General features: G+C 39.5%; 2 protein-coding genes across 2 annotated transcripts; both read left to right on the top strand.

Moving 5' to 3' along the window:
- The first annotated feature begins 315 nt into the window (after positions 1-315).
- syt9a (synaptotagmin IXa) lies at positions 316-25,119 on the top strand. Its single transcript, XM_034678773.1, is given in 10 exon segments — positions 316-586; positions 704-1,007; positions 9,826-9,981; positions 9,984-10,127; positions 10,130-10,316; positions 11,136-11,691; positions 21,208-21,328; positions 21,432-21,603; positions 21,849-21,978; positions 24,356-25,119. Coding segments are annotated over 9 exon segments (1,683 nt in total). The 5' UTR covers positions 316-586; positions 704-859; the 3' UTR covers positions 24,425-25,119.
- Positions 25,120-29,485: 4,366 nt separating this feature from the next.
- ppfibp2a (PPFIA binding protein 2a) lies at positions 29,486-66,800 on the top strand. The gene is given in 24 exon segments (XM_034678763.1): positions 29,486-29,527; positions 43,731-43,868; positions 45,084-45,331; positions 50,704-50,790; positions 51,768-51,881; positions 53,625-53,756; positions 57,542-57,634; positions 58,773-58,884; positions 59,697-59,758; positions 60,458-60,536; positions 60,695-60,819; positions 61,097-61,164; positions 61,250-61,310; positions 61,695-61,833; positions 63,197-63,338; positions 63,958-64,086; positions 64,294-64,444; positions 64,579-64,690; positions 64,812-64,900; positions 65,026-65,148; positions 65,492-65,617; positions 65,757-65,945; positions 66,026-66,145; positions 66,147-66,800. Coding segments are annotated over 23 exon segments (2,670 nt in total). The 5' UTR covers positions 29,486-29,527; positions 43,731-43,804; the 3' UTR covers positions 66,252-66,800.
- The last annotated feature ends 55,096 nt before the right edge of the window (positions 66,801-121,896 follow it).

Raw genomic sequence — 121,896 nt, 5'->3', positions numbered from 1 at the left:
TGGCAAGACAAATCATGGATGTCACTGCAGATGAATACATGGCAGCGGTTGCTCCTGCAGGAACACGACGTAAAATGCTCACTGAAAAAAAAGGTCTCAGCTGGGGACGTGATATAAGAACTAAATGATGCATCTTTTAGTGGTTCATTTAAATTAATTATTACACCTGCAAAAGTGTATGAGTGGCCTCTAAATTATATCTTGCGTGTTTCTGAAAAAATAATAATTTCACAGAATGAAAAAAAAAGAAAAACCATGCCATGCTCTGATTGGCCACATGCAGCCACGTGAAACCACACTAGGTTCGTGGGAGCGGAGAAGTGATCGGCGTTTGCTACAGGTAGTACTACTCTCGAACCCATTTATCTCTCTCGAAAGTGCTTTACCCCTCAACTTTTCCTTCATTTGATACATTCAACGCGTGAATACATTTGGAATTGAACGACGGCGGACCAGCTTGACAACGTGCTTAATGTAGAGAGAGACCGGCTGTGGGGCGCGCACACATTTCAGCACCTCGGACAGCGCACGTCGCCGCAGTGGCAATGCGTGGATTCAACCGGTGGCTTCCAACCAGAGCAGCATTGTGAGAGGACCGCTTAACTAACTGGTTCTTAAAAACTCTTGTTCTCCCACTCGTGGGAAACACTACTCGCCTTCCGGATCACTTGGACTCCTGTCTTTTTCAATCTTTCTCACACAGGGCGCTTTTGCCGATTCCTTCGTGTGGGTAGGCGTGTCGCTGGATGCGTGGTCGACTCCACAAGCCGTGCCGAGCAGCGTGGAGTAGGTGACTGTCAGGCGGGCGGAGGGGTGTGCTGCCTAAGAGACCCTTCATTTCTAAGGATGCTGGTGGGAAATGCCTGGAGACAGAGATGACGAGATTTGTCAAAAGGCACTTGAACTCCTGTCAGATCTTTGTTCGAAAGGGGAAGTGCAGAACGAGCACTGCCTGGATTTTATCTACTATTTCCGAGACCTCGCCAGGCCACGCTATACGGATTCAGGTGAGGAATAATGTGCACGCTCGATTTAATGGGTGCATTTCATTCCACTGAAGTGCACGCGCATTTGACTTATTAAACTGATCCAAAAACCCAGCAGGGGGTCCGAGTGATTGGTTTAAGTGCATTTACAATCAAAGTGCTTTGTCTGAATTTCAACCTGAACAATTTTAATGAGCTCACTAATTTTCCAGTTCAATAATGTATCATGCAAAAAAAGTACGCTTACATGGCTGCAGCCTCTTCTTTCCTCAAAGAGCCAAATAATGTCTAAGTTTGTTAATTATTTTACAATTAAAGTTTGCTTGAGGATAAAACATGCTTAGTTTTAGCGTAAGTCCAGTTCACTCTTCATACATATGCACTGATGCCAGTAGTGATGTCGTGAAGTCAGTGTGACACATCGTGTTAAAGTGGGTGTAGAGGCTGCTCTCCCTGAATGAGTTGCGCTTATACCTGCGCTCGCCGGTATCATTCGTGGCTCACATGCAGTACTAGATCCCACAACTTCTAAAGTTTACCTGGGAGTCATTAATTCCTCTTAAACCAATTTAAAGACATTAAACCATTGGGTCTCCTGAACTTAACCGATACACAATCAAACATTATTGATTGATCGATTGATTGGTGAAACCATCATTTAATTAGGCTACACGTGAAGCATCAATGTGACTAAATAGTCACGTTTCATTATTACCTGCACCTTGCTTCACTATCAATGGCGCGTGTGCATGTGTGTGTAGGGGGACAAATCGAGATAGATAATGTAATAAAAAAAAGCTCAGTAAGTACAGTACTTCCCATATCTACCCCGTTCACTGTTTCCATTAGTTTGCATGGTAATAAAAATTCTGCATCAAATAAAAGCCATTTAACATATCCCAGCACCTTTCTTTTGCTCCCACACTCTGTACTCCCTCCTCTTTAACCTCACTCTCCAATTTCCTCCTTATGTCTTCAATTCCCTAATCTCCAAGCTCTCTCCTCCTCCCCTCATTCATCATAAGCCCATCCTGTCCTGTCTGACAGTCTGAAAAGTGAAATTGCAATAGGGCTGTGGTGGAGTTAGCTATCAGGATGACTAGCACTACAAGGTTTAATTTCAGTTGCAGTTGACATGTGTCACCCAACATGATGGCAGTAGCCATAATAAGGTGACAAAAAAAGAACATAGAAGATGATTAAAGATGAGAGGTAAGGCACTGTTTGACTGATGGTTCATGGTGGACTGGAGCGCCTAATGTATATTCACAAGGTTTTTTTTATTAATGGAGATGTAATTTGGACCATCTGGAAGTCATGTCTGGTGGTAGAGGGACAATTCATTGATGCACATAGTCAGATTACTCAATAAATATCTGCATTTTTCATCTTTGACATTTTGGTCGTAATGTGAGAAGGATAAGTTATATGGGAATATCATTAGTACTGTCATCTCTATCAATGGCTGCTTCTCAGTTCATTAATTTGTCCCCATGCGTTCCCCACTTGCGTCTTTTCCTTGCGTATTGGCTCCTCCCGGTGAGGAATTCAAAGGGAGATGAGAGGGAGACACTCAAGGATGGAGGAGGCAGATTGAAAGAGAAATGAGAAATCCTTCATTCCACAACACCAATTTGACATGCTAATACAAAACCTTTAAATGTATTTCACATTCAAATGGATGGATATCTTTGATATCTTTGTTCATTTGAACTCTTTTATCTTTCAATTAAATCTTTACATGTATGAACAGACCAGAGTTACAATATTGGGTATGAATCCTTTGGCTCTTTATTTTAGCTGCATAACTGTTTTTTGCACAGTAATACACCACAGAGCTGTGTGACTTCATATCACTTAGGTATCCTTGCTCTGAGCTCTTCCAGAAGCCTCCTCTTTCCTTGCCTCGATGTGCATTTCAGAAATTGGACAGTCCTTCATCGTGGTGGAGTTTGAACGATTTCCAGATCAGTTGAGGAGCGAGGACGCCAGGATGCGCAAATGAATGTAATGAGAAGCAGCCCCCCAACCCTGAAACAAAATATCATGATAAAGAGTCAAATTTGGCAAAACTTCCACATCAACACTGGGCAGTGTTTTAAACCTTTATGCATCAACATTTTCTTCTTTTTTCTTTATCCAACCTTTATTTCACTAAGAGAAAAAGCTAATTGAAGAACTTATCCTTGCAGTCATACAATTATGTTGAGGTGAAATTGTAAATCTGTCCTGCCAAGGTGAAGACATTAACCCATCTCCTAACTTCTGTGAAGCCCCAATCTAACATTTTTACGCTCAATTTTTAACAAATGAGATTTAATGTACTAATTAATTAGTTTAAGAAGTGCTGGAAAGCAGATTGTGTTTCCTCAGGACAAAAACAAGCCAGCTTTGTCCCCCTATTTCTCTTGTTGCCATCCAATTAGTGAACTAACATTCTGTGCTGATAGTAACCAGCATTCGTTAGGGGCCTGAGGACAGCTAATCAGAGGCACTCATATGTGTGTCACATAGTTTATTGTAACTGTACTACAGTTGTAAAATAAGCACTTTCAAATAACCCTATTTCCAATAAATCAGTATTTTCTCTCAGACATGAGAATATTAAGACAAATAACATCCTAGAGGTAGAAGTTTCAGATATTACTTTTTCAGCACTTGGTTGCTTCCTACATTATCCACCTTTAAGGGTCTTGTGCTCTGAAATTGCTTCACTCTCTTTGTTGTGATGCAGTCTCTGAATCTTCCAGATGTCTATAGATTCTCTCTGACAGGCACTCGGGCGACCTGCCAAGCCAACTGTGGGCTCAGTGTCCTCAGATGGCAAGTCCCTCGCTTTCTCCACATTATTCTCCCAAATCACACGTCCTCTGGTATTCACAGAATTTCAGAGCACAGAAATGACAGTTTGTCTGAGTTCCTGTGTGAGGTCTTCTGTCAGCGCCCACACACAGAGCTAGTCCTGCAGTGCTGTTGAATTTGGGATATACATAATGCAAGATGCCAAACCATTATTGTTTATTTTCAATCACCTTTTGTTTTTTTTAAGCTTTTTAAACACATGCACCAATTGGGGTGATATAAGAGCCGAACTACATCATCCACCCTGTAATAATATATGTTAATTAACCACACAAACCAAGCTCAGCCTGCAAACAACAAGTCTAATGCTGACAACAGCTTGGGGGCTGTCTGAGGTACGTTGTAATTCCTCTGTCAATCTCCAGCAGTAACAGAGGATCAGCTAAAGAGTATAGTGTTTCAAATGGTATGGCTGAAAGCTACTTACAAACAGGCACCCCTTATCATCAAACCCTTGTCGGTGCAATAAATTAGAGCTCCAGCCACACCATCTACCACAAAACTTTCAGATCTCTCCAGCTACACATTTGTTAGCTAGAATCACACATCATTAGTTACACATAATGGAAGGTACTTTTAGCACGGTACCTGGTTATGTAAAGGAATGGCTTGTCTGTTGTACATACACTACCTACCAAGATGGCCTTTGATTAATACAAGATAACAGATTCCAACCTTGTTCGTAGACAAAAACAGTAGATAAAAGTAAGGACAAACTATCCTTTTTTTTGTCTATGGCAACTCCATAGACATGCTTATGTCCACACAATCATTGATCTAGACAGGAGGGGACAACCTAAATTAATCGAGTGCCTTAATTTCTTCATCATCATCATCAATATTATTTCCAATAATGGTATCACCATCAAAATGTCAATATCATCTTCATTAGTATCATTGTTATCAACATTCATTAATAGCATAATTATCATAAAGTGTGGAGCTGATCGTGAAATCACTGACTGTTTCATTCTTAAACCCTTTATAAGGTCAGCTAGCCACTTAAACAATACATGGCAAACTTGTCAATTAAGTCTATTACATACATTTTGGGTAGTATTTACATACATTACTGCTTATAAACATCATTCTTCTGGTTTCTTGAGGAGAATGTCTAACACGCTTATTAGATGTATTGTTATTTTCCTTCTTTCATTATATTAAACCATCTCTGCAACATATCTTGAGACATACTGATGCTTTTGGGTAAAATAAAAAAGACTGGTTTCTCAGGAAGCAGTCATTAATGTCTCATAACTCAAATGGCATAATTTGACTCATTATTATGATAAATGTAATCACGCTGATTATACACTAATTAGCTTTCTCTAAATGAATATTTTCTATACCAAATCCATAACAATCTCCATTAGCAATGACAGATGGGTGTATAATCCCTCTGAATTATTACTGAAGGCGACTAATAGCCTGTTGCACAGTCAGCACATATGTCTGTATCACTGCTCCTGCACAGAACGAGGCTCATCCAAGAATAGACATGGTCTGGATATTACAGCAGAGTTATGCAAAACAGACTGTGAAGGAACTGCCTGGACTTTCAAAATCAAGTTAGAAATATGAAATATTTAAGATATTCTAATTGTTTCAAGGGTTAACATTGCAGTTTTCATTAGGTAAAGCAAATCAGTGATATATTAGATAGAGAAAGGTATAAGTTGAGATAGTAATACCCAGACAGTTGAATATGTTAACATGTGCCTTAATAAAATATGTAGCTCATCAGATTAATAATAAATACATCAGTGACTGGGCTGGTTTATTTTCAAATTAGAATTAGCGTGCACTTACAACTGCAAATCTGTCCTGTCAGCCTCAAACCACCACCTTCTCCTTGAAGAAAAGTTGTTGCTGGGCAACAGTTCACTCCTGCACATGAATGTTTACATTATAGTCAAGCAAAGTCCAATTATTGAACAAATGCATTGACAGAAGAACAATTACAGTGTAAAACATTTCCCATAGGTGCTGGCAATGGTTTTAGAGAATATTTAATATGAACCACTTGGATGAAATGTGAGGCAAACTGAACATTGTACACCTTGAACATAGATCATAAATGAACATCATTGTGAACATTAACAACAAGCTGCATAGGTATGGTAACAAGCTGTAAAGTTAGAGGCTGATGTGAGGCATATAATACAGCATCATAAATTAATAAAGGTAAAAGATATTTAGGGGTAAGGATATGTATATTTAAACACGTTTTAACATGGTTCACATGCCCCTTATACAGACTGAAGGGAAATACAGACTGCTGAGTTTATTGTCCCTGCGTGCTAGCTGTGATGTGATTATTACTGTGCTATCCTTCTGCCTGAAAAAAGGCATCTCATAGTTCAGACAAAGCTGATAGGATGCTGAGTTAGCTAAATCAAGTGGCTGTTGTCTTTCCTTTTTTTTTTAGAACAAAATGCCTTCTTTGTGTTAGTATCCCTCGGCTACAGCTCAGTGAGGAAACATTGTCCATGAATTTGGAAGGGGCCCATTTAATTTGTCTGACTCAGACTGTTTGAAGCCTCATTTTAGCTTTGGCTCAACTTGAAAATGTTTTTCTTTTGGCCAGTTTTAAGGGGAGGAATAATAAGTCTTCTACAGACATGTGAGTTAAAGCAGACTTGAAACAAATCTGGATTTTTCCATTTAGACAAAAAAGAGGGGAAAATAAGGTGAGAAACTAAAAACTGAAAAAAGAGAACACTGTGGACCTGACAATAATGACAACAATTTTTTTTAAATTTTATTTGTATAGAGCTTTTTAAAACACACTGTTACTGCTTTAAATACAGGAGAGAGTGCCCAAGTAGAAACACCTAGGAGAGACAGGCACGCATAGACGTACTTAATATGTACACACATACAAATAAACATACATACAATGATCATATTAGCAGCTGTTTAAAACAAACTACTGTTTTGGCAAGGCTAATGTTCTGGGGTAGACTTTCCAGAGTTTAGTAGCGACCACTGCAAAAGCACCATCACCTCTGGAACGAACAGTGAACAAGATAGGCCTTGATCTAAGGATCAGAGAGGACTAATTCCATTACATTGGCTGGTGCTTGGCCTTGGAGAACTAATACAAATTTTGGAACTCATTCTGTAGTTCACTGAAAGCCAACGAGGGGAGGCTAGATTTTGGGTGATATGGGACTGACATCCAGTATTATGAAACAATCTAGCTGCTGTAATGGAAGATGTGCTATGGAGGACTGATACACGTGAAGAAGGATTACAGCTCTCTGAATGGGAAAAAGATGTTGACTAGATGTTAAGACTCCTAAGCATGAGTTTGATTTTAGCAATATTTCTAAACTGAAAGAAACAAGATTGAACGAGTATAGTTATGAGGGCCTGGAAATTCAACTGCTGCTGAAACAGAATCCCAGATACCTAGAAATGGTCTTGATGTTATGGTACAAAGACTGACCTCCTCACTAAAACAGACAGGGTAGATTACTAGGATCTTAGTTTGATCTGGATTTAAATGAACGGAGATGTGAGGCATTCAGTTGGAGATGGGGTTATGATGACAGTTGTGATGGGTGGCGAGATTGTTCTGATTATTTGGGTCAATCGAAAAGTACTGCTGTGTGTCATCTGCATAGCAATGGAAAGAGGTAAAAATTTACCATTGTCTCCTAATGGCCTAATAGGCCGAACCCTTTAAGTTCAGAACAATAATTGTTATGCTTTAAGTCATTTTATGCCATCATTACCTTTTAGCAGCAAAGCAACAGTCTGTTGTGCTTAACCCTGAGGTGCATGTTAAGATGCAGTGCATGTTGAGATGAATTAAGATGCAGTGGGCACTTTATAGCCTGTGTGCAGACTTTGTTACAGCTTTTCGTGCCGTGGACTGCTTTCCATTCTGTTGTCATCTGGTTGTTAATTATACTACAGTAATTTTCACCTTCCTCTGAAAAGCTGAGCATAAAGAGGAGCAGTGTATAGAATGTGTATGCCTTTGTTAATTATACACTGTAAGGTCAAACCATGTATACTCCGCTCATAAGCTGATATGTGTTAACAAAAACCATATCTAGACTGCATCTTACTCTAAAATCATATGAAACCACAGGTTAAACAACATTTAACGTTCATTACAAAAAAGAACAATGACCAATCAAACATAATGCAATATTATGCAGCAAAAGACTGTCACAGAGGACCTGCCAATGCTTACTCAGAACCAGTCAGAGACTAAAATATCACATGTAAGCGGTGAAATACAAGTGATACATGTTGATTGTATTTCTTTCGACGGCACAGTCATCAGGCTCTAGCTTAAAAATAATTTCACGAAAACTCGTTGGATATTAATTGATATGGTTAAATGTACTCTGAAGAAGTGTCTAAAGGAAAGAGGTGTTCTGATCTGTCACACACATACAGACAGTTAAATGTTCATCAGGATGCTTTTCCTTTAACTTGTAAAAAAGTTCCAGAATTAATGTCATTGTGTAGTGTGATAAACTGGAAACCACCACAGTTGTGTTGCAGCAGCTTCTGTGATTATCTTACAAATAAAGAATGTATTCACCCACTTCATTTGAGCAGAGATGATTCACAGAGCCCTTGATGAATCTGTTGCTTCACACATCACCTCCCTTTTCCATGGCGACTCGCACACCCTGTGCTCGTGGTAAACAAATGTACTGCAGGAATATTCACTGTCGCGTTTTCAAACCATAAACTCTTACTCTACACTCCAACACCTCCGGCTTCTGCTGGGGCTTTCATTTACATCAGCATAAATGTCTGTTTTGGGTGATTGAAACCTCAGCATTTTGCTTTCTAGTTAAAATACTTTCACAGAAGGCTCACTGAGGCTGCTTTGGTTTTATAACATGGCTATAAAAGTGCAGACCTAATTTAACCAAAGTGTGGTCTTTGCAAAAAAAAAATTCAGTTGGTTTGAATGGACTTTATATAGCTTTGGCAGAAGGGATGGAGCAAGTCAACATAGCTAAAATAAGGTCTTTGGGAAGACCAGTGCAGGGATTGTATGTTCTGTTAATGTTTTTTTTTAGTATCACACAGCATCAAATTCTCTTTAAATTATAAACTGGAAAGGTTACGTCAACATGAATTTCTCTGTTTTATGTAAACCTCGTACTAAATCAGCTGTGGAGAACTTTACTCTGTGTTTATGTTGGGGCTTTTTGAGGAGGAAAGCAATATGCCTTATGACAAGTTCATCATCTGGCAAAATGCTGGTGATTGAAAGACAGATGCACCGTCTCTTCGATAGCATTTTTCAAACATTGCTGTTTGCATAATGTGTAGCAATGGGATGGTGTATCTAATGGTGACTATGTAAGAATAACAGCTGTTACATAATAAGTGTAGGGTTTCAACATCAAGATCATCATACTGATACACCGTTTTAAAGAGGTAACCTGCTTACTCCAAAACCCTTCCCCCAACACTAGTTTGACAAAGATTTCTTTGTCACAAAAATCAACTCAACCCCTTGACAGTATTAAGTTCATTAAGACTGTATAAACAGGCATTAATTCCTGCATTTGTTTCCACACATTTTTCCTCCCCAGTAAACTCCTAAAGATTACAGCTTGGCGTTCACTCCACTTGGGAGACAGATCTGAAGCTTCAGAACATAATTCAAGACACATAGTTAATCCTAATTAATCTTGTGAGGATTCTTTGTAATAAAAAAAAAGCAAGAAGAGGACAAAATAGTACAGCAAATGTACTCCAGTGTTAAAATGTAGCATATTTGGGATGTATTGAGAAACATTAGTTTCCTGAAGACATTTATCTCATGTATAAAACAACAACACCTAAAATAATCAGTACCCAAATGTGTTGTTAACATCACAATGTTTTTAGAAGGGTTTTCACACTTCCTACTAACATTAAAGTTGCAAATAATGATAATGGTGAAATAGCAGAAAGCCAATTGAACCCCTTGTCTCTCTTGTTCCCTTCACAGATATATCGGTGAGTCTGCTGTCACTGGTAGTCACTGCCTGTGGCTTGGCCCTGTTTGGGGTCTCCCTTTTTGTCTCTTGGAAGCTCTGCTGGATACCATGGAGGGAACGTGGGCTCTCACCCACCACCAAGGAGCCCCATGGGCACCTCAACCCAGCAGGAGCCCTCTGCCCTCGCAGCTTGCACCCAGGCAGCCGGTTTACACAGCCGTGGACCCCCCGATACACAACCGCCGTGAGTCTTCACAAGGCTCCGTCACCAGAGAACCAACTCTTGTTGCGTCTGAGGTATCCGTGGAGGGACCATGACTCCTTTATCACCACCTCCTGTAATTGCCACACCAGAGGCAGCTATGAAGATTAGTCATACATCTCCAGACATCCCATTGGATGCCCAGAACAAAACTCGGGAAAATGGGGTTCATACCAACCCTCGTATGCAGAGACAGACTACTGAACCTCCACCCTCTGGTCACTCCATGTCTGAAATTGGGTCAGTACAAGATTTTTGTTGGTTTCTTTAACTTGTATAAAAAATATACTTGTTACAGACAGATCTAATTTTGTATTACAGTAGCTTTGGAAAGTAACCTATGGTATGTTTAAGTTAGAGAAAAACTGTGGTTTCAGCCCTTTTTGCACAATTACGATGTCTGAATCAGTCAACCTTCAACCATAGACTGTATAAAACATGGAAGTAGTCTTAGTGACATCACCCCCCTGGTTTCCGAAGAGATGTTTTGAAGCCCAATGATGGCAGCCGTCATATTGGAAATGCTAACTGAACTTAACTTATGGTCAAACAGCAGGTAACTGTCCAGGCCATTTACAGCTAGGTAGCTGACAGTTTGATGACACAATACATGTCTCACAAACTTTTACATGTTGTTAAGATATCAGTTCAAGTTCAGCCCCCCGCATGCTGTCCTATGCCATGCTTCATCTGTGAAAAGACAAGTATGGACCTAGATATTTTCTGCAGTCCATATGTAAAAACAGCTAAGGATCAGTGGCTGATCTATGATTCAGTTGTGGACAGGGTTAGACAATTAAGGTTTATAAAACATTAATGTAAATTGCAAGTTTGTGGTAAGACATGAATCCTGGTTGCATGCACTAAAACTTGTTACACTAACTCAGCAATCATCTAGCACACCCTACTTTTTCACCTAGCCATATGTAGGAGGAAGTACTTCTTCCGTTGGCACTCAGTCTTATATATTGTGACGTGCAAAATCATCTAATGTGTGAGTACATACCATGATGGCTGTTCATACCTTATACTGATTTTTGTTGTTGCTCATGCTCACAGACATGGAACCATCCGCAGACATATGAACCTGTCTAACCCTGACTTCAACGTGGCCCAGTTCCAAAGGCAGGACTCCCTCACTGGAATGGGTTTGGGCCTTGGTCGCCTCAAACCTGAGCTCTACAAACAGCGCTCACTGGAAGGAGAGGATGGAAGTCGCAGAGGTGGGGGCTGTGGTCGCCTTAACTTTATCCTCAAATTTGATTGTGACCTCGAACAGTTAATAGTTAAGATCCACAAAGCAGAGGACCTCCCAGCCAAGGACTTTTCTGGTACCTCTGACCCTTATGTCAAGATCTACCTGCTCCCTGATCGTATGACCAAGCACCAGACCAAGGTGCACCGCAAGACACTGAACCCTGTGTTTGATGAGGTCTTCCTGTTTCCTGTGGCGTACTCTGAGCTTCCCACACGCAAGCTGCACTTCAGTGTCTATGACTTCGACAGATTTTCACGCCACGACATAATTGGACAAGTGGTTGTGGATAACTTTCTGGACCTGGCAGATTTCCCCAGGGAGACAAAGCTCTGCCGGGAAATCCAGTACATGGCCACGGTGAGTCAGCACTTCCAATAAAAATGCATGTGTCATGTTCACAGAGATAAGAATATTTCTGATTAACTATGAACTTTTAACCACAAAAGATTTATGTTTTATAAAAGACAATATACAAAAGTTATATTAAGCCTGACAGATTTGCTGCAACTTTATTAAGAGCTCTATATTTGTTCTACACTTGGGTCCCTCATTTTATCACAGAGTCTCTCAGTGACGATATAAATAAGGAAATAAAGTTGAATCCTTTTTTAGCATTCTGAGCTGTCAGCCCAAAAGAAAAGAGGGAATAAACTTGCAAGGTTATTAGGTCTCAGTTTGAAAAAATAGATTTTATTTCCCTACCAGCAATGCACCTGAGGTATCTGTATTATTACTAACTTTTATACATTTGCTTTATTGCCTTTTTTATTCTCAGTGGACTGAATTTGAATTTCTGTTTTAAAATGAGTCCTTTATCTAACGATCAATGTGGAAACATCCAGATTTACAGAAACGAAACACTGCAGACATAGGCCAAGGGTTGGGGTTAATTCATTTGTATGAAATAGGTGTTAAACAAAATCTCTTCTATTAGTCACAATGATTAATGCTGTGCCCCGGCTGATAGAGGTGAAGAACATTTTTCATTAAGAAACACATTTACTGCATTTACCACTACTTATCTACATTCAGTGCTCTCTACTGGGACCACCCATTTTTAAACATATGTTAATTAAATTCAAAGTAGGACTGACTAAAGGTCAACAGGATTTAAAGCCCATTGCCGCGTTACTGTATCAGCTGTGTGCGTGCGTGTGTTTGCCAAGTCTTTACATCCATCTTTGAGATAACTGCTAGAATTTTACATCATGGGAGTGATGACATCTTACAAAGTGAGGACATATTTAGGGTTAGATCATCTATTATGGTTTCATTATGAGTTTCTCGGATGTATTGACACCTTTACTGTCACTAAATCTCTTCTTAATTTTTTTTTGCTTGTACTATGCAATGCTATCTTGCATCTTATATTGAACATTTCTATATCATCAAATAACAGCATGCATAAACATTTATGTTCTTGAAGTTATCGCTCTATTGAGCAATCTCAGTGTGTCAGCTTTAATAGCTTTAATGATCCTTTTCACCATGAATTGCTAAAGTATCATTAATTAGACTCCTTGCCATTGATTGCAGCTGACAACTCCTTTCATCCCAGGGAGGTCAGTGAAAATGATCAATAAAGCAAAATTAAGTAAAGAAAAACTATAGTTTTTAAACATGGGTTAAATTCCCTTAATTCTGACTCTCAGTTATGTCTTTTGTGACAACATCTGACAGGCAAATGCACAGATCTTGGCTGAAACATGACAACCCGGCTAAAACAGGCTCCATTGTAAAGCAAACAATAAATCTACTAAGTGGGGTACGGATTAGTCAGGGTTGTCAGTATTAATGTGTTAATGACGCTTAATTATGGTCCGAAAGTAATAGGAAATTTAACGTGACATTTAGTCTCTTTCGGCACACAAAAGTTGTACTGCCACCGCGTCTTCCTACTTCTTGCCACCAAAAAGGGAAATAATGACACCTGCAATTTTGAATGGCACATTTCACTTAAAAAAATTCCCAGACGGCTAAGTTGACAAGTCAAAAGTAATATGCACTTTAAGCCATAACTGAAAATCACTTAAGTACTTTGAGTTTGAGCTAGCATCCATGAGCTAAGCTGCTCAGCGGGCAACAGCATCACAAAAGCTGGCAGAGCTCTGTTTTTGATTGTGTGAATCGCCACAGAACTGTGGATGAAACTGTATCAAAGAAGTTAGGTGCTTTCTTAATGGGTGGCAACTGACTGCATTCATTTCAATCCCAGGTTAATTGCTTTATATGGTTAATATGGAATTCAAACTGTTCTGAAATGCAAAATAATGAGATTGGAACCATGTAACATCCTTGGTTTTAATGTACATAACATTTTACAAATAATTGGTGATGTGTACACTTCGTCTCACTGTCTGTTGCTGTACTGAATCTATTGTCACTGTCTTATCGTTCAAATGATCTGAAAAATCTTTTGTGAGTACAGGGTTAAGATCACCGATAGAACCGATGTTCTGATCCCTGTAAAAAAGTCCAAGTTAAAATATTTTCAGTAAGACAACTCTAACACAGTCTTCTGGCTGTTTTGGCAACTACCTGGAAGCATTCGGCAAAACGCTAAGCTGTGTATGTCAGTCCCTTGTGTGTCTTACAAGCAAGACATCTTCTTCCTTAGCAGGTTTCCAGGTTAGTCTCCTGCTGCTCTGTTTCTCACTGCTTATGCAAATGACTACTCTGCAATGCAGCCATTTCAGTGTAATGAGCTTTGTCCCTTAATAACATGAATTTGTGTGCATCACTGATCCACCTGTCAATCTCAGCTAAATATAGCCTCTGTAGTAATGTGGTGCAAATAATTTAGCCTGAGAATCAAACCTGTTAAAAGACTTGAAACTTGTGAACATATTTTCTTGGTTTGGTCCGTGTAAGAGAGCTGCAGCATTTGATTCTCTTATTCACTTTCACGGTAATTCACGCTTTCATTCAGAATAACCGCTATTGTGTTACTGTGGACAGATGGTGTTCTTGGTTCACCAGAGCAGAAATAGATCGAAATGGCGGCTGATGAACATATTTTGATAATGATGAAATTCTGTTACAGCCATATGCACACAGAACTGCCTGAACAATCTTATATCAAACATGATACATGGAAACCTAAGGGATTGTTTGAAAGAAACCAGTCCAAGGAAATGTTATTCTATTATTTAGTTTTTTAATGATGTTTCTCTTCTTAAAGATAACAAACACATCTCTTCCAGCAATAAGCCATGCAATTTATTTTAAATCTACACGCTAACTGATTAGCTAGCTAACACAGTGTCTTTCTTTACTGATATGACAGTAGGATGCATCCATAGGGTAATGCGTGACTGAAAACCCTGCATTTTTCTGTTATGCAAGACGGGAAAAATGCTTGTGATCTACAGAAAATGCAGACTGGGATCCAGTCCAGCATTCTTTTGTTAGGCAACCCAGAGACAGGGCTTTATGGCATAATAAGCTGTACATTACTGTGATGTAGGTAGACACTCTGCTTTAGTTTGAACTCTAGTTACTCTGACTGATTGTAAAGAGAGCATTTTGCACCAAAAAATGAAAATGATTTAAAAGGCCAAGTGAAAGTAGGAGCGAAAAGGCAGCTGCAGATATTTTCAGACCCATCACAAGAAACAAACCAATCCATGGACAATCTGTCTGGCATCAAGTTATGATGACCCAGACAACAAAAAAAGATAGTTTTCAGGCTGCTTAGCAGTGCCAAAAGAGCTATCAGAGATGATAGTGATGTGCACCCATTTACATTTAGCTTTGAAGATCATTTGTTAATTTAACTGTTGTGCTTTGATTGTAATGACTCCCTCAATCATTCAAATGTGTAGCTTCTCTTTTGAGGCCTTTTATGTAAAAAAAAAAAAAAAAAAGGGAAAGCTTCCTCAGCTGAAATAATGCAAATCTGTCTTGATAATTTCTAATCAGAGATGAGTGCTTTTGCATAATGGTTCATGCTGGTAGAGGTTCAATAAGCTGACATGCAATTGAGTTATGCATTTGCCTGATTAGGCTTCCTGTATTTGCCACTGCCTAGGGGGAATAGTAACTCAATTCTATTTTATTTGAATGTATTCAACTGAAATTTAGACTTCTTATTATTTATCTATTTATTTTTGTCTTATTTACTTAGCTTAGTTAGTTACTTCGTTGGATAGATCGTTAGTTAGATAGTTAGTTAGTTAGTTAGTTAGTTGGTTTGTATGTACGTTTTGTTTTCTGAGGTTTGACTTCAGTGTGGAACCCTATATACCCATATCTGTATTTTCTGTAGGCTGCTAATGCTACAAATAGCAGCTTGTCAATTTTTCTAATGCAGGCATCCTTGCACAATGTGCTGAGGACCATTAACAGCTTCCTACTCCTTGACTCTAAAATCAGTGATGGCAAGAACCCCCTCCCCCTCTCTCTCTCCGTTACTCTCTCTCCCTTCCTTTCTATGTGTCTCTCTTTGTCTGTCTGTGTCCACTAATATGTACTTGCTCTGTCTACATGTTTATCATTCTGAACATGTTACATACAATACATGCAGCCACAGTAACCCCTTTTGGCATCCACACAGTCTGCAGCTGTGTCCCACTTTCAGTGAGCTGACAAATTCTAACTGGGTTTTGGGTACATGGAAATAAATAAACAAGTGAAAATATAGAAAGAATACATTTAATATTAACGTATACACTTGGGGTCTTCAGTGTAGTGATGATGTGTGCTGTAAAACAGATAAGAAATAGAAGCGTTAACAGATAGCTGTATGATTTAGCTTGAAAAGAACAGCAAAAGTTAGACCTTGGGAAAAGGTTTTAAAAAATGAGTTCACGCTCTTCGGAGAATGGGCTTGTATGATTTACTAATTAACAGTGAGTATGAGCAGGTTCCTTGTCAAGTCAGTTCAAGTCAAATCAGTTCAAGTCCAGTCAAATGTATTGTCATTGATCTGTCTAGAAGCCATACAACTGAAAGAAAACAACTCCCACAGACCAGGTGCTAAGAGAGCAGTGCAAATAAACAACAAATAAAGAAAAGAGGAAGTAAGAACTGAGACTTTCAACAGCAAATATTCACACTGAGTGATACGTCTGACGGTTACATGACAGCAGGACATCTATGACATGTACAGGACAAGGGATTAAGACAAACCCCTCTGTCTTTTGGGGTACATAAATTCACATGGAGTGGAAGTTCCTCACCGGAGTGTTAAGTGCTTATGTGGTACACAGGTCAGGGTTGTAGTCAAGTCACCAACCTTGAGTCTGAGTAGAGTCTCAAATGTTGAAGTCCAAGTAAAGTCACAAGAGAAGCATCTGAGGCGAGTCAAAATTGAGTCTGTATTACCTGAGGATTTATAAAGAGGACAGCTATTTCCAAACTATTCTCTGTATGCGCTCTGTCTGACTGTGTTGGACTGTTCTGACTTATTTGATGTTTGGAAAACACATTTCATTGACCATTTAAGCATTAGATTCTGACTGATCCTTTCGACATGTCTGTAGATTTAAATGATCAGTAAGTTACTGCGCTGTGGGTTGTGCACACTGCAGAGGAAAGGACAGTAGGAAAGGAAACTGGGGCAGAGGGTGAGGAGTGACATGTAGTAAAGAGCCAACAGGGAGGAATCAAACCAAGGCCACCCACTTCAAGGACTTTATCCTCTGCATGCTGGGCGCACAACTTAACCAATAGGCCAAACTAGTGCCACTGCACTGCATCTCTAATGGCGAGATGCACTCATAGTTTCTGCCTCACTGGGATCACTGCAGAGGTCTATTAACCTCAAAATAACAACAACCCACCAACAGAATTGTAACTAACCAAACATCTTAGGCATTTAGCTGGTATCTTGCTAAGAGTTAAAGTCAAAGTAACTTTAGTATCTCACTTACTTGTCTGGACAAATGTCTGAACAGGTTTTAGCTTGTACCTATTTACTTCCCAGTTGGTCTTTTCCATATCAAACACGTTGCACTATTGCCTGTTTTACATGCCAAGGATAGGTTTGCAGTAATATCTTCAATGCAAAGATTTCTGGCACATCTTTAGTTATTCTGGCAGGAACTGTTGCTGAACAAGACGGCACATGAACGTGCATGCAGACCCTTCCTCAACTGCATGCATAATAAGAGCTAGCTAAAGCTAACACAAATGATAAAAGTATTTTAAAATAAATAAGCTAGAGTCCTCCTCTGTATCTTCTACAACACAGACATGTAGCTTAGTTTCTGAATAGGGACTCCTGCCGGCTTCTCCAAAAGGGAGCCTTGCTGACTTTTATAAACTGTAAGTCTTACATCAACTGTTTAAAAATACCTCATACAACCACACCTTAAAAACTCAAACAACCCCTCTATATTTACACCTTTAAAAGGACAGCCATTATGCTTTACTTCCTCGGCTCAACTTTGATTTATGAAGGACTTTAAATGCTACATATCTGACACTGGAAAAGAAGCGTTAAAAAAAGAAATTGTGAAGCTCATGAAAAAAATAGATTAGTATTGGCAGATAGATAATTTTACATGCAGCAGCAGTGAACTGTGCTCTGTAAAATGTACTGTAAATGTGGTATGTAATTGGGACGAAAGCAACATGAGGAGCAGGGTGACAAGTGGATGCTACCTAGTATTTCCAGGGTCACAAAACACAGCAGCCTTTTCATTTCTTACAGGCTTCAGCCTCTAATGATCCCTTGGAGTTTACTTACCAGGAGCAGAGTACACTACCATGAGTTATAAATACAACACATACACAAACACTGCTTGGCCATTTCAACACCCTCAGCAGCACTATAGTCAGAACCGTAGATCTATTTCTAAATTGGGTCTTTTCAATCTGTGATAGGCAAAGTTGAGCACCAACATTCTCAATACACAGATGGTGGGCATCACCCTACATGTAGGTGATGCCCACGCTCTTCTATGGTAATGTCTTACTGTGAGTAAGGTCATGACCTTGCATCGTGTGTAGTCAATGCCATGGGGGATGACCGGATGAGCACATGCATATTTCAGTGTGCTTCTCTGCAGTTAAGAGGCCACGCTGATGGAGTTTGTTATAGGGCAGAGACTGTAAACATGGAAGCTAGTGCCTGTATCTGCTGCAAAATGTTTGATAAAACTAATATAAGGACAAGAGTGTTTAGAAAAGTCTAACCATCAAGACAGTATTAGTTATGCTAATCAGAAGTTGTGTTTCAAACTATTGGTACTAAGTAGGTCTCATTTATCTACTAAAAAGTGACTTATATCTGTTAAAAAATAGAACTTAAAAAAGAGATACTGACAGCTGACAAGGTAAGGAGGCAGTTGGCTGAGAAAATTGACATGAAAATCTTTCTTTTATCTGGTGTGGGAAATAGAGACCTGAGGTTAATATTGATACTGACAAAAGTATTGATGTTTTTGTGAGTGAATGTGTTTGTGTGTCTTTGTGTGTGTGTCTTTGTGTGTGTGTGTAAACTTTGAAATTCATGCTGTTTTGGGGGGAAGTGCTAACATGTCTGCCCTTTGTTATTGATTTGATCAATACCTCACCCAGTTAGAACTGAGAGGAATGTGACAGGTGGTGATGGAAACCAGAGATTACAGTATTCTGGAGAGCTCCACTTCTTCCAACTGTTCAGTTTTTCACACTGCTCAGCTCTCTCTCTCTCTCTCTCTCTCTCTCTCTCTCTCTCTCTCTCTTCTCTCTCTCTCTCTCTCTCTCTCTCTCTCGTATTATACCTACATAAATGCGTGTTCTAATACATTTGCACAAATGCCCTGCACATACCTCAGATACAAGCTAACCATCTTTGGACACCACTGCAGAGGTAGGATAATTTTGCAGGATTCATCATAATCAGTGGACAGATGAAGTCTTAGAGGAATGAGGGGGCTTATCGTTAAGTCATAATTAGCAAGGGGACTGACCATATGGTTTGTTTTAGAGACACATTTGGCTTGTTAAGCTTTGCAATTAATTCAGAATCCTAAGAGGATGTATCTTCTGTTCTCAAAATCAAAGAACTATTCAATTTATTAATATTCATGTGTTTTCTTGTGTTAATCAACATTTTAATCGATGCTTTTGGGTTTTAATGTGATAGGACACAAAGAAGAACACTTACCAAATCATTTTGAAATCCAGCCTGAAGATCAGATACTTGAAGTGTGGCATTTTGACCAGCCTTAAATACTGATCATTACCGCTTAAAGATCCTAAAGCTCATGAAACTCAACACCAATCCATCTCCTCCCACAAAGAGAAGCATGCAAGGCCCACAGGATCCTTATGGGATCCATTTTCTGGAGGGCCTGTCAGTTAATCCATCATGGGAATTAATATGCCTTATACCATAGTCTGGTTGAGTATTTGATCCTAATGGTAACAAAACCCCCCGACAAGAAACAAGAGGGATTTAGGTCTTAGGATCTGAAATCTTCAGCTCTTTTTTCTTTCTTTTCTCTCTCTCCTCCTTAGCTATATCTGTCTTGCAAATTCATGCACATACACATAGATTACAGATGATAAAAGAGCTGCATCCCAGAGGAGGACTTTAATGCTTAGCAATGCAGACAAATTGTTGAAACTGGTAATAAAACTGATTTCTTTTGAAAGTATGGAAGACAAAAAGTTTTGAGAGTAAAGTGCAGTGAATATTTAAGTTTGTAATGAAATTACAATTCAGCTCCTTCAGATTCCACTAAGCCAAAACAACATTCATAAGTTATAAGCATATCATCCATAGCTTTACTATGCAAATGGATGTTTTAGATAAATAAGTCTCTACTTCAGTAGAGCTGATACATAATTGATCCTGTATTCAGAAAAGCTACTTTAATTATGATTTCCAAATTGATCAAGATAAATGATCCTCAAGAGTCCAAGAGTCCAGGCCTGATGCAAGTCTCGATGTCTAGGTTTTCTGTAAAAACACTCCACAGTGTCAAAATGTGTGAGACACTTATCTGAAGCCTGCTGTGAATTAAATGTCATAGGCCATTGATCTCTCCTGCTGACAGATACTGTTATAAGCTGAAAGTTACATACCTGTCTCCTTCCTCTCTGCAGGTATACATATAAAGAAATCAGTTGCAGCAAGCAAAAAGAACACAGTTAACTTTTTCTTGCAAACACCTGCCTACACTGTACAATTCAAGCAGACTAAGTTGCAAACGTTGTACTTGAACTGAACGTTCAATAGCACTCAAAAGCCAGAATCATGAAAATGTAAAAGTTGCTTGAAATGTTCTTTTCATTTCCCTTCTTATTCCGTACCGAAATATAAAATGTCACTATCTTAATGTTCCAGTCACAGTTTGGGGAGCAAGCTCTTGCAAATCTAATCAGTCGTATTTTTTTCACACACTGATTGGACTCACCAGGCTTCCCTTTACAAATGATTACACTGAAAGTTAATAGCAGATGGCACCTGACTCAAAACACCAACACAATCTTCCCGACACACCAGCAGATCCGCAAGAGACTCTGCTGTAGGAGTTGTTGACTTCAGCAGACACGTTTGTGTGCTTTCCTGGTTCTCACATGTTTCACTGAGTTATTTTAAGAGCAAGTGATAAGAGAGCTTCTGCCTCTCTGCAGCTGAACAGAAGTCGCCATGTTGGCTGAAATGTGGGAGGCTTTTATCTGTGCAATGTGACAGAACAGACTTTTCCTCAACAGAAACACTGCTTGAACCCTGTAACAAAATGTCAGCGGGCCATGCCATTATTGTTTACCTTCAGCTGCACTAGTGACAAGTGGTACTAAGAATAATCTCATTATTTTGTTAGACTCTCCAGGTGCTTCTAATAATATAAAGAAACAGAAACCTGCATGAAGAAAGGATTTTGAAATCAAGACAAGGCTCATGGCAGACTGACAATGTTTTGTGCTGTGTTGCAGGATAATGTGGACCTCGGGGATCTGATGTTTTCGCTCTGTTACCTGCCCACTGCAGGCAGATTGACCATCACCATGATAAAGGCTCGCAATCTAAAAGCCATGGATATCACCGGTGCATCTGGTAATTAAAAACTGATGGTGCTTACTGTATATCTACAGGGCCTCACTGGGATTCTGAATGCAAATTAATGTTTGATTGCCGTTCTGTTTCACTCACTTTATAGATCCCTATGTGAAGGTTTCACTCATGTGTGATGGTCGCAGACTGAAGAAGAGGAAGACGTCGACTAAGCGGAACACTTTAAACCCTGTGTATAATGAGGCCATTGTCTTTGATGTCCCTCCAGAAAATATAGAGCAGATCAGCCTGCTGATTGCAGTGATGGACTATGACCGGTTAGAAGCTATAACAAGGCTTTACAGAAGTCTCACACTATTCTACAGCTCTTTTGCATTTGTCATTTTTAACTCACAATGAAAAAAAGAGTGAAATATATAAAAATAACACATTTTCATTAACTTTCTGTCACATTAATAATTCGACAGGTTATTATTTTTCACCCTTGAGATGTTGTGTAACAATACTTTTGGAAAGCAGGCTCGGTCGTGATCTCTCCCTCTCTCTCTCCTTGTGCCCACAGTGTAGGGCATAATGAGGTCATTGGTGTGTGTCGAGTTGGCAACGATGCAGACAACCTCGGTAGAGACCACTGGAGTGAAATGCTCACATATCCTCGAAAACCTGTCGCCCACTGGCATCCACTTGTTGAGGTGAGATGACTTTTCTGCGACATGTGTTTCCATGCATGCATGAGGACTGAATGCACAAAAGTACATATTTTTGCTAGTGCTAAACAGAGTTAGCTACTAAAGCTGTCAGATCTGCTGTGTAGCTCTGACCCAGGTAGGTTTGAGCCCTCTTCTACCAGTCATAAATGATGTATAAAGAGGATTAAACATGCTTGATGGCTCAATCTCCTTTTAACAGATGAATTTAGTCAACTGAAAAATAAAAAAAATCTACATTTGTATCTGAAAGACTATGCTGCAAAGAACCATCATCAGAAGTCCATATGTCTGTGGTTAAACTCAATGAAGTTGTTGTGGATCAGACTGTGAATGAATGTATAAATCACATCATACATGCAAAATACAAGGAAGGGAGACCCCTGCTAAATTGCAGCAACTTGGGATACTGTTCCAAAAATGCTGTTAGCTGGCAAAATCATCTTTTACCTTAGAGAAATGTGGATCGTCAAGCTGCTGCAAAGTCAATGATTTAGTCATTAAATGTTTTTGTTTCAGATTGTCTCACGTAAACTCAGCAATGGTCAGCAATCTGTAAAGCCTTTTAAATCTGCACTTGCCTTTTTTATGCTAAGCTAGCTGTGGCTACTGCTGCTTCAAATTCCTTTAATTTATCTTAGTTTTGATGACTTTTAAGGTGACTTAAAATATTTGCTGTGTTGAACCCCAAGGACATTCCTCCCCTCCTATCAGAATACTTGGCATGAGTGTGCAAATTGCAGTCATGTTCTTCCCTGGAACTGTGGAAAACATCCACACTGGTGACGCCATTTTGATCACCTTGTTCTTCTTCGAGAAAAAGGCTTTTCACAAAGTGTGTCATTAAGCACTCTATCTATTGAAGTGGTTGCAGGCATTAAGAAAGAAATAGCCGAGCTTTATATTGATGGTTTGTTTGGTTTTTTTGCTCTCAAAGAGGTAAAAAATATTAAGCTAAAAACCCTTTCATGGGTGCTTCAAGATAAATCTGTAAATTACTGACATTAGTGAAAAAAAAAACCAGACAAATAAAATGATTCGAAATGAGCTGCATAATAGAATTTATAGCACATAATAAAATCTTGGTACGCCCAGGCCTGCAGAAGAAAAGGGTAAATGGATTAGTGATCAAGCTTTTCACTGCCCAGTCATTAAGTCAGAGAGGACTCATTAGTATTCACTGATAACAGTGTGTTGTTACAATGAGACTGTGAAATGATTTTTGGTCACCGATAATAGAGTAATGGCCATAGGCCGTCTTTTGACAGTAGACATTTAAGCTGGACAGCTTTGGGACATGATGGATACTTTCCTGACAGGATACTGTCTTTTTTACTGAGTTAATAATTGCCAGTGAAAATAAATGGTTCCCTGCGAAAAGTCAACAGAAGGTGATGCTGTTTTTTTCTGAAAGTACATTTTTGGATCTGATGATTGGAATTAAACCTGCCAAGCTTAAATATGATTCAGCTCGAAGCATGTGTGGGTACATGTGGTTCCAGACGGAAGCCACTTTCTGTGGGCAGTTCACCTTTAAATTTTGGCTAGTCTGATTAGTGCAATAACAAAAAATGTCTACTCAAGGAAAAAAACTCAAGATTGACTGTGATTTGCAGGAGAGTGGATGAGGCAGAGCACTGAGAGAGACTGTACAACTGAAACTCTGTCAACAGAGAAGTGGAAGTCCCACTGAGAAGCTGAGGGATGGTCGCCCTGACCTGTTCACCCAGCCTTGAAAAATTGCTGCATTTTGTGTCTTTGTGAGCACATCAAAGGGATGTGCCTGCAAAATACAAAGAGACACTGAGAGTCAGAGGAAATTGAGCTTGTTATGTTTCTTCTGGAGCTATTAGAGTATACAGCACTTTGAAATCTTCATAGAGCCTCAAGAAACCACATTCAGTGTGTACTGCCTCCCAATTACTATTAAGTCAAAGTAGTTCTGTCTTAACAAGCTCTTCATCCCCAAGCTTCTCCTAAAACTGTGGCCTCAACATGCTGATAGGTCGACATGTTTGTTTGTCAAGTAAGCCAGTTACTCTGTGAATGCTGTTTGCTTACAGATGACAATTCAGGCATTCACAGCAGTGTAGTGTATTCCAATAATTGAGTGAACAGACAAATAAATCCAAATTAAAAATGAAAGACAGGTAACACTGTTTGCATTACTGCCAAATTCACAACTCTGTAGGTGGTTTGTACATTTTTTAAAGGTTCCAACATGAAAAGCTGGCTTTGAAAAAAGAATTGGCTCTGGTTTTATTTTAATGACGGTATATCTGTTTGTGTGTCTGTGAGACAGAAGACTCATGCACATGCAGGAATCTAACTGTTGTTTCCATCTGCCTTTTCTTCTCTTCAGTACCAGGGGACCACAGGTAGTAGCCAGGGAGGATCCTGTAATTCTCTGAAGACTCCTCCTTCTCCGTAGCCTTGAGCAAGAATTCACACCAGGGCACCAATCACCTGAAGCCTCGGCTGAACCTTTGGACAGTAGTGCGGCTGAGCGCTGCACAACATTACCACACCACTAAAGCACGGTGGAAAAGAGAGACACAGACTGGATCAGTTGCATGTTGAATGACCGCAAAGATGGATGTTTTTCTTTTTTATGATGTTCCATAAGAAAAACGACAGGCATAGACAGACATTTTACGTCTGTGCTATTCCTGGGTTTATACAGTAGTTACTGTTTTTTACATAGTCTTGTTACTTGTTTTAATGAGGTGAGTCTGTATTTGCACAATGTACTTACAACCAGTTGAACTGCCATACAGTTTTTTAATTTGGTGGTGAATTGGTGCATGAGGTCATGGTTTCAGTGGGATTTCTTCTCCCCGTTTGTTTGTTTCTGACTCTACTTTTGGGAAAACGATGTGCTGTTCTGTCAGTTGATGTAAAGTGACGGTTAATTCTAGGCAAAATATCTGTAAGTAAGATATGTTGAATGTTATCAATAAATATTATTCCATGAAGAAACAAACCGTCATTGATCTGTGCCAGTTACATTTTACTTTGAAAGAAACAAACTCAGCCTGACTTTCCTGGTTTGACATTGTATGCAACTAGAAAGTCTGCGAAACACGGAAATAGAAAACTTCTAGTCTATAAAGAGTTTGAAAACAATTATACTGTGAGAAAGTTTTTATTGAATTTGTTGCATGGCAATTCTGTTACTGTTAAAGATTAGAGCACAAGGCAGCCAAGTGGGCTCCGGAAACAGGCAAAAAAGGCAGTTTGTGTAAGAAGATTAAGAAAGCCTGCAGACACAGCTCAGTCCTGAATCTTTGCCAAATTTGTAGCTACTGTAAAGCAGTTTAGTAAAATGTATCACTGCAAATTTGCAAAGGTTCCCTTGAAGTGAGAAATCTATTTAATTTGAGGCTATGCGCCGGATGGAAGGCACATTAAATGTGTTGCTCATAATTTGGCAAGTTGTTGGTGAGCAGTACAATTATAAGAGCTTGTTAAATTTTGGTGGATCCTACGTTTTTCCAATGAAGAACAGTCTGTGCCCCTCATACATGTTTTTCATTTAATTTGCTTTCACGGCTTACAACCATCTCTTCCCTTTGGGCCTGTAGCTAAGTTACACTGGATCTTCTCCTCTTCCAGTTGCTTTTTGTTCTGGTTAGAGAATGGCCCTGGCAGCATACAATTTTGTAACTGCAATGAAATAAAATAATGAAAAAAATGACTTTCATGTATTATATCTTGCACAGATGCTTCAGGCTGCATACAGTAAAGCATATGCTTTTTTAAAAGGCAACTGAACACTCCAGTGAGTTCATACTGTATCTTAAAAACAACCACAAGCACACCCTAAAATGTCATACTCTACTTTTAATTTACATTGCCTATCATCAAAACATTACAGCAGTGCAAACCAATTTATTATTATATCCCATTAAAAGCGAGGGAGGCATTTTGGTGTTATGTGTTGAATGTAGGTTAAACAAATTCATGTCAGAATTGGGACAATATTTTCTCTGTCATATTTGTGTTGTTGTTGTATCAACATTGAAAAGTTAAAACTCACTAAAAATGCAAAAAAAGCTGGTATAATAATAACAGAATGATAAAGTATTCATAAGATCAAGATAAAAACCAAGAAAGAAACATGTTACAATGCAAATGTAAAAATTGAGATCTCAAGGTCTCTTTCATTACAGATGCATAAAAAACACACTTTATATAAAAAAAACAAGATTATGAATGTAGAGCTCCACATTTTAAGAAATATACCGTATCCTGTATGTTTGATTTTTCTAAGTTAAGATGAAAGACGCATGGGGACCTAATTAAAAAAAACCCCTATGCACTTAAATGGTATTTGGAATTTAACATGTGCAATTAACATGTTTACATAAACATGTTTGCAGCCTGGTTCAAAAGACAGGTGTAGTCTGGATAGCTCATTTCTTGATCGGCACACACTGTACTGGGGTGAATTTGTTTCTAAAGGGGCAATTTTGAAGATATTGAGATTACGAGTCTTCCAGTGAGAGGCAAAGCTGACTTGATTGGCAGGCGGGAACACTGTAGCTGTTGGCTAGGAGGCTCAAAGCCCGCCTCTTTACGTCACAATCGCTCCATAGCAGCAATATAGCTGCCACCGCCAATTGGCCTCAAAACAGCGCTTCAAAAAAAAGATGCTTGACATCACGGATACTAAGTCAATATTTTATACAGTCTATGGTAATGAGTCATATCTGTTTGTTTGTAACTAACACAGTAACATAACCTGTTAGTATTTAACAGTAATATTCTTGTGTCTTAATAAGTTACCTTTGTGTGTAATGTTACCCAACATAGCCTGTAACATTACTAGAGTAGATGGGACAACCTTCTCCTTTTATTCCTCATAAATTTGACTGAATCAGGATCTTTCAAGGTTAATTTTCAGACCATGATATAAAGTGTATCAAGCAAAATGCCTGTTCATTATCAGCATATTGTTAAAAACATTGTATTTACTTTAGCTGGATAGCTACTGATAATTTAGAGTAGTATTGCCACTAAGAAATGAAACCATCACACTTTTGCGAGATTCATAGTGGCCGTTATAAAACAGGAATCAACGCTGAGTACACTCTTTGTGTCAACAATAGCTGCTACTCTCCCAGGACTGTGCTTTCCACAAGATTAGTGTCCATTCAGCCAAAAGTGTAAGGTCAGCCACTGATGTTAGAGGGCCTGGCACACGTTCAGAGGTTCTAAGTTCTCCTGAAGGCGTTTAGTGCTGGGCTTAGGGATCTTTGTAGGTCAATGAAGTTCCTCCACATCAAACATTGTCCTTATAGACCTTGCCATTTGCACAGGAGCACAGTCGAATTCAATGATTAGATTGTTGTTGAATGATCTTTGGACAAAGTTTTCTTTACTGCATCAGCAGCATTTTTATATATTTTTCTCTCCAATGATATACAGTTGGTTTTGTCTGCAATTGTTAATGTAATGAGAGATTTATCAAACTTCATCCAAAGACATCCATTATTGCTCCCATCCTGGTATAAAACCTGCAACACCACTATTTCTCCACAGATGCCACATGGAAAATGTGATTAGCGCACTCACAACAAGCTCTTTCCTGAGACCTCATAGTTATTTTCAAGAAGAATGTCATATAAATAAGGCAAACAAAATGCCCCATCACTGCCATTTAGAAAAATCAAATTGGCCACTGCACTATTCTAAGTTTTACATGTTTTATCTCACAAAGGTTTTCATGAAAACTGCTAACCATTAATGGTTTGATACTGCAGGGCTCTGGATGAATAATGCAGGTCTCCTTAGTATGGGAGTCAAGGGTCTCCCATAGTGCCTTCATGACAGCAGGCCTTCATCTGCTGAAATCTGGTTAATCACCATGACCTTGTCCACTTGCTCTTTCCCTGATTATCCCTCACTCTTTCTGTGCATCATGAGGGAATATGATCTAAGACACAGAGAGAGAGTGCTTTAAGGAGAGAGTGGGAGTGGGTTGTCATTGCAGAGACAGAGGTGTGTGGGTAGCTTGTTAAGGTCTTGTTAGTGGGCACTGTGTATGACACATTTCTGGTAGGCTGTACAACTGTGATGCGGCCAGGCTGACGGAAACATGGATGGGAAGAAGTGCTTTTTAGCACACTGTCTTTTTTGTGATATAATTATCTGTCTGGCTTTTACTTTACATAGATAAAGGGTATGATAATGGAGAAATGAGTAAGGGTTATTATGCGACAACTATTAATAATGGTTCATTCTGAATGGATCTCTATAAACACATGCTACATATTAATGTAGGTTGTGTGAGAAATGTTCTGGTCTATGCTTTTGGTCTGAGTATTGTCCACTAGTGTTCTGTGAGATATGACAGTATGCAGGTGTGGAGTCAGAAAAAAATCTGACTCAATGCAATCTCTGCTGCCATCAATGGTCATCTAACTATGATTGAACTATTTCTGTACCAGCAGGCAGGTGTATCTGAAAATTAAATCCATCGTCTCACACACAGAATTAGAAACGCTTGTTCATGAGTTTATTTCCTCATGGCTTGACTACTGCAATTATCTCTTCACCAGCCTCAATAAATCCTCTCTTCACCAACTACAATTAATTAAAAATGCTGCCGCAAGACTGTTAACCAGGTCTGGTAAAGTATCCCACATTACTCACATCCTATTCTCCTTACACTGGCTACCAATCAAATACAGAATACGGTTTAAGATCCTCATATTAACATACAAAGCAATCGATCATCAAGCACCCTCTTATATATCCGACCTGCTCCACCCTTACATCCCCAGTAGACCCCTCAGATCCTCAGACCAGGGTCTGCTTTCTGTGCCTCGTGTCAGGCTTAAAACTAAGGGTGACTATGCCTTTGAGCATGTGGCTCCATCTCTCTGGAAAAATCTTCCGCCCCAAGGTCCTGATCTACTAAGATCCCAAATAACGAGCGCTAATTTGCGTCTGCAAATAATAATTTTGCACGTGCTATTTCTGGGCGTGTTGCGGGTGATCTACTATGACTGCGTGCGCAAATGATAACAAGTGCAAAAGTGATGCGGACCGCCCTTTACTGAGCATTTTGCGTGTGCTATCGGCTGTCACCATGGAGAGTTTGAGAGAGCAGAGTGGTCTTAAGCGGTAAAAGAAGTTTGAAGTTATGGAGTTGGAGGTCTTTGTGGAGGAGGGAAATAAACACATCGGTGAACTCCAGCAGAGACATCTCAGCGTTAGAAACGCGATTTGGGAGGCCATCTGTGAAAAGGTCAATGAAGTGAGAAAAAACAGAAGATCTGCAAATGAAATAAACGCATCTACTCTACCCCAAAACGCAATCAGTGTTTTGATGGAGTTTAGAGAGCGATTTGATGAGACTTAGTCTGCCACTCTTGCTCTAGAAAAGTTAGGCGTCACTCGGATGAAGACCGTCGCCTCACTGTCCCAGGGAGCAACTTTCGGGTGAACGTTTTTAATGCCTGATATCATCATCCAGCAACTGTCCCAAAGATTCACCAGCTTAAATGGAACTGTGAACATGTTTGAGGTAATTCACCCCAACACACTGCTGCAAGCACGAGTTGAGGAGTTATGCAGAGCTGCCTGGCGCAGCTCAGTGAGCGCTCATTATCCAAGTTAAAACTAACTAAAAACAACTTGATGAGCACGATGGGACAGAATAGACTGAGTAGACATGTCATGTTATCTATAGAGAGTGACAGATCAAAGAAAATGGACATACAGTGCATCTTGGACAAGTCTGTGGAGCTTAAGGCTCGTCCAGACAGTGGTGAATAGGCCGAGTACTTCATATAGATTTTTTTTGTTTGTATGTGAACATGTGAGCCGCTGTGCCAATTATACTAAACTGTATATCTATTGATACAGTGGACTACTGTGCTCTCATTATATGAAAAAGTTAAAGTGGGTGTCAGAATGATGCGGTCGCTATCCGTGGTGCTGAACTGCTTTGAATTTGTGTTGTTTTATTATTATTATTTTGTTCTCTTGGTTTGATTGACTAAAACATTAGTAATGTTTGTAAGCCCAGCTTTTGCGGGCATGTTGTAAAGTTATGATGAGCTTTACGGTGCCAGCAGCCATGTGTGCGTAACTCTGTGCCAGTTTGCACCTGCCTTTCAAACGTGCTAAATATAGACGCAAATACAGCGTGCGCTATCTGTTTCAGGTTTGATAAATCACATTGCGTGTGCTAAATGATTACATTTGCATCTTCTCCTTCCAGTATTTTGCGCGTCCTGATGATCTACATGTGTTCTGCATATTCATGAAGGCAAACACGCTAAATGATTTGCGAGTGCTATTTTGCTCATTTGAAAGACGCAATCCTCTGTGCTCCCGGTTAGTACGTCAGCTTTGCGCGCGCTATCAAGTTAGCACTTGTTTTTATACACGCAAACCTTTAGTAGATCGGGCCCTAAGTGACTATGTCTGTGAAAGGTGCTATGCTAAATAAAGTTTACTTACTTACTTACACTTACTCTCACTTCTCAAGAAGCTAGCTGGACTGCAAAGAATGGCAACACATGGCAAAGTGGGGTTGGATGGTCTCCATTGGCTTGCTACATTGGAAGCCTTGAAATTGTATTACCCTGTTTATATTGCCAGATCAAGATACAATATCTACACTGTAACATCTTGTCTTCTCAATACAAGTCAGGGGGATGCAATTGTGGGATCAAGTTGTTCCCCACTGTGCCAGCATCTGAGGTACTAACAGACATGTTTCAGGTACATGATGGGATCATTGGGACCCAGCGGAGCAGTGTGGGCAGATCAGTGGTCAGTTGTTATTCATAACTGTTTGGGCCTAAGGCAAAAATGTGCATGGGGCCCCTCGCAGTACAAGCTCAACCCGGACACACTATGCGCTGATAGCTATGATAACTAAACACGTCAAAAACAAATGCCATTATGTAATGCAAACAAAAAGTTATTTCAGTGCCCCTTATTTTAGACTAGCAAGATTAAGTAATTTAGTCTTATATTTAATCATTGTTACCTGCTCCACTCTTTGTGTCTTCTTTAGTCTTTCTGTTCTCACCCCCTGAGTAATAATTCTTCATTTTCATTGAGTGATATTCATTAGGAAACTTTTGCACTGGATAGATATGCATTCAACACATAGCCGCAGAACAAGAGTGAGATGGGATCCAAAGTGAGGTTTCCTACAGTCATTGCAAACTGCCATAGCATAAAGTTTGTTGGGGGCTCTCTACTGGCCTGGGGCTCCAAGCTGTTGCCTGCCTTAACTGTTGACAAGCATATGTGTATGCATGTCTGAATGTGTGTATCTAAAGCTTTAGCTGTGTTTACATGTCGTGCCTCCTGTGCTTCTGCAAGGCAGTGTGAAATCACACTCTGGGACTCTGATCAATATAAAAGTACAAAGGCGTGATGACGGCTGAGTTTGTTACAGTGCTGTTGCAGTCTGGCAATATAAAAAGGACTGACTATGTTGTAGAAAGACATGGACATGAGGTTACAAGATTGATTCTGAACTATACTTGGTTGCTGTTTCTTCCACTCTGCTTCTCTTTTAGTAAGACCCTGAGTAGCCTGTATTGTGACATTACTCTTTTTGACCTCTAGCTCTATAAAGCTGTCAAAGAGGTTCAACTGTCAAACAACTGGAACTCTTCATGTTTGTGCACCAAATAACAACCAGCATATTAGAAAAAAAACAAAGTCACCCACTGAAAAAGCCACTCATCCACTAAATCTAACTCTAATGAACTGGAAGAGTAACTTGTTTTCAAATAGATGTTTTCTATATAGCTTTTCAATACAGCCTCAATGAACTATATTCTTAAGGTTGGAAGAGCAAAGCAAAATGACCAGTAGCATTTTAAGATAAGATAAGATATTATTTCATTGATCCCCAGGGGTAAATTCTATTATTGTAGCAACCCAGACATAAGTACAATCGAGAATATGTTTCAATAAGTAAAATATAATAAGTAAAAATGAAAATAGATAAACAAAGATATAGAAATTAAGATATATACAAATGTTACAAATGGTTTAAGTAGTGGTAATTACAGGCAGTACTAAAAATGTTTAAGTAGTAACTGGTTGACATGGTGTGATTATGGTTTGGTTATGACAGATTAAGCAATATAATAAATAAATATGGGTACATAATATGACTGTATGAAGATAAAGAGAAAAGTTTTTTAAAAAAGTACTATATAACTGTACCATGATTATCTGTAGTAAACAATAATAATTGTAATATAAAAATAATACTTATATAATATAATGTAATATGCATTATAATATCATCACTTCCATTTTAACTTTTTATATCTGATTTATTCTTTAAAGTTTAAAGGTGTCATTAAGTGCTATAATTTTTCATTTCTGACTATAGGTGATATGAGCATTTTTGCTTTTCTCAACAGACATTACCTTTTTGAGATTTGACCACCATATAAAAGGTCTGACCAAACAGATCATTTGAACTCATCATGAACATAATCAATCTCTTGAGAACCATTTTTCCCAAAAATGTTTTGAGCTCTTAATTGTTTCAATGAAACCAATTAATACAATGGTTTATAACCACACACAATGGTCCCTTTTAACATTAATTTCATTTTGTGAATAAAACAGATTATGAACTATCTACTTTGGCATCCTTGCTCACCCACCTCTGGAACCATACAAGTTATACTATAGCTCAATGCTGACAGAGGAAAAGACCCAAATGTAAATGATTACAGCAGAAAAATTCAACAGAGTGATTTACTTTCCAATTGAAAACCTACAGATGGGTTTTGCACGTAATTTGGCAGAAAGTCAGGTCCAGAACAAATGAACTCCAGATGGATGAACGCAAACTAACCGTGAATAAAACTGACTAAACAACAAAGTTGATGAGGTATACATAAATTGAGGCTAATGAATGAAGTGGAGACAGATGAGCAGACGGGTCTTATGTCAGATGTTTGTGTAGAAAAAAGGAGGAGATAGTTTAGATGATTAGGGTTGACCATGAAGTGTGTTCAGAGTGTAAACTGGGTCTGTTAAACTTAGAATCACGAAGATGGCCCTTTTTTAATCTGACGGGTGCACCATAACATATATGTGTAGTATTGTTTTGAAACCTTAAAGTCTGATTTTTAAAAACATAGAATGAAGACATGCAGCTATAATAGCACATTCATGGCATCACAGGAACCTATATGCATTTCGTCCGGTTTGATTTAATTCTGTTAATGTGTATCATTGTAAGAGTTTAAAAGTTGTACTGTGCAGAGTTGTCACATAAAAACCAACGGGGGCACTACACATATGGACTTGTACATATACATGTAGTAAAATCAATTTGCAGTATTGTTTTCGAAATACAATCACTTCTGTTTATTTATTATCTATTCTCAAGCAGACAGCTAAATATCCCTTTTATGTGAGAGTGTTCAGAGCCTGAAGCAGTTAGACTGATTTGACAAAGTTCATCAGCAGCTTTGTGGTACCCATCCTCCCAAACTGGAGCTTCTGGCTTGGTCAAGCCAGCTTACTTAAAGAAAGTCTGGGTGTGTTGATTTCCATGTACAGTATATCGGCTTGTTGGAAAGGTCAAGAATGGCCCAAGGACTCAGAACGAAAGTACCTGGGAGAAGTGATTAGGAGCTGTGGACATGATGGGAATGTGAACTGAAAAACAGGCAATCATCATTTCTGGAGCAAAATAAAGAATTTGCAGTATAAAGGTTTCAACTGTTCACATCTACTTTAGCACTAGCATTGAGGTATCACACAAATATTGTTCACCTATGTGTTTCCTCCCCCCCAGAAATGCCCCTGCATGTAATTATATGCACCTTAACCAGACAGAGAATATTTTATAGTTGTTCAGTGTAAATGCATGCAACCCCTAACTGCATTGAACAACTGCACTGTATTAACAGATTAGACCTCCACTGTTGTACCTGTAGCTACCTCTGTCAAATATCTGTGTTGTACACTGGAACAATAGGGGTGCGACATGAATAAAACAGATTATTATAACAGAAGCAAAGTTGCTGCAGAATTTAATTGCCTTCCTGATTAAATTCTGCAGAACATCAAAGGAAAGCAAACGCTCAACTATCAGCCCTTTTGAAATAACTGAAACAGATAAGAGGTTTTGCACATACACATGGAACCCAATTAAGCTTGGAGAACAAAAGTTTAAGGTCACCCCTTTTAATTATGTGATTATCTGTTAACTGCAAAAAGATCTGTAAAAGGGGTAATGTTGTTGGAAGTTATTTAGACTGCATGCTTTTGTGGCCTCTTCTGATCAACCTCTTACATTCTGATGAGGTCTTATTATCCATATTTAAAGCTTTTAGCACTTCAGCGCTGTGATGAGATATCCTGGTTTAATTACCTGGTTTCTAATTACTTGGTGAATTGGACACTGATTACTGGCTGATTTGCCATTCATCAGACGTACAGTAGCAATTCTGTAATCCATATTTCATTTCACATATTCTTTCTTTATGCAGCTCACTAGAGTCTACACAATGGTCCAAAAGACCATTATCCAGAATGGGAAAACAAACGCAGAAATAAACAGTTTTTGGGTGTAATTTTGCAGAAGGGGGAGGCTCTAGTGTATGACCCATTGGCGACATACTCTTGTGTTTATGCAAATACAATGAACCTAGAAAGTAACACATGAGAGGATTCTTAGATTGTTTTGCCTCACTTTAAACATATGCAAGTGCCATTTCATTGCAGCCTTAAGAAAACAACATGTGCCTATATTTGGCATTTAGGACTGTACGTGTCAGGTTTGCTTTCCCTCTAAACATGTGGTCTCCAGGGCCATCTGTGGTTTCCTGTTTACATATAGAAATAGGCTTCCATTTCCTCTAGTCAAATCTCACATCCTCATTTTTATACTGGCTATAACTCAATCAAGACACCCTTGATTTTAAAAAAAGGTTTTCAAGCTACATGTACAGTAGTCACTAAAGTGGATTGATAATGCTGGTTCCTACTTGATGCATGGATTGAGATTGAATGGTTTCACATCAGCCACTTCAATGGACCTTAGTAAGTCATCCAATTCACTGACATCCACCGGCCATTTGTTGTAAGTGTATCATACATTTCTCAATATCAAGATGCTGGACGTTGGCTGATGGAGGTCAGATATCCATGCAGCTCGGCAGAATATTGCAACTCTTTCTAGTGTGAATTTTGTGTAGGGACCTTGCAGGTTCCAAAACTCTTGCAACTTCAAATAACAACTTAGGAACAATACAATTTTTTGAATGAACAACAATTGATTTAGGGTTTGGAGAAAAGTATGGTACCAAGTATCAAGTAAGTATGGTACCAAGTATCAAGTAAGTACTTGATCAGGAGTGGTCTCAATTTTCAGTCTTGTGACTTATGTGATTAAACTTTAATCCTGGCTTCCTTATTAGTCACCCAGCTGATTGGTTAAAACTGCATGGTAATGGTTATTAATTATGAATAGCAAGAGGGATGTCAGAGACAACCAGATTACTCACATCAAATCAAATCAATCAGCAGAAAGGAGCCTGGCACATTTTTGCAGTTTATTATTTCACTTCTTCCTGTTGACAATGTGGCAAAACTGTTAGATTGGGACAGCATCAGGGGACGATTTAGAGGAAAAATGAATTAATACTCTTAATGTATGTAGAGAGAACAAAATTCAAGATTAATGGATAAAAGCTGACCTGTGACCAGCAAAAGAAAAGAAGGAGAGAAGAGAATGGATAATATGTATTAACAAGTGAGGGATGTTAAACCATACAAGGAGCAATAAGACATACAAAAACATGAATACAAAAATATTGCTGTATTGTTTCATAACTCATGAATTCAAGGGTTTAAAAGATATACAGTAGAGAGGTACAATGTAAGGGACTAGAAATATCACACATTTTATTATAAAGTGGACTGAATCCTTCATTAAAAATCCATCACTTTTCTGTATTCAGGTCAAAAGCAAAGCCTCATTTCTGTCAGAGAGTCTGTCCCTTATCATAGTGCTTGATCACTGCACTGCTGCTCAGTAATTAAATTAAAGGAACAAGAAGAAGAAAGACATTAACATAAGAAAGATAGAAGAGGGAGACTGGGAGGACTGAGAAAATAGTTTGGATCCCAACTTTAGGAAGAACTGTCTCACCAATTTGTGTCATCTCACAGTGATGTTGGTGTTGTGTGATTGTTATGGATATAAACATCGAACTGGTGTAACCTCTCATTTCCCCCTCACCCTGGGTTCCAAATTGCTGCCATCAGCAAGGACAGGATTGGCTTACTGCAATCTCTACACTGACCATGGCTTGGTAGCTCATCTTCAGCACGATCGATTCTCCACTCTGCTGAGACTACATTAGCCTGACCACACTGGTGAGGCCGAGGTCGGTGTCTCCCAGTGGGCGAGAGTCAAGTCAACAGCACATAGTAACCATGCATGACAGCAAGAATGCTGTAATATACTGTTGTTACACCTAGTGTAGGGGCCGTAATGTTGATTTTCTTGTCTTGTTTGTTTATCATGATTATTTCCTTTTATTGTTGACTTAATTTGCAGTTTGGGGTTCTTGGGTGTGGTTTACCTTTTATCTACCTGTTCAGTTGTGTGGCGGGAGGCATTCAAAGAGGGTGATTGAGTTTGAATATTATCATCGTATATTTAGTTCTTTTTTGGTATTGAACTATTTTGAGTCTTTTGTTAATAAAAAAGAAAAACCTTTCATGGACTTTGATTTTGATTTTTGTCAAGGCGCGTCACAAACAATACCCCACTTTATCTAAGCTGCAATTTTCAATCTTAGCTGCTTCACCTAGCATGTAACAGTTTTAAATATGAGAGCTCATGTGGTCCTGCAAATTCACACCACTTATTTAAAACACAGCTTCTTGTGTCACAACGGTTAAAACTGTTAAATACTTAGACGTACCCACAGAGCTTTAAAATCACACTGTCTGAGAACTGGTTCAAACATTCAAAACTCTACCCACAGTGTTCTGGTTTCCAAACAGCAGAATAAACACACCAGATCGCAAGAACCACATCGCCTCTCACAGTATCTCTCTCTCTGGCCTTCACTGGCAGACGTTTGTTTTTGCTTTTTTGGCAGGACATAAATACACCTGACTTGCGGAAATACATAGAAGAGCTGACACATTTAAGGAAAGAAAAGAAAGTTTTACCAACAATAAACATGCAACTTTAGAAAATTGACTATTGACCCTGGAAATTCTTAGTTTGAATTATGAATCTATCTCATGCTCACACTGTAGCCTCAGCAAAAGTTTTACAACTGATGTCTGAAGGCTTTAGTGTAACTGAAGGGCAACTTTCAATACACTGAAGCTGCCCTGTTTCTGTAGTTGTGACTCTTTCCACTGAATTAAGTCCACATCCCCTTGAAATCAGAAGCCCAGTGTCGTGGAATTTTCATAGTCTTATATATGTGTATGTAAGAATGTTTAACTATTGTATTCTTTCAGTCTAAATGTCATGTTTAGAGTAACTTGTTTCCTATGTCATCTGTGACGGGCGAGATAGTGTCAGGGTAGTAGTCAAGGTCTCTCCCCCTGCTCCCGTCTTTATCTATGTGTTATGGCCGACTTACTGTCTCCAGAACTAGAGCACAGGTCTTCTTCCCACTTGTTGTGTTCCTATTGTCCAAACTTGGTTATCTAACTTTAGTGTCGTCTTCAGAGGGATTAAATACCATGCCAAGGGTTTTGTCTGGCAGAACTGACTTGGCATTGCACTGCACTCTCCTGCCTGTGTACTGTTACGTTATTTCTCCTCGATCGAGTTCTACATAAACTATTTCAACGTAAGCCGTCCGAGTCTCCTGAGTCTTCTGTGTCCAGTGTCCAGTTTGTTGCTGAATTCCATCCCACCCAGGAGGCAGAAGAAAACAAGTTGAATGAGAGTTTATTTAAACGTATATGACATCAATAGGTGATTATTTTACAAGGTTACACCCCAGCCTGGTCCATTAACAACTTGATGTTCTATTCTTATGTGTGAAACATGCTGTTACACATCACTCCATATTCCTGCCATATATTACAAACATATACCTATAATTTTACACCAGCAGTGTAATAACAAAATAAACATATCACTAAATGTAACAACTGATAATACAAAATAATGTTTGATGGTTGTTATATCTTTGAAATTTGGTGAAAATCACAAGACATATCATCAGCAAAAAAAAAAGAGTAAAGTTTCTTGAAATGAGAGAAATGTCCTAATTCAAGAAACATAATGGGTATATTTTTCCTATTCCACTTGCAGATGTTTTTTTCTCATTACAGGCAACACAGACCTTATTTCTGCCTTGTAATATATTTAAATAAGATGTTTATTATGGACTTGAACAGGTCAGTGAGGCTTATATTAAGTTTAATAAGACATGTTTTACTGGAAATAAGACAAAAACACTTGCTTAATTTTAGAGTTTTTGCAGCATCAGAAGAATTGGTTTTCTATTACCACGAAAAAACCTTCTAATTATCTTTTGTACCTTCATCTATCCTTGAATCTCTTACTGCAACAATGTTTGGACTACCACCTGGAGAAGTAATAAACATGTTGTGGTTTTTCCCTGCAGAAACATTTTATTAAAATGTTCACATTCTGCAACAGGATGAGTTGTGCTACTTTCTTATTCCAGTCAGTACAAATCATCCCCATTTACAAGCTATTCTTTTCTCGTCTTTAAGTATATTCATAACTAACTCCCAGTATGTTTCCAAAATATATTTCAGAGTAATTCCCAAATCCATCTACACCAAACAAGGTCAGGCAACAAACTTCATCCAGCTGTTCTCAGTTTCCCATCACATTCAGACGACCTCACTTCTGGAAGAGTTGAAAAAGTCAAATTAGAAACTGCATTAGCTTCAACTTATTCAAGAAACAAACCGTACAGTTTCTGCTCAGTCAATAGAGCAATGCAGCATTGTATTCGTTCTAATCCTGACTGTAATCCACGTTATCACGAAAGCAGTTATATTATCATCGTAATCCTCATGTTTTCATCCCACTTTCTTTGTTTGTTTTCCTTCCTATTGTTTTACCATTTTGATACTAATATCTTTACACCCTCATGTTTTTTCTTAAGCTTTATTTTACTCGTCAGTCATACGTTAACACTTGGTCATGTGGACTGTTTCTCAGTAGGATCGCTACTCAACAAGCCCTCAGGGTAATTTTTTTTTCTCTTAGTATTTGCTCCTCTTTCACATTTCATGTCAAAAAGTTAGTAGTTAGTCACCTTGAATTTACCTCTCTAGTCTGATAAATCCTGGCTCTCGTTATTGAGCAATTTTTTTATTTTGTCTTGTGCATTAAAATAAACAGAAAAATACAGATATACTGTTTAGAATATGAGATGAAAACATACAATTTAACAAATACACATATGTGCTGTAGTTGAGCTGACAAATGCAGAAAGATGGACATAAAAAAAAAAATATTGACTGCTTTGTCTCTTATTGTCTTTTATTGTGGCAGGATTGGATTTGCTTCAAAGCTGTCCAGGAGATGGTTTTATCATTCGAAAGCAAACAAAGCTTTTCATTACTCGGCAAGGTCATGATGCTTTTTTAAAGAAGATTTATTTTGAAGTCTTTGTATTCAGAACAGGTTCAGGAGCAATATCTGTCTCATCAAGCCCAAAGCTGTGTACAAAGATGGTTCCTGGTGTGTATTATTTTAAATAGTTTGAGTTATTCTGTTCTGTCTTTTTCTCTCTGTCTCAGGTCTCTCCCGTGGATTTGGAGGTATTGCATTCGACCAGGAGATTTAACAGGCTTTTTTTAAAACTTTAAAATCATGAGGCAAGACTCTGACCTCCTCACATCCAGCCTTTGTATGTGCTCTGGAATTTCAAAGTAAAACCAGTCTGGATAATAGCAAAGCAACAAATAAGTGCTCTGTACAGATTGGTATACTCTGTGTGGAGATGAACATGCAGAATATTACATGTCTATAAAAAACCTTCATGAAAAAAAAAACCTTCAGTATACTTTTCATAGCAGGCAGATATTCTATATCACGAAGAAGAAGATAATGAACGGCACTGGCTTTTTTGCATTTTTTCCTCATTAGCAATGTGTACCCTAATAGAAGCAACAGATATGAACCCACCTGCATTCAGACTCATTCTGGAAACTTACTGCATATTTATCAAGTCATGTTTCCATATGAATTAACTCTTACTCATTTCAGCAGCACAGTTACATTTTTATGACAGAACTGAGCACTCTGAATGAAAGCTGGTTAGGTTTTTTGACCAGTGATGCACCCTGTTGGTCCCACTGTGTATGACATGGCACAGTTTATTGTCTGGAGCAATGTGTAAAAGGTTAATCTTAGTGGCAGCTATGCAGCTACCCTCCAAAAGAAAATGAATGAGTAAATGCTAGGAGTTAAGTGGCCTCTTCATAATTTCAGACAAATATGAGGAAGTAGGTTGATGAGGAAAGTTTTGATGTTCTTTTGAAGTCTTGACTTCAGATGAGAAGTTATCCATGGGTCTAAGCAGATACCTCAAAGTATTGCAAACTTTGAGCTAATATATGCTTAAGGGTTGCTGATACACTACAAACACTCAAAACTAAGCCAGTGTTTTTTTTGTATTTCTAGCAAAACGTGTCTTAATAGACTTAATATAAACCACATTCACCTGACAAGTGGAGATAAGCCTCTTATTTTGAGACATTACAAGCCAATAATAAGACCTGAATTGCTTGTAATGAGTAAAAAAATTCTACCAGTGTTGAAGAAAAATGTACTTGTCAAGTTTCTGAATTTTTTTATGTCTTTATCTTCTTCCCCATGGGTTATTATGCTTTTTATATTGTGATTGTTTTATTATACTTTTGATTTCCTTTCCTTCCCTTTTTATTGCGTTTTCAGGAAACTGCGAGATCCTGCTCAGTATCTTACCATACTGTTTTCTTTAAAACAAACATCCTTACAGCGTCCGGACGGACGTTACAATATTGCCCCCCTAACGACATTCAATAAAGAATATCCGCCCCTTCTCTGCAGTCCGAGGTCTTTTAAGTGTGATTTCCAATTGATATGTGTATTTCAATGATACATGGAGAGCATTTCAAGAATCACACTATATGTATGTCCCAATACTTCCCTTGAAATATTGGGCTATCAACTCAAGCTCCTATTCCATCATGGTAAACACTTGAAATTTCGTGCTGGCTCTGCTGTGTATCCACTGTAAACAGGAAATGATAAATGACTGATGCCGGACAGACTTGGGTTTAGCCAATCACAAACAAGTACCATGGTCCTACCCTTTCCAGTTTCTTGAAATGTATTTTGTGATCTCTGAAATTTATTTTTGTTCTGTGAAATGTATTTTGTTAAGTAAAATGTATTTTGTTAAGTGAAATTTATTTTGTTAAGTGAAATTTATTTTGTTAAGTGAAATGTATTTTGCGCTTTTGAAATATTTATCACCATTGGCCATCAGGGCCACTGTAGTTATCTCATACCTCTGTACAGGTTTGTTATCTAAATATTTCTTTACAAAGAACACCTAAACATGTCAATGAGGAACTGTAGATAATGCAAACCAAAAATGTATTTTCAAATGACCCATATTTACTTTACAAGTATAACTGAAAAAAATGTGATGGTGGTTAATCAAATGATAAGAGAAGCTGAAGTTTTGGTGCACAAAATCCTTATGGCTCCCACGGCCCAGCAGTGACAGCTGTCAGCAGCTTAGCAGGAGAGAGGCTCCTGTTGCATCACTTAGAAATGAATCGTGAACTGTGGACAGGACGCACACTTTTACTTCCTCTGACTGTATGGATGTGTTATTTCTTAATATCTCTGATGACAATGCAAGGCATTTAAACGTGAGTCTGTGACTTTAGGTAAAACTCACTTCTGTAGGCTCATGCAGGACTCCAGTGTGGCACTAAAACTGATGTGAGGAATAGAGTCCCAATCAGACTATGGACAAAATCCAGATTCGAGTACGGCCCTGTTACATCTTCATGACAAACTTATCTTCTTATTCATTACAGAATTTGACAGTAAAACGACGTACGTACGTGTGTGTGTGTGTGTGTGTGTGTGTGTGTGTGTGTGTGTGTGTGTGTATGTTTGTGTGTGTGTTTCTTTTACTGTACTTTGCTTTTATCAAATGTTACTGATCAGTTGTGCAAAACTTGTCTCTACTTTGTTTTGTTGATAGCTTTTAGAATTTGAACTGGTGTCTACTGTTTTTACTTAAACTCGATAATCCTAACATATGTCTACAAATGCTTGGTGACTAATGCCTACTAATAATCTACGGATAGTTTATAGAGTTTGTTCTATTCTCAACTATTTTCACTTTAACTGAATAGTTCTAACACATGTCCACAAATATTTATACTGATAGTCTGTTGATAGCCATCTATAGATATGTTGTCAGTCAATAGATCTTCAACTACACATAAGTTGCTTGTCTGTTGATTGTCAATGACTATTTGACAATCAACAGATTTTCGACAGAGTAGACGGCCATTCATTTGATGAATTTGAGATATATGAGGAGGTAAAACTATCTTGCCCTTGATCATATGTTTATATCACACTTTCTATTGACAGATTGATTTTTATTAGTTCAACTTGGAAGGGGTTGACAGTCTACAGACAGTTAGTTGAATATTGGTTAATAACCTGTCGCAAAAAAAACGTAATGAGTCAGCAGACACTTTTTGTAAAATATTGTAAAAACTTAAAATGCACTGGCAGTTAGTTGAATGCATGTTGCATGTCAGTTGAAAGAGTCTTGTTAAATATCAAATGACACTCTGTCGACATGCAACTACATATCTACTGATAATTCAACTTATAGTTTACAGGCTGTTAGTTGAATGCATGTTACTTGTCTGTTGATAAATTTAATTGAATGTCAACTGACACTCGGTTGACATTAAACTGAATATCTAATATCTACTGATAGCTTATAGAGTGTCAACAGACCGACTATCCAATTAAAGTGTTACTCATTCTAAATTTCTATTGTTTTTGGGAAGTCATCTCTCTACCTCCCCATCAACAACATCTCGCGAACCCCCAGTGGGTCCCAACCCCCACTGTGGGAACCACGGTTCTAAGTGACCCCTATGTATCGGAGTTTATCATCTAAGTCCCAACACTTACTCTGATTTGAACTCAGAGGATGAATTATTACCAAAGCCCACACTACTATGGGTGCGACTTCTGCTTTTTCCAGCCTCATATTGCATTGCTTACCATAACAAAGTGTGTCCTTTGTCATCATCATCAATCAAAATCTAGCTACCATGGTCCAGTGTACTGAAATGACCCCTGTGCTTCTGTCACAACGTTTGGTGTTGAGCTTTAAAAAGACTTCTCACTTCTTCCACTCAAATTAATTAAAACTGTTTTGTAAGTGGAGTGAAAGTATGGACAAACAAACAACGCAAACTTACAGACGCAAACTATTTTAAGTATGAGCTCTGACCTCTTATGGATAGCAGCACTGACAATGGGTAAGTCCCAGACCACAAAATGAGAGGAGAGTTTAAAGCCCAAAGCCACATTGAGGAGGTTTGTGACTTGCTTCAGATGTCAGGACAGCTGCTGTAACTGCTGTGAAAGGATCTGAGAGTGACACAGGAGGGGAGTAGTCTGTGAAGATTTCTTTCTCACTCTCTTTCTCTCATGCCACCAGCTAACACTTTTTTCCACTTGTGACCGGTGAACGAGGAGCTACTATAGCACTGCTCTGTAAGTCAGTGTGTTGCCATGGCGTCAAATGCCAGCCACATGTTGGAGGCTGCCTTGGAGCAAATGGACGACATTATAGCTGGTAAGACTTTCTGTTCCATTATCAATAGGTTAGCCAGCATGTAATTAAAGGCCTCCTTTAACCAACGCTAACCACATAATTTTCATATACATTTATAGTATGTGGAGAAAAAAAACATGGATGTTTTTAAGCTGTGTTGGCTGTGCACGGTTAAAATCGAGAAAAGAGGGCAACTTGCAAACTTTCTTTGAGGATGATGAACCACTTTGTTTCGTTTTGCGAGCATTAAATGGACCCATATTGAGAAAGTCTTTACTCGGATCAGAAGAATCAGGGTTTATTTCCCAGATTAACTTATACTAGGACATTTTCTTGGTGCAAAGATGCATTAAAGTTCACACAGGAATATAACAAACAGCTGTTAAGAAAAATGTAATTGAATAGACTGAACATTTAAAAAACATTGCAAGCAATATATGTATTTTACATATGGAAGAGGTGTATCCTTTGTACAGGAATGTGCATTTAGGTTCCCACAAGATGCACATGTTGGACTTTTTATCTCACCACTCATTCAGAACATTACATTATTAAAGGCTTCGCACTTTTTTTTCTTTGCCTTCAGGTTACATCTCTTCAAGCACACTTATTATGAAAACTCAGAGTAACTTTTCAATGTCTTGTTGTATTTTCTAGCGGAGGTGATACATTTTAGTCATTACTATATGTCCTAACCTCTACAATCCGATCGTGTTTTTGCACAGGGTCAGAAGACAAAGTTCTATGAATAGACAACAGGGACAGCCAAACCATTAGCACACTGTCATGACAAATAACAACACAGGAAAAAAAACAAAAAACATTCACCCACTGTCATTTCAAATTTATCTACATGTATGTTTATCCAGAAACCTGTGGCTGCTTCATACTGTGCCATTGATTCAACTTCACACAGCTTATATAAAACACAGCCCTCCACTACTTTCTGTAGCTCAGACATGATGATTACAGAAACCAATGAAGCTGAACCTCTAATCTGTGGATTTCAGGACCCACAGTGTACACAGTATCTTGCCATTTGATGCTATTTACAGCAGTGCCATCAAGAGGCTGTGCAGGGAATAACTCTGATGTACTGCAGGCAGCAAGTGACCTCTTAGTAGGTTTAAACTCATTACAGGGGCCCAATGAATAAGAATGCTGAAGTAATAACATTTCTCAATAACTTCACTGTTGACTTACCTCTTGATTTCCTGTTGTTCTGAATTCCCTAAGGCAAAATGGGTGAAGGGTTGTTCAGCGCTCTCATGCGACTAGAAGGCCAGGATTACCAATCATCAGAGTGTACATCTCAGCTGACCCTCTACCCTCCTGTTAACCCTGCCCTGAAAGCTCTTCAGCTGACCGAGGCCCTCAGAAAAGTGCTGGAGGATCAGAAGAGTGAAGAAGAACAGAACTCTCTTAGGAGACAAGTCTCCACTGATACAGCACATGTCATACTGAAATGGCTGGACAAAAAAGAGGTGAGTGCTGTGTCACTCACACCTAAGGATCGTCAATCCTAGCCAAGTGATGGATAATGGATCATAAAAGCATTGTGTAACACAAAAATGCAAGTTAAAAAAATAAGTATCCAAAATCCAATGCATGAGAATATGTTCTATTCAGTTTTTCAAATAGTGTTTACAATATGACTGTTCTCTGAGTCACCCACTGGTTTCTGGAGAAGCTTGATGAAGCCCAATGATTGTGGTCACCATATTGGTAATGTTGTAATCAACTACCTTGTTACTACTCTAAAAACAGCAAAGAGGTGGAGTTTAGGCAGGCCCTCAGCTTCCTAGCAAACAGCTACTACACCTCCACCAGTCAGTCAAAAGAGCCAAGCCCCTTACTATGCCTAATCATGCATAGTCCTTAGCCAATAGTCTAAATATATAGTTATTCTTAAAAAATCCCCTCCCTCCTCAGCCCATGCAAATAAGTAATTATGCTTTTAAGACCAAAACCCTTTAGTTAGTTTAAAAATTTTTCATTTCAGCAGTAAAACAAATAACAATTTAACATAAGCTTTATTATGGCTTTTTGGGCTTTGGGGCCTGATATAGCCCTAAGAGGACACTCAAGGACCTGCTGTGTTTTGCACTTCCACATTAATTTCACTTTTCAACAACAGAGGTTGCTGCATACTGGTTTTAAAAGTGAAGCCAGTGCCTAAATGATTTAAACTTGGATTGTTTTTCCCATCTGTACAAAAACAGATGGGAAAATGGACCTACTTCTCAGAAAATATTCCCTAACAAGTTTGTAGTCAGAGTGTCTGATTTCAGGTCTTATAAATACATTCATTTTCTAAGTTATTGCAATTTTTTGGGTAAAATAGATGATAATCAGAGTATTCTTTGGGACATACCTACCTTAGCTTACTACTGATCGCTACTGCACTGACTTATCAAGCACAACCTATCCACAATGTTGGCTCAATCCCATTCTTCACACCAAACCACTGTAAGGCTCAGTCCCAGCAACTGTCTGTGTACTCAGTGCTGTCCCATGGTAAAATCAACAAGTGTGCCAAGGTTTAAATGTGTACTTTACAACACCAAATTATGTACTTTCTGTAGTCCGCATATCTGCAGACTTTCCCATGGGACTTACCCAGAGTTAATTGCAAACTGAGTCTTGCAGGGCTTGATTATCCAGCCCCCAACTAAATTAAAACAAGTATCTATATATTACAATAGTGTTGAATACAGTTTGCAAATAAATATAGATATAATTGGAACAAAACAAGCATGGGCAATGAAGGGGAAATATGCAAATAAGCTTATTTGTGAGTGACAGTTTAAATTGTTTAATTACTTAACTACAGTACTCCCCTTCTTTACTTGTTTGTGTGATCATGTACATAATAAGTATTACTTTCTACATTTCTTAAGTTTATAAAAATACCAGAAGACAATGCTGATTCTCATAACATACATTTATTGAAAAAACTACTTCAGCGTGTCACACAGACAAACAGCCTCTGCAGCACCATGCTCCCTTCCAATTTCCCATTGTAGCTTTGGTTACTTTTGGTCACGCTTAAAACAAACAAGAAACAATCAAACATAAAACAGACAAGCGAGTATAAGGCCTGTGAAGGGACACTTGCCTCAAATAGTGCACCATGGGTAATGTAATGTTGGTGCTATCATGAATCATCAAGAGAAACTGTAACATGGATACGACAGGAAAGGGGAGAGCTGTTAGGAAGTTCTGGTAGACTGTAAAAGTCCTGAAACGCCAAGGGGTTAAATTTGGTGGTGGCAGTACTGTGTACTGGAGCATACTGGCCCATGTAAAGCCCCAGTGCAGCGGTTATATAATCCAGGTTTGAAGTGTTGTTTTGGCTTTGGGTTAAATATTTGAAAAGTATTAAGAGTGATAGATTTTCTGACCTTTAATGGTTTCCTTGAACATATAAACACTGATATGTCAGACTCACAGTTTTCTTATTATTCAGTGGTGCATCTTTTTTCCAGGCATCCTGTGATGACATTATAAACAGTGTGTTGTGCTCCTCGTTGTTATATAATCTCAAGAGTTTACAGATTTGTGGGCTCATGCACTACATGCCTGATTCCATTGAAGTCCATGAGTGCTCAGGTTTTTGGAGGAGATTGGCATCATGGTCTCATTGCAGTCTCTTCTGGTTCCATATACAAGATGGCAATAGCCAGAATGGAAAACTTTAGGCTTTAAAAACTGCATTTACAAACAAATGGTGAATGGATGACGTTAAAATGACTAGCTCCTCTGCTTTATCCAGTATATGGTTGGGATACAGAACCCTGCCAGGGCATAAACTACCACATTCTACTGCATTCTACCACCACAGATCCTATGGGTTTTATTAGATACGTGATATAGCAGTCTTTGATCCAGGTCATCAACATCTGGAGGGCTATTTCCTGTCTGCAAAGAAGTAGTGAGCTGGAAGCTGGATACATTGCAATCTGCACTGGTAATGAGATCCAGAGCTCCTGTTCAAAGTGAAAACAGTTGCAGCCCCTTTGCACTGTTCAACTCCCCTTTGTTTCCTTTTTCGTTTACCCCCTGAATACCTCTGTCCTTCCTATTCTGCTACAAATATTTGTTAGTCTGTTCTAGGTAATCCACCTAACCTCTTCTTCTCTACTCTAATTTCATATTGTCACTTTTGCACCCTTGTTCCTTTCAGTCTCCCCCACTGCCTCCTCCTCCTCCTCCCCTTCTGCATCCTTTTTACTGACATTTTGCGCTGCACCACATCTGACAAGCATGTGCTGCAGAAAGTTTCCTCTCCCCTGTGCCCCTTTAGGAAGCCCCGCAAAATTAGCTCGACCGACTCCAGAGGAACTTCAGACAGCGAGAGAACGGGCTGCAGAGAGAGGTACAGGAGAAAGAAAGGGAGGACAGAAAAAGGATGAGAGATCAGGAGGTGCTGCATAAATGTAAGAGACACTGAAGCAATGTAAGTGTTTTAGATACAGAGCAGGAGAAAGAAAAAGGGGGAGTTAGAGAGAGGTGGAAAAAAAGTGAAGAGAAGAAAGAAAGGGAGTACAGCCAGCTGGCATAGTTTGAGTTATTCGGTTGAGCTCTGAAAGTTTCAGGCTGCCCAGACTCCAAACCACACGGACCAAAGTCCTCTCTCCAACTGCACTATGGAGAGTCAGTAAAAGGAGGAGAGTTTGATTCAGGGAGATCCAGAGTGCAGCACAGTTAAGAGCTTTGAGCAAGAGTTTAGTTTTTTGCTGTGGATTTGGTATTTTCTCATCCCCCTTGATGCTTCTTAGCACTAGCTAAATTCTGTTGGTTACAATAAGAACCAGACATACAGTACAATGGGCCTGCACAATGGAGTATGATATTGATTTCTACAAACATTTTGCCTGGCTTAAAAAGGTAAGACTTTTTCAACTGCATGCTCCCTCTTTATACTTCTCTACTGCTGCAAGGACCTTGGTTGTTTGTCTTGCTCCTGCAGTGTTGTTGCTTTTCCAACATAATTATGGTTGCCATGGTAGATAATTTGGGAGGAAGAAGTGTTTTGCTTTTGAGTTGAAGAGTTGCACTGCAGAATGTGCAACATGTGCACCCTGATATGCAAGCTATGGACCCAAAAAGTAAAGAGAAAGATAAAAAAAAAAGCTGCTAGCGTTCAAGCATAACCAAAACCAGCTGTTATTTCATCGCAGAAGTGCTTGTTTCGGAGCACTGCAGGGATTTTACTGAACTCTGGAAACTTAAGTTTGTTACTTTAATAAGGCTGAAATGCCATAGTTTGACGTGCACTTGTAGCAAAAAATGTATCTACAGTAAACAGTTCAACATTTTTGGTACACATGGGGAGTAATTGAAAGCATGAGAAATTCCTCAAACCGGTCTTAAAGAGATTAAAGAGTAGGATAAATACATGTGCATGTCAGCTGAGATCATTTCCTCCACTTCAACCTGCAAGGAGTCTTAGGACACCATGTAGCATCTTGCTACCATTAAGAAGTCATTAGTCCTCACTACCTCTGTTAGGATGGAGTTCTTCCTGAAGGTCATTGAGGAACCCTTTTTTTGTACATAAATGTCAATCATTAAAATATACAGTTTCAAGCTGAAGTTTCATACTGTATGGTGGACTTTGTGGCTATTATGTGATAATAGAATATATACATATATAGATGTTTCATTAAATATTTTTAATCAACTAGTAATTGTCCCTCATAAGTTGTGAAGTATCTATTAAATAATCTTGAATTATATGCGATACTGGAAGAAAAATATCTAGATCGAAAAATACTTTAAAAATCGAATTCCTAGTTCAAGCAATGCAGGTATGATAATCAATACAACAGCTTTGAAGAATATCCTTATTCCCTTCAGTTCAATACTAATACCCACAGCCTCACAAAAGTTGTTCACACAGTTCAACAAGTTTCTGATAGTGCAAACAACAAACACAACCACAGAGTTTAAAGCAGCAGGTCATGACGTGTTTCATTAAATTACAAACTGCATAGGCTTTTAGGAAACGATTAATAGAATAACTTTAATATTGTTGGTCAGTGTAACTTACCAAGATTCTTCTCAGTGCTGCCTTTAAGGTATTTATCTCACAAGAAAATACTCTAGTAATTTATGTCTAATTTGTGAAGCATGTGTGCAAACTAGTGGAGGAGTGGAACACACTGTTCTTGTTGGTTTATTTGTTTATTTGTATTTTTTATTAAGATCTTATTGATGCAAGAACTGATCCAACATTTTGACACAAGCTATCAAAAGCTAGGTTAAAAACAAGACTTGGAAACACTTAATAACATTTCAAGTATGGATACTGTAAATTTATATGTATAAAAACTAAATACACGTGCTGTTTGAGTGTGTTAAAGGCTTATGGGTGTTTTAAAATCATTGTAAACCATTTGAGCGGGCTGGCTCAGGGTGATTGACATGCTGAGCTGCATAATGTTTCACATGATGTGGTTGACAGCCAGAACTGCTAAGAATCTGAGCCAGTTTGGTTACACTTGAGTCCCATTGCCGATGAATGTTCTGCTTGCTTATTACACTGTCAACCCTGAGCTCTGCCAACCTTTTTTTCCTCTAATCAGCCTGTGTTAAGTACAAAACTTTTAAAGTTGGATTAGGATTTGTAAACTACTCACATATTTCCACACAGGAACATCTGACACAATGTGTGTGTTTGTGTGTGTGTGTGTGTGTGTGTGTGTGTGTGTGTGTGTGTGTGTGTGTGTGTGTGTGTGTGTGTGTGTGTGTGTGTTTGGGAGCCTGCAAACTCAATGACGAAAACCAAAATTGACTCACTGGGCAAATGTTCTGCTTTTACTGAACTTAATAGCTGACCTTTATTCTGAAGGTAAACCACCAGTCACCTGGCAGTAGAGAGTCCTACCAGGAGCGGTTATTACGTCTGGAGGGAGACAAAGAGTCTCTAATTCTGCAGGTGAGATTAGTCGCTCCCTTGCATTAAAAACAACAGTAATGTCTTGTTACTTTTTTTTCTGTTTTTTTGTAAGAGTACAACATTTTATATGGTTGGTGCAGTGGCAGCATATTCAACCCAGAGCATGCCTGGACATCCATTCATAAAGGTTGATATTGGATATGAGCCTGCTCAAATAAAAGAGGACATATGACACCACACTGTTAGTGGGAACTAGCTCTTAACAGTGCCCATATCACATGACAGTGTTAAAGAAGAGAGGTGAGAAAGGGCAAAGGTAGAGCAGAGTTCTGTGTAGTAAATGTTGCGTAAAGAGTGAAGCAACAATGACAAAGCTGGGTGAGGCGCTGTTACAACACTAGAATGTCTGGTTGTGTGTGATTTGTCTGCACAGTGCATATAAGTGTGTAGGTGTGCCTTTTATCAGCCCTTCTGAATAAGTGCTTATCTCAGGCACGTTGAGGCTAGCACCGCCCTGCTGTACTGCAGAGTGTGTATGTGTGTAAGAGCAGGTGCCCTGTTTGTTTCAGGCCTCACATAAAACATTCCTTGGGAAAATCTTCTCCAGTTGGCTGCTTGGAGCTGCCTCTTAGCATGTGATTAGTTATTATGTGGGCTTAATAGTTTCTCTGCAGAATTACATTTAACCTGAGTTCTTCTGACCTTGCTGGAGCCACTGGAGCATTGCAAGCTGGAAAGGTATAAAGGATCGTTCATTTCTCCTGAACAGAAATGTTTGAACTGGCACTTACGAGAAAATTCCGACAAAATTCAGCAGAGCAATTATATGGAAATAGCTGGTTAATTTAAAAGAAACTTGGTACTAAATCTGAGAAATAAATGAGGCCTAAAGACTGTTAGCCGATGTGATAAAACGTTACTCTGGATGATGGCAAACTGTTTCATGATGAAGTTTTAGTTTAGTAAAATGGGTCCTCAAATAAACTTTCTTTCCACCCACAAAAATGCACACACAGGTGAGTGTGCTGACAGACCAGGTGGAGGCTCAGGGAGCCAAGATCAGCGATCTGGAGAACTCTCTGGTGGAGCATCAGCTCAAACTCGACTCCACTGAGGAGATGTTACAACAAGTAAGCAGCCTTACACTTCAAATCAACACATCCTACATTAGTCTTTCTGAATACCACATTCTTGATGTATTACTGGACCAAAATCAGGAAACTCTGACTCTCCCCTGGAGACATTCAGGGCTTTTACATCAATATTGTTTTTCCTTTTATTGCAATGTGTCAGTGCCCCAGACTGTCCATCCATCTTCTAAATAAAATCCTTCTGCAGATCCAATCTTTTCTCATAAACTGCAGAATTTAACCAAGGATGACTTCTGCTTCCTCGGGAGAAATTCCAGCATATCTGGCAGCAGATTACCTTGACAACAAAAAATATTTAGGAAGCCCAGACTCATCCCAGGGCAGCGTCTTGGAACGTACATATTTCTGGTTTATGCAGGGCCAGACTGTTCCGTCTGGGCAGGTGATTACAACGTCATAAGCCACGCCCCCAAATTGTAACTGCCATGAATAAGTCCATGCATGTGCAGAAAACACACACACACACACACACACACACACACACACACACACACACACACACACACACACACACCCATGTAGAGAGAGGCAGGACAAACTAAGGAAAGGAGATGGGGACAAATGAGTAAAAGAGTCCAATCTGAGAAAGGTGGAGAGATGGGAGGGAGAAAGAATAGGGGTGGTGCTCCTTTAAGAGTCAGAAGTGTATGTCTGCTACTTTTAGTTGTTTTCTTTTGACTCTAATTCCATGAGAGAGACTCTGCTAAATGCTGTAAATAATTCTGTTGGAGTGGATCTATGAAACTTTAATACAAGAGACTTAAAGCTTCCGCACATATGAGGGGGATTCACTCACTCTTCCATTGCTGCTGGCAGACACTGGAGTAAAATGAACCAGGTATTACAACAAAATACATATTTCTCATTCTTTTAATGCTTCTTGTGTAATGTTGTCCATTTAAACTTGACTCCTTTCATGCGTTCTGACTAGTTTCCTGAGCTGTGAACTTTATGCTCTGTGTCTAACTTCTATATGCAGTGCTGTATGTGTGCAGTGTATCAAAGGGCAGTCAGGGCTGGTTTCTTGGAGACGTGGTCATTATGAGGCTTTGGACTTGAGCCGTAAATCTCTTCCTGGTGACAAAGCTCTAATATTTTCCATGTGCACTGTAGAAGGATCCCAGATATTTTCCAAAGCCAGAGTTTTAAATGGATGTGTCTATATGTACTGTTTGCCTGCCTCCGATGCTCATTTCTAGACTTTAAGTGATTTAGCACCTGCTTGACATCAGCCAAATTAGTAATACATGTGCCTGCCTGGCGTGGTTCAGCTCTCCAGGCCGACAGACACTCAGGACAAATAGTCCCAGACTGTACAGTAGATCAATAGTGCGAGGTTTGATTGACAGTCGTTCACACTGACAGGAAAATGCACCTGTTGAAGTTATATTAATGTCCTTTCTATGGATGTTTTGCATGCTTTTGCTAAATCCCCCCTCCTCTCTCTCACTCCTCCCTCTGCTGTGTACTTTGAGTGAGCTGTGAAATAGGCATTATAAATAGTGGTCATGGGTTGTGTATATTTAGCCACTCAAACAGCATCTGAAACCAGAGGGTTTGTCTAAGGGGACTGTCATTACAGAGCGGGAAGCTCACTGTGCCTCACACTTAATGTCGCCTTTGTCCAGTGAGTATGGAGTACCACTGAAGGGGATAATGTGTTAACCTGGGTGTCTGTTTGTGTTGCTTCTTCATGCTCCTGCTGTGTGCTGTTTATGACAGGAGCTCCTGCATAGGACGTCCCTGGAGAACCAGAAGCTGAGTCTTATGGGGGAGGTGTCCTACCTGAAAATAAAGCTGGCAGACATGGAGGGAAAACAGAACCACGGGGCTGAACGGCAGCACAAGGCAGAGGTAGGATAGACAAATATGCCCATACTTTTACATTTAGACGTTTTCAGTTATTATAGTACAGTTTTTCTGGTTGTCAGAACTTATTTTAAGCAGATTTGTATACATCACAGTAAGGCTGTTTTGTTGAGTAGTACCAGATGAACTAGATTTAGTTGCTTTCCATTAACTTGCAGCACAGTTTCCCAGGACTGAGCCATCAGTTACTTCAGCTGGACTAAAATTTTAAAGTTAAACTCTGCAGTCTTGACTGCTTTGGTTAGTAAATGTGAATGCCTAATACCCAATGACCAAAGATTTTCTTTCGCTAAGGACTCTTGCGAGTGAAGATTCAGCTTAGCAATAAAGCCCTTTGGATTCTATTTTACTTCATTCTCTGGAAATTTGCACCTACCTCTGCCAGGAATGACAAGGAAACACACAAAAATCTGCCTTGTGCTCTGATGGAGTTAACCTTGAAGTCAGCTGCTGATTTTATGGAAGACCATAAACACTTACTGGACTGATGGAGGGAAACATTCACCCGAACCCTGGCTCTGTTGTTCCTGGGCAAAATCCACAGGAAAAAACGTCTCCAAGGGTTTACATTTTTTTGTCAGTTTAAAGTGAATCATGTATTTACTTTAGCCTGATGTGTCTGGTTACCAGCTGACATCCTGGGCATTTAGTGACCGTATGAATAGGAGAGAGAGGAAGCAGGGAAAGTAGACAGGATACTGTAATGTATGTAGTTACTGTCAAAACACTACTGGTCAAAGAGCCTTTGTGTCCTAGGGTTAAAAGAGTTCAGGCGTAGCAAAGCTGGCATGATGGATGGCGGGCCAAATATGAGTGTGTGTAGGACTCAGCCCAGATAAATTTGTACTTGGTGATGGGTGAAGGTTGAGAAAAGGACCCTTCCTTAACTGGAAAAGCATGTCCTTAAAAACATGTATATATACTGTACATATTTATATAAATATACAATGGCAAAATATACGTATTTAAATATGTGTTGTGTGTGGTTTATAGGATTCTGGTTTGTAGTTTAAAAAGATAGAAGTAGCACAAATAAGTGACTTTGTGTAAACAATGTTTCAGCACTTCTTAATCCTTCATTCATCTTGTGCACAGAACCAACTTTCTCTACAACAGCTGCTTGGACTTAAGGAGAATCGGAAAAAATCTGCTTTGAACACTTTACAGGCCTCCCACGTGCTGCCTCTACAACACAAACATGTCCACACATACACACACAGCGTGTTAAAGCCTCCTTGCTGGGGAGCCAGTAAACTCATAGTTAAATATAGCCATGGAGGCACTCCATATCATCTGTCATATCCGCTGCACCGGACCCCAAGTGAGACTTCCTCTGTCCACAGTCCGAGCATAACTGGGCTGCTGTTTACACTCTTTCTGAGGAGACATTGGGCATGGATCATTTTAAAAGATTGCAAACCCGCTCACCCCTCAAACAACATATCATTGCAAACTGCTCATGAGATAAAGTGTACAGGAATTAGGGAGATGGCACAGCCTAATGTTTAAACAGTGATGGCCAAAAAGCAAGAGGGAAGTAAGGGCTCATATGGACTTTCTGTTTACTTAGAACGGATGAGAAAAACTGGCCACGTGTGCTTGTAGAAAAGCCAAGGAGTTGCATTTCTGATACAGGTTCAGTATCATATTGATGTCTTTAGGCTAAAACCCAATATTATACTTCCTCAAGCTAAAAATATCAAGTGGACACGAGGTAGAGGAAAAAAGGATTTTTTAAAAACCCATCTACTTTGATGTCTTTAGACACAAACAAGAACATCCATCTGCTCCCTCTTGTCTAAATATTCCTCTCTATCCTTCCCTTCTGTTTCTGCCAGACTGTTGTGAATTTCATTAGCGAGCTGCAGGAGCAGATGTGTAGGTTTCAGGAAGAGATCAATAGCAAGATCCAGGAGAAAAAGGCCTTGGAGATCCCGGCTGATAGAAACTCCCCAGTAACGGGCCTCGATGAGTCCATTGAGGATCAGGGCTCAAAACCAGGGCTGTCCTGCGACACAACCTCAGGGGTGATTCACAAACTAAAAGAGGCTCCAGAAGGGCCTGATGGGAGTACATCCAGCCTGGAAGAGGCTGCTGGCTCAGATGCAGAGCAGGAGTACCATTCTGGAGGAGAAAGTGTAGGCACAGCCTGCCTGCATGACTGTTAGTGTTGGCAGCATGGGTTGTGTCACTGCGGTGTGTTTAATCCTAGGGTTAAGATACTAATACAAAAGAGAATTAACAAATGTCCTCACACCTCTGTGTCTCTTAGCAGCTTGGTTTGTCGACAGAGCTAATCTCATTGGTCTGTTATGCATCATTGTGTGGCACAATTAACTTGAGCTTTTCATAATTTTCTGGTTCTCAGGTTGCAGCCGATGGCTGCTCACCAATGAGTCTGGTTCTGCTTGAGGTTTCTGCCTGTTAAAAGGAAGCTTTTCTTTGCCACTGTTACAAAGTGTTTGCTCAGATTGGATGAATGCTGAGTCTCTCAAAATAATATAACAAAAAGTTTGGTCCTGCACTGGGTACCAGCTATGCATAAGTTTAAACATAATTTCTAATTTAAGACAAAGGTTATGCACTACTTACATTTGAGGTGAGATAGCTCTACCTCAAGCATGACACCTTAATGTGACATCTTAAATGTGACCCTCTCTGCTCCCCATAAAACACAGGTTGTCATGATGCATTGTTTTGAAAGATGGGTTTAATTGGAGGATGAGGAGAAGATGATTTCACATCAAGCAACACTGTCTGTAGTGCGTTCTCTGATCTCTCTCCCTTTGACATTAGTTTTGTTGTAGTCGTTCTTTTGTTTTCCATGGGCGGAGATAATATTATCAGAACCATTATTAGTGTATGCTGTGGTTGATGATTTAACCACTCAGTGTCACTGTTGTTGTTTTACACTAGATGTAGATTAAGTTCCTAATCAAAATTCTTTGTGATATTTTGTATAACTTTGTATTACTGTTAGCTGCTTAACAGAAGTTAACAGAAATTGTTTTCAACTATAGGCTGTTTGGAGGTAATCTGGCATGAGAGACAACACTGTAACAAATACTCTGATTTTCAGTGGTTGACTTTGCACCCAGACTTAAGCTTGTGCAATAAGCTACTGTTCTTTGTAATTATACATAAAGTGTCATGAGATGAATTTAGTCAAGATTTAGAGCTATATGGCTGGGCGGCTGTGGCTCAGTGGGTAGAGTTGGTTGTCTATCAATCGGAAGGTTAGCGGTTCGATACCAGCTCCAGCAGTCACATGCCGAAGTGTCCTTGAGTAAGACACTGAACCCCGAATTGCTCCCTCTGTTGTGTGTGAATGTGAACGAAATAGATTAGCTAAGACTGATGGTCCCTCACTACATAGCAGCCTCTACCATCAGTGAGTGAATGGGTATGAATGGGTGAATGTGACAAGTAATGTAAAAGCGAGTGGTCAGACAGACTAGAAAAGTGCTATATAAGTCCTTTTACCATTTACCATTTACTAACATTAGCATCAGTAACTAGCATCTTCAAAGTGTTCGAACTGGAAAAAACAATGCAAGTAATTAGCATTAGCAACAGTAACAAGCATCATCTTGAAGTTTGAAATACCTTAATATTGCTCGACATTTGTTGTGGTTTGGCGAAACACAAATTCAAACTGACTGATCTGTCGAACAAACATAAGGGTTACAAACATTAGCATTAGCACTAGCATTGGGTACTAGCATCATCTGAATATTTAAACTAGCAAAATGATTCATTTTCTGTTTCAGGGCCTGCTGAAGGAGCTCAGGATTCTCAAGGACAAAGTGGAGGACCTGGAGGATCAGAAACTACAGTACGAGAAGAAACTCAAAGTGACAAAGGTAAAAAGAAAGTTCTGAATTTCACATAGACTAGACTCTGCAATCGGTGCCCAAATTCCGCTGCTAACTGTCCACTCAACTTTCCTAAAAGCTGTCCAATCCAATGTTCCAGCCAGTGAAGTGAGTCAGTCTGCTTTTGCACTCTCTCTCTCAGATTCTCAGACACCTTTGTTTTCTTAGGAAGTCTGAGAATCATTTCACCCTGTGTTTTAGAGAGATGCTGAATTAGATTTGATTATGGATAAATCCTTTTTAATGTTTTACGTGTATTCTTTGGCATGATCAAGTGGGATTAACTTCTTAAAGATTAGATTGTCTCTCCCATTATTTTGTTATCTGTCTCTGTTCCAGTGTCTCTGTCTACTTGTTTCAGTTTGCTGTTATTGTTTTACCTGCCCACTCAATAATATTTTCAGTTGAAAAGAGACTTTAAACTTTACTTATAATCCCTGTGTTTACAATAATCTAAGTTGTAATGGTGTTGCCTGGTCAGTGTAAAAAATGACTGTCATTGGGGTCACATCATGGTAATACATTTTGGAAATGATCAAAATGTTCAAATGATTCTAGAAACGGTGAGCACCTATTTTTTAGTCTGCATATGTAAAACGTTTCTGATTCAAAATTCTACTGCTATCTGTAAATCATTATTTTAGTTTATATAAGTTAAAAGTGGAGCTACAACTAGCTAAAGATGGCAAAAAGTGTAATTTCTACCTTTCTCCTTTTCTACACATCAGACAAACAGAATTTACAAGTAGATCATCCTGAACTTCACTTTATTGCCATCTGTTTTGTGCCTTATGCCAACTTCAAAACAAACTAAAAAGGCAGCCAAAGCCTGATTTTTTTCTCTCTAAAATTCAATGTTGAACCGTTCCATGCTTTGTTGTGGCTGCTTTATATAAAGATGTATATAATTGAGGGGGGGTGACATTTATACCTCACAAAATCTGGATTACAAGTGAGGACATGTGCTGGCACTTTAATTAAGAAACATGTACATGTGTTGTTTTGGTGAATGTTGAGAAGCTTCTAGCTGTGCATGTCTAAACAGGCATCTTTTGGCACATGTAGTGCGTTTGTGCAGAGCTGCGTGTCCTCTCAGCTATGATTTCTCTCCGTGTGGCACCCACAGGCGGAGATCAGCAGCCTTCAGCAGCTTCTGCTCTGCAAGAATGCTGAGATCGAGAGCTTGCACACTCAGCTCCTGGCCAGACCCTCTCTATCCACTGAGAGCTCAGAGAGAGGTAAGTAAAGCACCCAGCATCAAACTCTCCAGCAACTTGCCACAGAAACATCCTCTCATTGACAGTTACCCAGCCTGACGGGTGACATAATTAATGACTCCTTCATGCATTCATTAACTTCCAAAAAACGCTTTGGGGAAGCGCCCCAGCCCTTAATTCACAGTCTCTGTCTCCCTCTCTTTGAGGAGATATACAGGAAGATGCTCAACACCAAATGTAAGCCTGAGTAGCTCTTAAAAAATCAGTACAAACCCAGGGGCTAAGTCTACTCTTGATCATTAAATTATTCTCCTTTCTCCAGACATATCTCCTTATTTCATTATCTTGTGTTTCCTTTTCCTTTTAGGGGCAGCTTTACAAATCACCAACTTGTTTTCAAAATTACTCAATGCCCTCTCTCTGTTCTCCCCTCGGCTTTTTTATTCCTGAAAGCATGAAGTCTTGTTTGTTCTTAATTTCATCTGTCAAAGATTAAGCCCTCCCAAGAGCACTTGCTAAATATATTATTACTGTCACTCAACAGCAATGCAGCCTGTGTCCCTGCAGTTGTTACAAAGAAAGTGTCTATGTACTGAGAGCCCAAATATATAAAGCTGACATGGCTAAAGCTATGATTGGTTGATTAAAAAAAGGGCTTCAGTTGATCTAAAAATAATGGGTTTAGATTACAAAGTGCATGGGTGTATTTTTGCCTGTCCTTCCCTTCTGAATAACCACATCCCAGACGTTTCTGTCAGTATAGAATACTACTTTTTATTACATAAGCAGCTGTGTATAGAGGTTAATATAAAGTTTGGTGTTTCCCTTTATAGATCAGGAACTGCAGAGGCTCAGGAGTGGAATGAAATCACTCTTAGCAGACAATGACGAGAAGGTAAGACAGCACCAATAGTGAAAAGAATCCTTTCTTTTTCTGGTCAGCACAGCTGTACATGATTAAGCAGCACAGAGCAGTGTGTGTGCTGTCAACTGTTTACTACAATGTCATACTGGCCTGTATGTAGAGCTGCTATCACCACTGCCGTTTAAAAGGTTAAAAGCTAACTCATTTTAGATGTTGTCATTTCTCAGAGACTCCACCCTCTGAACATTTATAGTACAGAGGAGCTTTTGTATTCTCAGAGTAGTTTGGACTTTAAAGACTTACAGACACAGCTCTACATGTGGCACACCAGAGAGGCTACACACATGCATACACACACACACACCCAAGTCAAGCCATTTCAGGCAAAGCCACACTTAAGTAGGCCTCGACCTGCCAGGCCTAATTTTGGAGTGTGCTGCATTAAGAGAACCATGGCAAAACCAGGCCTGGGCACCACTTCAAAACACACACACACTCCACACAGCTGGTGACCACAACTAAGGTTTCCAGCCAGGCTTGTGTCAATCCCCTCCCTATCCACTACTTTGATGTAAAGGCCATATGGTGAAAGAGAGACGTTTGTGTGGTATATTGGTCAGTAACTGAGTGAAGAAGAAAGTCCATATGTGTGTTTCTCAACCTTAGATAAACATCTTAACTTGGTTTTGTTGTCCTTGAAACCCTCTCAGTCCTCTCTGTTTTCCTCAGGACCGACGTATAGAGGAGCTCACACTGCTCCTGAATCAGTGCAAGCAATTCAGAGAGGTCACTCACAGCACAAGGCAAGGTAATCAGCTTATTCCACTCTTTCTCCCCCCCTTTAGCAGTTGGTTTCATGTTAGCAACAGTTTCTGAGCAAATTCTCGGCCACCACACTTCCTTTTGTTTAACACATAAAGCGCTGGAGTTGAAAGTAAAAAACATTTCTTGTCTTTGTTACTATAGCTCCACCTGCTGTTCGTTTATTGTCCAATGGTAGGACTCCATCAAGCAGCAGCGAGGAGGAAGAGCATGGACTGATGAAGAATGCTGACTCAGCCAGTGCAAAATCTGAGGATGTCAAATCTGAAGTGGGTACAAACAGTTGTTTGTTGTTAGATCATTTCAGGTTTTGTCTGCATAAATTTCACCATTTTAGATTTTGATGGCATCAACCTGACCAGTTTAGTTTTTATTTATAAGCATGAACATGATGATCTTGTTGTTCATAATCAAAAATGTTGTTTTCTTTTTGTCCATGTGACCATTTATGTTGTTCAGCTGCATGGACATGATCAGCTGAGGCTTTTATCTACATAAACATAATCTCTCTTTGATTTATTTTAACGTATGTTTCACTTGTTACAGGCTTCCACAAATAGTTCTTCCTCCCATCAAACATCTGTTTCATCAGCCCAGAAGGACAGTGATTCCAGGTAGAGACAGATCTTTTTGTGAGCTGATATCTCCACTATCTTTGATTTACATTTTTCTGACTTGTTTGATTTTTTTTTTCCTCAGAACAGAGTCACAGACTTTATCAAGCAGCATGAATGACCTGACAAATGGAACTCCACAAAAGGTACTTTTTAAGTGTAATTTTGTGCTTGTATGTCTTTAATGGGAGATAGAACGGAGGATAGAGTAGGAACTGGCAGGGGAGGGTGCGGACTGACGTCACTACTCAGCAAAGGGTCAAGGGTTGGAATGGTACCCAGACCATGTGCTTGTAGCCTCTGAATCAAGCATGCATAGCAATGTTTTGTTGAGCAAAACCAGCACCCCACAAATATAACTTTTAATAATCAGACAGATCTTATGAGCTAACCTGCAAAAGATAACTCAGAAAACACAAATTTTATGAACCTTCCTATATTTTTTCACTTGTTGTATATGTTGCAGTACTTGCTTGATTTAGCTAATTTTCTGTATTTTTCTAATTCTGTCATTTCTGTTATTTACCTAGAGTACTCTGGGTGACATCAGGAGTCAGACTCTGCCTGTGAACTCCTCTCTGTCGGAGCAGAATGGAACCGTAGACAGCAACAGTGAAATCCAGAGTCAACGGTCTCCTGATGGGAGTGAAGATGACGACTCTGGCCAAAGTAAGTCAAGCTGCACAGTATGTTATTAATGATATGATAAATCATGTGTGGCAATAATCCCTGAGTGAGAGCTGAACTTCGTTTTTCTCTGGAGTAGCCTTGAGGCCTTACAAGGCAGCAATCATATTTGGAGCTAACCACTCCTCTTTGACCAGACCACCAGTGTGCCTTTGATCACATCTAATTTCAGAGTCTCCTGACAGAGCAGATGGATCATTGCAGACTTTCTTGCCAAACACACCCTCTCTGCTGCTCTGATTGACCACACTCATCCCAGATACACCCTCCCTCAGCTTCAGCATCCACTTTTAGCTCAAGCCCCACCCTGATTTCTCTCTGCAGCATTCTGGTTCAATGGTGACTGACTGTAGCTCATATCATAAAAATCACACCTTGTAAAATTTAGCCTAGACCCGTCATTTTCATGGGGCATTGACCAATGAATTATTTGCTGAACTCAATGGTCTGTGACCTCTGCTTTCCCTCTCCTGAATGGAGCTCTGTGTAAATTCAGACCACCTCATGTGCATTGCACTGAAAATAGGGTTTTTGACTGCCTTTTTCTCTGTCTGTATCATCATCAAGATTTGGCTGTTACAGTACTTTACCTTCAGGAAACTACAAATTAAGCAGAACTGGCAAAAACTGTCACATTCCTTACTAAAGTAGTAGTAAAGACACTGTGATACTTAGTAAAAGAAGAACGGCTTTTTCAACATCTGAACTGAAACAAAGGGAGGAAAGGACAAGCACTGGTTTGTACTTATGGAAAAAATTAAACCTTGCCCCCTGAAGGATATTTCTATGATGACTTCCATCTAAAGCTTTGAAGCTAGAGTTACAGATTGTTCAGATTGTGCAAATTTGGAAAGTCCAGATATTATTATCAAATACAGAGGGAGAAAGTAATAGTTAATGGAAAAAATAAAGGATAAAATTCTCCCTCTTGATCTTGGCTGATCATAGCCATCCTCTATTAACAGAGTTCATGTTGTCTCCTTACGGCAGCAGATACAGCTTGCCCACATGCAGGACTAAGAGATTAAGCAAAACATTGTCTGAATGTATGAGTGAATGTTTTAATTTATTTATTGTTCTTGTTTTCTTGCTGCTGGCTGCAAAACAAATAGCCCCTCACAGGACTAATACAGTTTACCTTGACCTTCATACATGTATAAGGAACAGTATTTGTAACTTCCCAACTCCTTAGTTCAGGCCTATGTCTGCTTTACTCATCACAAATTCTATGAACTTGCATTTGAAAAATACTGCATCTTTGTCACCCTCTGCTGTCCACTCATTGAAGTAGAACTACATCTGTATCTGTTTGTATTACACTAACTGTTTTTATGACCTCTTAAAGGAAAGCTGGAGAAGGTTGATGACAGCACTTCCAGTGATAATTCCCCCGTTCACTCTGGAGCAAATACACAGTCCGGCCAGCGCACTGTGGGCTCACCGGAATACATGAAGAACAACAGAAGCTTCAAAAGACTGTGGGGAAAGTAAGTGCTGTAAATTACATTCACCATCAAAAATACACGATTTCAAATAATCTCTTAAGGTCAACCAAAAATGAATAGGGCAAACTTTGAATGAGTTTGAATGAATTGGTATAAATATGCAGTGTGAGTCTGAATAATACCGTTTCTACACAGCTGTGTTAAATACTCAATTATGATTGGTCAATACTCCACAGCGATGTGTGGATGTTATTTCTTTATAAAAAAAACTTTTGCTGTGAGGAGCAAACATTGCAGGGACAACCTCACCTTAAACGTCATATCAAACCAATACGTGTGAAGGAGCCTGACACATTTCACCTCTGCCTGTTGACACTGTGTCAAAAACATTAGTCTCCATTGGTTCTCCAAATTGGCAAACAACACAGATAATATTTTTAATATTACTTTTAATGTATTTGGGAAAGTTGAAACTGTGGATGCCTGGTTAATAGTTGACTGGCTTTGCTCATTTTAAGAAGTCTACAGAATTAACCCCCTGTTGAGGTTCAAATCCACTATAAAAATCCACTCATTTTATATTATCCCTTACCTACTGTACTTTGAGAATTAAATTATTTTACATTGTGCTTATAAGTTTAACCTTATCTACCTTATCTAGACTTCGAAGAACCCAGTCTGGTGGGCTTCAGGCAGCAGATCCAGACGGTGGTCAGTTCAGAAGAGGGGGACTTCGTGCTACAGCTGGACCCAGGCTGACCAGGACCCCTGAATCATATAACTCTGCACGGTAAGGTTTAGTGTGCTCCTATACCTGAGTTTGCATTACAGTTCTCCTAATTGAAGTGTTTCAGGGTTTTCTATCATGCTCTGTTTTTTTTTAAATAAACTACATCCTCTATTTCCTTGGGGCATTCAGGGCATGCACGCTGTGAAGTATTAAGAGGATCATTAAATACTTCCAGCTTCATTATTTTTTGTATATCTTTTATTTCAGCGATATGAATATTCCATTCAGCCAGTGGACCAAGGAGCAGGTGTGCAGCTGGTTAGAGGACTATGGACTAGGCCAGTATGTCAGTCTCAGCAGACAGTGGGTTGAAAATGGACAAACACTCCTGTCTGGTTCGGCCCAGGACTTTGAGAAGGTCAGAAATCTGACAGGACATTTCATGATATTTAAAACTCAACACTGTGAAAGCACTGTGACTAATTAGTAATGTTTTTCATGCTTATGATAATACCATGGTCATGGCAAGTCACTGTGTCTTTTCTGACTTAGGAGATGGGTATGAGGCATCCTCTGCACAGGAAGAAGCTGCAGCTGGCTCTGAGTGCTTTCACTACTAAAGTTGTAGAGAAATCATCTGAGCTGGACCACATCTGGGTCACACGTAAGTTTAGTCCTGCATACAATATGGTAAAGAAGTCAGGATGCATGTCTCTGATTTACATCATATGATTGAAAAAAAGAGTGCGACAGCAAAGCGAATCAGTGTCTTGTCACCTATTCAGGTTGGCTGGATGATATCGGTTTGCCTCAGTATAAAGACAACTTCCATGAAGCTCGAGTGGATGGTCGAATGATTCAATACCTCACAGTGGTATGATTTAACTCTGCATATACTGGATGTTGTCTGTTTCAGTGAATGCCTGCAAATATTATTAAATCTTAATTTCAGACTAAAACTCTACTGATGTTCACTGATGGTTTCTGCTCTTCACTTAGAATGACCTCTTGACGCTCAAGGTTACCAGCCAGCTTCATCATCTCAGTATTAAATGTGCCATCCATGTGCTTCATGCCAACAAGTTCAACCCAAACTGTCTACGACGCAGACCAGGGGAAGAGGTAAGCCAATGGAGAGAAGTGAGTGAAAGTTGATTTGCACCAGGGTGTACTTTATGTAGATGCTTTCTCATGTTTTATGTTATGCTCCATTTTTTATGTGTAATTACAAATATAACACTATATGAAAAAAAAGTTATTTCGCTGATATTTATGTTTTATTGAGATGTCATGACATCAGGTTCCCACTAGATGGCAGCATATGCACAGCTGTCCAAAGATTTTTAACAGCATTTTGTTCTCAACTGCCTTCTAAGTCATGTTTAAACATGCATTTGCATGGTGGTAATTTCCTTGGTGAGATTAAAGAGAGGGATGATTATTGTTATCCTTTTTTTTGCTTCAGAGACAGCCCTCTCCCTCAGAGGTGGTGCAGTGGTCTAACCATCGTGTGATGGAGTGGCTCAGAGCAGTGGATCTGGCTGAGTTTGCTCCTAATCTGCGGGGCAGCGGTGTTCATGGTGGGCTGATTGTAAGTACCGTACTGTGCTGTTTAGGTTTAAGCCTTCTATGCAAGTCTTCAAGTTGTACCAGCATTACATGCTTACATGACATGCCTGCAGACTGTAATTTGTTGCTGCCATCTGCTGTCAATATGCTCTTCCATACAGATCCTGGAGCCTCGTTTCAGTGCAGAGACTTTGGCCCTGCTGTTAAATATTCCTCCACAGAAGACTTTGCTTCGCCGCCACCTCGCCACTGCCGTCTCGACACTGGTTGGGCCTCAGGCCACGCAGGAGAAGAGAGAGTACGGCAACGCCACAGGCCATGTGCCCCTCACCACCACTGCTAAAGTTAAGGTGAGAGCCAAATCCAGGAATCAAAATGCTTCTGATTGCTGTATCTTAATAATCTAAATAATTTTTCCATATATTTCCAGCCAAAGAAACTCGGCTTTACTCAATTCAGTCACCTGAGAAAGAGGAAACCTGATGAGTCTGCAGACTATATCTGCCCAATAGACAGTGGAACACTGACAGTGAATGGGGTTTCCCGCATGCATGCCCTCTGCAGCTATCAGGGGCCTCAGCCCCAGCTTGGACCGACAGGCTGAGAGGAGGGAGCCAGTTGGAATAAAGGCTCAGGCTAATGGCCCAAAACTGTAATTTTAAATTACAGTAAGAAACCCAATCATCCCCATAGCGCTCCCATCTCGCTGCCTTTGAGAATTATAGGAAGTTCAAATGCAGAAGACTTCTTGAATCCTGGTGGTGATTTGCAGGATGGGCAGTTAGAATGCTGTGTTAAGCAGCCACTGTTAACTGTTGATAATGTATTTTTCTTTGGATGTTGCTTGAATTCTATTAGTGTAAACTATGATGAATATTGAGATTGTGTGAATTGTTAAATGAAGCTGCTCTCTGCATTCCTTAAACAGTTGGATTCCATCGCTCAACTTTAGCTTTAAAACTATGCATTTTACTGACTATTTTGTATCTAAACTTCTTAGTTTTGTAGTTTTCTTGTTATCTTTTTGAATGGCTGTACAGTTACATTGTCAACCCAAGATTGTTGAAGAATGCTTCTCAATTATTTTCTGTATAACAGACAAAAAAATCAGAAATTAAACATTTTGATTCTTCATGGTACTCTTCTTTTTCTGCTCATTTAAATATTCATTGGTAGGGTTCTCCAACCCACATTGAACACCCAAACTGTTGGAATTATTGAAAATAAACTTTTCCAATTTTTAATCAGCATAAATGAAAATACTTGGTTATTCTGTTTTCACATTCTTCCTACTTGCTTACATCTTACCTTTCTCTCAAATATAATAGACAAAGTCTACATGACTGTGAAAAAGTTAAAGTTTGGATTCTTCTCAATTGCAAATGACTGCTAGAGTTGTTGTTGGGGATAATGTATCTTTATGGATTGTCACATCCTGGCAACTGATCTTTTGAGCTTAGGATCTTAGACAGGCTGTCGAGCCAAGTCTGCCCTCTACTGGTCAAAAAGAAAACTGCAGAAACTCTTAGCACCTATAGCATAGTAAATTTTGGTCCAGCTCCAGGTCCTTTACCCTCAAACTATGAAAACCATTAACGTGCAAGGGTCCAAGGATTAAAACAACTGCAATAATTAAAATTAGCAATTAATGTACAGTGAAAAAGAGATTAGAATTAAAAGAAAATGACAGTTAAATACCACACCCCATAAATGTAAGTAATGTTAATAGAATGTGGAAATCAGTCACTGCTGCATCTTTTTTCATCTCCCCCTTAATAACTGACAGACTCCCCCTACCTAGTCAGTGACATTTTAAAGCAGGATCCATGGCAAACCTGAACTCAAAAAATTGTCCATATCGTATTATTTTGAAGATTTGGGGGGCTTGAATGTCTCTAAGCATAGGACAATAGATTGAGAAGTAGGCAGAGAGAGCTAGGGATGACATGCAGCAATTGCCCAGGGGCTGGATTTTAATCTGGGCCACCCACTTCAAGGACTAGCCTTTGTACACAGGGCATTCAATTTTAAGACTAAGTTAAAGTAGCACCCCAAAATTGTTCAGATTTTGAACCACAGAGGTGGAACTGAATGCTTTGAAACACTTGTATCTTAAAGCATAGATCGAAAAAAAAATTAAACCATCAGGCTTTGCAGCCATTGATAAATTAGCTGATAAAGTTCAACAAATTGAAAAAATAAAGCAACTCTGAGATACAACCAAGACTATTTAAATGGTGAACCTTACCCCCAGTTAGTGGGATTAAGGTTAAAGTTGAGGAACCTACACACAGCTGCATGAATGTAGCTGACAAGGTAAGGTAAGTTAATTTATAAAATATCAATCATACATTGAGCTATTCAAGCCTGGAAAAGATACTGGTTTGATTTGGTGGATATGTTATTAAAATATATGAACCAAATAGCCCATGTTAAGAAACAGGGCTTGTTTGTATGGAAACAGTAAAGATATTTCATATAGACGTTCAATAGACCAACAATGTTCAGTGCATGTTGATGAAACAGAAGACATTGTTTGTGATTAATTTTTCAAATGAAAAGCAAACAAAATAAATAGAATCAGAATTGAACCCTGTTGGTTTATATTTGACTTGATCCTGAAAAACAAAGATGTGTATTGTCCATAAGGTCCATAGGAGCAACCAAGTCAACAGTGTTTTTCGTGAGTTGGTCAAATCAGATATACAGTAGTATCCAGAGACTGTGTGGCTCCCTGTAATCCTGGCTTGTTAATTTGGCTGAAGCCCTGAAAGGTCATTTCAGGGTACAGTGGTGTTTTGTTATTGCATTTCCAAACATGATGCTGCTTAAAGGCCAATCGAAATGTAGACATGGTTACCTTGACTGGAAATAAATTAACCAATAGTCTGCTTTTCCAAATAAATCGACATATTGCTGGATCTTTGTCTTCTATCTTGTAGTTGTCATTTAGTGACTGTATGAGAGACAGACCCATCATCGACAGGACGTATTCAGTTTCAGTGTAGTTAGTGTATCTGCTAGGATTCTGCAGTCGTGTCTGGCAGAGTGGCACACAGGGCAGCACTCGGCTCCCCTCTGAACCCTCATGTAGGAGCAAACAGGCTCAATTAGACCAAACACAATAATTGGGGAATCTTTTACCTCTGCATATCATTAGTTCTCCTAGGGACAACATCCTAATCAATGATTACAAATGACAGGTTCATAAATAAATTACTCCTGCTGATAAGTGTGTAATGTTGCTCAATTGATCCCTCATTTTAAAAGGAAATTAAAGGGCTCCAGGAATGAGGGATAGGTTAGTTGGATCTGCAAATTTAGCAGACTGAACTGAAATACAAAACATTTTATTGTGCTCTAGAGGTATGTAACATAAAGTAAAAAGTGGCATAGATGTTTTGAAGATGTGAAAGACAAACTAAAAATGTATCCTTCCTTTAGACCAGCAGATGTCAGTGTTGCCTGATAGTGTGTTGTGCCATAAAGACTACGAGCGCTAAACCTATGTTGCATCAATAGTCATATAGAGGATGTGTTCATCTCATTTTTCTTTTTTGTATGCTACATATATCTTAGCGAGGGGTAAGACTGCTTTTCTATCCATTCTTGACCATTAGCTCACCTGAAAAGCTTGTGGCCTGACTGTGGTTCAACATTTGTAATTTCAGTTTCAGCTGGAGAGATTCAATCATGGGTATTATGTTTGCAAAAAGGACATGAGAGAATGTCAAATCATTGATCAAAAACTGATCCCAGTCTCTTCTTTAGATGAGAGTTCTGGACCTTGTGTAATTGCTTGGTAGGTAATGGACTTTCCAGGATTAGAGACAGAATACACCAATATTTAATGTCCCTTATAAGCCCACAAATAGTTAAAGTACAAATGATCAATCAAGTGAATACAAACTTACATGCATGACACTTTAGTAAGTTCCTAAATTCAGATTTAGTATGGCCGAAAATGTATATCTCTGCCCACTGTTTTCTTGATCCTGTTGTGTGTGTGTGTGAGTTTGTGCGCATATGGGTCCTACTGCGTGTATGCATGCATGTGCTTAGCAGTGGCTGGCATTGTTTATAATAGTGCATCTTAGCTAATTTCAGTAATGTGATCCAGCCTCCACTTGCTGACAGTTTAATAGCCATTATTTGTGTCACCCTCTCTCATAACGCTTTTGCAGTAAATTGCTGTACGCAGGAGCCTGCGGTATGACTGACATCTTACCTTGTAATATGATATCTATTGTTTTAATTAAGTGAAAGCGATTGTGACATTTATTGGATTCCAACTTACTTCTTAATGGCGGCATAAGAGAAAAAATATGGAAGTAAATTATCGTGGTTTACATTGCATAAATAATTTGAAAACCCTTTGCTAATGATTACACATTATTCTCCCAATGTGTCTGTCAATTCATTTGAATACATCACGAGTAAAAACATTGCATTGGTGATGCAATGAGACCCCACTCTTGGCAATTTCTGAGATTTCCTTCTCCTCTTTGTCTCATCATCTTTGCTTGTGTGTGTGGGAGAGTAATGTTTATCTATTCTCTAGCACATTTGTGGTGAAATTTTTCATTCAAATTATAGGAGCAGACTTTCTGTTACCAATACTCCTGTTTAAAGTAATGCCAGTAGCCAGTGTGTTAGCGCTTTAAGTCATCACCCTGTCTGTTTGATCTATGGACTCACTCAGATGTCTTTAGCGAAGCGTAATCATGTTTTTGTATGATGTCACTGGTCGTTCCTGTCATTAACTTGCCACCAGCTTGCCAGTTTGGGGAACATATTCCATGTTAGGGTGGTGCATGTGTTGCATACTCCCCATTCAGCCACTAACGCTGTATCTGTCTCCGGCACACCAGTTTGTTCTGACAGGCCTGCCACAATGATGACTGCATCACCCAGATGCGGCGGAGCAGCTTGCAAGCCAACCCTGACACGCCGTCAAAAGGAGCAGCCAGCCGTCTGCATGAGCCTCCTTTTGCTCCATCAAACCTCAGAACCCATCTCGTCCTGTAGAGCCAGCCACCGTCAACACGGCTGCTTCTCTCTGTTTGCTCTCCATGCAGACTGCATCCCATGTAACTGCCTTTTTCTGGCTCATGTGTTGTTGTGTAGTGTTTACCCCTGAATTCAGTGGCTATAAATCTACTCAAATCCTCTACAGATGATCTGAAGTCACCACAGAGAAACTGCGACAGTGGCTGGCAACACATGCCTGATGGAACAGGATTAGGGGAAGTGAAGGAGAAGAGCTTGGTTATGATTAGCCTGTTTGGCGCCATGGAGCTTTTTTACTGGTAGCCAAGATAAGTCGCTCTCTCCAGTCATGCTAGGTTTCTGGACTGATTTCTTTTTTTATTAGCCTGAAAAATTTAACCAATTCATCATAAGACTGGAAGAGATCAGTCATGATGAAATAAAACAATTACATTAACAAATAGGAGTCCTCTGCCCACTGAAGACAGAACAAATGAGTCACTAATCTATTAATTTTGAATACACTAACACAAGTCTAATTCTAGTCTTTTGAACTTAAGCAGTTCAGAAAATACATTTTAATTTCAAATACATTATAAACAAAGACAACCAGGAGATCATCCCTCTCTTCCCAGAATTCTATACTCGTTTAAACTGTAAGAGATTTGAATGGGTTGTTTTTTGCTATTCAAATAGCAGAAGAAGGACTGAGGATGGATGAATCAAATGGAGTGGTAAGCAAGGTTCTATGGTTAAAAACTTACAAAATATCAAAAATGAAATTGCCAAAAACATTTTCTTTTCTCAAAAATGAGGCTTTAAAAAGAACAAAGCACAACTACCTAAAAGTGTTGCACTAAAACAGGGAATGTGTCATACTGTGAAGTTATACTCAATAGCTGAGGACCATTGTCTTTATTTAGAAGAACAACATCTTTAATTTCGGCCCACTGTTAGCTTTGAAGCCAAAAAGCCGGCTCGTGAGTGCTCACATATTGCACTGATTCAACCAAGACACATGCACAAAAACCTGGCTGATAGCATCGCAGGACTGACTTCTCACGCGTGAAACTGACCAAAACACACAGTCCACAGCAAGACAGACTTTTGACTTGATCTGAAACAGGCACTTACAGCTTTGGAGAGATCAGTGACTCTCCTGTTAGCGTATGTTATGTTATTTCTCGCCGTTCCTCCTCTACTCTGCTAATCTGGAATAATGCAGGAGCTTCCATTTGTCAGAATAAAATGCACTTAGAGATAAATCAGCATAATAATAACTAACTATGATGTCAGAAGCCATGTTTGAGAAAGAACCATGCACCTGTATTTTAATTTGATTGTTTGGCCTCTTTTTCCCCTGTTAACAGTATGGAGGCAGGGCTTTTTGACGTATAATGCAGCCAGTCAGAAGAGGGAGCTCTAAAAATGTAGGCTTCAATGCAAAACAGCTCATATGGTGTCTTTTTTTAGAGTCTATAATAAGGAGAAACAGCAGTTGCATAAGCGTGTACAGGCTGCCTGTCAGACTACCCTCCCTCGGAATGGGTTCAGTTTTTTTGTATAGTTTTTTTCAGGGTCCTGTCCTATGACAATGTATCATTGATGAGCTAACAGACTGAGTTCAGTTATTAATGAAGGCCATGCTAAAGCATAATTTCAAAAGATGCACAATGTCCCTGATTTTATTGCAGGTTTAAGATTCAAATTATGACTCCATGATTAAAAATGTCTTCTCTTACAAGTCAGAAGTTGAGGAAAATTGTTCTATCGGCAAATATGGTATAGTGGGTTGCAAGGTGCAACATTATTAGTTAGCAATAAGCTGTGGGTACCTGATTTTAACAAACCGACTAAAGTGAATATACACTGAACATCCAACGATAGCAAGAAACCCTCCTGAGAACGCAAAACCCTTTAAGAGTTCTCTTGTGTTAAAAATTGGGCTTGGAATCTGAGGACCTTATTGGCACAAAACACAGGAAACATGGCTATTCTCACCAAAGCGGACCATTTGGAGAAACATGTGACTAGCATAAATATCAACCTTTAGGGTCAAGTGATCACTTGCGGCATAAATACAGAGAATGGCAAATTCTGCAAGTAGTCTCAGACACAAAGAGGAAAACAGAGAGCAAAATGACAAATATAATCATTGTCAGGGAAACATTTCTGGAAAACTGAAGAATAAATTGCCAATGAAAGGAAACTGCAACTGTCGACCTTAACCTCGAAATGGTGGTTCTGGTTGCCAAAACTATCATAAAACTGCTGAAAATCCAAAGGGTTCCCATGTCAAAGGAATGGACGCAGTTTTCCTTCCTCAGGCCATCATCATGGGTGATCAAGACTGACACGCATCACCAGAGGCTTTCATGTCTGATAAGAACACCTGTCCGACTCTTCGGGTGAAACCGGACAGAGGAGTGCCATTGCAAATAACATTGCATATATGCAACACTGCAGTTGGAGGACATGGTGGTATCATGCACCAAAGCAGGGGCAGAGATACAGAAAATCATATGGGAGAATAGAGTTTTTTTGTTGAGTCTGAAGAAAATACAGGGATAAAGTAATTTGTTTTTGTCTCCAAAACTTACAAGTATTGGAGATCAACTTGGATCTTGTTGATGGATACATAGTCTTAGACTGCTTTGAGTAAATGGATGCACAGGGCCAGGTTGGTTTATTCTTATTCTTCAGGGCCCATTACAGGGACACAAAGAGAAAGTCAATCAGTAGAGGTTAATGTAGACTATCTGTAAAGAGGACAGACAATGAATGCAAAACACTTCTCAAGTGCTGCTAAGTAAAAGTGTCAAGCCAGTGACACGGTATGTGTGTATGCGTGCTTGTGTGTGTGTATTTATAGCGTATAATGTATGTTGTGCATTTTCAGCCATCAGTTGCCTGTTCCACTGCAGGTTTATCACATTTTTTAGAGATAATTGCCTCCTATTGTCATCAAGATTTGACGTTGACAGAGGAAACATTTTGGCCTTGTTTATTAAACAGTTAAGCACTGTTTTTCATTGCATTATGATATCATAGTTAAAATAACATTATCAAGTGTATTTAATGTTTCCAATGCTGGCCTTAAGCCAACAATGGCAGAACCACTTGAGAGGATGACTGACCTCTAGTCTCATTCAAGGTAAGCAGTAATGAAATTAGACTCCTACCAAGGCCCAAAGAGGCAGTCGAGAGACTGTGCATTTAATGAAACATCTACATAGCATAGCTTTTTATTGTCAAGTCTACATTTTTACCAGTTAGGCTCTCTAAGACCATACTATCTTAAGCACAGTGTTGACCTGATCCTAATTTTGATCATTTGATGTCTGAGGGGAAAGGTTATTGGACCTCATATTGCTTGTGCAGAATATTTGAGGTACAATGGCAACACTTGTAGAGCTGTAAAGCTACTTGAAATTGTTTGGGGTGAAGAATTTGCAAATTATTTAGTTCCTCAGTTGGTTTTACTTGATGGAGTTCTGTTTTCAGGGTCATCTATTCTGCATGGCCTATACAAGTTCTTGCACACTTAAAGCTTAAAGCCTCTTTATGACCAGCAAAAGTAAACAAGACCTTAAAAAAGATAATTCCTATACCCTAATTTAAATCTCTGTTTCTGCTCCAACCAAGTTGGTGTCTGGTGAGGAGACACAATGCCAAAACAGCCTTTGTTTAAATTTCCCATGGCAAAGATTGTATTTGACTATTACACAGTTACAGCTTTCTACATGTTTATATATAAGACAAGAATGAAAAGGAGATGAAATGGACTTAAAACTGGTCATCACATTCCCAACACAAAATGAAAGTTCCTCAAAGTAGCTTTAGATCATGTAAAGTAACTGTTGCAGACAGGGTCAACTCAACCACATAATTTAGCAAATTTCAACTAACTGCATACAAAGCACTATGCTCTGTTTAAGTGTACGATCTATTTGGTTATAATTGTGCACTTCGTCTTCAGCGCACTGATCAGCTATTTGGGTCTGCCGGCTTGGACCAAAATACCACCAGACAAAAAAATTAGTGATTCTCACAACAACAATGGAATGCTGTTTACTATGGATGAAAAGAGGAAATCTTTATGGACTCTAAACCTTTATGAAATTCCTTTTTACAATTATACCAATTTAGCAACAACTGAGCATATCCACTTGCTTTGTAATGCAATCCAAATTGATTCAAACTTCGGAAGCAAACGGACAAGTAGAGCTCAACATGTTAGTGTGGCAGTGTTTGAGGTAGGTAGATACTGATTCAGCACTACTCTAGCTGTTTTGGCTGTTTTAATCTGTCCTAAGCTAAGTTTACCAGTTGTTGGCTTTAGCATCATATTTTGTTTGTAGATCCTTGTAGACAGGAATGTATTAACACTCAATAAGTAAGAATTTAAGCTTATTTCCTAAACTTCAAGCCTAGAGACAAACGGTCATTTGAGCTGTTTTTTTAAGGAGCTGAAAAAATGGCTACTTTTCTTTCATGCTCATGTAAACTTGGGATGAGTTCAGAATCCATCATATTTATTCATGCAGCTACCCTGTGCTGTATTTTCATGAGTCCTTTGTATCAATGCAGTGTATGTGTTACATATGGTAAACATTACATGCTGTCTTTGACACATCCTGTTTACAGAAACATACAGCAAAGGGGTTGTTAGATGCAACGAGAGAGTCTCATTTGGGTGATATTGTAGAAAGAAATATGCATGAAAAAACAAACCCCAACAGCCATGCTTGATGAAATTACAGACAAAAATGGTCTCTGATGAATTGGCACTTAATTACTGCTTGATTAGCATAATTATGCATGTTAATAGCATCTCAAATGAATTGCAGTTGTCAGGAGGGAGGAAGCATCTGTAGTAGTGGCAGCCTAATACATATTTCTCTCTATCCAACAGCGTTGTCTAACTCTTCCCCTTAAGTGTTCACCATTAATCACTACACACTCCTTTTCCTTTGGAGTGAAATTTGGCATTTTGGGATAATTGGGCTATTATGGTGTGCTTGTCACATTAGTAATGGAAGGCTAACGAGCCTCCTCGTGTGCAAGTTTTCAGAGATGACGGCAGAGTGTCATGGCAGGTAGAGATATGACCACGTCACACTGAGACATATGATCATATTATTTTAACTAATACAGTATTATCCCTTCCTTATTATCCTTACCTTATCAATGTATTATCTTAGCCACAATTCACAGCAAAGACAGAGACTGATACAGACCATTGTGAGTCAATATGACATGTCTGTTTTCAATGTCTACAAATAAAAAAGAACCCTGGAATGTTGTTTTTTTATTTTTAAGTATCAGACACGAGACTCTATAAGTCAATAAATAATTCCATTACAGATTCCCTGGCCATTGACGAAAATTGTTTAAAAAAACCCTTAGTAAAATTCAACTTTACCCCTGCAGGGCTTCTTCAGGGGGTATGGGAGTTTGATCTTAAAGTCAACATGTGTTTTGTGGACTTGGAGAAGGCCTACAACCATGTCCTCATGGGGTGATGTAGGGCTAGGAATATGGGATACTGTGGGATGTTTCTGCAAACTATTTGGATCCATTTAAAGAGCTGTGTCTGCATATTCGGCACTAAGTCTGGGTGCATGCTGGCTTTTGCCAGGGTAGTCCCTCATCACTGAAACCTGTATTTCATTTTAATGGATGGGATCTCAATGTGCAGATGCAGGAAGGAAGGTTTCCACTTTGGCGACCCCAGAATTTCATCTTGGCTTTTTGCAAATAAATGGTTCTGCTGGTTTCATCTAGTTGGGATCACCAGTAGGCATTAGTGTGGTTTGAGCGGAGTGTATGGTGGGTGGGATAAGGGTCAGTACCTCCATAAGACCAAAGCCATAAGTTGGAAAATGATGAATTGTTCCCTCCGGGAGGGGAGTGAGCCCCAGGTGAGGAAGTTCAAGTATCATGGGTTTTAGTTGACGAGTGTGGGTATAATAGATTGGGAGATTGGCCGACAGGATGACATGGCGTAAGCAGTAATGCAGGCCTTGTACCAGACCTTCATGGTGAAGAGGGAGGGCAAAGCTCTCGATTTACCAGCCAATCCACGTTCTGACCCTCACCTAAGGTCATTAGCTTCAGGTTGCAGATACAAGCGAGCAAGATGAGTTTCCGCCTAAGGGTGGCATGGGCTCAGCCTTAGAGATAGGGTGAGGAGAACAGACATGCAGAGGGAACTCTGAGTAGAACTGTTACTTCTTTGCATCAAAAAGAGACAATTGAGGTGTTTCCAGCATATGTTAGGGATACCATCTCGATGCCCTAGAGTGTTTGAAGGAGGATACATCCCATCTGGCGTTGGATCACATCCGAATATGATGGAGATGGTGGAAAATGGTGAGGGTGAGAGGGACATTTGGGACATCTTGGTAGGCCTGCTGCCACTGTGACCTAGCCCAAGGTAAGCAGAGATGGATGGATGGATGGATGGATGGATGGATGGATGGATGGATGGATGGATGGATGGATGGATGGATGGATGGATGGATGGATGGATGGATGGATGGATGGACGGATGGAGGATGGATGGATGGATGGCTGGATGGATGGATGGATGGATGGATGGATGGATGGCTGGATGGATGGATGGATGGATGTGTGGATGGATGGATGGATGGATGGATGGATGGATGGATGGATGGAGAATGGATGATGGGTGCATGGATGGATGGATGGATGGATGGATGGATGGATGGATGGATGGATGGATGGATGGACGATTGGTGGATGGATGGATGGATGGATGGATGGATGGATGGATGGAAAAATCAATACAATAAGATAAAGACTTGGAAATACTTTTTAGCAGCAGCAAAAGGTGTAGACAACTGGCATTTAATCATTTACCAGTGACGCCTACAGAAACAGCCAGGTACTCTTCTAATGCCAGGTCTATCTTTAATCAAAAGCAGCCTGTTCTCATTTTTAAAATCACACAAAGAAAGAGTTAAGTTTATACAACCGCAGTCTATATTCTGAAATTTAAAAAGTACCTGTTATATGTCACTTTTTTGTTTCCCAACTGTATTTGGTGTCATACTGGTAGCTTTTGACTAACTTTTTGGGGCCTGCTCTGTAGGCTGGTACAAAAGCTAGTCCAGACCGCCCTGCTTATGAAAGGTAATGGTGTGACACTGAAATGGACAGTATAAAGCACTTCTCTGCTATATGATTCTGTTGTCATACATTGATAACAGAAGCTGCTTTGCAAATGGTCAAGCTGCACTTCAGTGCTGATATACTTACTGACACACTCATACATTGATTGCTATGCTCTCAGGGCAATTTGCATGTTAGTGTCTTGCCAAAAGATAAAATATACTTCAACATGCTGCAGGACGGGAATTGAACCACTAACCTACCAATTAAATGATGACATATTCTACCGCTGGGCCACAGCTGCCTGGATTAATGCGGCGTTACTGCATTGTCCTGAGGCTGTATCTACAGCATATTGTACCCTGGTCTGAAAACAGCAACTTGCTGTGGCCTGACAGACTTTTCTTGTCTAAATAACCTTTGGGCTGTGTGTCTGAATCCTGTACCTTACAACAATCAATGGTGTGATGGATCGCATTGATAGCCCTCTCTGTGGCTTGCATCACAGATTCTCAAGATGACACAACCAATTTCATGGTAAACATTTCCTCTCGCTGCCACTTCATCCGGCTCCTTATTATTGGCAGACATGGAGAGGAGGGGAGTGAGTGGGGGTGGGGGTGGGGTTGGGGGGCTCTCAAGGTTGCAGGTGGCAGCCAGGAGCACTTATGGATTGAGGCAAAGGGCACAGTCTGAGATGAGCTCTGACTGCTTCATTGGGAATTCCTCTCAGGATTATATCACATTTGTCATCATCTCTAATCTCCATTTACTTGAAACTTTGTCACCAACAACAGTCTGCTGTGTGACTTCAAATATTTGATATTTTGAATATAAAAAATGTACACAAAGAGCTTAATAACTTGTGAATTAAAGCTACATTTCAAGATTTGTTTCAGCTCCCAGAAAACAATATACCTCTCCAAAATAAAAGCCTATTTAAAAAAAAAACTGTTAAAAAGAATCTGATTTTAGATGGGTGTAATTTCTGTCTAGAATCAGCCAAGCCTCTGGCCTGTGTGACAGAGAGAGCTGTATTGGACATTAACTCACTGACGCCTGGTGGTCTGTCATTCCCACAGACAGCCTCTTAATGCCCTAATGGCTCATTTACATTATTGATGAGCCAACCCTGTGTCACCTCAAACACAGACTATTTAAAAGAAATAATTTTATGCAAACTACATATTGATGCACTAATGATCAATTGGCCCCTGTTTTGTGTGTTAATAATATGCAACTGTTGCAGTGTGATGTACATCTTCAATTAGAGAGTTGCCCTGTCTGCCAGCAGACTCAAACAAGTGGTGCTATTGCAGCATCTGTTCTGCACACTGATGAAAAAAACGAGGACTACTTTTGGATTAGAGGTGTTGTGTCTTAAGCTCTAGAAATTTAGTCAAGTGGGTGAACTATTTTAACTGGATGTAGTCCTACCTGTATTGTTCTGATGTATCCTAAACACCTTCTCTTGTTTCTCCGTCTTTTGGAAATGTGATAAGGAAATACGGGAGCAGTAAAAGCCTGCTTCATAGAGAGGTTCCCATCCAGAGGTTTGATGAGTTTTATCCAACAGTCTCCTTTTGGCTCAACTTATACCCCTTTCAAAGAGTTTTAACATTGAGTTTCACCAGCTGTGGAAGTTACAAATTACTTTTTTTACTGTGTTCTTCTCCAATCTCTCTATTTATGTAGTTGAGAAACTGTACAAGAAAAAATAAGCCACACAGCATTTCATGGGACCAAGCAATGAGCCTGCTCTCAATGTTCACATTCTAAACAGCAACAAGGGGCATGCCCAATAAACACTGATACAAGTAGCAGCACCAGTCTTAAAAATGAAAGATGTAGTGAAGTCGATCAAGGGATTAGGAAACTATACAACATTTTTGTGGATGACTGCAAGCATCTCTTCCAGGGTCCAACATCTGCAAGCTAATCAAGCTAAAGGGTTTTACAATTTGATCAGTGGGAAATAGATGTGAATTGAACTGCTTACATTTTGTGCTGAGAATGGAAAGGTAGATCATTTTAACCACACAGGTGAGAACAACAACAAACTCATTGATGATCTAAGTCACTTTCCAGATGACAATGTCAAAAACCAGCGTTGCCCATAGATGGACAATGGAAGTCTGTGGAAAGCTGTTCTGGAGTTCTTAGTCTTTTTCTATCTGTGTTTTCTGCCCCAGTGATATTTTGTTCTGCTGTTTAAACTATACAAAGTGGATATTAAACATAGGTGGCCTGTAATGCTTGTTGCACCTTTCACAATGTCCATAGCTCCTTTGTTCAATGTTGCTCACTTGTGTTTAATGAGATTTTGTGTTTTGAGTATTGTTTCTCTCTCCTGGTTAATTCTACTACAGTTATACAGAGTAGGCGGAGGATATCTAATATGTTGTATGCTGGTGGTGTGATTTTGTTACATTGGAGTGGACTGTTTGTTCACATTTTAAAAATATACATGTCGCTAAAAGGCATTTTAATCATCACTAGTTAAGTATTTTCAAATTAAATCATACAAACCTACTCCAACCATTTTAAGAAAAAAAAACATACCAATACAGGGCCATCTTTAAATACATAGTTCCTTTTACACAAATACATTTTTAAAGTATCATTTATTTTCTGTTGCAGTCCTTCAAAAACGTTTGTACTCTCTTCATCTTTCAACCTAATCTGCCCCCGGACTCTAAGCTTTTGTATTCACTGGTGAGGAATGCACTTCCAACTGGTGCTGGGAGGGCGGAGTGTGTGCTTCCTCTTATCTTGGACTCTGTCTACCTATCATGGTGATTATGGTGTGATCTTAGTTTTTATTGCAGCACTACGTGGTTATGAAATTTAACAGTAATTTTATATAATAAAGATAGTTTACTGGGAAGCAACTTCCTTGTTGGTTTATTTTCGCTTTTATGATGTATATAAAACTCATGGCAACAAGAATGACTCAAAGAACAAATCTGTTGCATGTGTTCATCAAAACCAATCCTTTATTTTAGAGTTTCTTAAATATGTGTTGAAGTCCTGAGTCAAAACCATTCCCACCTAAAGAAGTTTCAGATATCTTCAGAAAGGTCAAAGAAGAGAAATCTAAGGATCTGATTGTTCAACTGCCTCAAATACTCTCTCTGGGGACATCTCTTTTCTCCAAAATACAATAATCAATATTGTAATCAATGACATTTGTTGTTCACACAGCGATGCAAATGTGGTCTGCCAGCGTTGTTCTTGTGTTCCTGACAAATTGGGGACATTGTTTGCATGCAAGGAGAATGCCTGTCTCCCATAGAATAGCACACAGCTCAGACTGACACAGAGGATTTGTCTTTCTGATTGATTTGTGTCATGCTTAAATGCTTATCAATCTCTTGATTCTTTGGAGCCACCCGTGAAAGAATCAACCCCTCATGAAGCTGCAGTTTGGAGCATCAAGGTAGCGCTGTTAACTTCAACAGCAGCTACTTTTCCAGAGAGTCTGTGACAGAAAGATTGATTATAATTCCCTGTATGGACTGAGAGGAGACGCTGGGGACATGCTTGTCTGTGTATCATCATTTATATCTATGACCTACAAGGTATATGGATGTCACCACTTCCTATTCAATCAAAGATAGATGACCAATATAAATCACTGAAGACTGTGAATACACCTACACCTCTCACAGTGTCTGAACCTGGTAATAGATTATTTCCTTTTGTCTAGAAGGCCCTATTATGTATATTGAATGTATCTTCACTCCTTATTTCCCTGAAGATATCCACACGTGCTTACATAGAGCGCTTAAATTGTTCAGCTTGTGCTTAATTAATGTCTCGCTCAGAGGTCAGCTCCGACTGCCCCTTTCCCTCTCTGACAAGACATGTGTGGTAGTGCCTGCCTCTCTAAATTAAGAATCCCATAAAACAGCTCCACTTTCACAATCTCAATCATAGGGTGAAGAGCCATCACCACCCCTGAGGGCCTCTCGTAGCCCACTGAGCCCTTTTTACAATGAATTACCACCGTCTCCACCAGTGCCCACATATCCCGCTCAGATTGATGGCCAAGAATAAAATGTCCCTCTTCACTTTTGGCCCTTCTACATATATCAGCCAGAAGGCCCATCGTTTATCAGACCCAATGCTAGTACTAAGTGCGCAGGCCGCTACCATTTAGATAACATATAATAATGTAAGAGGGTTTGAGGAGTGGTTCTCTGAGTCTCATAGCCAGCTGTCACTGGCGCAGACTTAGACCAAGTTTAGGGTAAGCAGTAAGACAGAATATCCCCTACGGACTGGTGTCTATATGATACCTGTCTTTTAAGAATCATGTGGTATACAAGGCAACACTTACATTAATTTATGAATAGATATGTTATGTTCAAAGTTCAATATTGCCTTCTGGGCTTGGCTATACATAAACTGCCTCTTGATTTAATGGAAACTCGATCTCAGATTGTCTGATCACCAAATACTCTCTGCAACCACCAACTTTTTGGGGCTCCCAGTGTATCCAACAAATGGTGACAAAGGATTTCCTGTAAAGACATTTCTGTGAGTTGCCTTTGTATACCGCCCAGGATAGGAATTAGAGAGGCAAGAGTGTTGAAGGAGTTCTGGGGCCAAGCGCACCAACTGGGTGTAAACTGAGTCTGTTACTACGACCATTGCATTGATTCAAACGTATGCCAAGTGTGAGCCTAACTGAGAATGGTTGTAGCTGTGCTTGCTCTCCTCAAGTACATCAACAAGAGCTTAATTCACAGAGTGTTGCCAGGTAACACACTTCTATCGATCTTCTCCCATCAAACGATCTGCAGAGTATGGATACCACAACTCAAATGTATTTTTTTTTTTTAGTTTTTGGTTTGAATTACCTTATATAGGCTGACTAGTCTGACTTTAAAACTTACTCCTGCTCCATTTGAGGCATTTAAGTCACACTTAGGTGTAACACAAACAGGGCTAGGTTTTTTCAGGGCACAGCTCGTAATTTCAACTTGGTTGTAACTTTCAGCTCTAAGTCAGACTTAGGTTGCCAGCCTGGCGTACTCCCAGCTGGTGTACTCAATGTTTTGCCTCACACTGCCCTCCAGCAAGTTGTGGCCTGTTAATACAGGTACTATAAGATAAGTATCAAACCATAATGATTAAACGGCTCTGGCATACAAGTAAAGCAATGTATGTTGCTCTTTTTCACATGTTTGATTAACATTTAAATGTAGCTTCTTCCTACAAGTTTGTGGTGGTTAATATGTTGGGTTAACAAAGGTCAGGGTGAGGACAAAATGAGGAGCTCAAGAGTTTGGAACAATAAGTCAGAAAATGGGATAAGCCCAAGAAATGTTGTGGATTAGATGAAATGGAACTAGATGGCACAGGCCTTTCAAGATGTGAAGTCAACATGAGTAAAGCTGAGGCAAAGGAGAGTGACAGAGGTTGTGACAGTGTCACAGATGACAAAGTGTCACTCACACACAGTGGAAGTCGTCCTCCCTTCAGAGCAGCACCCTCTCCAATGCCTGTCTGCCAGTCAAAGAGCTTTTCTTAGGTGTGAGGCAGCTGGTGTCACGACTGAGGAGCAGTGTTGGTATGGAAAGAATCCATGCCCAAAAATAATCTATAACCGTAAACTTTTACTTTTCAAGAGTTAATGCTTTGACCTCAGAGAGGATGGTATATTTATAGAAGATAACAGAATGGAGACACCAAAGCCTCACTGCTGAAAGATGACAGTAAACTTAAACTTGGACATATGTGTTGATCACAGCTTTGATATTAATGAATGATTAACAGGGATCAATGGAACATGATGGAAAAAGTCCATCAACTGCAAAGAGACACCTTTTATGTTGTGCGGGTGAACCGTGGGAACAGCCAAGCCGCCATATTTCTTTACTCTAAAGACACGTTCGACCACAAGAGTTTTTGTGAGAGTTTTGGAAGTGGGACTCTAGGTGTTGGTGAGGGGAATCTGTTGGTGTTTGTTGTACTGGTTATAATGTTGCACTCCACACACTTTGAGAACAAAACTGTTGAATCTGTCATTATTTGTCACCATGTGTGGGGTCTCTCACCGTCACTCAGATTTTAAGGATCTTTTAGTGTTGGCCAGGCTATAGCAGGTTAGGCTAGGTTCTTTGAATGGATGCCAACTTCCTACTTAATTTAAAGTTATTTCACTGTAACAAGTGCAGGGTGCATCAGCTTAATTCTGGCAAACGTCAAAGGTATGAATCCAATATAAACTCATATTGACATGTTTAATAATTGGATAGAAAAAAATGCCAAAAAAACAACATTATGATTCTTATGATCTTACTTTGTAACAAGTCTGAATTTAGATTTGTCCTCATGAGGAGATGATCAGATAACTTAAAGAATCATTTTTTATGGATTGTGGATTGACATCATTTGATGTAAGGAGATTTCTACTGATTGTTTTTTCAACAAAGTTTAAAAGTTCTGACTTAGAGTAAAAAAATATACACCATTAAATGTGCAAATAGCTTGTACAGATGGATCCAACATTCGCATCATTTGCATCCAGATCCATCAAAGACATGTAGGGGTTTTACTTACGCATACCACACCTTGAGCCTTAACCGAGGCTCAAGAAAGTCAGAAAGTGGACTTAACCAAAGCTTAAAAATGGTTCTTATTTGACAAAGGTATTTCGTAATCAAAATTAATCTGAAATTTGGTCAAACCAACACAGAGCACAACAAATAAGAGGAAAGAGGTCAGGAAACTAGAAGAAGAGCTTGTCCGTTAAAATTGTTTTGATTTCCCCCTGTGTTGTGAAATAATACTGTCTCCTCTGTCTCACTATGTACAAAAGAGTCCAAAGGAACCACGACAACAAAACAATCTAGAAAGAAGACAAGAGGGTCTATAATGTCATGGTATGCAAAGACATGGTATAGATATTTTGATGTCTCTGATGCAGCAGCCTGCCTGGCCTACGGCAGAGAAGAAAAGGGAGCACATATAAATGGGAAATTAGCGGGGAGCGTCGTCAAAAGTAATTAACTCCCCTCCTTACCACTGTCCATTAGCCCTGACATGATGACACAAGGGGAAAAAACATCCATGTCAACTCTGGCAGCCGCCTGCACTGATCAGATAAACATTTTTGTTTTGTTTTGACGCCTGATTACAAAATGATTAGCCAGCGTGCCTGTCTCCTCCTTACCCTTCACCTCCCCTGTGGCTTGATTGACAGACGAGGTGATATGCTGTTGGGTCTGTGTAAGCTGTCTACCACCCTTTTCTGCCATTTAACACACATTCACAAACACACACATGTTCTTGGTTTGTTATTGTGTCTTTAGAGGAATCACACATATAAGTGACACATTTTATCAGTTATCAGTCAATATTTTCTTCAGCTTTATTATTTCTCATGTTAGAAATAAAATTATAAAAACGTAGTCTGATAGATTGAGGGACCAATCAATCACCAAATCACTGATATTACTGATATCACTGACACAAAGGGGAGGTTTGATTATAATGATTTAAAAATGATTCATTTATACAGCTTACGATTGGTAGTGTTCCCATGGTACATTCTTAGTGGACTATATTTTCATTTACAGTAAAGTCAAGATATTCAAATTGTTTCCAATGCATAAAATCCACCATAGGTCAGGCATGGTTGATGCTGCTTTGACTAGTACTACCTATCCTATATGACATTACTGCTGAATGTGTTTTTAATAAATATACAATTTCCAAACAGTTAAATGTTTGAGGTGATAAATACAGAGCTTTACAGTAACATGGTGTATGATAGTCTACAAAATTTAAATGTACTATTTTTATAAACAGTACATAAAGAATAGGTACTAAATATATTCCCAAAAAATACCATTGGGTATATACCGTACAGCTGTAACCTGTGGTCAATCATTTACTAGAGCCACATGTTTGACACTAGCTTTACACAGCTTTAGATAAGACACAGATATGGTCTTAGTAGAACATTGTCATAGAGTACAGTCATGTTTATACTATAACAACATGCCCTCCACTGATCCTGTATACTCTTATCAGCTTGTAAGGTTAATATAATTCTCTCTTTAACTAACAGAAGTCTTTTTTCTCTCACAAAAATCTTACTATCTACAGGCTGAGGCGAAGCAAATTTATAGAAAGTATTAGATTTTGGTCACTGATGAAATAATGGCAGAAGACCATGTGATCACTTGTTTAGATAAGGACGTGAAGAGCACAGGATGCCCTTGTGTTTGTTTCAGTAGCAGTAGGAATGTTCATTGATCAGCCATGAGGCTGTATGACCTCATATTTTGATAAGGATGTGATAAAGCATGATAAGGACAGTATCTTAAATCTTTGGCTGTATTGATTTACTGCTGGTGTGTGTTCAAACCTAATACCACCACCTCTTTCCTCCCTGAACGATTTCTTAAGTAGATACAAAGGAGGTTCAGTATCATTAAATATCTATAACAAAACTATGACTTGTTTCTGTGTAATTAAATTATGTCTTTCAGCTTCAGCACTCTATATGCATGTGGTGGGCTAGAAAGATTGTACCAATGATGACCTATTAAAACACAATGATTCTACAATATTGGTGTGACCTTTTTTATTTGACAAGTTTCTCGGGACAAAATAATTTACATTACATGAAAGCTTTCATTGTTTAACAGATTTAATGAAGAAAGTAATCCGCTTACTGGCATTTTTTTGCATATTTTTGATCATTTAAAAAATATTTCAAATTAAAGATTTTGGTGTTTTTTTCAAAAGATGATGATTGCAAACGTAATACCAAGAATTCCTCAAATATATGTGGTAATTAACTTTTACTGCATGATTTGGATAGTAGACCTGATAAGTGTCACTCAATATAACACAACACGAGTCTTAACAATAAAGTCAGAGTTACTGCTGCCTGTTCCTCTGTCTCTATAAATGTCTATCTTCATTTTCCCCCAATTAAAGTAATAAAAGGGAATGAGTCAACTTTGGACCTTATTTACAGAGACTGTATCCTCTTGGAGTACTGCCAGGGTTATTGACAGGACAGTTTTATGGAGCAATAACAGTGACAGTCTGTTATGCCCATGAAATCAACCCTCACTTTAAAGATGGTCATCTAAAGTTAAATTCCCAAACATTACTATATCAGTTCAGGTTATAATGTTCAGAGGACAGATTACTTTCTTGCATTTCACAAAATGTAAAGTATTTGTGTCTGTTGTTAAAGCCAAGCGAGTGTCTCTGTCAAAGAAACAAGAGAACATTTTGGTTTCCTCCCCTTAAACACCACCTCAACACTGTTTGTGATAAGAGTTGTGCAATCAAACAGATGTTTACGCCCTGACCTAAGACAGAATCATGGGCTCCTGCATGTGCTGCTGTGCCTTGACCTTTGATCTTTGGGTGGTGTGCAGCAGTCACATTTTCAGGCATGCTTTTGGTCTTGCTGAAAAATAATTAACCAAGTCACTGCAGAAACAGACTGAATGACAAGGCCGTCATTAGAACAAAATGATGAATGTGATGACTTAGGCGGGATAATGATGTCTAAAGACTGTGTGAGTTCCATGTAGTGTGTCCCTCCATTTGAACTATGAAAACATTGAAATGGAAACAGAAACTCTCCTTTCTATCAACTGTTTATAGAGATTTGATTGGGATTTAATCATTGTGGGCACATCATAGAGTTCCTGAGATAACGTGTTCCAAGGATTGTTTTTCAGCTGGCTTCCATATAAAATACACATGCTTCTTATTCTACCTGATGAGGCCCTGGAGAGTTTTGTTATTGTACAGAAGCAGTTAGGATATTTTTGTGCTGGTGGTGTGATAAAAAAAAATTGTTTTTAAAATATTTTTACACTTACTCACATTTTTTAACAGTTCTCCTTCAGAAACTCTGTGAGATTCTCAATATTCATGTGATGTGATGAAGTCATAGCTCGGTTCAGGACCTTCCATTATGCTACAATAGGGCCTGGATGCATGGCTGATTATAAATCACCTTGGAAACACACGGTGATGCAAAATCCATAATATGAACATCATGCTTAGAACCATATTTAAGCATTCAGGAGCCCTGCTACAATTGCCTGTTAGCATGCATTTTGCATTTATTTACCAATTAAAAATGCATTTGGTATGGATTTGAAAGTACTATGCAAAGCTGCAGTGCTCCTGTAAACAGATTATGGTCCTAGGGGACAGTGTGGTATTGAATGACTAAATAGGCCTACTATGATTTATGATAATGCATAAGAGAAACAGGGCTCCTACAGTACCTGAACTCCAATTGGGGATTGGAATATTAGCATATTTCCAGTACTGTCACAGTTTTTCTGTTCACAGTTGATATGCCTTTTTGCAAATCTTTCTTTTTTTTATTTCTTTAAATCATCTTGCATACCTCCTAGAGTTTGTAAGGGTTTTAATATGTAAAGAAGAACCTCCCTTTTCAATGAGAGTGCACTCCCTGTGTCTCTCTCACACACAAACACAGACGCATGCACACAACACCAAAGAGTGCGAGTGCTTCTTCTCTTAAAAGGAATAACCACACTCACCCTGCACCTCAATGCGCTCTGATCTCCCAGCTTTAGCGTACATACCATCAGCAGGCGCTACACAGCTGTGAGGAGTTCTCCGTGAGTGGGAGAGCGGTGTTCGTTAAGGCCTCTTTCATTCCAACTGACGGCTTGAATGCTCCTCAGAGCGAGGGGAGATTTGGGGCATCACTATATGTGACAGAAGAGATTACAGAGGTAATCCTGCCTGCTCCCCAGGGAATCATCTACTCCTCATCTTGCTCTTATTAACTGGTTCGCACTCACAGTCAGTGTAATTAACCAATCTCTTAATATAAACCTTTTGATTTAAGTTTCTGTATGCAGCTGAGCAATCTGACTAAATATCTCTTATTCCGTGGCTCAGCTATGTTTCACTCTAAGGCCTGAGCTATTATCCTTTTAGCTGTGGGTTTGCAAGACTTTAGAATAAGTAGTCATGTAGTTTTGTATTACACTAGGCCTATCCAGCAGTACACCTAATTACAAGTGTTCCTGGCTGACTCAAAGGTTTTTTTTACCCCAATAGACTTGTCAGGCAGTAATATAGCCAGGCCTGAGCCAAACTATTTCAACCAGGCTTCATATATCAGGTTTGAGGCCATGTTCACACTATGCAGATGACATTGTTTTGTATATTTTGGACTTGTATCAGCTTTCCTAAGTGTATGAATTACAAATTACCCCATGTTCCAAGGCGGGTGGGAAATATATAGACGTGGCATCATTGAAAATAAATAGACTGCAAATATCAATATTGGGTTACAGCAAATGCAGCAAATAAGAAACCAATCCATCAGTGGCCTCTTATTCAGAAGCTCAAACTGCTACATGACGTCTGGAGGAAGACAGTAACACACTGTAATAAGGCTGTAACAGGGGTGTTTCCTACTGCTGGTACTGCTTTGAGAACCTTTGAGATGTAATTAGATTTTATCAGTCAGTAAAAGACAAACTCTAGCTCGGGTCAACTGTGCATGTCATGTGATTACAACGTTGTACTCTGATATGGGAGGCATTTCACTATGAATGAACATGTGGCCTTTGGCCTTGTATGATTCTTTCATTATAAGAATCTCATTAGGTGTTGCTGTGAGCGGTGGAAGAGACAAGCTGTTTCACATAACCTGAAGAGGGATGATAATTATTATTTTACTATAATCATAAAACTACTAAGACATGCTTGTTATGTTCTTATGCTATGGGGTCAATGCTATCTTGTAAACCATTGATGTATAAATTCTGCCTTTTTTATACATGTTATTATGTAGGTACTGGGATAAATTGGTGATATTTCTTTTTTACTGCCAAAACGTTAAACTGATAATGGCATTCAATATAGGCCAGCTGAGGTTACAAGTGTGGTGAACAAATACAATTAAAATGCAAGAAGGTTTCAGCTAAAACAAAAGTTTTTGAAATGCTAAGGCCTATTTAGAAGTTGCATGATTGGGACTAGATCTTTTATTTTGACTTTTTTTATTTTGACTTTTTCTCAGAGTTTTAAGAAAAAGTCTAAATTATGATTCATGGACCCATTGAAAGAATTTTGACTCTAAACTGAGAATTCCGAGGGAAATGTACTTTAGATTCAGAAATCTAACATTAAGCATTGACACTCAGTATAAAGACGAAATTCTGAGTTCAAGACTTCAAGACTCATAAAAAAAGTCAGAATTCTGAGCAACAAATGTCAGAAATCTCAACTTGAACTACAAAGTATCAGTTTGAAGTCAAAACTCTGAATAAAAGGTCACAATTTGAGAAATAAAGGTCAGAGTTCTAAATTTTTCTCATGAAAAAAAGGAATATGGACACTGAATAGTCATTGTTTGGGGTCTGAGTTTCTTTTTTCAAGATTCCGACTCTTTTCACTGAATTCCAACTTTTTGCTCAGAAAAGGCAGACTCCTTAAAAAATGTCTACCGTCTTCCTTTTTTTTTTTGCAGTGGCCCTAATCTTCTTTTGTAATGTTTAGATGGTCAACCTGTAGATACCAAACTCACTGAAACGGTCTTGACTTTAGAAAATAACTACCTTAGAGAGAGCATATTCACATGCACATTATATCTCACAGTGTGCACACCGAGTCTTAGAAATCAATACTGTATATCTAGAATTACAAGTGAGACAATAAAAAAATCAAAACAGGGGATCCATGGATCTGTGGTGTGGTGTTGACAGGAGTAATATCCATCAGGCAGAGCTGAAGCCGCCCCGCAGTCTCTTTCTGTGATTGGATTAGAGCTGCTCTGGCATCGCTGCCAGCTCTAAGAGAGCCCCAGGTGCTTCCTGTTGCCTGGCCTCCAAGGCCTTTGACAGTTTACCCAGGTTCAAAACTACCCTGAGACACTCTCAGCTGGAGGTGGAAGGAAATATCATGCACTTACATGGACACATTGAGACAAAAATCCTGCAAATGTTTTACAACTGGATTTATTTTTCAAATGTGTGTCACTGTAAGTGCATAAAGAACACTTAAATATTTCTTCCTGTTTGCCTCACACCCACGACAAGAAAATATAGATCCTCCCAGGAATATTGCTATATTAATAACATTCCAATTATTCCATAAGTGATATTGATTGGGTACACAGAAATGAATGTTTTCCAGCTAAAGTGAATGTAAATTGGAGATGAGATTGGTTGCTGCTCTTTTTCAGCCTGCTTCCTTCTGTTAAATGAATAGATGGAGACTCAAAGGTTTTTATGTTGTAATAACCATATTCACCAAAATCAATAGCACAGGAGAGGAGGCAATAATGTGGACAGTTGAAGAAGATGAAAAAACGCACAACAAAAGTCGTAAATAAGGTGATTTGTATTGAAGAGTATGCTTTTTATTATGATCAGACCTTCTGAGTGCTGACCTGCAGTCTTTAATTTTTTTTCTTTAAACAGTTTTTAATCACAAGGAAAAATGCAATATTCTGTATCAGCACTGTTTCTTGATTGCTATTGCCCCAAAGAAAATAAGTCAGTCATTAAGTGTTCAGCTATGTTCTCACTGTAAAGATCTTACTTAAATAGTGCGTGTACTGGCATGTTTCTCTTCCCCCTAAGTTTCACTTATTACTTCAATTCCTCTCCCCTGTTCATCAACATTATTGCCCCCTTCTCAGATCTTAATTAAAGCACACTGCCCCACCCCTCTTTCCGCCCTAGTTCTGAGACCCCTGTGCAGGAGGATTATGGGATTACACCACTAGGGTCCATGCCTGTGAAAGCCCTCTGTAGCAACCAGGGTATAGCTAGGAGCCCCATGGCACAAAGGAATTCTGGATGGAATTCTTCAGCAGGACTAACTGAGCCTGTGGCCTTTGTGAGCAGCACAGTGGGTCTCTGCCGACATCCGACTGCATGTTTCCATACACAGAGATATACAGCAAGAGAGTACAAAAATGATTACCTATGTAGACAGAGAATTGAATTCTATTAAGCCAGAATACCAAAATTGCCCCTGTAGAGGTGTGTGTTGGGGAGTTTGAGTTGCTGTTTGCCCCCTTAAGTGTGGCAGAATTAATAAGACTATTACCTCAACAATTACCGCTCTGTGCAGCACCCAGGATTCATTTCTGTGGAAATTCGATGCCACTAATTAAAACTGTTGCCATCGCTCTGGCGTGAGAGTGATTGTCTCAGAAGATACATTCCCCACCGAATTACAAAGGCAATTTTATGAGTTGGAAAACTGAGAGCAATTATTTTAACAAGCATAAAGCATTTTCTATCGAGCTGCAGTCCCGGCTGATCTAATATTAGTGCTCGTATCATAAGCAGAAAAATAAAGAGTGAAGCTAACACCAGGAGAAAATGAGGCTCCCTCCTCAGGAGGCTGTAAACGAGGGAGGTGTCGACCTCCTGCTGCTACTCTCTGTGTGGTCACAGACTGTCTGGCCATGGCTAATGTAGCAACCATTTTTACAGGATGCACACACACAAACACAAACACAAACACACACACACACACACACACACACACACACACACACACACACACACACACACACACACACACATTAAGAAGAGCACACTGTATCATGAACAGCGTACACACTTGAGACATAAAGATACAGCTTAAGTGCTGTCCATGACACTGAGGTTTTACTTAGACTGTATGATGCTTCTCAGCTGACCACTTCTGACAGGGTTACCATGACTCACATAAACATAAAAATACTTTCTTATTTTTTTCATTATTCTTTTATTAGCCTAAATCTGGTTTAAGAAAAGTTAGCTGATGAATTATAGCTTGAAAACCACCAGTGTTTTTCTGTTTCAGATTAACACTAGTGTCTTCAACCAGAACCGATTTTGTGTCTTTATATTAAAATGTGGACTCAAATGCAAAGCAGTGACAAATCAATCTCAACCCATATTTTTCAATTCATGATATGGCTCATAGTGGCAACTTGTTTTTCTTGAATGGGTGAAGAAGTGCAAGTATGTGATTAAAGCTCCTGTTTGTGTCGCCCCCTGTGGACAAAGTGGTACCTCATCTTGCTTTTTATTTTGTCCTGTACATGTGTAATCAGTGTTTTCTGACAAAGAATACCACCCTGTGCTATGTGCACAATCAATGTATCATTAAATGTAAATTGTATAATATACAAAAAATAGAATACTAAAATAAAAATGGTTGCTTTGGCACAGTGATGTCAATTACTTTGGCTACCCCCGGTAGTGTTTTCAGGGATTAACTACATAGAGCTATTAAATCATATTTCTGATGAACTTATATGCATTTGTAGGTCAAGAGGTCAAGGTGTAAAAAGGCATCAGTGTAAATGTCAGTAAGTTTCATAGACGCACACAGAAAAGTGCTTTACATTTTCATGAAGCTTTACGGTGTTTAATCTGTGGTCTTTTCAAAGTCCACTCAGTGGTGGCAGAACGTTTTACAAAACTGAAGACCAAAACACATAGGGGGAATGTATAGTGAGTTTGTGCTCATTTTATCAAGTTAAATAAGGCTTGTGAATGTTACGTTTGAATGTATTTGTGTGTTTTCAAGTGTCCTTCCACATCTGTAATCACTCTGGCATTAACAACCAGTGCTGTAAATCCCTGGTGCAATTAAATATGTTTTGACACAAGGGATATCCTCAAACTTATCATAGCTGATGTGCAAATTACACATATACCTCTGACATGCGCCCCCAATTAGTCACGTTGTACTCTTAATTAAGCAGCATTAATCTTGTGTGCATGTAGGGGCTGTAAGCTGAAAGTGGCAGCACCACAGGATGGAGAGAAGGTGGGGGGTGTGCTTGAATGTGCATGTTGGGCCTGGTGTAGGTCATGCTTCAATACACACAGACAAAGATGTGATTAAGACTACACTGCACAGACATACAGGATAATCCCTGTTGGATATGGATGACATTTTAATATACGAATTGTATGGGTGATCATCTTAATGAGCTTTATAACAGAAACAAAGTAATGAAAAGAACTTTGAGTTTGTTTTTTCCTTGAGCAAATTCATAATTTCTTTACATTTCCCCACACATATCCAAAATCATCTGTTACCTGCGTCTATCATTCTAACTTACATTATAAAAAGTGTGACCTTGTACACTAGACCTGAGAAGTAGGCTGCCCCTCCTCATAAGAACACATGAGAGATTCATGCACATATTCTGTCCCAGCACACTTGCCAGGCCTCCCACCTCGTCCAGCAGTGTCCCTTCATCCTCCATTATATTTCCAATTAGCGTGGATTTAACATCATTTTCCCTGGTACAGCCCTCTGTTTACACTGCCAATGTCTCTATGGGCACCACTGTGGATTTCTCAAGACGAGGAAACTTGTAACATTAGTGGCACAGAAGGCCACTGTCACTTATAAATAATGGAGCTTTAGCCCTAATATTTATGACTCAAAGAGGTTTGTTAGTGTTAGTCAGAGCTTTTGCTTAGCTGTTTTTGAAATAAGGATGGTGTGCTTTGGAACTATGCTTTAGAAGCAGGGGTTTATTTTATTACGCATGTTTTCTATTAGCATAAAAAATAAAAACGTACGGAAATAACACTTGCTTTAACAGCATCATTTTAGTTGGGGTATGAACTAATGTACAATGTCCTGTAGCTATGACATCTATATCTAGCTTTTTAATTTCAGGTTAAGTCTGAAAAGAACAAGCTCTTAACAAAGAGAGTTTAAAGGATATTTGTGCACTGTAGTATGCACGGGAAAGAAATATGTAACAAGCTGTTTATCTGACTCTGTCCTCAGTCTCCTGCACATCTGGCCCTTAAATTACAGCTGCTGAAAACGAGGAGAAATTTACAGTGATCTTGACAGGGTTTCAGACTGGGCACAGAGCCCAGTCCCCCTGCCTCACACAGCCTTGGAGCCCTAAACACACATGGGGGCCATTATTTGTAAAGTAGCTGCGGTGGCACCAGGGAATGATTTGAAAGAAGCGTGTGTGGTTGTGTGTGTGCAAGTGCTTGAACATGCAGCCCGAGTATGTTTACTCTCTGTTATCACATCCACACATCTCCAGTAAGTGGCGGGGAGAGAGTGTGTCGTGTCGAGGAGGAGATATGGAGAGATTATTTTGCTGTTTAAACCCCAAACTCTCCCGCCCACTTCTCTCTCCTTGAAAATGGATTATCTTTTCAAGTATTGTAAAGCACTTGAGTGAAATGTTCACACACACATTTATCTCACTTGTCATCTGGCAGTGAAACCCTGTCACATGTGTTTATTACAGCCGTAGATTAAGGAGAACTTAACAAGTCTGTCTGGAGAGTGAGGAGATTTGAGGGCCAATAATTGATACAAGAGTACAATAGTTCCATTTTAAATGGAACATTAAAAAACATATCAACCTGAGACTAAAAGAGCACAAAACACATGTAAGAAAAGCCCCAAAACTCAACTGACATGAAACACAAAAAAAGCTAAATAGACATGAGCCAAAATAAGAAGGGGGGTTGATACAGTTATAAAGGAAAGGGGATAATATCTCTGGCATGTAGCCCCTCAGCAAAGCCACTGGTTGGTCATGGCTCTGGGCTGCAGACGGACCGTCTCCTCGCAGCGCTGGGTGAATTAGGCTGTGGTTGTACTGCAAACCTCAGCCAGCCTCAGCAATGTGCTAAACCCAGACGTGACTTATGGCTACCCACCAAAGATTTGGCCTCTGGACCAAGGACTTTCACCGCAAGGCGGAAAAGCAAAAGAAGTTTCATCACAAGCACCACAGAAAGAAAGTGGGACAACATAGGACACATGTATTGCCCTGGTAAGATCCATCCAAGAGTGTTAACTGGGCTTGGTTGGGCTCAGTTGCCAATAGGTACAGTTTTGTCCAATGTATGCCAAGCTGTGTCCACATCCATGGTCAGTATAAAGCCACAGGACACAAAGTTCCCCAGAGGTCACATGACCACAGCACTGAGGGATACTCCCAACAGAGTCAGCTATGAGCACCAGTGGTTAAAACTGGTTTGAGAACATGACCTCCTTTCAAAATAAGGCTCACCACTCAGGGATGAGTTTCCCCAAATGAAGGATTCACTTTCTCCAAAACCTTGAAAGGGAAATAATATGTATTTCTAGGAAGAGTAAAGAATGGACTGAACCAGGCCATTCAATCAAACATATCAATGTCTGTACGTAATACACGTTACTAAAAGTATATGGTCTCCAACAAAAACACTTTTTTGTCCCTCTTCCAGTCACAAGGACGCAATTAAGTCATTATATAACAAGTAAAACCACAATGTTAGTGCTGTCTTCAGTCTCCTCTGCACGCACTGCAGAGTGATCTCAATGTTCTCTCCTTGTACAAACATGTTCTGATAGTTTCATACACAACTTTGTATGTAAGTTGATACAGGACTCTTTGTGCCACTCTTATTAGAGAGGGGAACGCTCAGTTTATCAGACTCTGTTTGAGTATCCTGCTTTCCTGCGCGTCACAGAATCAGGTTTTGATGCGCCAGCTTGTAGACGCCACACCTCATCTGGATGGAAACTCTGCATAAAACTGCACTTAGTTACACTTAATCTATTGAATTAGCCAGCATTAACTGCTACCGTGGCTTTGCTTGATGGTAAATAAATGTGGGCGTTTGAATTTCTGTGCATCTCCAGCAGAAACAAACATTTATCAAACTTGTGCCTGACATAAGAATTACTCACTGTCCCTGATGAGATTTACAGTTTAATTTGCAGCATATAGTCATTTATTGATCTGGAAAAAGCTTATTAGCAATCTCTTCCCCATACTCTCTCAACAACATGTATCTGTCATCCCTCACATAAGCAGCAGGTTCCTTTAAGAAATCTATGGCTCTGTCAGTTACACTACAGGGAGTTAAAGAATGCTCTGCCACAATACACAGCTGTCTGGTCTATACAATACACATATTGATACTTAAAGCTTCAGGGAATGCTCACACTCATCTGCATTTGAGAGGAGGCTCATTCTTTACCTCATTCTGTGGAGTTAATTTGAAAAACTGAGGTTGTTACGATTGCAGTAACAACAAGCAGCTGTAGTAGCAACTGCAATCAACTGTCAGGCATATTGCAAGGAAATGCTGCAACACTCATGGCTTGCTTTTCAGTTCTCAAAGAGAACTCAAGAATTGTGCTTTTTTTATTGCTGATTTATATAAGTGCTACTGCAAACAAGCCAAAACCACACCATAACTCAACAAAAAAAAAACAGGTCTATCGCTGTTAGTATAGTATACACTACGCACTTTGCTGCACATTGAAACTTTCTTATTTATTTATTAATTAAACTGCAACACTTTACTTTTTAAATGGTTTTATGAAATATCCTGTCGGTGTTGAATGATTGAATGTGTGTATTGTTTTTGTCCTTGAGTGAGTGAGTGAGTGCATTATCTGATTTGAGTGTAAACATTAATTTTGTTGTAGCTACAATGACAATAAAGGCTTCTGATTCTGATTTATAAATAGTCTTAGTTAACATTACCTGAAAACCTTAAAACAGGCTCTGCTCAGTCTGTTCTGTTTGTATAGGTGTTGAGCAGTGTAACTACAGTGTTTCTTCATAAAGCTGCCAAGAGCAGTGAAATAAAATTGATTTATATACTTTGTTATTAACTCAGATATATGACCTGCATGCTGTAAATCGTATCAGATTGATTTTAAAAAGGTAAATTATTGACATAAAATTGGGAAAATTCTTCACAAATTTGCATCAAAGGGAAAACAATGATGTGATTCTGAGTAACCAAGCAGAATGTGTGTCAGATCAATACAAGCAAAGATTTCAAAACTGCTGAGTCATGCAGCCTTTAAAAATCAAGGCAGAGCTGTTAATTCTGTTTTTTTTCTTTATAAAGATAATTATAAACTATTCATCATAATTCAAAAATAATAATGTATGATAATATACATATATCTTAGGTTTTAGAATTACTGTGCTGTCTCAGTCTGATCACTCACAATCAGTCAAAAAGGAGCAGGAAAAAGGTTAATCAATCAAATCCGAAATGAGGAAAATAAATGTTGTTTCACTATCTGGAAACATGAGAAAAATGTGCACATATTTTAAGCATTGTCAGAAAACCTTCAATTTGTGTCTCTAAATCAGCACTTCACTGATGGAAGAAACTGGAGGTACCCTAAAGCTGATTAATGGGTGATTTGTAAAAATCATACATTGGGCATCTCACTTCTGTCTGAGCTGATTCAGCATTCAGAGCCTTATTTCCCTGGCAGACATGTAGTGTCATAGGCCGACACGGACGGAACCTTAATTCCTGTTTGGATTTCCAAACATAGGCAGAGCATATATACAGCTTCACTCTAACACTTTTATTGGCCATCATCAGTCTTATTTAAAGCAAGCGTGCATTTGAGATGGGTTTGCTGGGGGAAAATTGCCCTACTTTGATAATGTGGAAGGCTGATAGTGGTGGGTGGGCTGGGGGAAAGAGACTCAGTAATTAAACTGTACAGGTGATTCATTCAAAGAGAAGGCTGTGCACGAGAATCTGACAACATAGCAGTGAAGATGGAGCTTAATTGCAAACGCCGGCTGTAGCTGAAATGGATTGTTCTTACCGGGGCGTCTGTCTTTGCAGAAGCCTTGCTGTGAGGACGAGTTTATCTATGAGAGGCTATGCTGCCTTTGCTTTATGTGTGTGTGCGTGTGTAAATACAAAATATGTCAATATCATTTGCCTCATGTTCTGAGCACCAATAGCAGGAGGAAATGAAGCCTGTATGAATCACAAATCTCTGTCTTATCTTGACCTCAAGATGGGTCAAACAATTTGCACATAAAAATGAGTTGTCTGATTTGTATCTGATTTGTTTACAAGCTAATTAGATTACATAAGATCATAAAATATAATGTCAGGATGAACTCCTTCTCATTTTCAGTTACATTTTACTGTTGTTTAAAACAGACCTGTTAAATTGTAACCCTGCACATGGCTGTTAGGAAAGGTGATAACCAATCAGCACGCTCTTTAGTTTGAGCTTTTCTCTATAGTTTAGTTATGGACTTAAAAAAAAGTTTGTCAAAAGAGAAGTTTAGAACCTGATTGAATGTGTCTTATGTGCAGCCAGCTCTTATACACTGCATGGTAAGACACACTCCCAAATTGGGCAGAATGTGTAAGAGTTCATAGGTAGGAGTGTCCTCCTGTTTGCAACAACAGTGAGGTCCACGTCTGTATGACTGAAGACGTATTGCACCTTGATCATAAATGACTAAATTACTTAATAACATTAACTTGACTGCTCAGTCTGTTTACAACTTGAGTATCATCATCTTGTGACCAGCAGCTGGGAGATGCCATTGTAAATGGCTGAACATTTGTCATCTGTGTCTTAGTGTTTTGTTTTTTTGCCACACAGCATGGGAAGGAACTGTTAGTACATTCCCAGTTTTAAGTATAGTTTTATGAAAAACTAAATGCATTTGTGGCAATCATTTCTGTCTATACTGGTTCTGATGAACAGATGAAATAAGAATTGTTCTCCTCTGTCTGGGAATGTGGTACAATGTCTTGCTGCCAAGGGCAATATATAAAAGAGTATTAGTGCCAGTTCTCAGTCAAAACTTGAATATAGGAGAAGAGTGGTAATAGGGAGAATAACAGCTCTAAAATGCAGAGGATAACTCAAACACGGAGTCCCATATGAAGTAACGGATTTACTGAGTTTAATCCCTTATCAAACAGCCTATACAATGAAGCTAGGCCCTAATCTATGGGAATCCACAGTCCATTTCCAATGTTTGGACAGAGAGGATCCACAGGGGTGTCCTGGCCTATCACTGCTATAACCTTGAGTAGGAATCCAGCTATTCCCTGCACAATAATTGCTCTTATTACCAAGAAATAAATCGGGTCTGTACTTATTTCATGCCCAGGTGAAGACTTTCGAACATGGTGAATTAGTTTGTCCTTTGGTTGGACAGTGACTGATCCCAAAATATTCAGTTATTTGAACAGCAGAATGGAGAGAGGTATTGGATTTCTAACTTCTGAGGCATATAACCTTTTTCCAGATTTTTACATCCACACTGCCAGGAGAAAAACCTCCCGAAAGTGATAAATTCCATCACCTTGGTTGACTCTTTTGAGGTTCCAGTGAATTCCCTGCACGTTAGAAAAAAAGTATTTATTCTCCTCAAATACTGGAGTAATGAGTATCATAAACATATCATAAAAGTATAAACTAAACCATTAGGCACTTGAAAGTGGTCAAATATCTCCTGGACAAAGAGATAAGTTCTGCCAACCTGTTTCAGGGAAAGCTCTCATTTGCTTTTTATCTGTGAATAATTAATTCAAGAGGCTGAAAATTTAGCTATTCATGACCTTGATAGTGGGCACATTAAAGAGGGGAGCATTTGCTAAACGTGAAATTATATGCGACTAGAAAGGCGAAGCTACATCACCGGAGTCACCCCAGAGTAAACAAACGAGTTCAGCAAGCAGAGGGGGGATTACCATATCTCCACTTAACTTATTTTATCCTGTGAGAATCATCAATATTAAAGGGTAAGGAGAGGGAGAGAAACTGCTGAGGTGGGCTTTTAGCAGCAGGGTGAACCAGTGTGTTTAAGGAGAGAGATAAATGAGAGATCTCCCTGGAATCTACAAAGAGAGTAAACATAGTCTTTTTATCTTTTCTCTCCGCCGTACAAGGTCTCTTTCTTTTTAACACAGTTTGATGTCACAACTGTCCTCCTTTCCCATCCTCTCTTCTTGTTGAACTGCTTTGGATAGTTCACTCATGTGCCAGTTTACTTGATTTTTATTTTGCTGTGCAGAAACGGACACGCAAATATTGACTAGACAGTTTCAACATATCTGCAACCATGCTAATGCTTGTATTAATTCACTTGCAGATGCATTCTGCAGCTCAATGCAGTTTTGACACTTAATGAGGGTAACTCTAACTGAGGACTGACCTGTGTTTGTTTGTGTGCCTTTGGGCTAAATGCCAAAAAATATGCTGCGTTTGCCTGTCATGTACTGTGTAGAGGTAGATTCTGCCTCAGGGCTGTGAGAATCAGCAATGGTGTCTTTGTCAGGTAACTGACCCTGCTGGACAAGGAGCAGACTGCTGATCCATGGACTTTACTTCTGTTCACCTCACCTGTCAGTCAACCTCCAACAATAAACAGTCTCAAATTAAGAGGAGCTTTAAAGGCCCACAAATGAGGCCTAAAATAGTGAAAATGTAGTATTGTTAAGCAAGTAATTCAATAAGCATTCAATTGTTCAACGCTTAGTAGTGCATGTATTAATCAGTGTACTACATTAACAGTATATTTGAATTTAAGTCATAACCAGAGAGGGGAACAGAAAACCCTGACATCTTAAACTGATTGATAAGTGACTGAACATGAAGAAGGATTATGTGTCTGTTTCCTCCTGTTGTACAAATGTGAAGGCAAAATACTTCCACAAAAGAGGAGCTGACACCTTGCACTGGTGATGATATTTAAAGTTTACACAGTAGGGGATTGGACATAGTGGTACTGATGCCCTGCTCTTCCTACTTACCAAATACACACGTTTAATTTACCAATAAAACAGCAAAGACCCCTGAAGTCAAAAAGGATTACCCTGCAGCCGATTCTTTGAAGCAAACACTGGAAAGCTTGAAGACTATTGCATTAGTGGTTGCTACCTTTCCTCTTGCTTTTCTGTTTTCCGCCTCAGTTCCACCTCTTTGCCTGTTCAAGGCTGAATAAAACTTAGGTTGAGTCATCATTTCCAATATGATGCCAGCCGTTGTTGGGCTTCATGATGCCTCTTCAAAAGCCAATGATAAATGTCACTGTTATCGTGTTTATGTTTTATACAGTCTATGTGAAATACCAGCAGCAGTCAGTACTCCACCCAAAGGCTAATCCTGGCTGTAAACAGTTGGAAGAGTGTGACATTATGCTATTAATGGATTTCAAAATTAATTTGATTGATATTCAAGTATAATCAAGGCCACTTAAAGCCATATGAGCAAAGTTCACAGAAACGTTATTGACAGTATTTTAAATTTGGATTGAAATTAATTTCTAATACTTTTGAAATACTGTCTGTTATGTCTACAAGAGCATAAATATGTCATAATTTGGATTTGAATTCCAAGAGGTTTCCACACGCACAGCTATATGCTATCTTTACACGTGTTGCACAATGCCATCACACACTGTCCCGTCTCTTTAAGACTATGTGGTTCCTGTAAACATCTGTACACCCTCAAGCTCTAGAACATATGCCAGCAAGGGCGGACACAGCCCAGAGGGGGGCTCCTGCTACCTGCCAGGAGCCCAGCCCAGTCTCCAGCTGATATTAGTTATCGATATTTTACAGGCTTCCATTAAAAACTTTATGAGCCTGCGATTAGACACAAAAAACAAAGGAGATCCTTCATGAAGTGAGGTCACGTGGGGCAGTAAAAGATGGCTTTAAAGGGCTTTATTTAATGATATAAAGCTCACCCTGGCGTGTGAAGCTGTGGGGTCGCACAGCTATAAGGAAGGAGCTTCTGTTTCTGTGGTGTTCTGCCAGCTCTCACGGCCTCAAGCCACAAACATTACGTGGTGGTGAGGGCTGTTTGCTGCACGACTGCAACCAAGAGAACTTCATGGGGAGGGTTAATGTTTCAGTGTGTGGGTGTGTGTGCATGCGTGTGTGAGACAGATCAGACGACGTGACTTTAAATCTTACCAGAATCCTCAGTTAGTTCATCCTCTATTTTGCTCCAGACCTCTGCAGTTTGTCTTGAAGAAGTAAAGAGTACTTGCATTGGGTTACTTATATAAAACTGTATCTTACTGCAATCCAAATAATTTTTAGGCGAATCTATCCAAAAAGTTGAACCAACGTTGTCCAAAACACAACCAAAACTATGGTCAAGACTGTTCAAGGTTGCAGTTGTCTTATAAACCAGCAAACCTATCACTTAAAAAAAGTACCACAACACTTACAGTCCATGGCTCCAGTCTATTCCACATAGGAAGAGTATATTCACATCATGTCAAGGTTTCCTGAAACAGTCTTCCAATACAAGCCCTTAAAGTGGTTGGAAGGACCATTGTGTCTTTCCAATGACATAATGATTGAATGCAACTTGGTGGAATCACATGTAAAGCAACCCTTTGGGGGGATCTAAAAATAGGGTTTCATTTATAGTACATAAGTAGTGGTAAAAAAACATGTGTACATTATTCCCTCCAATTAATCAAAAATATTTGTGAGTTGATTATTAAACTGCATGAACACAGCCCAACTCCAGATACATGTCTATACTTGTAATTAATGCTTATGAAAATGTGTACTTATCTCCAAGTAGACGTTAAGGAAGTTCTGTTGTTGTAAGGTTGTTGACACTGCGTGGGCCATGGTTGGCATGGGCACCGTGGAGTGGGAGGTCCCCTCTGGCATCACTTCCATGTCCTCTGACCACTGTCATGACAGGAAAGCCACAATGATGAGGAATTTTAGCATTGTGGTTAAAGTAACGAGAACAGGCCACAAACAACGCCCCTCAGTCTCCATGCCTCCCAATCCAACCCTCCTTATTGTTTTCCCATTATATGTCCTCTTACTCACTTAATATCCCCCCCCCCCCCCCCCCCCCCATCTCTGTGTCCCACTTGTCTTTCGGTGTTTTCCTCCCCTGAAACACCCACTGAAGCCCTTGAGGCTTCTGGGTAGCATGAACATTATCATCAGAGGCCATATGAGGTTGAGTTGAAAGATGAGCTTTACACAAAACAACTCTAACAAGGCTGTCTGTTATTGTAGTTTGGAAACAATGGTCTCAAACAAGCCTCTGCTTTTACACTGACGCACCATTCTAAATCACTGTAGGAAGAACTGTATGTTTTTTTTATTTCTTCTTGTAAAAGCAGGCCAGCTCCCCCTAGATAACCCCAGTGAACGTACTAATTCTATCAGAGTGAAGGGTAAAAGTTTAAAAGTAGGTTAAAATCCAATTGGTGTTGTGTACTATATGTGTGTGAGTAACCCTGTCTGCATTTGCTTGTGTTAACAGTGGTCAATATATAACTAAGCACACACCACACTGTAAATAATAGAAATATCTACAGTGAGGTCATCCATTAGTTGATGAAGTGCCTTTTTGAAGCCTCAAGTTTTGCATTCTGGTCTTAGCCATGTTCGTTTTATTGAGTCAGAAGTTACCAGTTCCTGGAAAGGTGGGTGTCGATGAAGATGATGGGGCATTGGTAAACAGCAAGTTAGCAAATTATACAGCTCATGCCCATGGTTAATTAGCTGGCTAATGGGATGGTTAACTGTTGTGCTTCTCACAAAATGATTATTCCACCAGTGGTGGTAGCTAATCAGAAACTGTTCTCTATCAGACTAAAGAGGAGAACTCGTGGTTTAAAGTGTATAAGTGCCCACTAACCCACACCTGATTTGAGAGAGCTAGCGGTATAGGTCAGTGCCATGATCATGTAATGTTAAACAGCCTGTCTTTCCATCACTTCTACTTCCTCTCCACAATACTCTGTCTGTGCACCATGGCCAACACAAAGATAAAAGCATGAAAAACATATAACAACCTATCAAGCCAGATACAGTTAGCACACACAGGGACACCTACAAATAAATGTCAACAGACTTCTAGGACAGCCTGATAGAAGAGAATAACCAGCAAAGTAAGCTATATCATTTGACACAAAATGCACCAACAACACAAGCATGGTAGGTATGTTTAGTGGAGTGACTTAGTTAGACATTAGTAGCTACATTTTTCAACCAACAACATACACAGCAGCTGGAATATTTAATGACACAAGACTATAGACACTACCTAAACTAGTAACCAGTTAATCTAAAGATATTTTTTACTCAGTGAAGTAGATTGAGAACATCTATTTCACCTTTTTACAAACTTTTGGCCCTTTGATTCTTTTTTTTTTTGTAGAGGTACTTGTCAATACCAGCCCAAAAGTATGCTTCAAAGCATTTATCTCCACATGGCCCCATTAACAGGGATTTTGGTATATGTACTTTTATTCTTTTAGGGCTATTACAGATGGAAAACAATAAGTCGCAATGCTGTTCAAAGCTGCATTTTTTCCTTCAAATGAGTCTAGCTCAAGGCTAATGCTGGTTAGCTCTTTTGTGGGTTCTCTTTGCCCAATGCCGGTAAATCCCAGACTAAGACGATGTACTGGCTTTTAAACCACAACTTGCTTCCTCCATCACATTACATTCCACATCCCCTGTAGTTGTTTTTGTCTTTACATCATCTTTCTCAGTCCTCTTCTTTATTGTGTTCTTCCTCCTTTCAATCTACTCAAATATCCATCACCTCCACGCTTCCTTCCATTAATTGCACGGCTCCCTGTGTGCCTGTAGCCATCCCTGAGGGAGGCTCTACCCTGAATAGCCAGCCTTGAAGCTTGGCTTCTTGGCCCGGCACCACGTCCCATTTGGCCCAGCTATGGTGGAAAAGCCGAGTGGCGACCACATAATGACCAGTGTCTGAGGGCTTGGCTAATTTTTCATGTTCAAACAGGCGGCTGACTCCTAAACCCAGACTTGGGCTAATGTAAGGTTTGTCGGAGCACTCTAGGGGTCATAAAACAAACCTGAGCCTCTGATCTCTTTTACACAATCTTAACCATGGCTCGTGTGACAACCTTAAGTTATGGCAGTGACAGATAAACAAATTCACATAAAAATGTCAGACGCATTTTCCAAACAGCTTATAGATGCCAAGTCAAGTATTATGAGTCTGCATGTATACATCCTGCACAGCTAAAATTGTATATTCAAACGATTCCTTGTCTACCCTCTTAGCCATATGTACGTGATAGACATTTGCAGGATTTGAAGAGTTTAACAGAGTGATCTTTAAAAACAAACTGTCTGTGTTATTTGATTGTTATTAAGACAAAGCAGTACAAGTCAATAACTCACAGTAATTAAACCTGTGTGTGTGTCCAGCAGCGCATTGTTTTTGGATGATACCATGTCATTTCCTTTTTATACCGTCTGCTGCTCATCTAATCTTCAGAACTAATTTAGTTTAACATACACCGAGATTGACTTTTTTTTTCCTTCCTGCTTTCTCTTCTTGCCATTACTTCAGCCTTGTCCATGTAATCTGACACCTGAAGGCTGGTACCCTTGACCCGGTCTGGTCATGTACATTTTCTTCTGACCTGAGCTCCCTACAGAGCAGCTGCTCCTGGCTCTGCAGGCCTTTGGCTTCAGTTCCCTGCTCTCCTTTCAGTCTGGTGATGCTACTGTTGGCTTGACTCTGTGTGGTTTTGCTCCAACAAACTGCACATAAACCGTGCTACCAACAGGCAGAAAGATAAACATCTTACATGTATTGATAGATTCAGTGCAGTATGGCAAATGAAGGAAAACATGGTTTTGGAGCTGATGCGTCCTGGTTGTTTAACCCAGACTTGGCTATCCTTGGTGTGGTTAACTTCAGATTTTAAATAGGTTAGCAGGAAGAGTGCTGCTAACAAAAATGTGTTGTGCTGTCTTGATACACTAATTATTTGTAGGTATAAAAAGAATGAGGCCCACAGATGAGCTGGAGTAAGAAAAATAGACCACCTCGATGGTGACCCACATAATCCATTATGTAGATGAAGGAATATTCACCATGTGTGTTGTGTGGCTTCTTTGGAAGTTCACAGTACAACTGTCTTGATGCATTTCCTGTGTGTGTGTGTGTGTGTGTGTGTGTGTGTGTGTGTGTGTGTCTGTGCACTCTGTATTATAAAAATAACAGAAGGTGTAACATAAATCCACAATGACTGATTACCCCTTACACCACCTATACAGTACACAAAGTATATGTTCTTGCACAAGGAAATGTTTTTCACTGCAATCTGTTTGACTTTGAGTGATCACCTTTGCATCATTTTGTGATGTTCCTGTGGGTAGCCTGCAGACTCAGTTTGCCACCCAAAATAAGCGTTAAGCAATGCTCTCTTATTCTTATTTTCATTGCAGGTTTTGTGCAGGTTTAATGAGCTAACATGCACAGTAGCAGACTTTAAAGGATGAAGACCATTGCTCTCATCTTGCCAACAATGCTATCATTTGCAGATGATGCAACACTTTCCCATCATTTCAGACTTCCTTTCAGAAAGACATGATATCAGCAGTAACTTTTGTAGGACAGATGTCATCTGCTATGTCATTTATCATACAAACAAAACCAAAGGTGTCTTTCTGTTATGTATGACTACTTGAGTACCGGTATTTCACAACTTTTATTATATCAGGAAGACAGTGCAGTATTGCTCTGACAAAGCTTTTATCTCTTACCCGAAAATGCCTCTATGTGGCTTTCCTGTGTGAGGAACACAGATCATCATCATCAGCTACTCAGTGAACCCGGACTTTTTCTTGAGGTCTTCCAATGAATGCTTGTTGTTACTGTTACAGGATGTGGATCTTTGGTATCTTCATGTACAACTTACATGCACCCTCAGAGAAAGTACCTTGTGGCAAGGAGGAATGTCTTGCTGAGAGATTGAAGCGCAGACTGTTTTTAACAAAAACACATCTTTGTTCTTGTATTACTCCAAATCAAATAGATAGAGTGCTGTCTCTAAAAGCTCAGGAAACAAGAAAGTTAAGGGTTTTCCAATGATTTCTTAAATAAAGTTGAAGTTTCGGTGATGGTATCTTTGCAGACTTATGTCTATTTTATTAAGAATCAAATATTTAAGATAGTATTAAACAAGCTTGCAGATAAAGTGAAACCCTTTGGGGTTGGACTGAAATGGTTCCGAAGACCAATGGTATGTAGTGCAGCTGGGGTAAAAGAAAATGACTTAGTATGGGAAGAGAGCACATTGGCTTCATGGTAGAGCTCAAGGACACTTGAACAGGGCAGGTGCTTTCTGACGCACTGAACTCTGTGTAAAAGTTAAGCCCCCGACACATGAAGCCACCCCACAAGGACACCCTCAAGACTCAAAAAGGCAACTAGATGCTGTTTGGTTGATTATAAATCTACACTGATTTATGATAATGTGTGGTTGAAAGCAATGTTGGAAATTAAAAATGATATGATTTACTGAACAGCATGGGTTTCACATTGGCCTTGCTGCTGCAGATTAGCTCAGTGATGGATTTGTGTTACACCATGTGGCTGGAAATCTAATGCAAAAGTGACGCAAAAGCGGCAAACCTAAAGAGGAGGTTGGAAAAAGAAATGATGGTTATACTACTTCTAGGTTTGTGGCTTCACGGTTGCTGCCAAAGAAGAGAAAAACCTAGCAATTCACCTAAATTTGAGTCTGTTAATTCATGGTATCTATAACAGATAGCTGCAATACACATAAGCAAAGTGAAAGACATTGACACATTCATGCTACAGGGGTTTATGGTATTGGATCAAAAAGCAATCGCAGTTTCATTTACACAAGCTCTCCAGAGCATCCTGAAGGGATGAAGGAAATGGTTATGAGTGGAATCGACATTTTCTGGTACTTATTAGTACTTTTTGCATTTTGCATATACAATACGGCCTTGACCCGGAAATGAGTGGTCGCTTGGACTATAGACAAACACATTGGAGCAAAGCCTCATCGGAATGTTAATGTTAATGCTGATGTCAAAAAAGGATGTGAGGGACATCAGAACTGTTGGACAGATAATTGGCTAGCCAGGTAGTTGTGCATGTTTCTGAAAATTAAAGTGTGTTACATGACGAAAAGTCAGTTGACAAGTGTAACACTGTAAGTGTTCATTTTGTGGTTGTCAGTTAAGTTGTGCTTCTGCTGCATAAGGCACAGACACAGTTCATTACACAAAGATCTCTGGCTTTGACATTATTCCACTCACTGGCTCCCCACAAAACTAGATTTCAAAGAGTCATGACGACAACATGCTTAAATGACCATGGGCTTTTTTTTTCTGTTTCTGAGTTGAAACAAATGATTCAACCATGTCATATGGACCATTTCCCTACCTTATATTTTCAGGTTTTCATACCTTTATTCATAGAGGAAAAGGACAGTGGATAGAGTAGGTAACTGGGAGAGAGAGAGTGAGGACTGTCATGCCACAGGTTAGAATCAAACCCTGGTCCCCTACTGGATGATTATAGCCTCTGTACATGGGACATACGGTTTAAATGTTAGGCCAAATTGGAAGCCCCCTTTTCCCAAATCGTGTCGTCCCCTTTCTTTTGCTCAAAAATAGAAAAAAACTATAACACTGCTTTAGCCGAACGTTGAAAGGGACAGTTTTGCTTTTTTAAGTTTTGCTGTATGAGGTACTTGTCAGTAGTAAGTGTATTAGCCACAGGGGATGCCAGTAAGCTTGGCCCCTTTGTTGGAACCTACTGGAAATCCTGAACAAAAACCTTGGCCATCAACTTTAGTCCAATCAAATTTTAACAAACTCCAACCAGAACAGTGTTCCCAGTGAATTTGTACACTCTACTTGGAAGTTTGTCAGTGCTTTCTGTGCGGTGACACTGTCCGAGACGTGTTCCTAATAATACCTTAACTAAATGAACGAACATCAGAGTTAAACCAGAACACTTAAGCATTACATCTTGTCCTCACATGCATATTCTTCCCTCAAGTGCACTTGGAGCACCTGTTTGGGTAATCTGGCCATAGACTTTCATATGTTTCTGCTTCCTTGTGTCACTTTCAATTTCACACGGTAGGATCTAGTTATACCTTTTTTATATATCTTGAATGAAAAATGATGGTTTCATATTGAAGAGAAAAAGAGACAGCACAAGGGACAGAGTGGAGAAGTCTCCAACCTTAAAGGACACAGTTTGTATTTGCATGTGCATGTTTTTTTCTGTTTTTGGTAGAAAAGGAGGAACTGTCAATGGCTCGTCTCATGTGCAGACGGTCCTCCATCCGTCAGGGCTTAAGCAGTTTTCCAACAGTACATTGACCTTGAGTGCCTGGTATCGATTTCCTGTGGTGTCGCACTGAGAAGGGTCGTTACCACATGGCCCCTGCCGTGAGGTGTGATCAGGAACAGATTCCTGAAATCCCGATGCGATGTTGATGGATCACCAGCCTCTGCAGACCATCAATCCTCACCTATGGTAACCAGGGTGACACCTGCACTGAATTTATCATCATACAAGCCACAGACCTGGCAAACACAGGGATGTGTTGTTACCGCATGAAAATAAACTTCCACACAGGAACAAACACACACTTGTTCATGTGTACCATGACCTGACCTTAGCAGGGAGCCGTATCAATGTGTTACCTCCCTCAACTCATCCCTGACAGTCCCAGTGCTATCTGCAGAAGATTTGTGATTAGAGCAAGATAAAATTTAGATTGCTGTTGTGACAAGATGATGTATGAATGGATAAGAGTGTTTCCAGATATAGTTGTTCTGCTACATACAAAAGCATCCACACTATAAAAGCTTACTCATGGATGTTCTTTCACTGTAACTGTAACATTGTGAATAGTTAAAGTGTGTGATGAAAAAGACATGACCTTACATATAACCTGATATGTAACAGCATTCACCATGTTCACTTGGTTGCAAATTTCCTCTGAGTCTCGGGGGGAGCACAAATGCTCTTATGTTAAGTCTGATATTCAAATCATTTTGATAACGGATGTCATCACTGGTTGCAGAAATGTGACAGGAAACAGTTTTCCTGCCCTTTCTCTCACATGTGGACTGTCTTTCTTCCCTCATTCACCTCATTATCCATCTCCTCACGCCATTCTCAATTGAATCACATTTGTATCACATATTTTCTACGTCCCTCATTATCTCTCAGGGCAACAAGCTCGGCTATAACTGGTATTGTCTTGGAGGGAGCTGTCTCTGGTGCCATCCAGACCACAGCTCAGAGCCTTGGCTGCAGGCCCCATGTGGAGGAAAGAGGCTTACAAGCTTTACCCACCAGGAGAACACTCCCTCAGCACAATGCTCCTTTCACTCTGTTCCTCCAGAGGCATCACACAAAACCCACCATGAGACCGAGCCAGAGGTTTAAGGGCAAGCACACACATACTGAAGGCATGAGTGCACACGTACACATGCACATACACACAAGCACTTTGAGGATCTCACACACATGCAGCCCCCTATTTCATTAACTCTGACAGCAACAGAGATTCATGCAACGCATCACTAATAGTAAAAAGCAGCCCCAAACTTCTCGATATGCAGATGCTCTGCTCCCAACATCCTCACACTAAGACTTGGATTAGGTAGCATCAAAGGATAAAGACTGTAATCAATTGATTTCTTCTCTTTTTTCTTTTTTATACAAGTTTTTCCACCGAAAGTAAAACTTAAAAATCTTACTTTCTAATTAAAATACGTACAGTCACTTTCTAATATATAACCAACTGACACCTTATTCTGAAAACAACATGTATTATAACAGTATACACTACAATGTAACATCATCATATAAAGCCTTTTAGTAGTGGATATGATAATGTTACAGGACAACTGCTACGTTGGTTAAACATAACGCAAATTTAATGTCTTTTTAAGTGCTAATTTCACATTTTCCTCAACATCCTCCTTTGAAATGTTCCCCTTTGATCCATTCAGTTTGACACTGGCCTTGCCCTGTCTCAGCAGTTTGATTGAAAGCCAAAGAAGACAGGGCTAATCTATCCACACATCGAGGATGGCCCGGCCCATGCTCCAGAGCAGCGTGCTTTGATAAGGAATGGCTTTGAATGACTCCTTAAACTATTGATTGGCACGGAGATGACATTCGGCAGCTGAAGAAAAAAGACAAAAGAGAGGGATGAAATCGCTGGATTACTTCTTACGAAAGGTTTATGGGTGTGAATATGGAAGGTCTCCTTCTCCTCACTTGAAAACCAGCTTTTCTTGTGTTTACATAGAAATATCATTAATCACAAATCCTTTGTGTTTGTCATGGATAAAGTGAATGAAGCCAAAGAATTGACCAAATTAATTTCTAAACAAACATTGTTCTGAGCTGTGAACATATAAAGACATAAACCAATGTAAAATAGCTCAACATTAATGGAAAAGGATAGCATTTTAAAATAGACCTATACTGGCACCAGTTTGCATATTTTCCGCCATACTTGTGGTGTAAGCGTGGTACAGTAAATACATAAATAAAGGCATGGGGTTGGAGGGGTTGCAATGGTTCTTCCTGTTTCCACTTGTGGTGTCCTTGTCCGTGGTTTGCCTCTGGCTGCGCTGGTTGTTGTAGGAACAGCCTCTTTCTACCAGTTATTCACTCAGAGCACCACATAATTCAGCCTGGGAGGTACACGTCAACTCCTACAGCAAAGTGTTGCACTGAGAAAGCCGTTACTCATTTCCTCCATTCATGCAGTGTTTGTCTGTCTTTTTCATTGTTTTTGATGGAGGGGGTTGGTGTTCATGAAGCTCTGAGTGATACCAAGAAGTACTGGCACATTTACTTTTAAAAAGCAGAATAGCAGTGATGCTTTATTTAATTTTTTTGGTGTCTCTGTGCCATTTCCGCCCATATGCTGTCTTCTTCTCCTTACCTGCTCTCAACATTGACAACAGTGTAATTTGAACTGTTTCCCAGGGGCCTAATCGTTTACTTCCTGCTCGCAGAATATGCAGCAATTGATTAGTTATCAGAGCCTAATTGGGGTGCAATCTCTCCAACCCTCAGATGTTTAAATCCATGATGGAAATGGCAGAAAGTAAATAGGCCACTCATACTTGTAAATAGTTTGGGCAACTTGCCCTGCCATCCACAACACAACACTTTTTCTGCTCCTATCTTTTAAAAATAATAAGGGGGAAACAGATGAAGAAGGAACTGATGATGAATGCTTTAACATCCTAATTTCAAAGCACAAATGCAGAGGGGAATATTAGCTGGGGTACACCATCTGTTTATTACATCTCCAAGTTTCTCTCAGTGCATTGTGTGCGTAAAGACTGACCTACATGTCTTCACACACCAGGAAGCCTGCACAGCTTTCTACCCCTCTCTGCTTCTCCTATCTCTCAGCCCAGCCCGGCACGGCCTCCCTGGAATACCGTGGGCGGCTCCGGCCGCAGCTCCCACTGTGCCGGAGCACGGTGCAGAGCGCGGCTGGAATGGGAATAGACAGTTAATGGGCACTTAGAGAATGGTGAAAACATTTTCCTCTGGAGACGCAGCGGTTTGGAGACTCCTCAGCAGGACATGGCTTAGCCAGCGCCCTGACGTTCTCTGCCTCTTTTTCTCCGCTATGTCTACATCTATTTTTCAGTTCACTCACCCACTCTGTCTTTCTTCATTTCATTTTATCTGTCCAATGCTTGTCATGTCTCACTTTCTGCTCATTCCAAATTTGCCTTTCCTCAATGTATTTATTTTAAAACACTGGGTAACTGTCAGAAAACCTGGAGGGCCACTTGCATACCATTCATTCATTCATTCATTCAACAACAGTCTGAAGGCACAGTCTTGTTGCTGTTGATATAGCAGGGATGAACCCTGAAACCTAAATTACAATACCACATTCCTTAATTACTGAGAAAATCTCCTAGTTTTCATTAAATTATGTGTAAATTTGAGTCAATGAAATTAATGTACAGCACATTTGAATCTTGCTGTGGAGCTTATGTAGTGTGCCACAGTAATATAACAGGATTGTGACTGACATGAGTGTAAAGCATTGCAAAAAACACCAAACGTGTGTGGAAAAAAAGAAGGATTCCTTGGCTGTGGATTTCTGGAATTTTGGTGAGTTTGGTTAATTAAATGTTTTTCAATCAAAATTATTAGCATTTCAACACTATAATGAACTGTATCATTTTGTTTTTGAGATGTGGGATGGGAATGTAAAGTTTGCCAGCAACACTGAAATTGTTACCTATTACAACAAACTTTCTTGTTCACCTTGAAACTCAAGTGTGCATCGCAAAGGGGTAAGCCATCTAAAACTGTACAGTAAATTTAAAATCCTGTTAAGTCTGTAAAAAGAAACATATAGTGACATGAAGTTTTACAAATAATAAGACGTATTTTTACAGAAAATGAAATTAATTTGGTAACCTACTCTGCAAACAACTGTAGTTAATAGATTGATGTTATTTCGGTTTCCTTTACCTGCCTTTGCCCTGTTAGCCCCTCTATTTGTCTTGCCCCCACCTGCATGCTGCTGGTTTCCTTGGACACACAAAGTTGGCAGCCACCAAGAGTAGCCAGCTAAAGACTGTCTGTGACGCTTAAAGTAAAGAGTGGAGCCTTTAGCTCTGTGCCCAGCAGCAGTGTCTGGTGATGGGTATTGGCTGGACCCCAAGCCTCACGTCCAGTCCAGACATATGAGAATGTAGTTTGAGTCTGGTGTCACTTCAGGATAAGCTGGAGTCAGCTGCACATTTTCCAAACCTTTCGCTCTGCATTTGACTGCTGTGCTACATGGCTGTCTTGTTTTCAACTAACACTTCATATAAGTTTGGCTGCTGGCTTCTATTTAATGCAGATTTTACCATGTTTATTTTGTATGATGAATGAAGTGTATTGGATAAATGTTTTCCTTGGAGAAAATTAAGTTGATACACTAATTTCTTCCTCCATGAAAAGGAACTTTTTGTGACACTGGTGAATCAAAGCATAATTTTTCTTTAAAGCATCTTAATTGTTTTCAGCACACTTCATGAAACAACTATTTGAGTTCTAGAAAAACACATCAGAGAGCTATTACTGTGAGGCAGTAAAGGCTTATTTATTTTTAGAAAAAGTGCTGTCATGCTGAATCATGCTCTATCTGCTGCTCGAAAAACATGATGATGCCGTTTTTTTTACTTTTCACAGAGATCTAACATTAAAACTTGAAAAACGTAACCGTTATTTGTCTGTTTTCTCTCACTTGGCACACATTTGTTAAACATGGCTCAAACCAATCAAGATAACAAGCCCATGGTCAACCAAACTGTTTGTAATACAACAGTACATTTCAGTTTTACCTGTACAAGTAAACATTACATAAATGCACCACTGTCACGGCCAGCTAATGACGCCAAACTTCTCTGACCTTGTGCACTGTGTTTTCTGCCACAGCACAGAATGTGCCACAGAGGATTGTTGAAGTGTAGGTGCTCATGCTCTGAGAGTGAAGGATATGTGGGCCTGTGGGAGGGAAGAAATCTGCAATGGGAGGCAGAAGTGTCCAAATGTGACCCCCTCAGCAGAACCATCCAACTCTAAAGGCGATCTAATTGACTGGCTGGTGCTCTCCTGCCTCCCTCTGTCCTCCCCCAGTCCCTGTGGACAGCCATCAGATGGATTGTGTGAACTTGCCCCTAATCAAGACCCATTCACCACTAATGAGAATACGCTTAATGACCAAATAATGTGTGTCTGTGTGTGAGAGAGAGAGTATGTGTATATAAGTCAGTGTGTCAGTGAGCTTGATCTGGACATGAGGCCTTGAAAAATGTACTAAACTAAGGTAGCTGATGTGAGTTTGATAGTTCTATCTGTGAACAAACTGTTCACTAGCCCTACTATCCTTGGAACATTACATACATGGTACTGAGACATTTTAGAGCAAATGTAAAAAGTAAGACAATGTTTAGCCTGATATTGTGGTCATTTGGCTGATACAAGTTCAGCTGTGCATGCTCAAATGGTCAAATGGCTGCCCCTTATGTAGTTAAAAGGCCTAATGTAGGACAAACTGTCAATGCAGAAAGTGTCCAGATCAGCCAGGGTTCATATGCAGTGGATGTCAAAGGGTCTGTTATTGTATTCACTGCACTGAGTATGTAAAGCACCTGTTTTATGCAACATTTTCACAATGCCTCACAACTGTCCTGGGCTATTTGGTTTGTTGGCTAGTTAGCTGATATCAGATGTCCCACCTCGATGGGACGGTGAATTGCTTGGTTTTGTACAGAAAACAGGCACTCCCAGCACAAAAATCTCTGTTAGTGTTCAAAGACCCTCAATTTTTTAGCCTTCTCACTGTTTTTGTTGACTCATCAGAATCATTAACATCACGCTTCGCCCCCCCCCCCCCCCAGCATTGACATATGCTGTCGGATAACTTCTTGCATGTCTTTAGATGGGAAAAGTCCAATAAGCTAGAATATTGGTGTACCGCTCTCTGATCATTCTCTGATCTCAGGCTCCCTTTTTATCCTTCAACAGTCTTTATCTCATCTCCAGAGAGTCTCCTCAGAACTGTTTAAAATTGGAAACATGGAGGTCGGTCTTTGACCAGATCCTAAATAGACCACCAGGAATCTCCTTCGACTACCTTTCAGTGTGCTTGGTGTCCTCATGAGAGCACAGAACTAGACTCCCATTAAAAAGGCCCTGGATGACCATTTGCCAGCTTCCGATATACCTTTAAGAGCAGAGGATTGTGCTTTAAATGGGCTCTCTCCTAGCTGATTGCACATCATTTCTGGAGCAGATTAGACAGCAGGCAGCAGGGTCTTTGGTGGAGTAGCATGCTACCTTCTGCCACAAGAGAGACCACAGAGAGGAGTCATCCATCACTGCTTTTTGTGAAGCTTTTTCACAAGGGGATAAGTCGCTAATGACTGCTTTGCTGGGGCCCAGGATGGAAGGTTCAGGTTCATCTAGGCCATGTGGGGGAGATTTTGATTTATACAAGGTTCTGATTGTTTGATTTGAAGTGTGGCTTAATGCAAGGGATTCTTAAACAAAGGGAACAGACGGAGAAGGTAGACAAACTGTATAAATCAATGAGATCTTCAAGTTTTGATGTCTACTACTGTCTGTTTAGCAACACACTGTAGCGCAAGGCAGAGAGCTGCTCTGGCTGGATTGTATTCTCTCTCTGCATAGTGAGTGAGGCCAAGGAGGGGGAAGGGAAACAGGAGATTTATGTCCTTCTGTGACACACGCTGCTCTAGGTCTCATGTTAATGGAAAATGAGATGTTTAAGAGTCTGGCAGAGAAATACAGCTCTCTTTAAATCCTTGTCAGCCAGTGTAACAGCATTATAACTGTAGTCCAGCACGATAATGCTGGTAATGACAGCAATATGTCACGTTTTCAGCAGACTTTCATGCTTCTTTTACTCTGCATGCCTGTTTGGAGTAAAGCTTACATGACGCTGCATGAATACGTGTGTCAGGCCAAAGGGTGAATTTACAAGGAAGAATTTGATATGGCCTGAAGACGCCCAAGAAGTGAAAGGGAAAAAAATTCTATGACTGTGAGCTGATTACTATTCAGCCAGCAAGCTCATTCACAATGGACGCCCACTCTATCATCATGTCATCCCACTCTTTGCCTTTACATTGAAAAGTCTGTCAGTAAAATGGGCTCACAATGCTTTACCTAAGGTCTGTGGGAAAAGGACCTGGGTCATAATCATGTAATTTTTTCCAAATAAGGAGGGACAATTCCATACTTTGCAGCCATCACAGCCAGCCTTTGTCCATCCAATCTAACATTCCCATAATGCCCACATGTTTCAGATGCTTCCTTGTTTCTTCAATTCTGTGTCTGTTTACTTTCTAAAGGGCTTGCTCTGCCCTCTGTTCTCAGCCTGGCTGCCCACAACTCTGTAGGAGAGGAATGGATACTTGAGCAGTTGTTAGATTTGGTATTGACATTGAGGTCCATGGAACAGGATATAGATAAAGGAGGGAAGCACAACTTTGAGGTCTCCTCAAAAAAGCTCAAGTTGAAGTTGAAAGCAAAGACTGTTGTTTTTCCCACGGCAGCATATACCCACGCTCTGTCAAAGCCTAACTAAGCTATCAATGATCTCTCGAGTATAAATAAAGGTTGATTGATTGATTGCATGAGATGAAAAAGGCTTTCAAAGAAATGTATCAAGAGTCCTTCCATGGCAATTAAAAATATCCAGAGTAACAACTGCTGGTGACAGTTAGAAGACTTCTATGGGTCAAACAGCACAGGACCTTTGCCTGGGACACCAACTATGACGATGTACGTTTCTGGCTTACTTAACCAAACTGACTGTCAGAAATTAAAAAAAAGTTGGACAAAAAGAAAATAGACACTGTTGGCCTTATTCAAAAAAGGAATGATCTGCTTTTGTGCCTGCCAAACCTGTGCAAATGATTGAAATGATGAATTCAGAAAGCATGCGCAAAGGGTTAGATGCACCACAAACTGTGCTGCAGAACAACCAGCATGTCTATGTGCACATGCTTTTTAGCTTCTACTTAAATGAGCCAATTTATTTGTAGCAAAAGTGGCCCATTTCTATGCAATGGGCCTTGATATGGAAAAAGTCTAATTCACAGATACCAGTAATAGTCAGGTGCAGTTGGACTCAAGTTTGTACCATCTACTGAGAGTTAGTAGTAACTGCACCGACGTATTGGGGATGTCATGTTTAAACTTTACAGTGATCACGACAACAACTCCAACTTTGGGTGGCCTTTATATAATAATCTTTACATTAAATCCATTAATATTACTTTGACATTACTATTATGATTATAACAGAGTTAATTGGACTGCCAGTGGCTGCCTTAGACTCAACTCCAGGATATATGAAAACATTGGTCTGGAGCTGACTTTTTTTTTTCTTTATTTGTACTTATTTATATATTCAATTACTTATTTTTTTACTTCAGTCCCTCTAGGAAGTTGCGATTTCGCGATCGCAACTATCAACGCAAATTCAACCAATCTGCGCGATTTTTTCGCGGCCTTGCAATTTTATACAATCACCGCAACTTTCCCACAAATTTGACCAATTTCCTTAATCTCAGCCCCTGTACGTCATCGGTTTTGTCATCAATTTCACTTCCTAAGAACATAAACATAAGTCCTCACTTGATCGGCACTTTTCAACAGCAAAACACGCAGAGAGAACGGGTGAAAAGAGAGGACGGCAGACAGGACAAGTGACCATGACAACGTCGTTACAGATTGAGGGGCTCAGTGTTAGCTTGGTCACCTACCTGCAGCAGGTGTGCTTTATGAACCAGCTCTCCCCGCCTCCATGCATCTGTCTCATCTTCATTGATGTTTTCTTGGCGTCTACAGCTTGATTTAATCCAGTTTGGTGAAACATCAGACACATTTAGTAAGTTTTGATCAACTCCTAGTCATCAAAGATGCAGATTCACTTCAGAGTGCGTGAACTGCTTGTCAAGTGCCTCTGTCACTGCGAGGTGCATTCAGGGACCGTCGTAAATGTGCAATACAGCCCTTTCATGGCATTTTTCTGTGAATCAAGAGAATCAAAATACAGTCAGTGGCCACATCAAGAATGTTCTCTAAAAACAACTGTAATTTAGCGTATTTACTTGCCCCTGAGATGTTATTGGGGGAAAAAAGAAAAAAAAAATCGCAACTTTCACTGCAATTTTTTCAAAAAGCTGTCGCAAAATCAGGCTTTTTGGGCCGCAACAATCACAAAAAAATCCCCCGAAATCCTGGAGGAACTGTTACTTACTTACTTACTTACTTACTTATTTAGAGCGAGCAGCTCTCACTGACTTACTCAAGGGGAGGATGAGGTTTTGTTATTAACTGGCAGAGGGTGGAGGTGCTCACAGCTCATCCCCACATCAGACACAATACAAGAGTAAACTGCACTGAAATGCAAAAATGTATGAGCATTTATATATTTGAATATCATGAAGGCAATATGCTTTGTGAAATGAACTGGTTCATGGAGCTGATTGTGGAAACAAATAATGAGCAATTCTTCATACTTTACAGGTACAATACATTCTTTGGGGATATCCCCCTGAGATGTGTCAAGGGGAAAAATAGAACACCTTCTATGCCCAAATGATATGCCTAAGGGCAGTGGCAAAGCGTTGTTCAATTTGATTTTGCAAGTTCAGTTATATCAAACACTTCTGCTTTAACCTTTGTAGGCTTTCATAGTGCAATATGCATTGTTAAATCCCTTTACTTCTATTGTTATGGAGATATAGATAAGACCACTGTGATTCTCACATGAATGTTGTGTGTGCTACTGAGCCATGAAAGACACGTTATCTCATCTGTAATGACCTCAGCACCATCATCAAACTCACTATATGCTGCCTAGAGATGGTTATCAGTGCCGGACATCCCTGTTGAACACTTCAACCCCAGCTCACCCCTCATCAACCCAGCAATCCCTAAAAACAACAATAGGGGAGATAAAAGCAGCACTGTGCAAACCACAGAAGCCTCTCTTCCTCTTGAGCACAAAACCCATGGCTACTGCTTCCCGTGTCAGAGATTGCAGCAGGATTTCATCCAGGAAAGGATGAGTATTCTCTAAACTAATCCTGGTCCTGTGGTCTTGGTGGGATGAGTTTGACTATGTGGCAAAGGAGCACTATGGGACTGTTATGAAAAGAGCTAATATTTACAGCCTCCGGAAAGAAACCATGGATAGCTATTAATTTAGATTGACACTTTTCATGTTTATAGTATGTGTAATTTTGTTCCCAATTATCAGAGCTTATTTAGGTTATTTGATACTTGGAGTGGAACACAGCAGAATAATGTTCTTCAGATGGCACTTAGTAGGTGATTTGTAACATTATAGCCTACGGATTATGCTGTTTGTACATCACACAAGGCCACCCTATTAAATCCCATCGAACATAACTGCCCATATCATGTCTTCTCTGCCTCACGTTCCTTAGAGATACACACTGCCTCGTCTATCTGGTCTGGACCAGATCCAAAATCCTCCAGCAAAACCTAAATTTGTGTAACAAGATCTGGACCCTGAGACGCACGCCTGCCACAACAAATTGGCCTCATGTAGAGAGAGAGAGAAAAGAGCGGAGGCAGGGGGGTGGCTGCAAAGCTAGTGAAGATGTAAGCTAGCAGAGGAAGGTAATCTTAGAGCCTCCATGGCCTGGAGGGGCCCTGCCCCCTGATGGTCTACGTTTGGCCCCAGCCCAAATCATGAGGACAAACATCATGTCTGCTTCAATTAGACACACTTCTCAGAACACAGTGCTACACCGCTGTTTAACTGTATCTTTGTATTGTAAATTTAACTGCACATAAGTAATTTATTTGCATTTGTGGTTGGTGGAATGTTATTTATATATGTTACTGTTCAAGGTTTGAGACTCTTCAAAGTAAGAGAAAATTTTAAGCTCAATTTCAAGTGGGCAAACATGTTCTGCCAAGTCATGAATTTTCAGACCGACTGTTTGAAAATCAAAAGTCCTCTCACAATTACCTTTTCTGTGCAATACATCTGTCCGCCCTCTTTCTCTCTTTTCCTGTTTCTGCCTGGCAGCAGGTGTAGGTGGGAGATGAATGTGTCCCAGAGGTGTGTAGCACGGCTGGTTGCAAATATAATGCATATCTTTGTAAATCACAACTTTCTCTTGTCTTACGTCCAATTCACATCCACTGCCTCTGTATAATGTTTTCTTTTCCCTGGCCATGTTTTTCTTGCTATGAAGGTGCAAATGAAATCACTTGTCCAGCTGCCAAAAGAATTACAACTGCATAAGGAGTGGTGCAGCATTGGGGTTTTTTACTTTATATGCTGTGGTTTCTTTGTTTTTCTTGCATTTCAGATGTATTTGGTTGATAAGTATGTAGTGTTAATAAACACCAGATTCCTCTCCCTTGCCGTATGTTGAAAATGTAAAAGAAATACCTTTAAACAGAACATACAGAAACTCTGCAGAGCATGTCATAATGTAACACATTCTCTCTTCTAACTTTCCAATTACAGAAGCTTAATCTGTGGCCTCTCTGTACTATGGTTGTCAATTTTTTTTTCAATACTTGCAAAGCCTCAACACAATGAAAAGTGCCCTGATTCACTGGTGGGCAAATGTAGACATTTCAGCATGTCAAAACGATGCAGATATTACGTTTTTTTCTGGTGTAGACAGACGGAGAGCAGAGGAGAGAGACAGTGGTGTCATCTCGACCCTGTATGTTTTCTATTCATCCCAATCCAACGTTTGGTGCCCGAGAGGATTGGTTTTTCTCTTTTCTTTTACCCAAAGTATTGAAACATGTATCAAAAACATTTGATTTTAAGAAGTATCGTATTGAAGTTAAAAATAGTGGTATCATGACAACCTTATTCAGACAGGTAATTCTTGTCTAACTTATGGAAGTTTACACATTGTATAAGATATAATTATTTTTCTATTCAGAGTAAAATAGCAATAAAGATGGGCAATTGTAAAATTGAAACTGCAGGACAGAGATATA

The sequence above is a fragment of the Notolabrus celidotus genome, chromosome 3 (assembly GCF_009762535.1).
Source record: "Notolabrus celidotus isolate fNotCel1 chromosome 3, fNotCel1.pri, whole genome shotgun sequence".
In the NCBI taxonomy this organism is placed as follows: domain Eukaryota; kingdom Metazoa; phylum Chordata; class Actinopteri; order Labriformes; family Labridae; genus Notolabrus; species Notolabrus celidotus.
The sequence above is the reverse complement of the archived record's forward strand: the minus strand, read 5'-3'. Positions and strand labels throughout refer to the sequence as shown.